The sequence below is a fragment of the Balaenoptera physalus genome (genome assembly GCF_965194825.1).
Source record: "Balaenoptera physalus genome assembly, chromosome: Y".
In the NCBI taxonomy this organism is placed as follows: Eukaryota; Metazoa; Chordata; class Mammalia; order Artiodactyla; family Balaenopteridae; genus Balaenoptera; species Balaenoptera physalus.
The window spans coordinates 19,619,737-19,763,915 of NC_138904.1; the positions used below are offsets into that span (position 1 = coordinate 19,619,737).

General features: G+C 40.9%; 1 protein-coding gene and 1 pseudogene across 3 annotated transcripts; both read left to right on the plus strand.

Moving 5' to 3' along the window:
- Window positions 1-46,082: 46,082 nt before the first annotated feature.
- Window positions 46,083-82,235, plus strand: LOC309653358 (immunoglobulin-binding protein 1-like). 2 transcript variants are annotated; one of them, XM_082447964.1, is made up of 6 exons: window positions 46,083-46,304; window positions 46,692-46,985; window positions 55,186-55,381; window positions 56,963-57,042; window positions 57,761-57,873; window positions 81,940-82,235. In XM_082447964.1, exons 1-6 carry the CDS (start codon window positions 46,114-46,116, stop codon window positions 82,077-82,079), a joined length of 1,014 nt encoding a protein of 337 aa, XP_082304090.1. In that variant the 5' UTR covers window positions 46,083-46,113; the 3' UTR covers window positions 82,080-82,235. The 2 variants fall into 2 exon arrangements, with proteins under 2 accessions (XP_082304090.1, XP_082304091.1); XM_082447965.1 differs by lacking the exon at window positions 57,761-57,873.
- Window positions 82,236-85,385: 3,150 nt separating this feature from the next.
- LOC309653405 (diacylglycerol O-acyltransferase 2-like protein 6) lies at window positions 85,386-104,006 on the plus strand (annotated as a pseudogene). The gene is made up of 6 exons: window positions 85,386-85,400; window positions 91,718-91,816; window positions 101,122-101,226; window positions 101,750-101,825; window positions 102,194-102,398; window positions 103,813-104,006. The product of its transcript is annotated as a diacylglycerol O-acyltransferase 2-like protein 6 (transcript).
- The last annotated feature ends 40,173 nt before the right edge of the window (window positions 104,007-144,179 follow it).

The following is a 144,179-nucleotide window of genomic DNA, read 5'->3' on the forward strand; positions in this document are numbered from 1 at the left end:
TCTTCTCAAGTGCTCATGGAACATTCTCCAGGATATATCATATCTTGGGTCACACATAGAGCCTTAGTCAATTTAAGAAAACTGAAATAGTATGAGGTATAATTTCCCACCACAGTGCCATGAAACTAGATATCAATGAAAGGAAAAAAAGAACTGTAAACAAAAGAAACACATGGAAGCTAAACAAAACGCTGTTAAATAATCAAGCAATCACTGAAGAAAACAAAGATGAAAACACAAAATACCTGGAAAAACATGACAATGAAAATACGACCACCCCAACCTATGGGATGCAGCAAAAGCAGTTCTAACAGGAAAGTTGATAGCAATAAAATCCTCCAAAAAGAATCAAGAAATCCCCCATATAAACAACCTAGCCTTACACCTAAAGCCATTAGAGAAATAAGGACAAACACCAAACAAACAAAAAAGGATTAGCAGAAGGAAAGAAATAAGAAAGTTCAGATCAGAAATAAATGAAAAAGAATGGAGAAAACAAGAGCAAAGATCGGTAAACCTAAAAGCTAGATATTTAAGAGCAGGCATATAATGTATCCACCATTAGCCAGATTTATTAAGAAAAGAAATGGAGACGATCCAAACCAACAGAAGTAGAAATGAAAAAGGAGAAGTAACAACTGACCCTGCAGAAATACAAAGGATCATGAGAGATTACTACAAACATCTTTTGCCAATTAAATGGACAACCTGGAAGAAATGGACAAATTCTTCGAAAAGCACAATCTTCTGAGACTGAACCAAGATAAACAGAAGGTATAAACAGACTAATCGTAAGCACTGAAATTGAAATTGTGATTAAAATTTTCCAAAAAGCAAAAGCCCAAGATCAGATGGCTTCACAGGCGATTTCTATCAAAACTTTTGACAAGAGCTAACACCTATCCTTCTCAGATTCTTCCAAAATATAACAGAGTGAGGGACACTCCCATAATCATTAAACGAGGCCACAATCCCTCTGATACCAAAAGCAGACAAAGTGTCAGATAAAAATGAACACTACAGGCGATATCACTGATGACCTTAAATATCAGAATCTCAAAGAAAATAGTAGAAAGTAGAATCCAACAGCACATTAAAGGGATAATACACCATGATCAAGTGGGCTTTATCCAAGGAAGGCAGGATTTTTCGATATATGGAAATCAATCCAGATGATAAACCATACTAACAAATTGAAGGAGAAAAATCCTATGATTATCTCACTAAATGGAGAAAAATCTTCTGGAAACATTCAAAAAGAGTTTAGGATAACACTCTCCAGAAAGTACACATAGAGTGAATGTACCTAAACATAATAAAGGCCATATATGACAGATCCACAGCCAACTTTGTTCTCAAAGGTGAAATACTGAAACCATTTCCTTTAAGATCAGGAAAAAGACAAGATTGAGAACTGTTACTAATATGACTTAAGCAGGTTTTGGAAGTTTTACCCACAGCATTCAGAGAAGAAAAAGAAATTAAAAGCATCCAAGTTGGAAGAGAAGAAGTAAATCTGTCACTGTTTTCAGATGACTAGATAGTATACATAGACAATTCTAAAGATGCTACCAGCAAACTACCAGAACTAATCCATGATTTTGGTACAGTGACAGGATACAAAGTTAATGCACAAAAATCTCTTGCATTACTATGCACTAATGATGAAAAATCCGAAAGAGAAATTAAGGAAACACTCTCATTTACCATTGCTACAAAAAGAGTAACATACTTGAGGGTAAACTTACCAAAGAGACAAAATACATGTGTGAAGAAAACCATGACACACGGAGGAAAGAAATTAAAGGTGACACAAAGAGATGGAGACATAGACCATGTTTTTGGACTGGTAGAAACATCATTGCAAAAATGACTATGCTACACAAAGCAATCTACAGTTCATTGCAATCCATATCGAACTACCAATGGCATTTGTCACAGAACTCGAACAAAATATTTCACCATTTGTGTGGAAACACAAAAGAGCCTGAAGAGCCAAAGGTATCTTCAGAAACAAAAACAGAGCTGGAGGAATCAGGTTCTCTGAATTCAGACTATAAAAAAAATCTTTAATAATAAAGATGGTATGCTACAGGCACACAAACAGAAGTGTACATCAATGAAACAGGACAGTAAGCCATGGATAAACCCACACTCCTTTCTTTTTGATAAAGGAGGCAAGAGTATACAATGGAGAAAAGATAGCCTCTTCAATAATGTTTCTGGGGAAACTGCACAGCTACATGTAAAAGAATGAAATTACAACACTTCTTAACTCCATACACAAAAGAAACGCAAATCGATTACAGACATAAATGTAAGGCCAGACACGTTAAAACTCTTAGAAGAAAACAAAGGCAGAACACTCTGTGACATAAATCACACAAAGACTTTTGGGGACCCCCCTCATAGAGAACTGGAAATAAAAACAGAAAGAAACAAATGGAACCTAGTGAAACTGAAAAGCTTTTGCACAGCAAAGGAAATGAAAATCAGGATGAAAAGACAACCCTCAGAATGGGAGAAAATATTTGTAAACGAAGCAACTGACAAAGGATTAATCTCCATTGAGCTCATGCAACTCAACATCAGAAAAACAAACAACCCAATCCAAAATAGGACAGAAGACCGAAAAAGATATTTCTACAAAGCATCTATACTATTTGCCAACAAACACATGAAACCATGCTCAACATCACTAATCATTAGAGAAATGCAGATCAAAACAACAATGGGGGAGGAACTTGAAGATGACGGAAGACTAAGATGCGGAGATCACTTTCCTCCCCACAGATTCAACAGAAATAAATCTGCAGGAAGAACCACTCCTATAGAACAGCCACTGAACGCCGGCCGAAGACCTCACACCTCCCAAAGGGCAAGAAACTCCCCACGTACCTGGGTAGGGGAAAAGAAGAAAGAAATAACAGACACAAGAGACTAGGGATGGGACTTGCAACAGTGGGAAGCAGCTGTGAAGGAGGAAAGTTTTCCAGACACTAGAAAGTCCCTTCGCAGGTGGACAGTGTGTGTAACGGAGTGGGGAATCTTCGGAGCCACGGAGGAGAGCCCAGCAACTGAGGTGCGGAAGGCAAAGTGGACAGATTCTCACACAGAGGAGCGATGCCGACCAGAAGTCACCAGCCTGAGAGGCTTGTCTGTTCACCTGCTAGGGAAGGCGGGGGTTGGAGGCTGAGGCTGCACTTTCAGCCGGATCCCACTGTGAGGACTGGGGCTGGCGGCATGAACACAGCCTGAAGGGTGCTAGTGCGCCATGTCTAGCTCAGAGGGAGTCCTGGAAAAGTCCTGCAACTGCGTAAGAGACAAGAGAATTTTTCTTCCCAATTTCTTTCCTGGTGCGTGAGGAGAGGGTATTAAGAGCGCCGCGTAATGGAGCTCCAGAGATGGGCGTGAGGTGCGGCTATCAGGGCAGACCCCAGAGACTGGCATGAGACGTAAGGCTGCTGCTGCCGCCACCAAGAAGCCTGTGACCAAAGACAGGCCACTATCCACAGTGCCCTTCCCAGGGGCTTCTGCAGCCCGCCAATGATAGTGTCCCGTGATCCAGGGACAAATTCCCTGGGAAGATGCATGGTGCGCCTCAGGCTGTTACAAACCCACGATGCGCTATACCGCTACAGGCTGACTCCTATTCCGTACTCCTCACATCCCCGGCCTGAGTGACACACAGCCCCCAATGAGCTTCTCCTTTAACCCTGTCCTGTCTGAGGAAAGAACACAGGCCCTCAAGCGACCTACACAAAGAGGCAGATCCAAATCGAAAGCTGAAGCCCGGGAGCTGTGCGAACAAAGAAGAGAAAGGGAAATGTGTCTCAGCAGCCTCAGGAAGAGTGGGTGAAATCCCGACTTTCATCCTGAAGTAACCTGCATCTGTGGATTACCTGAGTACACAATGCATCATCCGAAAATTGAGGTAGTGGCCTTTGGGAGCAAAGCTATATTTTATTCCCACTTTTTCTCTTTTTTTGAGTGTCTATGTGTATGCTTCTGTTTGTGATATTGTCTGGAAAGCTTAGCTTTAACCATTTGTGCTAGGGTTCTGTCCGTCTGTTTTCTTATTTTTACGTTTAAAATATTTTCTTAAAAATTACTTTTTATTTTAAAAACTTTATTTTATTTTATTTGACATAATTGTGTCTTTTATTATCCTCTGTCTTTGTTTCTTTCTCTTTTTGGTCCCTTTCATTCTGAGCCATGTGGATTTAAGTATCTTGGTCCTCCAACCAGGAGTCAGTGCTGCGCCTCTCAGGTGGCAGAGACAACCTCAGGACACTGGTCCACAGGAGACCTTACAGCTCCATGTAATATCAAACGGAGAAAATCTCCCAGAGTTTTCCATCTCAACGCCAAGATCCACCTTCACTCAATGACCAGCAAGCTACAGTGCTGGAAACCGTATGCCAAACAACGAGTAAGACAGGAACACAGCCCCATCCATTATCACAGAGGATGCCTAAAATCGCAGGAAGGCCACAGACACCCAACCACACACGACCAGACGTGGAACTGCCCAGCAAAAAGACAAGATCCAGCTTCATCCACCAGAACACAGGCACAACTCCCCTCCACCAAGAAGCCTACACAACCCACTGAACAAACTTAGCCACCTGGGACAGACACCAAAAACAAAGATAACTGTGAAGCTGCAGCGTGTGAAAAGCAGACCCCAAGCAGTGAATTAAGCAAAAAGAGGAGACTGAAAAACACACAACAGATGAAGGAGCAACTTAAACCCCACCCGACCTAACAAATAAAGAGGAAATAGGCAGTCTACCTGAACAATTATTCAAAATAATGAGAGTAAAGATGATCCAAAATCTTGGAAATAGGATAGAGAAAATACAAGAAACTTTTCACAAGGACCTAGAAGAACTGAAGGGCAAACGAACAATAATGAAGGAAACAATAAATGAAATTAAAAATTCTCTAGAAGTGATCAATAGCAGAAACACTCTGGCAGAAGTACGGATAAATGACCTGGAAGATAATATAGTTTAACTCACTACTGCAGAGCAGTATGAAGAAATAAGAATGAAAAGATTGAGGACAGTCTCAGAGACCTCTGGAACAACATTAAATGCACCAGCATTCGAATCAGACGGGTTCCAGAAGAAGAAGAGAAAAAGAAAGGGACTGAGAAAATATTCAGGAAGATTATAGTTGAAAACTTCTCTAATATGGGAAAGGAAAGAGTTAATCAAGTCCAGGAAGCTCAGAGAGTCCCAAACAGGAGAAATCCAAGGAGAAACACTCCAAGACACATATTCATCAAACTCTCAAGAATGAAATACAAAGAAAAGGTATTAAAAGCAGCAAGGGAAAAGCAAGAAATTCCATATTTGGGAATCCCCATCAAGTTAACAGCTGATCTTTCAGCAGAAATTCTGCAAGACACTAGGGAGTGGCAGGACATATTTCAAGTGATTAAAGGAAAAAAAAACCTACCACCAATGTGACTGTACTCAGCAAGAATCTCATTCAGATTGGACGGAGGAAGTAAAAACTTCACAGACAAACCAAAGATAGGAGAATTCAGCACCACCAAACCGTCTATATCACCAATGATAAAGGAACTTCTCTAAGCAGGAAACACAAAGGAAATAAAAGACCTCCAATAACAAACCAAAAACAATTAAGTAAATGCTAACAGGAACATACACACGGATAATTACCTTTAATGTAAATGGATTCAATGCTCCAACCAACACACATAGAGTGGATGAAGGGATACAAAAACAAGACCGTTAAATATGATGTCTAGGAGTGACCCACTTTATACCTAGGGACAAATACAAACTGAAAGTGAGCGGATGGAAAAAGACATTCCAAGCACATGGAAATCAAAGGAAACCTGGAGTGCCAATTCTCATATCAGACGAAATAGACTTTAAGATACAGTCTATTGCAGGAAACCAAGAAGAACACTACATACTGATGAAGGAATCAAACAAAGAAGATGACACAGCAAATGCAAATCCTTATGAAGCCAACGTAGTAGCACTTCAATACATAAGATATATCCTAACAGCCCTAAAAGGGGAAACTGAGAGTAACACAAAAATAGTAGGGGACATTAACACCCCTCTTTCACCAATGGACTGATCACCCAAAATGAAAATAAACAAGGAAACATGGGCTTTAAATGACACATTGAACAAGAGGGACTTAACTGATATGTATGTGACTTTCCTTTGCAAAACACCAGAAGACAGTTTCTTCTCAAGTGCTCATGGAACATTCTCCAGGATATATCATATCTTGGGTCACACATAGAGCCTTAGTCAATTTAAGAAAACTGAAATAGTATGAGGTATAATTTCCCACCACAGTGCCATGAAACTAGATATCAATGAAAGGAAAAAAAGAACTGTAAACAAAAGAAACACATGGAAGCTAAACAAAACGCTGTTAAATAATCAAGCAATCACTGAAGAAAACAAAGATGAAAACACAAAATACCTGGAAAAACATGACAATGAAAATACGACCACCCCAACCTATGGGATGCAGCAAAAGCAGTTCTAACAGGAAAGTTGATAGCAATAAAATCCTCCAAAAAGAATCAAGAAATCCCCCATATAAACAACCTAGCCTTACACCTAAAGCCATTAGAGAAATAAGGACAAACACCAAACAAACAAAAAAGGATTAGCAGAAGGAAAGAAATAAGAAAGTTCAGATCAGAAATAAATGAAAAAGAATGGAGAAAACAAGAGCAAAGATCGGTAAACCTAAAAGCTAGATATTTAAGAGCAGGCATATAATGTATCCACCATTAGCCAGATTTATTAAGAAAAGAAATGGAGACGATCCAAACCAACAGAAGTAGAAATGAAAAAGGAGAAGTAACAACTGACCCTGCAGAAATACAAAGGATCATGAGAGATTACTACAAACATCTTTTGCCAATTAAATGGACAACCTGGAAGAAATGGACAAATTCTTCGAAAAGCACAATCTTCTGAGACTGAACCAAGATAAACAGAAGGTATAAACAGACTAATCGTAAGCACTGAAATTGAAATTGTGATTAAAATTTTCCAAAAAGCAAAAGCCCAAGATCAGATGGCTTCACAGGCGATTTCTATCAAAACTTTTGACAAGAGCTAACACCTATCCTTCTCAGATTCTTCCAAAATATAACAGAGTGAGGGACACTCCCATAATCATTAAACGAGGCCACAATCCCTCTGATACCAAAAGCAGACAAAGTGTCAGATAAAAATGAACACTACAGGCGATATCACTGATGACCTTAAATATCAGAATCTCAAAGAAAATAGTAGAAAGTAGAATCCAACAGCACATTAAAGGGATAATACACCATGATCAAGTGGGCTTTATCCAAGGAAGGCAGGATTTTTCGATATATGGAAATCAATCCAGATGATAAACCATACTAACAAATTGAAGGAGAAAAATCCTATGATTATCTCACTAAATGGAGAAAAATCTTCTGGAAACATTCAAAAAGAGTTTAGGATAACACTCTCCAGAAAGTACACATAGAGTGAATGTACCTAAACATAATAAAGGCCATATATGACAGATCCACAGCCAACTTTGTTCTCAAAGGTGAAATACTGAAACCATTTCCTTTAAGATCAGGAAAAAGACAAGATTGAGAACTGTTACTAATATGACTTAAGCAGGTTTTGGAAGTTTTACCCACAGCATTCAGAGAAGAAAAAGAAATTAAAAGCATCCAAGTTGGAAGAGAAGAAGTAAATCTGTCACTGTTTTCAGATGACTAGATAGTATACATAGACAATTCTAAAGATGCTACCAGCAAACTACCAGAACTAATCCATGATTTTGGTACAGTGACAGGATACAAAGTTAATGCACAAAAATCTCTTGCATTACTATGCACTAATGATGAAAAATCCGAAAGAGAAATTAAGGAAACACTCTCATTTACCATTGCTACAAAAAGAGTAACATACTTGAGGGTAAACTTACCAAAGAGACAAAATACATGTGTGAAGAAAACCATGACACACGGAGGAAAGAAATTAAAGGTGACACAAAGAGATGGAGACATAGACCATGTTTTTGGACTGGTAGAAACATCATTGCAAAAATGACTATGCTACACAAAGCAATCTACAGTTCATTGCAATCCATATCGAACTACCAATGGCATTTGTCACAGAACTCGAACAAAATATTTCACCATTTGTGTGGAAACACAAAAGAGCCTGAAGAGCCAAAGGTATCTTCAGAAACAAAAACAGAGCTGGAGGAATCAGGTTCTCTGAATTCAGACTATAAAAAAAATCTTTAATAATAAAGATGGTATGCTACAGGCACACAAACAGAAGTGTACATCAATGAAACAGGACAGTAAGCCATGGATAAACCCACACTCCTTTCTTTTTGATAAAGGAGGCAAGAGTATACAATGGAGAAAAGATAGCCTCTTCAATAATGTTTCTGGGGAAACTGCACAGCTACATGTAAAAGAATGAAATTACAACACTTCTTAACTCCATACACAAAAGAAACGCAAATCGATTACAGACATAAATGTAAGGCCAGACACGTTAAAACTCTTAGAAGAAAACAAAGGCAGAACACTCTGTGACATAAATCACACAAAGACTTTTGGGGACCCCCCTCATAGAGAACTGGAAATAAAAACAGAAAGAAACAAATGGAACCTAGTGAAACTGAAAAGCTTTTGCACAGCAAAGGAAATGAAAATCAGGATGAAAAGACAACCCTCAGAATGGGAGAAAATATTTGTAAACGAAGCAACTGACAAAGGATTAATCTCCATTGAGCTCATGCAACTCAACATCAGAAAAACAAACAACCCAATCCAAAATAGGACAGAAGACCGAAAAAGATATTTCTACAAAGCATCTATACTATTTGCCAACAAACACATGAAACCATGCTCAACATCACTAATCATTAGAGAAATGCAGATCAAAACAACAATGGGGGAGGAACTTGAAGATGACGGAAGACTAAGATGCGGAGATCACTTTCCTCCCCACAGATTCAACAGAAATAAATCTGCAGGAAGAACCACTCCTATAGAACAGCCACTGAACGCCGGCCGAAGACCTCACACCTCCCAAAGGGCAAGAAACTCCCCACGTACCTGGGTAGGGGAAAAGAAGAAAGAAATAACAGACACAAGAGACTAGGGATGGGACTTGCAACAGTGGGAAGCAGCTGTGAAGGAGGAAAGTTTTCCAGACACTAGAAAGTCCCTTCGCAGGTGGACAGTGTGTGTAACGGAGTGGGGAATCTTCGGAGCCACGGAGGAGAGCCCAGCAACTGAGGTGCGGAAGGCAAAGTGGACAGATTCTCACACAGAGGAGCGATGCCGACCAGAAGTCACCAGCCTGAGAGGCTTGTCTGTTCACCTGCTAGGGAAGGCGGGGGTTGGAGGCTGAGGCTGCACTTTCAGCCGGATCCCACTGTGAGGACTGGGGCTGGCGGCATGAACACAGCCTGAAGGGTGCTAGTGCGCCATGTCTAGCTCAGAGGGAGTCCTGGAAAAGTCCTGCAACTGCGTAAGAGACAAGAGAATTTTTCTTCCCAATTTCTTTCCTGGTGCGTGAGGAGAGGGTATTAAGAGCGCCGCGTAATGGAGCTCCAGAGATGGGCGTGAGGTGCGGCTATCAGGGCAGACCCCAGAGACTGGCATGAGACGTAAGGCTGCTGCTGCCGCCACCAAGAAGCCTGTGACCAAAGACAGGCCACTATCCACAGTGCCCTTCCCAGGGGCTTCTGCAGCCCGCCAATGATAGTGTCCCGTGATCCAGGGACAAATTCCCTGGGAAGATGCATGGTGCGCCTCAGGCTGTTACAAACCCACGATGCGCTATACCGCTACAGGCTGACTCCTATTCCGTACTCCTCACATCCCCGGCCTGAGTGACACACAGCCCCCAATGAGCTTCTCCTTTAACCCTGTCCTGTCTGAGGAAAGAACACAGGCCCTCAAGCGACCTACACAAAGAGGCGGATCCAAATCGAAAGCTGAAGCCCGGGAGCTGTGCGAACAAAGAAGAGAAAGGGAAATGTGTCTCAGCAGCCTCAGGAAGAGTGGGTGAAATCCCGACTTTCATCCTGAAGTAACCTGCATCTGTGGATTACCTGAGTACACAATGCATCATCCGAAAATTGAGGTAGTGGCCTTTGGGAGCAAAGCTATATTTTATTCCCACTTTTTCTCTTTTTTTGAGTGTCTATGTGTATGCTTCTGTTTGTGATACTGTCTGGAAAGCTTAGCTTTAACCATTTGTGCTAGGGTTCTGTCCGTCTGTTTTCTTATTTTTACGTTTAAAATATTTTCTTAAAAATTACTTTTTATTTTAAAAACTTTATTTTATTTTATTTGACATAATTGTGTCTTTTATTATCCTCTGTCTTTGTTTCTTTCTCTTTTTGGTCCCTTTCATTCTGAGCCATGTGGATTTAAGTATCTTGGTCCTCCAACCAGGAGTCAGTGCTGCGCCTCTCAGGTGGCAGAGACAACCTCAGGACACTGGTCCACAGGAGACCTTACAGCTCCATGTAATATCAAACGGAGAAAATCTCCCAGAGTTTTCCATCTCAACGCCAAGATCCACCTTCACTCAATGACCAGCAAGCTACAGTGCTGGAAACCGTATGCCAAACAACGAGTAAGACAGGAACACAGCCCCATCCATTATCACAGAGGATGCCTAAAATCGCAGGAAGGCCACAGACACCCAACCACACACGACCAGACGTGGAACTGCCCAGCAAAAAGACAAGATCCAGCTTCATCCACCAGAACACAGGCACAACTCCCCTCCACCAAGAAGCCTACACAACCCACTGAACAAACTTAGCCACCTGGGACAGACACCAAAAACAAAGATAACTGTGAAGCTGCAGCGTGTGAAAAGCAGACCCCAAGCAGTGAATTAAGCAAAAAGAGGAGACTGAAAAACACACAACAGATGAAGGAGCAACTTAAACCCCACCCGACCTAACAAATAAAGAGGAAATAGGCAGTCTACCTGAACAATTATTCAAAATAATGAGAGTAAAGATGATCCAAAATCTTGGAAATAGGATAGAGAAAATACAAGAAACTTTTCACAAGGACCTAGAAGAACTGAAGGGCAAACGAACAATAATGAAGGAAACAATAAATGAAATTAAAAATTCTCTAGAAGTGATCAATAGCAGAAACACTCTGGCAGAAGTACGGATAAATGACCTGGAAGATAATATAGTTTAACTCACTACTGCAGAGCAGTATGAAGAAATAAGAATGAAAAGATTGAGGACAGTCTCAGAGACCTCTGGAACAACATTAAATGCACCAGCATTCGAATCAGACGGGTTCCAGAAGAAGAAGAGAAAAAGAAAGGGACTGAGAAAATATTCAGGAAGATTATAGTTGAAAACTTCTCTAATATGGGAAAGGAAAGAGTTAATCAAGTCCAGGAAGCTCAGAGAGTCCCAAACAGGAGAAATCCAAGGAGAAACACTCCAAGACACATATTCATCAAACTCTCAAGAATGAAATACAAAGAAAAGGTATTAAAAGCAGCAAGGGAAAAGCAAGAAATTCCATATTTGGGAATCCCCATCAAGTTAACTGCTGATCTTTCAGCAGAAATTCTGCAAGACACTAGTGAGTGGCAGGACATATTTCAAGTGATTAAAGGAAAAAAACCTACCACCAATGTGACTGTACTCAGGAAGAATCTCATTCAGATTGGACGGAGGAAGTAAAAACTTCACAGACAAACCAAAGATAGGAGAATTCAGCACCACCAAACCGTCTATATCACCAATGATAAAGGAACTTCTCTAAGCAGGAAACACAAAGGAAATAAAAGACCTCCAATAACAAACCAAAAACAATTAAGTAAATGCTAACAGGAACATACACACGGATAATTCCCTTAAATGTAAATGGATTCAAGGCTCCAACCAACACACATAGAGTGGATGAAGGGATACCAAAACAAGACCGTTAAATATGATGTCTAGGAGTGACCCACTTTATACCTAGGGACACATACAAACTGAAAGTGAGGGGATGGAAAAAGACATTCCAAGCACATGGAAATCAAAGGAAACCTGGAGTGCCTATTCTCATATCAGACGAAATAGACTTTAAGATACAGTCTATTGCAGGAAACAAAGAAGAACACTACATACTGATGAAGGAATCAAACAAAGAAGATGACACAGCAAATGCAAATCCTTATGAAGCCAACGTAGTAGCACTTGAATACATAAGATATATCCTAACAGCCCTAAAAGGGGAAACTGAGAGTAACACAAAAATAGTAGGGGTCATTAACACCCCTCTTTCACCAATGGACTGATCACCCAAAATGAAAATAAACAAGGAAACATGGGCTTTAAATGACACATTGAACAAGAGGGACTTAACTGATATGTATATGACTTTCCTTTGCAAAACACCAGAAAACAGTTTCTTCTCAAGTGCTCATGGAACATTCTCCAGGATATATCATATCTTGGGTCACACATAGAGCCTTAGTCAATTTAAGAAAACTGAAAAAGTATGAGGTATAATTTCCCACCACAGTGTCATGAAACTAGATATCAAGGAAAGGAAAAAAAGAACTGTAAACAAAAGAAACACATGGAAGCTAAACAAAACGCTGTTAAATAATCAAGCAATCGCTGAAGAAAACAAAGTTGAAAACACAAAATACCTGGAAAAACATGACAATGAAAATACGACCACCCCAACCTATGGGATGCAGCAAAAGCAGTTCTAACAGGGAAGTTGATAGCAATAAAATCCTCCATCAAGAATCAAGAAATCCCCCATATAAACAACCTAGCCTTACACCTAAAGCCATTAGAGAAATAAGGACAAACACCAAACAAACAAAAAAGGATTAGCAGAAGGAAAGAAATAAGAAAGTTCAGGTCAGAAATAAATGAAAAAGAATGGAGAAAACAAGAGCAAAGATCGGTAAACCTAAAAGCTAGATATTTAAGAGCATGCATATAATGTATCCACCATTAGGCAGATTTATTAAGAAAAGAAATGGAGACGATCCAAACCAACGGAATTAGAAATGAAAAAGAAGTAACAAGTGACACTGCAGAAATACAAAGGATCATGAGAGATTACTACAAACATCTTTTGCCAATTAAATGGACAACCTGGAAGAAATGGACAAATTCTTCGAAAAGCACAACCTTCTGAGACTGAACCAAGATAAACAGAAGCTATAAACAGACTACTCGTAAGAACTGAAATTGAAATTGTGATTAAAATTTCCAACAAGCAAAACCCCAAGATCAGGTGGTTTCACAGGCGATTTCTATCAAAATCTTTGACAAGAGCTAACACCTATCCTTCTCAGACTCTTCCAAAATATAACAGAGTGAGGGACACTCCCAAAATCATTAAACGAGGCCACAATCACTCTGATACCAAAATCAGACAGGTTGCCACCTAAAATTGAACACTACAGGCCAATATCACTGATGACCTTAAATGTCAGAATCTCAAAGAAAATACTAGAAAGTAGAATCCAACAGCACATTAAAGGGATAATACACCATGATCAAGTGGGCTTTATCCAAGGAAGGCAGAATTTTTGGATATATGCAAATCAATCCAGATGATAAACCATACTAACAAATTGAAGGAGAAAAATCCTATGATTATCTCAATAAATGGAGAAAAATCTTCTGGAAACATTCAAAAATAGTTTAAGATAACACTCTCCAGAAAGTACACATAGAGTGAATGTACCTCAACATAATAAAGGCCATTTATGACAGACTCACAGCCAACTTTGTTCTCAAAGGTGAAATACTGAAATACTTCCTTTAAATCAGGAAAAAGACAAGTTTGCCAACTGTTACCAATATTACTTAACCATGTTTTGGAAGATTTATCCACAACAATCAGAGAAGAAAAAGAAATTAAAAGCATCCAAGTTGGAAGAGAAGAAGTAAATCTGTCACTGTTTTCAGATGACTAGATAGTATACATAGAGAATTCTAAAGACGCTACCCAAAATCTACCACAACTAATCAATTAATTTGGTAGAGTGACAGGATACAAAGTTAATGCACAAAAATCTCTTGCATTACTATGCACTCAAGATGAAAAATCCGAAAGAGAAATTAAGGAAACACTCTCATTTACCATTTTTACAAAAAGAATAACATACTTGAGAATAAACTTACCAAAGAGACAAAATACATGTGTGAAGAAAACCATAGCACACTGATGAAAGAAATTAAAGGTGAAACAAAGAGATGGAGACATATACCATGTTTTTGGACTGGTAGAAACAACATTGCAAAAATGACTATGCTACACAAAGCAATCTACAGGTCATTGCAATCCCTATCGAACTACCAATGGCATTTGTCACAGAACTAGAACAAAATATTTCACCATTTGTGTGGAAACACAAAAGAGCCTGAAGAGCCAATGGTATCTTGAGAAAGAAAAACAGAGCTGGAAGAATCAGGTTCCCTGACTTCAGACTATAAGAAAAATCTATAATAATAAAGATGTTATGCTACTGGCACACAAACAGAAATGTACATCAGTAAAATAGGACAGTAGGCCATGGATAAACCCACACTCCTTTCTATTTGATAAAGGAGGCAAGAGTATACAATGGAGAAAAGATAGCCTCTTCAATAATGGTTCTGGGGAAGCTGCATAGCTACATGTAAAAGAATGAAATTACAACACTTCTTAACTCCATACACAAAAATAAACTGCAAATCGATTACAGACATAAATGTAAGGCCAGACACGTTAAAACTCTTAGAAGAAAACAAAGGCAGAACACTCTGTGACATAAATCACACAAAGACGTTTTGGGACCCCCCTCATAGAGAACTGGAAATAAAAACAGAAAGAAACAAATGGGACCTAGTGAAACTGAAAGGCTTTTGCACAGCAAAGGAAATGAAAATCAGGATGAAAAGAAAACTCTCAGAATGGGAGAAAATATTTGTAAACGAAGCAACTGACAAAGGATAAATCTCCATTGAGCTCATGCGACTGAATATCAGAAAATCAAACAACCCAATCCAAAATAGGCCAGAAGACCGAAATAGATATTTCTCCAAAGCATCTATACTATTTGCCAACAAACACATGAAACAATGCTCAACATCACTAATCATTAGAGAAATGCAGATCAAAACATCAACGGGGGAGGAACTTGAAGATGATGGAAGAATAAGATGCGGAGATCACTTTCCTCCCCACAGATTCATCAGAAATAAATCTGCAGGCAGAACCGCTCCTATAGAACAGCCACTGAACGCTGGCCGAAGACCTCACACCTCCCAAAGGGCAAGAAACTCCCCACGCACCTGGGTAGGGGAAAAGAGGAAAGAAATAACAGAGACAAGAGACTAGGTACGGGACTTGCAACAGTGGGAAGCCGCTGTGAAGGAGGAAAGGTTTCCACACACTAGAAAGCCCCTTTGCAGGCGGACACTGTGTGTAACGGTGTGGGGAAGCTTCGGAGCCTCGGAGGAGAGCCCAGCAACTGGGGTGCAGAGGGCAAAGTGGACCGATTCCGGACAGAGGAGAGATGCCGACCAGAACTCACCAGCCTGAGAGGCTTGTTTGTTCACCTGCCGGGGAAGGCGGGGATTGGAGGCTGAGGCTGCGATTTCAGCCGGATCCCACGGTGAGGACTGGGGCTGGCGGCATGAACATAGCCTGAAGTGTGCTAGTGCACCATGTCTAGCTCAGAGGGAGTCCTGGAAGATCCTCCAACTGCGTAAGAGACAAGACACATTAAAACTCTTAAAATAGTACAAAGGCAGAACACTCTGTGATATAAATCACCCAAAGATCCTTTGGGACCCATGTCCTAGAGAACTGGAAATAAAAACAGAAAGAAACAAATGGGACCTAGTTAAACTGAAAAGCTTTTGCACGGCAAAGGTAATGAAATTCGGGATGAAAATACAACCCTCACAATGGGAGAAAATATTTGCAAACGAAGTACGTGACAAAGGATTTATCTCCATTGAGCTCATGCATCTCAATTTGAGAATAACAAACAACCCAATTCAAAAATGGAAAGAAGATCAAAAACGATATTTCTCCAAAGCAGATACACTATTTACCAACAAACACATGATAAAATGCTCAACATCACTAATCAGTAGAGAAATGCAAATCAAAACTGAACTGAGGGAGGAGCTTCAAGATGGCCAAAGAGTAAGATACGGAGATCTCCTTCCTCCCCACAGATACATCAGAAATACATCTGCAGGAGGAACTGCTCCTATAGAACACCACTGAACGCTGGCAGAAGACCTCAGACCTCCCAAAAGGCAAGAAATTCCCCATGTACCTGGGTAGGGCAAAAGCAAAAGAAACAACAGAGACAAAAGAATAGGGACGTGACCTGTACCAGTGGAAAGGTGCTGTGAAGGAGGAAAGGTTTTCCCACACTAGAAAGCCCCTTCACAGGCAGAGACTGCATGTTATGGATGGGGGAAGCCTCAGTGCCACAGAGGAGAGCCCAGCAAATGGGGTGCAGAATGTAAAATGGACAGATTCCTGCATGGAGGAGCGTTGCCGACCAGAACTCTCCAGCCTGAGAGGCTTGTCTTCTCACCCGCTGGGGTGACGGGGGCTGGGGGTTGGGGCTGTAGGTTCAGTTGGATCCCATGCTGAGGACTGGGACTGGCGCCATGAACAGAGCCTGAAGGGGGCTAGTTTGCCACGGCCAGTTGAGAGGGAGACCCGGAAAAGTCCTGGAACTGCCTAAGAGGAAAGAGACTTTTTCTTCCCTCTTTGTTTACTGGTGCGCAAGGAGAGGGGATTAAGAGCACCACTTAAAGGAGCTCCAGAGACGGGGGCAAGCCACGGCTTTCACTGCGGACCACAGAGACTGGCATGAGACGCTAAGGCTGCTGCTGCTGCCACCAAGAAGCCTGTGAGCAAAGACAGTTCACTATCCACACCGCCCCTCCTCGGGGCCTGTGCAGCCCGCCACTGATAGGGTCCCGCGATCCAGGGACAGCTCTCCTGAGAGGATGCATGGTGCACCTCAGGCCGCTGCAAATTCACGCTGGGTTCTACTGCTGCAGGCTGGTCCCACATCTGTCCTTCTCCCTCCCCCAGGCATGGGTGAGCCAGAGCCCCTGAATCAGCTGCTCCTTTAACCCCTTCCTGTCTGAGAAACACAGGCCCTGAGGAAACCTACACGAAGAGGAGTGTCCAAATTCAAAGCTGAACGCTGGGAGCTGTGCAAACAAAAAAGAGAAAGGGAAATCTCTCCCACAGCCAGAGAAAAAACGGATTAAATCTGCACATTCAACATGAAGTAACCTGCTTCGGTGGAACACGTGAATACACAATGAATCATCCCAAAATTGAGGAGGTGGACTTTGGGAGCAAAAATATATTATTTTTTCCACTTTTTCTCTTTCTGTGAGTGTGTATGTGTATGCTTTGTTTGTGACTTTGCTGTATAGTTCAGCTTTCACCATTTGTGCTAGGGTTCTGTCAGTGTGTTTTGTTTTTTGTTTTACATTAAAATTTTTTTTATAATTATTTTTTATTTTAATAACTTTATTTTATTTTATTTCACTTTATTTTGTTTAGTTTATCCTCTTTCTTTGTTTCTTTCTCTTCTTTCTACCTCTTCTTCTGAGCCATGTGGATGGAAGTCTCTTGGTGCTCCAGCCAGGAGTCAGTGCTCTGCCTCTGAGGTGGGAGAGCCAACTTCAGGACACTGGTCAACAGGAGACCTGACAGCTCCACATAATATCAAATGGAGAAAATCTCATAGAGATTTCCATCTCAATGCCAATACCCACCTTCATCCAATGACCAGCAAGCTACAGTGCCAGACACTGTATGCCAAACAATAAACAACACAGGAACACAGCCCCTTCCATTATCAGAGAGGATGCCTAAAATCATAGTAAGGCCAAAGACACCCAAAAACACACCACGAGACGTGGAACTGCCCAGAAGAAAGACAAGATTCAGCCTCATCCACCAGAAAAAAGGCACAACTCCCCTCCACCAAGAAGCCTACACAACCCACTGAACAAACTTAGCCACTGGGGACACACACCAAAAACAACGTTAACTATGAACCTTCAGCCTGTGAAATGGAGACCCCAAGAATGGTAAGTTAAGCAAGATGAGGAGATAGAAAATCGTACAGCAGATGAAGGAGCAAGATCAATACACACCAGACCTAACAAATGAAGAGGAAATAGGCAGTCTACCTGAAAATATATTCAGAGTAATGATAGTAAAGATGATCCAATGTCTTGGAAATAAGACAGAGAATATACAAGAAACGTTTCACAAGGAACTAGAAGAACTAAAGAGCAAATGAACAATAATGAAGAACACAATAAATAAAATTAAAAATTCTGTAGAAGGGATCATTAGCAGAATAAAAGGGGCAGAAAAACGGACAAGTGACCTGGAAGATAACATAGTTCAAATAACTAGTGCAGAGCCGAATAAAGAAAAAAGAATGAAAAGAACTGAGGACTGTCTCAGAGACCTCTGGAACAACATTAAATGCACCAACATTCGAATTATAGGGTTCCCAGAAGAAGAAGAGAAAAAGAAAGGCACTGAGAAAATATTCGAAAAGATTATAGTTGAAAACTTCTCTAATATGGGAAAGGAAATAGTCAATCAAGTCCAGGAAGCACAGAGAGTCCCATACAGGATAAACCCAAGGATAAACTCGCCAAGACACATATTAATCAAACTATCAAAAATTAAAGACAAAGAAAAGATATTAAAAGCAGCAAGGGAAAAGCAACAAATACCATACAAGGGAATACCCATGAAGTTAACAGCTGATCATTCAGCAGAAATTCTGCAAGACAGTAGCGAGTGGCAGGACATACCTAAAGGGATGAAAGGCAAAAACTTACAAGAAATATTACTGCACTCAGCAAGAATCTCATTGAGATTGGATGGAGAAACGAAAAACTTTACAGACAAACAAGAGGTAAGAGAATTCAGCACCACCAAACCAGCTTTATAACAAATGATAAAGGAACTTCTCTAGCCAGGAAACCAAAGGAAGGAAAAGACGTTCAATAACAAACCAAAAACAATTAAGTAAATGGTAACAGGAACATACATATTGATAATTACCTTCTATGTAAATGGATTAAATGCTCCATCCAACACATATAGGCTGGCTGAAGGGATACAAAAACAAGACCGTTATTTATGCTGTCTAGAATAGACCCACTTTAGACCTAGGGACACATACAAACTGAAAGTCAGGGGATGGAAAAAGACTTTCCATGCAAATGGAAATCAAAGGAAACCTGAAGTAGCAATTCTCATATCAGACTAAATAGACTTTAAGATAAAGACTATTACAAGAAACAAAGAAGGACACTACATACTGATCAAGGGATCAAACCACAAAGATGATACAGCAATTGCGAATACTTACGAACCCAACATAGGAGCACTTCAATACATAAGGTGTATCCTAATAACCATAAAAGGGGAAATTGAGAGTAACACAATAATAGTAGGGGACATTAACACCCCAGTTTCACCTACGGACTGATCATCTAAAATGAAAATAAATAAGAAAATATAAGCTTAAACTGACACATTGAAAAAGAGGAACTTAATTGATATTTATATGACATTCCTTTGAAAAACAACAGAAAACACTTTCTTCTCAAGTGCTTATGAAACATTCTCCAGGATAGATCACATCTTGGGTCAAAAATCCAGCCTCAGTAAATTTAAGAAAATTGAAATCATATCAAGCATCTTTTCTGACCACAACGTTATCAGATTAGAAATGAATTACAGGGAAGAAAACGTGAAAAGCACAAACACATGCAGGTTAAACAATACGTTACTAAATAACCAAGAGATCACTGAAGAAATCAAAGAGGAAAGCAAAATATACCTAGAGAAAAATGACAATGAAAACACAATGATCCCAAACCTATGGGATGCAGCAAAAGAGGTTCTAAGAGGGAATTTTATAGTTCTACAAGCCTACCTAAAGAAACAAGAAAAATCTCAAGTAAACAATCTAACTTTACTCCTAAAGGAACTAGAGAATGAAGAACAAACAAAACCCAAAATTAGCAGAAGGAAAGAAATCATAAAGATCAGAGTGGAAATAAATGCTTTAGAGATAAGGAATCCTAGGGGAAAGAATGGATTGCAAGGAGAGAGATTAGAGGCAAGAAGATGATTTGAGAGGTTGTCTTTTAATCCATGATAGACAACGCTGACCTTGCCTGGGGCTGTGGCAGCAGGGAGAGAACAGGGGACCAAAGTGATGGACACTGGCAGTAGAATTAACATTTGTTTTATGTGGAGGGTAAAGACAAAGACAGGATCAGAGGTGTTTCCCTGGTTTCTGGCTGGAGTAACTCAGGAAATGGTCCACTGAGATAGACTCTTAAAAATCCCTTCAATTACCAGTCAAGTAGAGTGTCCCCAGTTTCACGTATACAACCTTTGTACACTAAAGATTTTTGTACATCTGAGCCAAACTGAAAAGAGCGTGTGAGTGAGCACAGACTATCTTAGAAAGGATACACAAGAAACTCCAAGGAGACAAACTCAGCAACTGACAATAGAGTGTGAATGCACTGATTATTCAAAATATAAATATAGTTTAAAAATTTAACTATATAATCAAAATTTAAGAATAAAAGCAGTACGGGATTTCCCGGGTGGTCCAGTGGTTAGGACTCCTCACTTTCACTGCCAAGGGCCCGAGTTCATTCCCTGCTCAGGGAACTAAGATCCTACAAGCCGCATGGCACAGCCAAATAAATAAATAAATAAATAAAAGCAGTAGCAAGACAAGCGTGCGTCACCCATCAGTACTGTCACCAAGCTCAGAATTTTTCAGTTGATAATAATAAGACAGGAGCTTCATCAGGACAATACAGGGAGGGCTCTACATCCTTCCTCCTGTAGTTCTCTAGTAGGTAACTATTTGACCACAGTTCACAGCCTCTCTCTTTGTCATATACACATCCCACTGCTTTCAAGGAAAGCAAATAATCCTCAGAGATAATAAAGTCTAAATTCCACATTTTTTCATTAAAATGGTAAATTGTATTTATTTTACTATAATAAGAATCATATAATATATACATATGTATACATATACATTTATACAGTACATATACATACAGATACATGCATATATAAAAGAAACACTAAAAAGCTATAAGCCAAATGTCAACAATGAATTGTGAAGTCTGAATCGTGAGATTATGAGATTTTTACTTTCTTTGCATTTTTCTTCATTTTAAAATTTTTCTGTCATGAACACATTACTTTTTTTTTTTTTTTTTAGCTGCATTTGGTCTTTGTTGCTGCATGCGGCTTTCTCTAATTGCCCTGAGCGGGGTCTACTCTTGGTTGCAGTATGCGGGCTTCTCATTGCAGTGGCTTCTCTTGTTGTGGAGCACGGGCCCTAGGCGCGCAAGCTTCAGTAGTTGTGGCACACGGGCTTAGTTGCTCCGTGGCATGTGGGATCTTCCTGGACCAGAGCTTGAACCTGTGTCCACTGCATTGGCAGGCGGCTTCTTAACCACCGCACCACCAGGGAAGCCCGAACACATTACTTTTCCAGGGAAAAATAAGTGTGTTTCTTTAAATCCATTTGAGTTTGCTTGAACAGGCTCTTTGCTTTGGCCAGGGAGGAGGCAGGCCCTAGAGGCAGATGCACGTGTGTTCCACAGCAGGAATTTCTCCTCTCCAGCCCTGCCCTCCACCTTTACAAGGTGATTTCAGGCTTGCAGAGCTCATAAAGAGTCTCTTGCTCACACATGGGCATTGTCAGAGGGCATGTACAAGGTCTCTTTGAATCTCATAGATGAATTTATGGCTGTTTCATAAGGGATTCCTCCCGATGTCCCCAGAAGCTATGTTGGGACTGTTCTGCCTGACTTACAGCCAAGAGTCATGTCAAGGCTGCTTGTGGTAGCAGCACAGTGCAGTGGGAAAAGTGACACAGATGAGTCAGCCGTGGAATTCTGCAGTGTGACCATCAGCCCAAGACTCCCCCTCTCTGACACTTCCTTCCTTCATTGATAAGATGAGGGGATCATTAATTCCACATTTTAAAAGCAGTATAATTTTTTCCTGAAATCAGACCCACAGTGGATTTTGAGTTTTGCATCATTTGCAAAGCAGTTCCTGTTTCTTTCTTCTGCTTCTACTTATGCAGAGACCTGAGGCCCACTACAATGCCTTGTCTAAAAGCAGAACCACTAAACCTTGGTGACACAAAGAAATTGCCACAGAAACTTTGAAATTTAAGAATTTTTGTTTTGCTTTGTTGTTTGTTTTTTTGATTTTTTACTTTGAGCCGGGTCAAATTTTTAGCCTTGATGTATTCCCTCACTGATCTTTGAAGATAGAAGAGAAGTCCCCAGAGGCCAAGGTGGGGACAGTGATAGACAGACAGGATGGCGGGGAGCACCACTTAAAGTTCTGTTAAAAAGCAAAATTCACCTGAGTAAATTTGAAGATCAGTTGGCTTTATGCAGCAATTCATAAATCGAACAGCATCCCATCTAGCAAGTAGAGAGGAGCTCCAAGGAACTGTACAAAATGGAAGGTTTTGAAAGGCAGCGAAGGGGTGGGACAAAGAAGTCATAAACAAAAGAAGGGGTTATTTCAGACAAGGTCACCTTCCTTTTCGGGAAGGCAGGGGTCTATGTGGCAGACTACCTCACTAGTGCTGGCCAGGAAATTCCAGACTGACTGGTTAAAGTCACTTTCATGGGATGGGCTAAAACTGCAATTTGGTTACATGTTACGTCTTGGTTTACTGATGTGGGGCATAGCACAAGCGACTTCATTTTGGGCCTGTTGTTTCTTTGTTTAACAGTTCTATTTGAGTAGAATAGGCATGGTAAGAAAAAACACAAAATGTTAACAGAGGTTTTCTCCCAGTGGAATTATGGGATTTAATTTCTCCAGATTATTGACAGTGTGCATATATTAGAGTTTTGTTTTATATTGTATTTCAATAAAAACAAATCAGTATAAAGATTCCTAGATACTGTAAGAGACTCATTAAAATCATTTTGTAGTATTTTTTTCTGCAAACAAAAGACCTTTTTTTTTAATTAAGAAAAAAATCATTTAAAATTGCAAATGCTTTTCTTTTTTTAACGAAAAAACAATTAGCAATGATTTTTTTCCAGTGAATAAAAACTTCCGTAACAGGCTTGTTCTAAATGTTAAATTTTAAAAGTTTCAGTATTGTAGTGCTACCTCCATACACAATAGCTAGCATGATTCAAAGTTAAAATCTTTCTTGAAACACAGAAAGTCATTATAATGAATAATTGAAAATTTAAAAAAAATTTAATTCAGTGTTTTCCTAAAAGTAGCTTCATATTTTAAGTACTCATTAGAAAAATGAAGCTGCAAAGTAATTTGTAAAATGAGACCATACAAATAAATAGGTAATTTACAAGAAAATTAATTATCCTTCTAAATTTTTAGGTGTCATATACAAACCAAAAATGTTAAAAATAAATTTTTACAATGGGAGAAGTGTCTAAGAGAGTGGGGGGAGGCTTCTGAGGGTAATGATACTACTACTGTATTTCTTAATCTGAGCACTAGCAATACAGGTATATTCACTTGAGAAAACTCATGGAGTTGTACGCTTATGAAATGGGCACTTTTCTGTATGTGTGTTATTCTTCCGTAAATAATATTAAAAACAAAAATAGGGAAGTCAAACAGAATTGAAGGTCACAGAATTTCAGGATGAGGACTGAGACTAGATTGTTGGCTATTGTGAATAATCATAATAGCTACCATGTACATGGCTGATTATTATTATATTGAACACTTACCACGTGCCAGGAATTACTCAAAGCACTTTGCATATATTCATAAATTTAATCTTTCCTTATCCTATGAAGTATGTACTATCATAATCCTCATTTTACAGATGAGGAAACTAATGTAAAGAGTGGTTAACTTGTCCAAGGAGGTTATAAAGTACTCTTTCTAGAAGTGTATAGTGAATGAGAAGAGAGAACAGTAATTCATGTAGAAAGCAGAAAGGTTTGTTTTTTGTTTTTCTGTTGTTTTAGGCAGGGTTGAGTGCATTTATGGTTCGAGGAGAGAAGACAGAGAGAGTGGGGGAAAGAGAGCAAAAGTGCTTGGTCCTCCCCCAGGACGCCAGAAGGGGATGGATCAAGAATCCATATTTGTACAGTTTTACCCTGAAGAGCTGAAGAAAGGCGAGGTCTGTGCAGTGGCGAGCCGAGAGAGCCTCACATCAGGAGACAGTGAGAGCCTTTGCTGAGCCAGAAGGAGGCCCGGAGTGGGTAAAGAAAGCTGGAGAAAACCTGCAGTGAGGATTACTCAGTGTTTATGACAGTTAAAATGATGGCAATTGCTCATTTCTGGATCCCACCTCAGGCCTGCTGAATCAGACTCTCTGGAGGTGGAGCCCCAGTGCCTGTGTTTTCAACAAGCTCTGAAGGGGGTTCTGATAAACCCTGAGTTTGAGAGACATACTGGCTTATGAGGTCCACAGGCCTCAGAAGATGAAGGAAAGATGGTCCATCCACCCTGTGAGACAGCATGAAGGCATAGTTTTCCCTGGGATTGGAACTTTTTAAGGCTCTCCGAGTGATTCTGATATAGGTGGTCTGTGGATACACTGGGGAAATTTGGCCTCTATAGTGACAGTACTAAGCATGTGGGCTTTGGAGCTAGATTCTACATACTACTATATATCTCCCATTGCACATTTGGCAAGTTAGTTAACCTCTCCATGCCTCAATTTACTCATCTGGAAAAATGGGGCTAATAATAGATAGTACCCACTTCGTAGGGTTGTTGTGAGGATTAAATAAGTTAATGTATGTAAAGTGCTTGAAACATAATAAACACTTAATGCTCAATAAATATTAGCTATTAATGTTGCTATTTTTATTATTCACCATAGTTGGGGGGGGCCCAAGGCCACTGAAAGTATGATCTATGAAAAGTAGCTTAGGCAATGGGATGTTCAAGCAGATTCATGAAAAGCACCCAAAGAGTAGAAAAGACAGTCTTGTGACCAGAGAAGAGCTCACGAGGAGACAGGAAAACAGTGGCAAAATGAGGGCTGTACCCTCTCCTGGCGGGTCTTACTAGGGTTCCTGGCTGGCAAAGACAGTCAGTGACCAGGTGTACTGGAGATACATCCTACAGAGGTAGTGAAGGAAGGCGCTGGGGGCAGTGGGAGTGGCAGAGAGATAAAAGTGCTGGTATACCCTCTCCAGGTGGATAGGAACCAGTACTGCATCAAGGACTAACTACTTAAAACCTGCCTTGTTTTGCCTCTGGTGGGAAGTACCAGGTTCTAAAAATGTTCTCAAAAGAGCAAAAGTCCTTTATTATTCAACTGACTAAAGGCCTGCCATTAGATTCTAAGCCGAGCCTCTTTGACGTGCACTTGGATCCCAATCTTCAGCCATGGGTTCAGGCTGCTGCTTAGCCTCTTGATCCCTCTTTCTGCACCTTTGCACTTAATCCTGCTAGGGTTCCAGTTAAGGGAAGCCCAGATGGCTGGGGAGAGAACTGGAACCCAGGTCTCATGAGAAGCAGTTGAAGGAGCTGGAGCTGTTTAGCTTGGAGAAGAGAAGACCAAAGGCAGTGTGGTTTCCATACCTCTGAAGGACTGTTACAGGAGAGCAAGAGCAGATGGGGTACAGGCCTCAAGAGACAGAGCCAGGACCCATAAATGGACAGAAACTGTGGGAAAGCATATTTCAGCTCAACACAAGGAATTGACTTTCTAACAGAACTGGTCACTCATGAATCAGAATAGATACCTTGTGCGGTAATGAGCTCCTTGTCACTGGAGTGCAAGCTGAGATTGGATGACAACTTGATAGCAGAGAACACTGAAATGTCTGGTTAAACTTTACAGCTAAAACACTTGTTCTGTGCTTGTGTTCAACATCCTGGCTTCATTCCATAACCATTTGGTGTTCTTAACCCTGCTTTAGTATCCGGTAACCAGGTCACATCTAAATATACTAAGGAATGGTTATTGGGGAGCACTGTGAGTTTGTCGTAGGCCCCATGTGGGTCCATTCGTGTCTCTCCCTTCTAGCTACCATCACCTCTCCCCGCCCAGACTGCCTACAAAGTCAGATACACTGCTCTAGTTCCCAGCTTTTTTGCTGTCCCTGAAACAGACTCATAGGCACTTTAGGATTTAGGGTATAGAGTCAATGATAGAAGGTGACAAAACAGGAAATATGGCAGGTAATCCAGAGGCCCAAGAACTTTGACCAAGTTCCCATGGCAGTTGTCCATGGTCTACTAAACAAGTGCTTCTCAAACTTTAGTGTGAATCGAGTCGCCTGGGATCTTGTTAAAATGCAGATTCTGGGACTTCCCTGGTGGCACAGTGGTTAAGAATCCGCCTGCCAATGCAGGGGACATGGGTTCAATCCCTGGTCTGGGAAGATCCCACATGCTGCGGAGCAAGCCCGTGCACCACAACTACTGAACCTGCACTCTAGAGCCTGAGAGACACAACTACTGAAGCCTGTGCACCTAGGGCCTGGGATCCACAACAAGAGAAGCCACCACAATGAGAAGCCCGTGCACCACAACGAAGAGTAGCCCCTGCTCACCACAACTAGAGAAAGCCCGTGCACAGCAACAGAGACCTAACACAGCCAAAATTAAATAAATAAAATGCCGATTCTGGTTCAGGGAGCCTGAGATTCTGCATTTCTAACAAGCTTCCAGGTGCTGCTGATGCTGCCAGTCCATGGATCTAAATCATTATACAAATAGAAGGGTTGTTGCTGTGGTTATAGTTATCATTGTGATTATCATTCATCGTTCTGTGGCAGAGGTGTAATAAGAGTTGCAAACTCAGGGCTTCCCTGGTGGCGCAGTGGTTGGGAATCTGCCTGCTAATGCAGGGGACACGGGTTCGAGCCCTGTTCTGGGAAGGTCCCACATGCCGCGGAGCGACTGGGCCCGTGAGCCACAGCTGCTGAGCCTGCGCGTCTAGAGCCTGTGCTCCGCAACCAGAGAGGCGGCGATAGTGAGAGGCCCGCGCACCGTGATGAAGAGTGGCCCCCGCTCGCCACAGCTAGAGAAATCCCTCGCACAGAAACGAAGACCCAACACAGCCAAAAATAAATAAATAAATTTTTTAAAAAAAGTAACAAATGTTCAAGTACAATTGATGTACAATTGGTGTCTTAAAAAAGAAAAGAAAAGAAAAGAAAAGGCCAGGAAGGCAATGGCTCCTCCTTGGAAGAAAAAAAAAAAAAGAGTTGCAAACTCAAATGCCCATCAGCATTAATAAAAATGGGTGAGAGAAGGAAGATGTAAGACAATGAATTCTAAAGTATTTCGATTGAGACCCAGCATAGTACCAATTACAAAGGGTAAACACCTAGCAGCCACCAGTCCAGGAGCTCTGTGAGTCTACATCCACTCCACATGTGTGTGTAATTCTTTGTGAGAATCTTCTCATCTTGATGTCAGCTTGGTAGAGGTCCCAGGGGTTCTGAGAGGGGAACAAAAAGTGAATTCAGTTGCTCTTCAGGTGCCTCTGGACTCCCTGGGGCCTAGAGCACCCCCTTTTTTGCCCAAGTGAAGACCTCCTTGGTACTTTGCTCAAATTTCTCCCTTCAAAACAGAGGGCTCATTTTTCTACATTCAACACAATTCACAATGGGTGTCTCTATTTCAAGCCCGCCCCCCCCCCCACATGTACATTAAACAGAAGGTTTGCTGCAGTCATTTTTGGCCAGTAGACCACAGAATAGAGTACAGGTCAGAGAGCTAAGAGGTGAACTGGGCAAAGGCGAGAGTCAGGCTCTGGGCCGCAGGAGAGTCCCAGACCAGTACTCTGTCCATAGGTTTGGGGAGAGAAACTCCTTTGGAAAGGGACATGATGATTTCTCAAGCTGTCAGTCAAGCCAGATCAAAGGATCCCTGTGAACATTTGCCTTTGCTCTGAATCTCCCAGATGGAGGAGATCTTAGAGAGTGCCAGTTAGTCCAGCTCACCACTGCCACCTCACACCCAGCAACACCTTAATGTCTTCTCTATTCCCCAAACATATTTTTGAGTTGGCCTTTATTTTCCTGAGTGAGCTTTCTTCCCCAAACAGAATTTTATCTGCCAAGAAAACACTGTTCTTGGGCTCAGTTCCTGGCTATAAGGTAGTCTTAAGGGAATGTGAGCTCTTTAAGATTTCAAGGCCTAATGCCTCTGTCAGGGTCAGGTGCTAGAATTCACAGTTCTCAGTGAAAGTATTGTTCTTCCACAAGAGGCCCATCCAGTAAGAAAAATGGCAGCAGACTTAAGCCCAGGTCTATAATCAGGGATAGGAAACCCCACCTCAACCCCCTTGGTACCCTTGGGAAGTGGCACTGGAGAGTAAAACCCAGTTTATTCTACAGAAGAGACAGGATGTTGTGCTTCATTTTCTCACACGGCCCCCAGCGCTCTTTCATGATGCAAGCACCAATACCTCCCCGAAAGGGATTGTGCTAACTTTCAAGAGTGGGCAGCCCATCATTGCACACGACTGGGGCACAGAACCAAATGAGCCAAGAGTGGGAAACATGGAGTATGGCAAGAAGGGAGAAGCACTCGGAGAATTAGCTGCCTCCCCTGGGGAGAAGGAGAAACTGCTTCCAAGGCTCTAGGATGTATGCCTGTCACGCTTTGCTCTGGACACATAGGGGGAGTCTGTCCCCCCAGGGGCATCAAGTGAGACCTCTACCAGCCTGTCTCTCCACACCCTCCCCCTTAATTGCACCTCTGTGCTGGATCAAGGCTGATTAGAACTTAGAGAAGCCGAGATGTCTGCCAGCTGGCCCTGCACAGGTGTGATGAGAATAGTGATGGCAGCCCCAGCCGGGCATGAAGGTAGGCCCCAGTATGGAGAACCAGAACGACCCAGTTGGGTCTACTCCCAGGTGGACTGCTGCTTGGTAGGAACGTCCAGCTGTTGCAGAGAAACTGTGTTGAACTGCGGGAAAAGCTTGCTTTGGGAATCAGTCCCATTAGGTTGCAGTTCAGCTCCCCCACTTTCTAGCTCTGTGAACTTGACCAAGTTACTTCACTGCTCTGTGCCTCAGTTTCCCTATCTGTGAAAACAGAGAGGTACCTGCCTCTTAAGTGTACCGTGAGGATTTAATGAGGTATTTGTAAAAGCACCTGACACAGAGCATGTGCTCAATAAGTGTTTCTTCCCTTTCCTTGGCTTGGCAGAATATGTTTACTGAGGACAGGTGCGATCCACAGAGGCCAGCCCTATCCCTTGGACTGGTGTCAAATTGGAGGCCTCTATATACCATGCCCAATAAACAAAAATAAGACCAGAAGAAGGTTAAACAAAGCTGCTGTCTGCCTGCCTGACAGCATAACAGTGTCCTGTCCATCAAATCCATAGTTGATCCTCTTGGATCCATCCATGGGCATGTTTGAGGGAGTAATACCTCTATGCCAGGCTTGTCATAGTCTGGTCTTCTTGTGACCAAAAGCAGTCATTTGCAAGACAGCTGGCCTGAGGAGCGGCTTTCCTATGTGAAGTTAATTAGTCCATGAAGTAGTTGGAACTTTGCTCCCTCCTGCATGGAGCCCCCACAAACCGCCCCCCCCCACCCTTCTCCTAGCTAACCTCTCCTCCTGCTGGCCTTGACCTGAAACATTAATTCTGCAGGGAAGCCTTCCAGACTACTAAACTAGGCAGAGTAGCTGTACTTTCCCTGAGCACTTTGCACACCGACAAGTAATGAAACAATTGCACATTTCTGTATAAAGACTGTTTTCGCCTCTAGACTGGAAGCTCCTGAGGGAGGGACAAGGCCTGTTTTGTTCAGCTCTATAACCCCAACATCATGGTATGTGCTCAAAATATTTGTTGACTGACTAGATGATGCCTGCAGTCCCTCTCAGTCTTAGGATTCTAGGGTCACACAGGTAGGCTGTTCCTCTGTAACTCACAATGGCAAGGCCATGGTTAATTAGCCAGAGTCAGATCTGAGCAGGGTTTGGGATACCCTGAAATATGACATCTTTTTTCCCCCTCTATTTCTCTCCTTTCTCATCACCATCTCTATTGAGGTGGTAACAGAATCTTGAGCAGCCATTCAGCCTCTGCCATAGTGGAGAGGGAGAATTAGCCAGCAATCCTAACAGCTCTGTTGAGTTCTGACAAAGGAGAGCAAGCCAGGATACACATAACACCAGCTCTGGGTGTTTCAGATCCCAGATCAAGGTCCTAAGTCCTGGGTGACAAAGATGAAGTCCCTAATTGCCCAACCTGGCATACAGTCTGAGGCTGGCAGATGTGTAGGAGAGGCCTGGATCAGAGAGTCACGAAAGCTCAGACTCTGACTGCAAGGAGAAATATGGTTTCTGGAGTAAGAGGTGAAGAAGCTTCCCTCCTGCTGAGAGCTGGAGGAGAGTTCCAGAATGAACAGGAAGTTCAGCACAGAGAGAGACAGCCGAGAGGGAGCCCTGAAGGAGCCATCCATCAGAGGCTCAGATTGCAACTGCTCTTCTGTGTGTTGGCTTAAAAAATCAAATTCCATTCTCAACAAATTTCCTTATTGCATGCAAGCTGCTCTAATTTCAAGAATGTCAGATATGAGGCCAAACACAATTACACTTTAAGCACAGCACTCACTTGAAATATAGCATAAATTTCTAAACCAATTTTAATCACATTACAGAGAGGGCAGACATGCTCAGAAATCTGAAATTCCACCTTATCCAGAGAGCCTCTCCTGATTAGTTAGAAGAGCGGCCAATTTGCTGGCTCTGCCCTGCCTATTCTCTTGTTCTCTCTCTGCTGTCAGGTATGGATTTATCCTTATTCTTGTACATAATGTAGATGTGTTTGTCGATTATTCATTCTGCCCTGGTTACCTGTTCGCTTGGTTAATCACATGCAGCCTTTCAGCTGTTTGTTTCTGGTTCCCCTCTGTAAGCCTAGGCCTGGCTTTGGATTCCTTTCATGCAGGGCTTGCCCCAGCCCCAGCCCTGCCAAGGTGTTTAATAAGGGTTCTTTGAGAATGAAAGATCTAGGAGCCACAGACCAGACCAGTCCAGGTGGTGTATGGGCCAATATGTGGCAGTGAGTCCAAGCTCCCCAGAATGTAGGCGTAGGTGACTTCTGTCTGGCAGTGGGTCCAAGCACCTTAGCATCACTCTGGTCTGGGACACTGGCACACTCCTTGTGGGCCACCATCACTAGAGATGCCTGTATATATTTTTCTGCCATGGGGTGGCTGGAGAAAGGACCATCTGGGCGCTCCCTATGATTACCAACCCACTGACCAAGACTTGAAGGAATCACACTTGGGGTGGGGGGGTGGGTGACTGATAGTAGAGAGACCAGAAACTAGCCAGTTACAGGGTCTGCAACTGACCTTTGGAGTCCTTCCAGGTGGAAAAATCTAGGTTGCTGATCTCTGGGTTGCCCCAAAGGCTTCAGGACCATCATTCAGGTGGGAAAGGACTCCAGGCTCCACAGACAGCTTGAATCTCATGCTCACTTGTTCTTACTGGCTTGTGTGTGTGTGTGTGTGTGTGTGTGTGTGTGTGTGTGTGTGTCTGTCTGTCTGTCTGTCTCTCACTTGCACTGTTTCTGTCTCCAACTGTGTGTGTGTGTGTGTGAGTGTGTGTATACTTATATACCATCTCTTTCTCCTTTCTCTCTCTCTTTTCTCTCTGTCTTTCTCTGTGTCTCAGTCTCTCTCTCCTCTCTTGCTTCATTTCTATGTATGTCCACATGTCTCTTTAGTTTCTCTGCATCACTATCTCTCAGTCTCTCTTCTCTCCCCCTTTCTCTTCCACCACTATTCATTCCTCTCTCTGTCTCCTCTCTCTCTCTTTTCATCTCTGTCTCTCTCGCTCTGTCTCTGTCTGTCTGTGTGTCCTCTCTCCTCTCTCTCACTCTTTCTTCACTGCTTACTTCACATGCCCAGATACAGAAACACCCATTTTTTCCCTTTGACAAACCCACACATTTAAAAAGGTAATTTCACTTAGAAATGAAGGGAAAGGAATCTGGCCCAGAGCACAGATGCTGCCTCAGTCAGGATGCTAAACCAAACCCCTTAACTCTTCTTCTTTTTTCTTTTTCTTTTTTTTTAAAATTTATTTATTTATTTTTGGCTGCGTTGGGTCTTCGTTGCCGTGCACGGGCTTTCTCTAGTTGAGGCGAGTGGGGGCTACTTTTCACTGCGGTGCATGGGCTTCTCATTGTGGTGGCTTCTCTTGCTGTGGAGCATGGGCTCTAGGCGCATGGGCTTCAGTAGTTGTGGCATGAGGACTCAGTAGTTGTGGCTCATGGGCTCTAGAGCACAGGCTCAGTAGTTTTGGCACACGGGCTTAGTTGCTCCGCGGCATATGGGATCTTCTCGGACCAGGGCTCAAACCCGTGTTGCCTGCATTGGCAGGCAGATTCCTAACCACTGCACCACCAGGGAAGTCCCCAACACCTCTTCTGGTGTGTGTTGAGATCACAGGGCTTGAGTTCCCACAGAAACTGCTGTCCTCCCAGAACCTGGCTCACTGCGTTATTCACGCATTTGATGACAATTTCCTGGGGCAGGTAGAATCAGATGGAGGAGTTGGGAGATGAAGACAGACTCGATGGAATAGATAACAGACTTTTAAAGTCCATCCCTGTTGTGAGATTCTGGGATTCTGGGATTTTATGCCTGTAACTTACTTGAACCTGAAATAATCCGACAGTATTCAGTTCTGGGCTTCATACATTAAGAGGAACAAACCAGAATATATCCAGAAGAGAGTGAGCAGACTGGAACAGGGACTCGAGACCATGTCACCATCTCACAGATGACATGAATTAAGTGTCGACTGTGTGCAAGACACTGGACTAAGCACTGGCCATACCGAGATTAATAAGGCACAGCCTTTTGACTTCACAGAGTGATCCAATCTAGCAATATGAGTTTAATAATTATAGCCCACACTCACCAACTGCTTCCAATATGCCAGACACTGTTACAAGATTTTTGCTTGTATTATCTGGTTTAGTCCCCATTTTACAGGTGAGGAAACTGAGACACAGAGAAGTTACATTTGGTGACAGTTTAGTACCTGAAGATTTATTGTAAGAGTTAGGACTGTCTAGCCTGAAGAAGAGAGGATTCATGGGTCTCTTGTCTTCAGACTTCTGTCAGAGTCCAAGAGAACAGATGAATTTGGATGTGGCCCCAGAGGGCAGAGCTGGAACCCAGGAATGGTAGCAGACTTGGACTCAATACAAGGAAGAAAATCTGTCTTAGGACTCAGAGTAGTCCATGGCTAGAACAGGCTTCCCGGGAAGGGAGAGGGATGTCTAAGCAGAGGTTGCATGACCATTCAGGAAGGGGGGAGGGGAGGATGTGTCTAAAGTTCTCTTGTAGTGCCAGCGGGCTGGCACATCTCCATTTTCTGGCTGCACAAATATGGGGACTTCCGTGGTGGTGCAGTGGTTAAGAATCCGCCTGCCAACGCAGGGGACACGGGTTTGATCCCTGGTCTGGGAAGATCGCACATGCCGTGGAGCAATTAACCCATGCACGACAACTACTGATCCTGTGCTGTAGAGCCCGTGAGACACAACTACTGAGCCTGCGTGCCACAACTACTGTACCCTGTGCGCCTACAGCCCGTGCTCCACAACAAGAGAAGCCACCGCAATGAGAAGCCCATGCACCACAATGAAGACCCAATGCAGATAAAAATAAATTAAAAAAAAAAAAGACCCAAATGTGATACCTTTAAAGTCCTCTGTGAATCCACACTTCAGCTGCTAGAGAGAAACATGTCTCCCTCTGTACACAGGAAACCCCCTGTGGCCTGCTTATGGTTATTTTCTTTCACATGTTTTTCATTTCTCTTACCCCTCTCCAAGAGGTTTGGGCCGTGCCTTGCAAAAGAATCCCACCCACAGTCTTTCCCCATAGTTTCCTATTCAGGCCTTGGGCTGATACTGTTGCTGTGGAACTGCAGACCAAAAGCCAAGCAATGACTCTTTCTCAATAAGGTGGTCAGACCACACCGGATGACCAACAGGCCAGTCACCACCAGCCAGGTCCACATAGTCCAAAGGCTCCCATGCCTCATACACGGTAAACTGTGGTCACCCATTAGTCAAGCCCAGCAGCTGTTCTGCTACCAAGATAGATAGATACTCTGGCCTTCCTCTAGGTCTGGCCCTAAGCAGAGCATCCAGCAGTGGAGAAGATTGCTAGAAGTGGTCAAGCTTGTGAGGTGGTCAGGCACGACCCTCAGGGTCACTCTTTCACAGCTTGCAGGCTCTGGTAATGAAGGTCCAGACTGGCCAAGGGATAACAGCCAAGGCCCTTGGTTGAGAAAGCTGCTCAGCTTGTAGCCAGAGAAGTCAAGGCACTGAGCTCCTAGAGGCAGGGAGGCTGTGCCTGGGAGTCCGTCATGCTATTGCCGTACCGTACAAAGAGAGTTTCCATGAACAGAAATGCAGGCCTTGGAATGTCCCTGCAGTTAAAGTCAGCCCCGTATTACCTGAGAGATCCAGGGAGCAAAAGGTGGCAGGGGCAGATTCCTGAATGTAAGACCCTGGGCTTCTTCCATGAAGGCCCAGATGCTTCACTAGGAAGACTGCCCTGAAAAGACTTTGGGCAGGGGGTGGGGTGGGGCTTTTGAGGGGCTCTTCCCCCGTGGCCCCATGCCTCCAACACAAGTGAACCCCTTGTTCCTCAAGTCCATGGCTTCCAGCCTAGGCATAATTTCAAAGAACCAGGTGGGCAATGACTAAATAATATTCCCCCAGAGATCCAGAGATGTCAAGGGCAGAAGGACAGTGGAAAAGTAGGGACCGGCCTCAGAACTGGTGATGCCATGGGGCAGAGGGTTGTCACATTCTGGAAACAGTTCCAGGCCATTATGAGGCGCTGAAGGGCAAGAAGCCTACCAAGGAAGTCTCATGGGATTGCTGCCTACTTAGGTCAAGTGGGATATGCCAAGATAATGCGTTCAGGTTGGATGTTATATCATGGTACCAACTTCAACCCCCAAAGCTGGGGATAGGGGATTTGATTCTAGGAAGGCCAGGGAGTCATCAAAGAGGTTAAAATAGAGGAGATGGTATTGGGTGGGTAGAAGTGGGAAGGTACTCAGTCAGTAATGACTCGGGTCTAATACCTGAAACTAGTATGCCCTCAGCTATGGATAACTGCAGGCCACTGGGGCTCAAGTGGAGCTGCCACAGGTTGGGAGGCTGAAGGTGGATATTCAATGAAGAGAATTCCTGGCCGAAATGAGCTCCTACAGCATGGACAAGCCAGCAAATTTCCAGAATGTAGCTGTTGCTCGGGTTGATGCCCAACAGAAAAGGGGATCCAAGAAGGCAGCCCAAGCCAAGTGAGTCATGTGATTGTCTGAGAGATTAGGCTCTCCAGTGAGCTGAGTTTGGTCACCTGGTAAGCAGTCATGTCACTGATGAGGCAATTGGCTGAGAGGTCCAGAACCTGAGGGTGACACAAGAACTGGCGCACTCTGTCATTAGCCAGGCAGTTATGGTCCAGGAGACTGGAGGCCAGGGTGAGGGAGCTGAGCCAACAAAGCTGGTTGAGGGCCTCTGAGGCCAGAGCCTCCAGCTAGCTACACCTAAAGTCCAGTCTTTGGTCGGGTCTCAGTTGCACCATCCCCTTTAGGGCTTTTACAAGGTTGTGAGAGAGGTCGAGTTGTTACACACTTCCTGATAGCCCTGCCAGAAAAATTTGGAAGCCGAGGCCCTGGCAGGAAACACTCAGCCTGGCTGTCAGGGAGGAGGAGAGAGAAGAATATCCTGTGAGCTAGACAGAGTGGGGTGGAGTTGGGGAGGAAGAGCCAAACCCCATTTACACACACACACACACACAAAAGGTCTTGAGTACCTCCCTTGGCACTGTCATATACATTACCTCACTCCAAGAAACAGGAGTAGTTTTTCCTGCTTTATAGATGATGAAAGAAGTGCAGAGAAGCAAAGTGACCTGCCCAGTGCACAGGATTTTAACCCAAGTCTGGCTGACTCAAAGCCTATGCCCTTTCCACTATTTATCTTGCCTCCTTGAGCATATCTTTTTCTAGTTCAAAAAGCCCTTGTTCTCTATGGCAACAGGAAATTTGTTTCTATACATGAATGAATCAGGCGATCCTACAGTACAATACAATCAATACAATCCTTGAATGTTAGAGCTGGAAGAGACCTTAGAGACCATTTCTCTCTGACAATACTCTCATTTTATAGCTGGAACAACAAAAGGCTCAGAGAGGGGAAGAGACTTGTCCGAGGGGACAGCAAACCTGCGTCTGAGTCTGCCCGCTCACCCTGTTCCCCAGGAGCTCACCAAGTGGGGGTGAAGAAAGGAGGGAGAGGCAACAATGAATCCATGTATAGATTCCTTAGGTAGACACTGCCTACCCCTGGTTACTCTTTTTTAATTTTTAAAATTTTTTTATTTTGGGAGATGTGGCACCCACTCAGGGCAGGAGAAACCTATTTCTAGCCTTTTCTCTTAGAAACAAGGTCAACCAGGGGGGTTCTCCTCCCACCCCCAACCCCACCCCACTCTCCCCGCAAAATAACTTACTGGGTACAAATGCATTTTGAGGTTAAAAACACATGGGTTTAATTCCTGACTTACCACTAACTAACCTAATAATCTTGGGCAAATTCTACCATTTCCCTGAGCCTCAGTTTCATCCATAAAATAATGACACCAATACCTCCCTCATCGGGTTGCTGTGGAGATGCAATGCAATGACATCTACAAAACACTTAACACAAAGTACCCGTATATAAGTATTCATTTGTCCCTTTCTTATCCACCACAAACTCCTGTATTTTCACCCCAGATGGGCCAGGAAGGCAAAAGTCCCCAGCATGGAGAAGATAGCAGCCTTGGGGCAGAGGGGCAGAATTTCTACTACTGCCCATGAGGTGCACAGACAGCAAGGCCAAAAGCAGGCTGAGTTCTGAATGGCCTTTGCTGTTGGACTCCTTTAGTTTTCTTCCAAACTGTGGGCCTGGGCTGGACCTTGGGTAGTTTTAAATAGTCCCATGCTGAGTAGGAAGTATTGATAAAAGATGGGAAAATCAAGAACCAACAATTCTCCCTGGGGAAAGATAATGCAGAGAAGGGGGTGAAGGTCTTTGAAAGTGAAAAAGAAACAGAGGAGAATTGCTGGGCTTTCCTAACATATTGACGTGCCAAGAAATGAACAAAGTGGGATACCTTCTCTGGCTGGCTTATAAGTTTCCCTCAGTCCTTGGGGACCATTATAGGGAAGTCCCTTAAGTGGAAGAGAAATCCAGGCTCTGAGTAAATTCACCAGCCTCTCAGCACTTGTGTCATGGGACTCCGGCTTAGAGATGAGAGGGAAGTCAGAGGATGGGGTCCCCACTGAATCTGGGATAGGCCCCTACCGCTTGGCAGGTATTGGGCTATGTGCCCCTCCCTCCAGTCATTCAATTAATTGGTGTCAGGTGCTACGGGGAATAGAAGAGCCTCAAGTCTCACCTGTATTAAAAAAAAAAAAAACTGTACCATAATTTCCTTCTCTGGACCTAGCACTCCTTCTTTTTTCAGGCAAGCTTTTAGAAAAACCTGGTTGCTGATTTCTTTCTCTGAAATAAAGCCATGGTCTTCATCCATTGTTCTCTATCCCCACTACATCTTCTCCAATCTAAGCCCAGCTAATCTCTCACCTGCCTCCAGTCTCTGCCCTCCTTCAAGGCAGCTGAATCTCCAAGCCAGCAAGTGTAACCATCATTTCCTTGTTTTAAATTCTTTGATGGCTCCCCACTGCATGCCAGATCAAGTCCCAATCTTCTTCTCCATGAGGCCCTTTGTGATCTGGGCCCTGTCTTTATTTCTTGTCACTTCCCCACAGGAAACATGTATTTCAGCCATACTTAACTACTTACAGTTAGTCAGGGATATGCACATACTGTTTTGTGCCTTTCTTTATTTGCACATACCACTCTTTCTTCCTGGGACTCTCCTTCCAGCTTGACTGTCTGGCAGATTTTGACCTGACCTATGAGCTACAGCTGAAACATGGTCTCTTATGCAAAGACTTCCTGGATCTCTCACCTTCTCTTGGCTTCAACCTGCTAGTAACCTAAGCGGCACCCTCCTCATACTCCCTGGTCAGTTTTCGTCATGTTTGGTCTTATTTATCCCCACCGCTGCCCCTGATTTCTCTTCAATTGAGCCTTCTTCCATACCAGGCACTCTGCTAATGTTGTATACACACATTATCGCATTGAATCTTCTTACCACCCAGTGAATTTGGAACCATTATTATCCTCATTTTACAGCTGAAAAAACCAAGGCTTGAAGAATCTGGGTCAGTTACCCAACATCACCCAAGATACAGGGTTAATAAGCAGCACAGTAGAGATTGAAACCCAGGCTGACTCAAAAGGCTTAACCCTGGCACTAAAGTACCTAGCCTTTACCCCTTTAAGGAGTGTAGTAACACCACTTAAGGGAGAGGCTTGCTGGGCTGGGCAGAAGTGGAGATATAATCTCTTTAGGTCCATGTTCCCTGATGTCCTAGAGGCTGCAGACAGTGACCTTGGAGCAGCCCAGTGGCTACTATCTATGGTTTCTTCCATTTGAGACAGAAAGCAGAAGGGGATAGGAAAGAAACTAGTACCTTTCTAAGGAGAAAAAGATGCAAAGCTTCAGGTACTAATGCTGCCTACTTCAACAGCTCACACAAAATCCCCTGGCCAAGCCTTGGCAGAGAAGGTCAAACAGTCCTGGGCAAGACTGACAGGCAGCAGGGAGAAAGCCAGAGGTGGGGGGCGGGGGTCGGGGTGGTGCTGCAAGCAAATGTAGCCAGAGTTCAGGCTCCAACTGCCACCTGGTGGTCAGTCTTAGAAAGGCAAGTGGATGGGGCTGGCTGGAGCCCTGTCTTGGCACAAGCTACAGGGCAGAGACTGCTCAAGTGAGCTGGCCCTGGCTCACAGCATTCTTTCACTCATTCATTCATCCATCCATCTATCCACTCATTTCTTCATTCATTCAACAAAGGTGTATTGTACCAGACACAGTGTAGGCACCGGGAATACAGCAGTGAGTAAAACAAAAATGCCTGCTCTCCTTGAGCTCGTAGTCTAGTGGTGGGAGACAGACAAAGAATAAATATGTAGATGATATTGTGTATTAGATGGTGATGAATGCTGCGGAGGTAAAAACACATGGGAAAGGGGAGAGGCAAAGGCTTTGCCATTTTAAATAAAGCCTCACTGAGAAGATGAAATTTCAGAAAAGTCTTGAAGGAGATAAGGGAGGTAGCAATCGAGATGTCTGTGGAAAGAAGGTTCTGAGATAAGGAAATAGCCCAGAAAAGATTCTAAGGTGGGAACATATGTGATGTGATTAAGGAGCAGTCAGGAGACCAGTGTGGCTGGAACAGAGTGAATAAGGGGAGGAGTAATAGGAGATATGCACAGAGAGGTAGGCCGGGGTTAGATCAGGTGAGGCTCGGAAGGCCTTCTTATATACTGAATGAGGTAGGAAGTCATGGAAGGGTAACTTGCCCAGGGTCACCCCAGCTAGCAACTGGCACTAGGCATTCTGTCTCAAAAGCCCGTCCTCTGCACTGACAGGGATATACACGTAGACCAGTGGAAAAGAGAACACAGAAATAAACCCATACAAATCTGCCCAACTGAGTTTTGACAAAGGTACAAAGCAATTCAATGGAGGAAGGATAGTCTTTCCAACAAATGGTAGTAGGGCAACTGGACAACCATAGGCAAAAAATAAACTGCAACCTTATACAAAAATGAGCTCAGAATGGATTACAGACTTAAATATAAAACATAAAATTATAAAACTCTTAGAAAAAAATAGGAGAACATCTTTGGGACCTAGGGCTAGGCAAAGAGTTTTTAGGCTTGACTCGAAAAGTACAGTCCATAAAAGTAAAAATTGATAAATTGAACCTCATCAAAATTAAACATTTTGCTCATGAAAGACATGTTTGACTCACACAAAAAGACATGAATGTTCATAGCAGCCTAAAACTGGAAACAATCCAGATGTCCTTCATCAGGTGAATAGTTAAACAAACTGGTGCCTCCATACCATCAGATACTTACTATTCAGCAATAAAAAGAATGAACTCTTGATATATGCAACAACTTGGATGAATCCCCAGGGAATTATGCTGAGTGAAAAAAGAAATTCCAAAAGGTTATATACTATATGATTCCATTTTTATAAAATTCTTGAAATAACAAAACTGTAGACATGGAGAACAGATTTATGGTTGCCAGGGATTAGGGATGAAGGGAGGGAAGTAGGTGAGTGTGGTTATAAAGGGACAACACGAGGAATTCCTTGTGGTGATTGAACAACGCTGTGTCTTCTGAGGCTGTGGATACATGAATCTCCACATGCGATAAAATTGCATTAGAACTACACACACACACACACACACACACACACACACACACACACCAATGAGTTCATGTAAAACTGGTGAAATCTGAATAAGCTCTGTGGATTGTATCCATGTCCGTTGACTGGTTTTGATATTATACTGGTAGTTAGGATGCCAACATTGGCAGAAGTGGGGTAAAGGATGCACAAGTCCTCCCTGCAGCTTCCTGTGAATTACTTCAAAATAGAAATTTCAAAACAAACAAAAAACCTTAGAAGAAACCATTAGAGATTCTAAACAATAAACTTATAGAGTATTCAGTCAAAAACTTTTGAAGACCTCCACTATGTCCGTTTAAAAAAACAAAAACACCTTAACAGATTTACTAGCATTCATACCTAGAAAAAAATCAGTTCCTCAAGAGAAGATCAGAACTACTTATGATCTGACATTAATAAGGGGATATTCAAGGTGACAATTAGTCCAATACTGTTATTTTACAGATGGGGAAAATGAGGCTCAGAGACAGGAGGCTACTTGCCCAAGGTCATACAGCAAAGAAGAATGGTGGAAATAAAATCCTCTTGGTTCCCGGTTTCAGTGAGGATGATAAGAGGCTCAGCAGGGGAAACAAGGTCAAGTGCCTCCCCCTCTGTGAGCCTTTCTCCCTTAAACTCTGTAAAATGTATGGGTTGAGTATGTAAAGTGCCTAGCCCGGTGCCTGGCACCTAACTGGTACTTATAAACTGTAATTTCCCTAACCCGTTTGTTGAGAGAGGGGTCCCCATGCCTTCATTCAAAGCCAGAGGGAAAGAGACAAAGACTGCAGCCACAGCAGGGAGTCAACCTCACCTTCCTTCCAGCGCCCCCTGATTTCTAGACTTCTAGTAGGGATTAATCCTGATTATGTCCTGGGGGTAAGGTTGAGGGTCACCATGGAGATGCCTGGGTGGATGGGGATGACATTTCTGTTTCTATGGTGACAGCCTGAGAAGCAGGACGTGATTTGGAAGAAAGGTTGGGGATCATGGAGTTCTTTCCTTGGAGATTGGGAGGGGGCTCTCTGAGTCTCACCTAGGGGTGGAGGTAGGGGAATTAGAGAAGTGAAACCACTCATCTCCATGGCAACAGATGGGGAAGAGGTGGAGTCACCTAGGGAACAGCGGGAGGTGAAGCTTTCTATCTCTGATGCTAGAAGGTTGCTAGGGGTATTGCTTAGAGCTATTTAAATGTTTTAAGTGGTCCTCCATGTACCACCTAAATTCATCTCTCGTATCACCAGTATGCCTCCACATTTTGGAAAGACTGACCAGTATACCTACTGTAGTCTCTCTCAGAGCTACTGTGGGGCACAGTTAAGACATTATCTAAGTTCTTTGGAAATAAGTGCTGTACAAATGGGCATGCAGTAGCTACTGCTTGCCTTGCGATCCACAAGGGCAGGTGTTTTGTCTGTCTCATTCGCTCCAGCGCCTAGAATGGTGTCTTGCACATAGCAGGCATTCAATAAATACATGTTGAATGAATTAATTACCTACCTTTTGTTGCATCCAACTGTAAGTTCCAGTAATAGTGAAATGATTCAAGTTCCCTACACATCCTATCACCATTCAAGACTCAGTTTTGGCATCATCTCCTTTGAGATGTATCACTCTCAATGTATCACTATGTATCACTATAAAATCATATACCACTTTACATTGACTTGTCGTCTGTCTCCCTCACCTGGCAGTTAGAGCTTCGGGAGCAAAGACTACGCATATTTATATCCCAGCAGCTAGCACAGTGGCTGGCATATAATAAGTCTTCAATAAATATTGAATTAAACCAAATGCCTCCCTATTGCTTATAGCACATCAAGTCTACACACTTCTGTCTGACTCCACATCTTCCATAATGTGGGCCAGCCTACTGATTCAGCCTTGTTTCCTTTTACTTTTTAGCACAACCTGTTACATGTTCATTTCCCCTTTCATTCTTCACTGGGTCTGTAATTTCCCCCCTCTTTTGTAGTATAGTACAGTGGTTAAAAGCATGGGCTCTGGAATAGGATCTGGATTCAATGGAGTTGGGTTCAAATCCCATGGTAAAGGAACACTAAAGGGCCAGTTACTTTAACCTCTCTGAGCCACAATTTCCTCATCTGTAAAATCAGGATATAACAATACCTATTTCTTAGGGCAGTTGTAGGGATTCATCGAGAAAATGCACATAAAATACTTAGCACAGTCATCTGGCAGGAAATGAGCACTCAGAGAAGGTAAGGTATTATTGTTTTGTAATTCATTTAACATTGAGTCCCTACCTAATGACCCCACAGTGTCAGGTGCTGTGCTGAGGTAAACAAAGTCGAACAAGACACTCTCCCTGACCTCAAGGAGCTCTCAGGCTACTGAGAGACAACTGTGGATAAAGAAAACCATAGTCCAGTACTGTCATAGGGAGATGAATAAAGTGCTGGAAGAGCTAAGAGGAGGGCACCTCACCTGCAGGTAAATGATCAGGAAATGCTTCCTGGAGGAAGTGATCCTTCAGCTAAGGTGTCAGTACTAAATACAGATTTGCCAGGCAGACAAGGGAGAGAAGGACATTGCAGGCAGAAGGCATGACCCATGTAAATGCATGAAGGCCTAAGAGGACATGATAGTTTGGAGAACTAGGAGAGTCCACTAAATGTGGAGCTTAGGATCCACGGGTGAACAGAATGGAAAGGATGTCAGCAGCAAGTCAGAAAGGATCAGAAAGTCAGGTACGGAGTTTGACCTTTAACAGAATGCCCCCCTCAGGGCTAAAGTTATTCCCTCCATTCTTACCAAATTCCTATTTGATTATTTGTTTACTGGTCTTTCCCATTGAACTATGGGCCCCTTAAGAGCTCAAACCCAGTGTCTTGTTCTTTGAATTTCCAGTGCCTAGGATTTAGGTAGCACATAACTAATGTGGAAAGGAAGGGAATTCTGCAAGGACACACAGCTACTCAGTAGCAGAGGTAGGACTCAAATATCAGTCTCCAGAGTGTTTTTAACTGTTTTACCACATTCCTCAGAGTTGGATATAAAAGTAGGAATTTAAATCTTTCATTTACTTCAGTCTTCATTGTACTAGAGTTTTTCCTTTCATGGCTTAATGAACTTCTTGTTACTAGTCAGGCAAATTCAAATCTCAGAAATACTTAGTGAAGATAGTTTGAACACTAAGGATTAAGTCATTATTCCATATATAATTTTTGGCAAGTTACAGCCTGCGCTTGGCTTTACACTGTGTGCAATTTGATCTCATCTAGTGTTATTGCTGGCATTACAGGTACACATAGCAGTAGAACATTACTCACTCAAGACGAAACAGCAGTAGACCAAAGAAGGTCTAAATTGCCGAACGCCTTAATTCAGACAGGCAGGAAAATGTCTACTATACCATTTATCTCATGACTCACAAAATTTATCTAAGAGAAAAAAATCTGTGTTCATCCAAACATGACAAATGAACATCATTTCTATCGGGGAGTCACAACAGGAAATACTTGAAAGGTCATCTCATTTCTATAGTTATGCATAGATTACTTAAAATGCTTTCTACTATTTTCCTGGACTTTAGTTTCTCCCCATTCCGACTCACTCTATATACTGTTGACCAGTTAGTCATCCTAGCTCTGCAACTTTGGGCAAGTTACCTAACTTCTCAGGGTCTCAGTTTCTTCATCTGCTAAATGAGGGGGCTGTGCTAGATTAGTGCTTTTAATACTGTGCTACTTAAGCCCTCGTGTCCCTCAGAAGTGCTTTGGTGCCTTCGGTGCCACTGCACAAGTTGGGGAAAAGATGGGCTGAGTTGGCAGGCTTCTGTGTATCTACTTCAAACACAGCAGCCCTTTTGAAAACTATGGGCCTGTCTAAAATTTGGTTTGGAAAAAGAGTTCTGCTACTACAAAAAGTTTAAGTGACATTTTACTTACAAGATTTCTAAGGGCCCCTCTGGTTCCCCTAAACTAGGATTTTTTAAAAAAAATCTCTCATACACAACAGGGATTTAATGTGATAAAGTGTTTACACACAGAAACACAATAAATGACTCATTTTTATTATCACTTTTTTTCTAACCACTTTTTAGTCTTGGTGTTATCTCAGTAAGTTGCAATGCAATACTTAAAATGATGATGTGAATATATGATATGCACTCTGAAAGTAACTGGTGATTCTCATGAAGACTGTCATTTTGAAAGCCATAGAAAAATGGCTTACAAAGTTCAAGACCAAATTCAAATTCTGCATATTTTTTTTTCTCTCTTGGGCAACAGTAAAACTATGTCTTAATCCAAGCAAATGTGCAGGAACGAATTATCTTTAGTGTCACAATTACTGTTTCTAAGTCTCCTTCACAAGTACTATCTTTCTTCTTTGTATTCTTGGCCAAGGCTGACCCTGAAAGTTCAGTTTACAAGACTCATTAGAGGTTCCAGACAAATGAAATTCGTGATTCACCAGAGCTTCCTTTCCTCCTCAGCTTCTAAAGCAGGTTGCAAGGGAAGGCATATTAGAATCACCTGGGAAGCTTTTTCAACCCACACTTACGCCCCACTCTCCTCTCCTTCTTGCCAAGCACTGGTTTAGCTTGGGGCTTCATTCTGTCCCACATGAAAGGCCTCTCCATCTTTTTAAATCCTACTCAATTTAAGATAGATGGAGTAAAAACAATTGAACTTAGAAGACACTGGCTTTGTCACAACTCGTTGGGCAAGTCACTTATCTGGTCTCCGGATTTTTTCCTCTGATTTTTGAGATCCTCTTCCAACTTTGAAATTCTGTGACTGCATGTCATGTCTAAGAAGCTTTCTGACTACTCCTAACATAAAATGATTTGTCATTTCTTGGGTTTCCAACAACCTATGCAGTACAGCATATCCCCTAGTTATATACTGTACTATATTGCCCTCTAGTTGTTTTTACATGAAAATTGTTTTCTTCTCAATGATAGTGTAAACTACATTTAGTTTAAAAGCTTATTTTCCAGGGCAGGCAACATGCATTTTACTTAAATTAAATCTCCTAGGACAACTGGGGGTGTGTCCTATGGTAATCAGTACATATTTATATTGATTTGTTCAAAGCAGTGAGGTCCCTTCTTTCAAAGTCCTGGAATTATATTTTTACATCAGCGCCGTACAGTAGCTGTTAGCCACAAACGTAATTCTAAGTTTTCTAGTAGACACATTAAAAAAGTGAAAAGACACAAGTGAAATTAATTTTAATAATATGTTTAACCCACTATGTACAAAACATTAGCATTTCAACATGTCAGTGTAAAAGTTATTGAGATATTTTACATTATTTTTTCGTAATAAGTTCTCAAAATCCGGTGTATATTTTACATTGAAAGCACATCGGCGACGAGTAGACACGCGTAAAGCAGCACCTAGGGTTTGCTTGTTTGTTTGCGCGTTGTGTGTCTGTAACAGATGCCTACTACCGGTAATAGGCAGCCTGGTAAAATGAGTCCATGGAAACGGTTGCTAGGTTTAGCTAACAGCGGCTTCTGGCAGTTGTCCGACGCTTAGGTAACAATGGAGCCACTGGACCAATGTTACGCCCCTTCCGGTTTCGTTGCTGGCAGCCCAGCCCATCTGTCCCAGGGCCGGAAGTGAGGTCTTCTGTGTTCTTCCTTGCCCCAAGATGGCAACGGCCGTAGGCGCGTTACCGCTGCCGCGGCTCCCCGAGCTGTTCAAAACCAGCAAGCAGCTTCTGGATGAAGTGGAAGTCGCGACTGAACCCGCCGGCTCCCAGATCATCCAAGCTAAGGTGTTCAAGGGACTGGCCCTCCTGAAGAAGGCTGCCGAAATGTTATTGGAGCTCGACTTGTTCAGGTATGGGGAGAGGGTAGTACGACTGAGAAAGTAGGTAATAATAGTTACCAAGGGCGGAACCATTGATCCTGGGTGCAGGAGAACTTTAAAACCCGGAGCCTTTCTTTCCTTCCTCCCACTGCGACCTTGTGTACATTGTTTACATTCTCCACGTCTCTTCCGAGATACTTAATATCACACGACTCGGTTCCCTAGTGTTGGCTATTTGCATAGGCACTGGGTGTGAGCGCTCAGCCACTGTCAATGAAGAAAACTGGCAGCTGTTCCCGGTGCCTCCTCCCTTTGTCCCACCCCCACATCCACCCCAGCCCTTCCCTCCCCCAGGAAGCCAGGGCCAGAGTTTGAATGCCCAGCCAGACTTCACAGCCTCCTCTTTGCTCTTTCCAGCCGAAATGAAGATTTGGAAGAGATTGCCTCCTGCGATCTGAAGTACCTGATGGTGCCAGCATTTCAAGGAGCATTCGCCATGAAACAAGTCAACCCCGGCAAGCGCCTAGATCATTTGCAGTGGGCTCGAGAACACTTTTTAAACTACTTAACTCAGTGCCAATACTATCATGTGGCAGAGTTTGAGCTGCCCAAAACCAAGACCAACTCCGCTGAAAATAACACTGCTAATTCCTCCTTGCCCTATTCTAGCCTCGTTGCTATGGCATCTCAGAGACAGGCTAGAAGAGAGAGGTGGGTCATTTGAGGACTGCCCAATGGCAGTGCTGTTGCGGGGGAGGGGTGCATGTTTGTTTTTTTTTTTTTTCCTGGGGTGGTGGGAAACAATGGTGTGTGTCACTCTTGGGTTCTTATTTAGCATAGGCCCTGGTGAGAGCAAACTCCTGAGTTTTTCAAGAAACCTCTGCCTTGGTTGAAATGATCATACCTAACTGTCAAACCCCTAGCACCTTATGGTTGCCAACAACAGCAATGTAGTTTAGCAGAGTGTCTCCCAGTCTCTCCCACATCACAGCACAGCAATACCCACATGGTACAGTGAGGTAAGTATCTCTGAAGGGCACAAATATCTTGTAGCTATAGTCCACTTATGGTCAATTGATTGAGAAGCTCTGTTCTAACAATACTGGATGAGATGTGTAACATCCTGAACTAATCTTAGTATTGGCATAGCTTCATTATGTGACCTTGAACACCTTGCTTACTCTCTTAGTTTAGTTTTTTTTAAAAAGAGTGCTCACAGTGTTTAGGAGCTCTGCTAGGCACTGGGGATTCAAACTGAGTATGGGCGTTTGTATGAATATGGGTGGTCTCTGCCTTGGAGGAGCATACGGTGTGGTGAGGAAAAGAGGCATAGAAACAGTATAAATTATAAAATGATGTGATAGGGAAATGCACAAGGTATCATGAGAGCAGACAGGAGGGGCACCTAACCAAAGAGGGAGCAGGAGAGAGGAGAAGTCTCCCTGGACGAGGTGACTCCTGTGATGAGTTGCTTAAGGATAAATAGGAGTATCATCTAGAGGAAGAGGAAAGGAGGGCTTTAGCCAGCAGAGATAATAGCATTAGTAAAGCTACAGGGACATTAAAGACCGCAGTGCTGGGGTGGGGAACAACCATAAGCAATTAGGTGATGCTAGAACACAAAGTGGGTGGTGAAGGAGGGGAAAGAATGATGCTGAAGAATTTGTAGGGTTCAGACCAAGGAGAGCTTAGGGTGTGAGGAAGGTGAAAGAACGACCTTGTTCCTGAGAACTTGGGAAGGGGGTTTGAATCCCAGCTCCAAAATTTAATCATTCTGATTTTGCGTAGGTCGCTTAATCCCTCGGTGCCTTAATTTCCCCAGATGTCAAATTGGATAATAATAGGTCCTATAAGATAGAAGAGAAATGCATAAAAAGCTCTTACATTGTCTGATACAGTAAGCACTCAAAGTCAGCTATTGTCATATCTTTGTAGCTGAGTACAGGTCGTGGAATGAGAGACCTGGGTTTGAGACCCAGCTTTACTTATAAGCCATTGGACTTTGGGTAACTTATGTAACCTGTCTGAGTCTCAGGTTTCCTCATATGTGAAGTCTAAGTAACAGTGGTACCTATCTCATAGGGTTAAGAGGCATTAATAAAATAAACCACATAAAACAGCTAGCACAGTATGTATTACCTAGTAAATATTCTATAAATGTTACCTATTACTAGGCCATGCTAAAGAGCTTGAGATTTGTTTGGTGACTAGGGATCCACTGGAGGTTTTTTGTTTTTTTTTTTTTCCTTAAAGAGTAGCAAGGTCATATTTGCATTTTAACTAGCATACTCTGGCAGCAGTTAGGAAGCATTCTGAGGGAGAAGATTAGATCCGGGTAGGTCACAGAGGTGATGAGACCTTACTAGTGCAATGGCAGAAGGGATGGAGGGGATATATTTATTTATAGGGTTGAATCTGCAGAAAACGATCAATTGGTTGTGACAGGTAGGGTAGAAGGAAGCAGCAAGGAAGATGTCCACGTTTCTGATGTAGGTGGTTGGCTGTGGAACTCATTGAGATGGGGGGATAGAAGAGGAAGAACAGATAGGGGAGAGTATGAGTTGTATATTGAGACATGTTGCATTTAAGGTGCCTAGGAGACATTCAAGTCAAGGTATCTGTAGCATGAAGCTCAGAGGAGAGGCCTGGTCTAGAGAGCTGAAAAGTGATTGATTCAGTTAACATATTTATTGAGACTTTACTGTGTGCTAAGTAATGGAGATCCAGACAAAGTCCATATGCCCTCATGGAGCTCTTGTTTTGGTGGAGGAGGCAGACAGTAAGCTAGTAAATAAAAATGTGATTTTAGGTGGTAAGGGCTTTAAAGAATAATAAAGTATGGTTAAGAGCTAGTGAGTGACAGAGAATAATTTTTGAGGAAATGGGATAGACTGATATGAAGTGGAATTCAGTATCATGTCCTTTGTAAGAAGGTAGGGGCAGCCCCTTGGGATATAACAGGTAGTTTAAACAGTGAGTTTGGTATCCAAATAATCATAATATATCCAAAAAAAAAAAAAAAAAAAGACTGTAAATGCACTAGAGAGATACAAATGGTGTTATGGACAAAGACCAGGGAGTGATCACATCTGGTTGGAGGGTTAAGGAAAAGGTTTCCGAATGTAGTGGCATTTGAGGTGAGACTAGAAGGATGGTTAAACATTGCAAAATACAGGTTAGCCTGAATGTAAAAGTAATAATACTCATTGTAGAAAGTTGGAAAACAGAACATTTTTTAAATTAAAAATAAGTCTTCATCCTAGCACTCAGAGATGATCTTTGTTAACTATCTGATTTATTTCCTTCCGGATATATAGTTATTATAATTAATAAATTCGGAAGAATACCATAAATATAGATTTTTTTAATCCTTTTTTTTAAACCTAACATCCTGTTTTGATTTCCCCATGTCTTTTGAAGCCATGGTATTTAATGGTTAAATAGTATTCCAGCTTAACAGTCATATCATAATTATTTAAACTAATATTGTCAAATGCTTAGCCTGTTTATGGGTTGATGTTTTATTTGCTATTCTAAGTAATGTTACGAGGAAACATAACTGCATCTGTCACTGTTCCTGTAGGACAGATTTCTAGAAGAACCAGTGGCTAAATCAAAGGGTTTGAATATTTTGACTCTTGATGGTAATTATATTGCTTTCCACAATAACAAAGTTTCAAAGTATGTCCCACTGCAACAGTACTGAATGGCAACACTTAGAAAATCCAGATGGGCAAGCAGGAAAGATACCTCATTGTTTTGATTTGCATTTCTTTGGTTAGAAGGCTTGATCTTTGAACTTTTTTTATTTTTTTAATGCCTGACAGATGAGATACCAACACTATCTTTTCGCTAATGGCTCCCATATTTATATCACTAACCCAGACCTCTCCTGACTTTGAACACCATACGTGGATGTTTCACAGACATCTCAAACTTAACATGCCTTAAATTGAACGGCTGGCTTTTTAATCCCCAAATGTGCCCCCACACTTATGTCTTTACCATCTCAATAAGCAGACCACCACTCACCCAGGTTTTAAACCAGAAACCTCAGAGTTAGCTTCAGTTCCTCCCTTCTGAATTGCCACATCCAGTCCATCAACAAGGCCTGCCAGTTCTAGCTACAAAATGTACCTTATGTCCTTCTGTTTCTCTCTCCACTGTCATACCTTCCTCTAGGCCACCAGCATCTCTCACCTGAAATATCCAAGCCGTTAACTATAAAGACCTGGATGATCTGGCATCTGCCTCTCTACAATCTCGTCATATATCATACTCCCCTTGTTCACTAGACTGCTGCCGTAATAGCCTTCTTTCAGTTCCGAACAGATCCAGTCCTTTCCTTCTACAGAGTCTTTGTGCATGTTGTTCTCTTTGCATGGAATGCTCTTCGTTTATCTGTCTTTCTGGGCTTTGTCTTTCTCCCCTACTGGAATGTATACTCCATGAAAGCAGTAGCCATTTCTCTCTTGTTCTCTGTGGTATGTCTAGCACAGGGCTTGGTATATAGAAGGTGCTCAAAAAGTATTTATTCTTGTCAAGCAGGGGGGAACAATATGAGCAAAAGCCCAAGGCAGGGTAGTTGGAGGTATGTACAGGAAATGGAGAATAGTCTGATTTGTCAGAACCTAAGAGTAGTATGGTTGGAGGACTGTAAGGACGTGAGGTGTATGGGACATTGAAAGGGAAGAGAGGGGCAGAAAGACAAGTTAACGTGTTATAAGAGTACTTCAACTGGGAAGAAGTGATAGAAATGAAGTTACAACTATCAGAGATATTAGTTTTGCAAGAAGCATTTATATGATTAGAAAACAAATTGTTCAAATCCTTATTTAATTTCTGTAAGTCCTCCATCCCCCACCTCAGGACTTTACACACTGAGGCCATCCTACATAAAACACCTGAATGGTATGTGCTCTCTCTCCCTCAAAACCTGTTTCTTCACATATCTTCTCTACTCTAATTCCCATCTTTGAGGCATAAGTCTTGATTAACTCTACCTACATTCTTTCGACAGAAATGGAGAAGTAGAAGCTGGGTAAGTAATGAGTCTAGTTTTAGATTTACTGAATTTAGGTCCTAAAGTGACAACTGGACAGCCATGTCTATAGACAGATGTAAATGTGTAACTAAAACTTATCAGACTGTTTTGCTGCTAGTGCTAAAAATTCAGGAGTGTCACTGGGTGTGGATAGTTTGCCAAGAAAAAACATGTAGAGAGAAAAAAAAAAAGTCAAGGGCAAAACCTTGGGGCAAATTAAGGGAGAAAGAAGAGGAAAGAAAGAGCAGAGGTAAGAGACTCAACAAGATACAGGTAAAAGTACTTATAGAAAGAAGCCTGGGGAAGAGAGAGAACAAATGTCATGTCCTCTTTGAAGCTTCTCTCTACCTGTCTCCCCTCCCAGATACTGTAGCACTTAGTTTATGTTACTTATAAGGGCATAACAATCTGTTATTTTCTAGACTTGGAACTTCTAGAGGTCAGAGACCTTAACTAATTATATCCTTAGTATCCTAATTATATCCTGGGTACCCAACCAGTAATTGTATCATAGTAGGTACTTGAGGTATCTTTGGGAAGGACAGAGTGGTCATCAGAAAGATGGAAGCAATATAGTATAGCAGAAAAAGCCTGGGCTTTGGAGTCAGACCTGGGGTGACCAGTCCAATTTCTGCCACCTAGTAGATGGGCATCATCTAGCCCTCCTTAACGTCAATTTTTCCCATCAGATAACAATATATTGCTGCTTACAAAGCACTTTCATGAATATTGTTCATTTGATCCTCTTAACAGCCCCGTGAAGCAGATATTATCCCATTTTAGAAATAAGGAAATAGGCTCTGAGTACTGACTTCTCCAAAGTTACATGGCTGGTAAGTGGCCAGGCATTAAACTCAGGTCTTCACATTCCCAGTTCTATTGCTGTTTAGAAAAGAGAGAAGAGTGGTCATTTGAAAAGGCAGAACATGGATTGAGGGAAGGTGTTTCTAGGATAGGGGAAAGGCACCAGTAGAGTGAAAAATTGTAACTGCTAATGACAGGGCGGATGATTGATTGAGTGAGGCTTGGAAGAATGTGGGTGGGGACAGGATTTATAGCCAAAGTGGAATGGTAAAGACAACAGTAGCTCCTTAAAGGCAAGAGGAGAGGAGGAAAGGTGAAGCTATAGAGATTTTAAGGTAAAAAGGGAAATTGAATTTCTACATTGGCTGGCCATCTGGTGAGCATGATGGTGGCATGGAATCCACAAAAGATGAACAAAAAGCTGAACAAGAGTGACCGTTCCACTGAAGTTTGATCATATGAATTTGTGGTTGACTCATTTGACACAAATTTGTAATTCGTTACCTCTCTTCAGCAGCTTGGGGACAGAAAAGGGGACTGAATGATGAAAGTTGCCCAGAGTCAGAAGGGTGACAGGCAGTGGGGAATTCTAGGGTGATAGGGAGTGTTCGCATGCAGTGTCTCACCATAGGAAATCTAGAACAGTAACACAGGTCTAGGACAGTGGTTTACAATCTGTTCCTTCGAGCCCTAAGATTCCACCACAGTGCCTGGGTAGGGGGCATGTTGGGAGCCCTCCTCTGATTTAAACAGGGCGGATTTTATCTTTTATTACTTTTTTTTTTATTACTATAAGCTCTCATAAGAAGAAAGGGTTCTTCTGCTAAGACAGAAAGGTTTAAAAAATACTGGCCTCAAAGAATAGGAGTTCAGGAACTTAGAAGTCCCAAAGATGACTAGGAGCAAAGTCATAGAAGCAAAGGAAGTAGAGAAGAAGGAAAGACCAGAGAGTGTGACTAGACCACATGCATGCAGAGGATGGGAAAGGAAGCACAGGAACCTTATTCAAAGGCCCAGTAGACTAACCAAGAATATACCCTTGATTACATACATTCTAAGGCCCTGATATATATATGTGCGTGCGTGCGTGCGTGTGTGTGTATGTATGTGTGTGTGTGTGTATATATATATATATATATATATATATACATATATATATATATATATATGTATATATATATATATATATATATATATAGTTTTTTTTCCCTGACTTAGGTGCATCCAGGAAAGAGGGTGGGGGTAGGAGTGGCACCAGAGTTAAGTGTTCTCAAGTGATATCTGTAATAGCATTCATGAACTAGGAATTGACCTGTGTAGTGTTTGACTCAGAAGGCCACCTGTGATGGTGCTGTGACAGTTATTTGTAACATTACATAAAGTGCCCACTTGTTGATTAAAAGAAGCAGAAGAGCCTCAAAGTTTTTATAATAAAGAATGTTTCCAGAGGGGAGGTTCTTGACTTTTTGTGGGTCGTGGTCCTCCTTAACCTCTCCCCAGTAAAAAAAAAAAAAAAAAAAAGAAGAAGAAGAAACATACACGTAGAATTCTATACAAAATTTGGGGGAGTTCAAGAACACCCCTCTCTCCAAACTCTGTCCATGGACCTCAGGTTAAGAACTCCAGATTTGGGTGAACACCCACAGAGGAGCGTCTGGTTCTGGATGTCTAGAGTGGGGTTCCAGACATAGATATTTCAAGATACTCCTCTTGGAAGTTGTGGAGTTTTCCCTTGGTTCCTCTCTGCCTCAAGACTTTACATCCAATAAATCAGCAAATACTGTTATATTTTAATTATGTCCACATCTCACCACCTCCCTATTTCAAGTCACTGTCTCTCACTTGGATTGTGGCAATACCCTCTTAATTGATTTTCCTGCTCCACCCTTGCCTCCCACCCCCCCAAGTCTACACACAACAGAGTAGTCCATTAAAAAAATGTTCATTTCATGTATTCTATTTTAAAGCTTCCAGTGGCTTTCTCTTCTCAAAATATCATGACGTTTGATATTTCGTGTCTTCTTGGCCTACAGGGTTCTACAAATTATGGCCCTGACTATCTCTCTGACCTCACTTCCTATTATTCTTCACTCCATGCCAACCACACTGACCTCCTTGCTATTTCTCAAAGATGTCAGGCCAGCACTCTCCCACCCCAGGACCTTCATATTTGCTTTTCCCCCTTAGAACACTGTTTCAGATACTGGCATGGCTTCCATCCTTATTTCCTTGAAGTCTTTGCTCAAATGTCATGTCTTCAAAGAAGTCTCTCCTGATCACCCCTACTTTCGCACCATCACTCTATCCACATTACCTTGCTTTTTTTGCTTCTTCAGAGCACCTCACCACCACCTGACTCATCTATTTCTTTTTGTCTGTCTTCTCACACTAGATTGAAGGCTTAAGGAGAGCAAGGACTTTCTTGTATGCACTGTTGTGTCTCAAGCACTGAGAACAGTACCTGTCACGCAATAGGTACTCAGTAAATAGTTGTCCAGTGAGTGATAGGTGACATACTAGAAGGCATCTTGAAAAAAGCAGGCAGGGTGGATATGAGTCTTCAGATTATACTAGGATGAGTTAGAGGAGTTGGAAATGTTTTGCCCAGAAGAAAAGAAGAGATGACCATTTTTTAGGCTGTTTCACAAGGAATTCCTGCATCAATGGCACGTAAATGACCCCTAAGATTCTATGACTATTTGAAGCTGTAATTCCCAAATAGACATTGTATATACTAAGCACCCAACCTAGTAAAGGTTGATGTCATAAAATTACTAAGACACTCCCATCTCAAAATATGATGGGAAGAGTTGCTCAGATCAGGTTACTTTGATATTTTTCTAGTTTCAGAATGTATTTCTCAGCTTCTGCTGATACCTTCCTTGCCTTGTAGTCTTGAGAGAACTGCCTTGGTGGCAAATTCTGAGGTATAGAATCTGTATTTTTGCCTAAATGGAAATCGGTGTACCCGGTCATTTGTAAAGTTAAAATTGTATTGTGGCCTTCTTTTGAAGGAACACCTCTTTATTTTTAAGTTCATGGTAATGCGTTTCTGTGGAACAGATACAAGCAGAAGAAGGAGGTGGAGCATAGGTTGTCTGCACTGAAATCTGCTGTGGAAAGTGGTCAAGCAGATGATGAGCGTGTTCGTGAATATTACCTCCTTCACCTTCGAAGGTGGATTTGTATCAGCTTAGAAGAGATTGAGAGCATTGACCAGGAGATAAAGATCTTGAGAGGAAAAGACTCTTCAAAAGAGGTAAGCCTCATCACTGTCTATATTGCTAAAAAAGCTACTGTCAGAGATTTGAATCTTCTAGAGGAGAGTAATCGAATTAAAATCCTTTTAAGTCTCCATAAAATCATTGTTCTTATTAAGATTAGTGGAGGAAGGCTGAAGGTTCACTAGGATAGCTTTCTTTCTAGCTTATAGTATTGTTCCCCACTGCTTTCTAACCTGTAACACACTTCCAGTCTTTTGTAATTTTGTGACATGCCAGGAGGGAGAGAGGCTTCTCTGAAGTGAAAATTGGTTTGGGCTGTGAGCAGTCATGACTGCTGAAGGAAGGCATAGGGAGGTGGGCCTTGAAAACCTGTACTTGACTGTAATAAACAGGAAGAGGGATAGGATGGGAATGAAGAAGAAGAGTGTAACTTGAGAAAGAGAAAACAGTAAAAAGAAGATGAAGCAAAAGACATGGAATGTGTTTAGGTTGGGGGAGAAACCAGGATTTAACCTTACACAATGATACACTCTCACACCTTAGGTCACCCAAGTATGAAACACAGCAAGGACATCTCTGTGCACAAAATGTCGGGCATATTGGTAAAGAAAACTTGTTGTAACGGCACTTTGGCTGTCTCTAAAGATCATAAATGTGTTTTGGAGCTGCTACTTCAAAATATTAGGCTCTGCTGCCAATTTTTTTTTGGTTCACAATATAACATGAATTGAGTTCAATTTATCAGCTAGTCGCAGGCATTTAAGTCCTCAGAGAAACCTCTTGCTAATTCGATTTTCACTGATTAGCCCAGGAGCTTTTGCCTCAGGGTAACATCAACCTAGTTTCTCGTGTGAAAGGATCAAAGAATGAACAATTAGTATTCTAAAGCCGTAAGGCCCCTTGGGCATATCTAAATCAGTGGTTTTCAAGCATCATGAGGCTGGACTCTTCTGGATCCTCCCATCTCCTTAGTTTTTTTGTTTTTATGCTCTCTCATTTGGTATTGGGATTGGCTCTGGAAGTGATGGAGTTTAGAACCAAGTGAACATCTTTTCTTTGATCTTTTCTTTGTTTTGGTGTGCCCCTGGACAGCCAAGTTTCCTTGAAACATTTCTATACACCTATATATGAAAGATACTAACCCATTCTTCCCCCCCCCCTTGCATTTAGGAACATCCACTTCTAAAACATCCTAGGGAGCTCATGACAGTTAATAGCAAAATTACATTGGACAAGGTTTTAGCAGAAGGGTCTTCATAATTCAGCTTTAGCACTGAAGGCCAGGCTAAGGAAAGGGGCTTCAAATTCAGCTCAAGGGTTTTAGATAGAACATGGAAGAAGGCTTTGGAATCTTCCTCTTTGGAGGGGAGTATTTTAAAGTCAAGTAATTTTTCACTTGTGGTGAAATGATTCCTGGGAGAGCTTTCTCTTCCTTCCTTTCCAGCAAGATACTTGGGCCACCTCAGGAGAGCTAACCAACCTCCACCATTAGTATTCTGCAGATATATTTTAGAGACTGATAAATAGGGCTTTTCAAGCACCTAAAGACATAAGAGCCTGCATAGTGGGGTGGGCAGAATGACAAGTACACTTCTGATAATTAATTTCCTTTTTAGGCATCAACTTTTCACTCATCTCGTCAGGACAGGCGTCCAGTGAAACCGTTTGTTCTCACTCGGAACATGGTCCAAGCCAAGTAGGTAGTATTAAAAAGTGGGTTGCCTTTGCAAGCCCCATGCTTTTATGGTTCATTTACAGTGCATGAGTAACAGAAGGTAATGGCTTCACCTGGGGAGGCTGTTCTTTCATCAGAGGGATATTATCTCTTCTGATACTTTCTCTGTCTGTCTTCATCAGACATTTCTCTCACAAACTCGAGCTTAAAAATAGGCTAGAAAGGAAACCAACAAAAATTAATTAATTAACTAATTAAAAACAGAAAGAAGTAAAGAATCTAAGGGAGAATTGTAGACCTTAAAATTGTTTCCCACTGTTTCCTTCAGCTACAGTTCTCAAAAGGACATGTTTGCCTATCTAGGTTTTAATTCTGAGTTTTGGGATGCTTTTCCATAGGGTGGCAGAAGAGTCTTCTTCCTCTGTGTATCTTTTATACCCTCCAAGTATAAATACTCCTTCCATCGTATCATCACTCCTCTGTGGGGCGTTAGCCTCCAGGATTGCTTACTGAGAGATGATTCTGGGCTATTTATCTTCTCATGAAAGCTCTTGCCTTTAATTCTCCTTCCTGTATGCCTCTTTTTACATATCCTAACAGCAGTTTGCACAAATCCCCCAGAAGATAGCTGGGTAGGGGAGCAAGGATGAAACAGACACAGGATTTATCACTAAAGAGAAGAGGCTTTTTAATAGAGCTATTTATGTTTACTTTTCTAAATGCAGTGTGATTCTTGCAGAGTATTTGGAGCTTGTTACCCAAGTCTGGCATCTATGACAGTGAATGACTGGTATGAAGAGCATCGGAAATTTGGAGCATTACCCGATCAGGGTATAGCCAAGAAAACATCAGGTATGGAGGGGTGGGAGGAGGGTAGTTATACTACTACACTACTGGTCCCTAACTCTGGAGCAATTAAATTCAGACCAAGTATTTTTGCCTTTTAGAAGCAAAAGAAATCTGGACAAGGATTCTGAGTAATAGATTCTAGTCAGTATTTTATTTCATTTATTATTAAAATAAATAGCACATGATTTTGGGAGGATGGAGGCAGTGGGACAGCATAGTTTTCTAATTTCTCTAAATATCATGGCATAAAAACAGACTGAGCAGCTAGATAGCAAAGCCAAAAATCCATAGATAGCAGTTCTGCTTCTGGTAACAGTAGATAGGTTGTATCAGGCCAACCCCTCCTATAGATTACAATTACAGACTGAACAGAATATAACAAAACAGCTATCTGAAGGCACTGAGAGTGACCAAAATCAGACATAAACTGTAGGGCAGTCAACACTTATAAGAAGGGAACGGTACTTGGAACTTCTTGAGGGCAAGGACTTTGGCTTACTGTGTTCTTGGTGCTCAGTTTGGTAATTAGATCATGGTAGGTACTTGGAAGTGTCTTTGGGAGGGAAAGGTGGAGCTGCTAGTCATTAGAAAGATGGAAGCAATATGGCATAGCAGAAAAAGCATGGACAGATCTGGAGTAACCAATTACTCCTACCACTTAGATAGGACATCATCTAGCCCTTCTTAGCCTATTTTCCTTATCTCACGTATTATCTCACTTGATACTCTTAACAACACCATGAAGCAAACATTCTTACTCCCATTTTAGAATGAGGAAATGGTGTCTGAGAACTAACCCAAAGTAAACATAGCTAGAAAGTGGCCAGGCTAGGGTCTTAATACAGGCCCTAAAATTCCCACTTCCAATGCTGTTTCCACTGTAGCAAAGAGAAGAGTGATCATTTGAAAAGGTTTCCTGTTATTTGTATAGCTTTTCACCCATGGGCAGGCTACACTTGCTGTTATATGGAGGTAGGTAAAACTTGGATAGAAACCAGTCTTATTGGATGAGGAAGGAGAGAACTGAGTTCAGGGTGACTGTAGCAACTGAAAACTGGGAAGATATCCCAGGAGAGAACCACAGAGGAGGAGCCCTAATTGTATAAACCCTGCCCAAATCTCTGGCAGACTACTAAGCTATACAGGATTGACGCCAAGCACCCTCGATAGAGGTAAAATAACTGAATGGATAATCTAGCTACTGCCCAATGCAGAGGAAACAGAATTTGGAATTTTCATTCTAGACAAATGAAAACTAACTAAAATGAAAAATCAGTACTTTTTAGAGGAACAAAACAGAATTCATAATCTCTACAACATAACCGTTCACAAAGTCTGGGATTCAGTCCTAAAATACTATACGTACGGGAGAAAAAAAAAGAAAATGTGACTTATAGTCAAGAGGAAAAGCAATCAATGAAGACCAACCCCAAGATAACTCAGATGTTGAAATTAGCAGATAAGGACTTTAAAGCAGCTTATTTCTATGCTCAAGGGCATAGGGGAAAATATACTTGTAATGAATGAAAAGGTAAGAAATCTCAGAGAAGTTGAAACTGCACAAAAAATTCTGGAACTGAAAAATACAATATCTGAAGTTTAAAAATCAAACCAGACTTATAGATACAGACAAAAAAATGGGTGGTTGCCACAGGAGAGGGAGGTTGGAGAGGGGAAATAGGTGAAGGGGATTAAGAGCTATAAACCTCTAGTTATAAAATAAATAAAGCCACAGGGGTGTAATATACAACATAAAAAACGTTGTCAATAATATTGTGATAACTTTGTGTAGGGACAGACGGTTACCAGATTTATGGTGGTGATCATTTCATAATGTATGCAAATGTCAAACCACTGTAATGCACCTGAAACTAACATATTGTACATCAACTATATTTCAATTTTTTAAAATTGGATGAGATTAATAACAGATAGGCAATGACAGGAGAAAGAGTTGGTTAACTTGATATAAGCCAATCTGAAAAAAAAAAAAAAAATTGGTAAAAAATGAAGAGCCTCAATGACCTGTGGAACAATGTAAAAAGTTCTACCATATGTACAATTGGAATACCAGTAGGAGAGAAGAAAGAGAGAGAAGGGGCCATTAAAAAAAATATGAAGAAATGATGGCTGATATGTTCCCCAAATCTGTGAAACACAAATTTTCAAATTTAGAAATATCAGTAAGCCCTAACTAAGCAGGTTTTAAATACAGTGGAAAACCAAGCATAGGCACATCGTAGTCAAACTGCCAAAAACAAAAGAAAAAGAGAATCTTGAAAGCAGCCAGAGATAAAGTACATATTACACACAGAAGAACAATGATTTGAATTGTTGTCACCTTCCCATTTGAAACAGTGGGTCCCAGAGATAGTAAAGCAATGCCTCAATTAAACACCCCAATTTTATTTATTTAATTTTTCATTGCATTGGGTCTTCGTTGCTGCGTGCAGGCTTTCTCTTGTTGCTTCGAGCGGGGCCTACTCTTTGTTGTGGTGTGTGGGCTTCTCATTGCGGTGGCTTCTCGTTGCAGAGCACAGGCTCTAGGTGCTTGGGCTTCAGTAGTTGTGGCACATGGGCTCCATAGTTGTGGCACAGGGGCTTAGTTGCTCTGTGGCACGTGAGATCTTCCCGGACCAGGGCTCGAACCCGTGTCCCCTGCGTTGGCAGGCAGATTCTTAACCACTGTGCCACCAGGGAAGTCCCTTAACACCCCAAGTTAAAAATGAGTAAAAGACCTTAGACACCTCACTGAAGAAGATTATATAGATGGGAAATGAGCATATGAAAAGATGCCCAACATCATATGTCATTAGGGAATTGCAAATTAAAACAACCGTGATCCCACTACACCCCTATAAGAATGGCCAGAATCCAAAATACTGACAACACCAAATGCTGGCATAGATAATGGAGCAACAGGGACTGTCATTCATTGTTGGTGGGAATGTAAAATGGTACAGACACTTTGGAAGACAGTTTGTCAGAATTAAACATTCTCTTACCATGCTATCAAGCAGTCATGCTCCTTGGTATTTACCCAAATGAGTTGAAGTTAGGTCCACACAAAAATTGCACACAAATGTTTATAGCAGCTTTATTCATAATTGCCAACATTTGGAAGCAACCAAGATGCCCTCAGTAGGCAAACGGATAAACTGTGGTACATACAGACAATGGAATAATATTCATTGCTAAAAACAAATGAGCTATCAAGACATAAAAAGACATGGAGGAAACTTAAATGCATATTACTAAGTGAGAGAAGCTAATCTGAAAAGGCTACATACTGTATGATTCTGGAAAAGGCAAAACTATGGAGAGAGTAAAAGGGTCAGTGGTTGCCAGGGATTAGAGGAAAAGGGATGAATAGGCAAAACACAGAGGATTTTTGGGGCAGGTAGACTACTCAGTATGATGCTGTAATGGTGAATATATGTCTTTATACATTTGCCCAAATCCATAGAATGTACAACACCAAGAGTGAACCCTAATATAAACTGTAGACTTTGCATGATGATAATGCATCAGTGTAGGTTCATTGATTATAACAAATGTACCACTGTGGCTCAATGTTGATAGTGGGGGGAGGCTGTGTCTTTGTGGGGCAGGGTGTATATAGGAACGCTGTGTACTTTTCATTTAGTTTTACTCTATACCTAAGACTGCTCTAAAACTAAGGCCTATTTTTAAAAAATAATGCAAAGAGAGAAAGCTATAAAGTCAATGGAGAGATTAAAAGGGAGGAAGGCAAGAAAGAATGGAGAAACAAAAAACAGATGAGATGAACAGAAAACCAATAGCAGAATGGTAAATCCCAATACAGCCATGTCGGTAATTATGTTAAATATAAATGGAGTAAACCTTCAAATTAGAAATCAGAGATTGATTACCAGACTCAACCACCTGCTGTCTACAAGAGGTTCATTTTATTTGTTTTTTAATTGAAGTATAGTTGATTTACAATATTAGTTTCAGGTGTACAGCAAGATGATTCAGTATTTTTGTAAATTATGCTCCATTATAAGTTATTACAAGATAATGAGTATCATTCCCTGTGCTATACAATATATCCTTGTTGATTATCTATATTATACATAGTAGTTTGTATCTGTTAATTCCATACCCCTAATTTGTCCCTCCCCACTTTCCTCGCCCTCTTTGGTAGCTACAAGTTTGTTTTCTATATCTCTGAGTCTGTTTCTGTTTTTCATATCCATTCATTTGTATTACTTTTTAGATTCCACATATAAGTAATATCATACAGTATTTGTCTTTCTCTGTCTGACTTATTTCACTAAGCATAATACTCTCTAGGTTCATCCATGTTGCTGCAAATTGCAGAATTTCATTCTTTTTTATGGCTGAGTAATAGTCCATTCTGTGTGTGTGTGTGTGTGTGTGTGTGTGTGTGTGTGTGTATATATATATATATATATGTATATATATATATACCACATCGTCTTTATCCATTCATCTGTTGATGGGCACTTGGGTTGCTTCCATCTCTTGGCTATTGTAAATAGTGCTGCTATAAACATCGGGGTGCATGTATCTTTTCGAATTAATGGTTTCAGTTTTTCTAGATATATACTTAAGAGTGGAATTGCTGGATCATATGGTAGTTCTATTTTTAGGTTTTTGAGGAACCTGCATACTGTTTTGCATAGTGGCTGCACCAATTTACATTCTTACCAACAGTGTACGAGGGTTCCCTTTTCTTCACATCCTCCCCAGCATTTGTTATTTGTAGACTTTTTGATGATAGCCGTTCTGACAGGTGTGAGGTAATACTTAATTGTGGTTTTGATTTGCATTTTTCTAATAATTAGTTTTGTTGAACATCTTTTCATGTGCCTGTTAGCCATCTGTATGTCTTTGGAAAACTGTCTCTTCAGGTCTTCGGCCCATTTATTGGGTTGTCTGTTTTTTTGATGATGAATTGTATGAGCTGTTCATAATATTTTGGATAGTAATTCCTTATGGGTCACATCAGTTGTAAATATTTGCTCCCACTGTATAGGTTGTCTTTTCATTTTGTCAATATTTTCCCTTGTTGTGTAAAAGCTTTTAAGTTTAATTATGTCCCATTTGTTTAGTTTTGCTTTTACTTCTTTTGCCTTAGGAGACAGAGCCAAAAAAAAATATTGCTACGATTATGTCAGAGTGTTCTGCCTATATTCTCTTCTAGGAGTTTTATGGTTTCAGGTCTTGTATCTAGGTCTCCTAATCCATTTTGAGTTCATTTTTGTATGTGGTATGAGGGAATGTTCTAATCTCACTGTTTTACGTGTAGCTGTCCAATTTTCCCAGCACCACTTACCGAAGGGACTGTCCTTTCTTCATTATATATTCTTGCCTCTTTTGTCATTGATTAATTGACCATAGCCTATTTCTGGGCTCTCTGTTCTCTTCCATTAATCTGTGTGTCTGTTTTCGTGTGAGTACCATGCTGTTTTGATTACTGTAGCTTTGTAGTATATTCTGAAGCCTGGGAGCATTATACCTCTGGCTTTGTTCTTTTTCCTCAAGATTGCTTTGGCAATTCAGGATCTTTTGTGGTTCCATATGAATTTTAGGGTTATTTGTTCTAGTCCTGTGAAAAATATCATGTGTATTTTGATAGGGATTGCATTAAATCTGTAAATTGCTTTGGACAGCATGGCCATTTTAATAATATTAATTCTTCTAATCCAAGAGCACAGGATATCTTTCCATTTCTTTGTATCATCTTTAGTTTCCTTTATAAATGTTTTATAGTTTTCAGAGTATAGGTCTTTCACCTTCTTAGTTAAGTTTATTCCTAGGTATTTTATTCTTTTTGATGCAATTTTAAGCAGGATTTTTTTTGTTTTATTTTCTGATATTTTATTGTTAGTGTATAGTAATGCAACAGATTTCTGTATATTGGTCTTGTATCCTGCAACCTTGCTGAATTCATTTATTAGTTCTAATAGTTTTTGGGTGGAGACTTTAGGGTTTTCTAGATATAGTACCACGTCATCTGCAAATAATGACAGTTTTACCTCTTCCCTTCTGATTTGGATGCCTTTTATTTCTTTCTTGTCTGCTGTGACTAGGACTTCTAATACTATGTTGAATAGAAGTGGGGAGAATGAGCATCCTTGTCTTGTTCCAGAATTTAGCGGGAAGGCTTTCAGCTTTTCACCGTTAAGTATGACATTGGTTGTGGGTTTGTCCTAATTGGCCTTTATTATGTTAAGATATGTTCCCTCGATACCCACTTTCAGAGTTTTTATTATTAATGGATGTTGAATTTTGTCACATTGGTTTTTCTAAATCTATTGAGATGTTCATGTGATTTTTATCCTTCCTTTTGATAATGTGGTGTATCACACTGATTAATTTGCATATATTGAATTACCCTTGTGACCCTAGAATAAATTCAGCTTGATCGTTGTGTATGATCCTTTTTATATATTTTTAGATTTGGTTTGCTAATATCTTGTTGAGGATTTTTGCATTTATATTCATCAAATATACTGGCCTGTACTTTCCTTTTTTTGTAGTGCCACACTGTGGCATGGAGTGAGCAGGGCCAGAACATTCAGCTGGGGCTGGGGTACACATGCAGCAAAGCAGCTGTGGGAAACCCAGTAGCTCTGCTGCCATCAGAAGTCTGGGCAGCTTCTGGGGCGCCTCTTGAGTAAATTCCAGCAATGGTCACCACTGTTGCCCCACGTGGGCTCCACCCTAGGGCCAGGTCACCTCTCCATCTCAAGGTCAAGTCTTTTTTCAGGTCCTGGCCACCCTAGATCCAGTGCCATGCTTGTGGCATGAAGTGAGCAGAGCTAGAACATACTTTCAACTCTGGCTGGAGAGCACAGCATGGCTGTTGCATGAAACCAGTAGCCTAGGGCAGCAGACTGCTGGTTTCTCTACCCTACCTGGGGACAATCTACCATGCAGTACTCATGAGTGGAGCCCAGGTTTCTCTATGGACTTCTGTGTATCTTTCTTACAACCTTGGTTGTACAGGAGTCTTTCTGCCAATTTCCAGTTAGTTTTCAGTGAGAATCGTTCTACATGTTGATATATTTTTGATGTGTTCATGGGGAGAGGTGAACTCCACCTCTTCTTACACCACCCTCTTGATCTCCTATCAAGAGATGCATTTAAATATAAAGATACAGATTGGTGGAATGTAAAAAGATTTTTTAAATATACCATGCTTACAGTAAACATAAGAAAGCTGCAGAAGCTATATAATGTCAGATAAAGTAGACTTCAAGACAAAAGGTGTTACTGGACTTTCAAAAAGACATTTAGTGCTGATAAAAGGGGCAATTTATCTGGAAGACATAGCAATCATAAACATGTTTGTGACTAATAACAATCTTCAAATCACATGAAGAAAAATTGACAGAATTAAATGGAGAAATAGACAAATCTACAGCCATAGTTAGAGATTTTCATACTTCTCTTTCAGTAACTGAAAGAATTTCTGGACAGAAAATCAGTAAGGACATAAAAGATCTGGAGAAAACTCACAGCCACCTTAACCTGTTTGACATTTATAGAAAAATATATCCAATAGCTGCAAAATACACCTTTTTTCAAATGCACGTGGTACATTCACTAACTTAGACCATAGTCTGCGCCACCAAATAAGTGTCCATAAACTTTCTTTTTTTTAATTAATTAATTTATTTTTAAAATTAATTAATTAATTTGGCTGCATTGGATCTTAGTTGTGGCACGTGAGATCTTCATCACGGCATGTGAGATCTTTTGTTGTGGTGTATGGGCTCTTCATTGCAGCGCACGGGCTTCTCTCTAGTTGTGGCGCATGGGCTCTAGAATGCGTGGGCTCAGGAGTTGTGGTGCACAGGCTTAGTTGCCCCATGGCAGGTGGGTTCTTATTTCCCCAGCCAGGGATCGAACTCTTGTCCCCTGCATTGGAAGGTGGATTCTTAACCACTGGACCATCAGGGGAGTCCCTCCATAAACTCTGAAAGACTGAAATTGCACTATGTTCTCTGACCACAGTCTAATTCAGTTAGCAATCAATGACATATAGGAAGTCCCTAAATATTTTAAAATTAAACAACATACTTATAAATAACCCATCAGTCAAAGAAGAAATCACAAAGAAAATTAAGTATTTTTAACTGAATGGTAATGAAATACATTAAAACTTGTGGGATACAACTAAAGCAGTGCTGAGAGGGAAAGGTATAACTTTCAGTAGTTATATTAGAAAAAAGAAAGGTAAAATCAGTTACTAAGGTACTAACTTAAGAAGTTGGAGAAAACAAGAACAAAATAAGCTTAAAGTATATGGAAGAAAGGAAACAATAAAGATTGAGAACCTCGGGGGGGTTGGTGGTTGTACTGTTGCACAAGAGTCAAACATGTGTATACCCTCATGACCTGGCAGTTTCACTCCCAGGTATATACCTAAGGGGAATGAGACCATATTTCCTCAAAAGCCTTGTACAAGAATGCTCATAGCAGCACTATTTGTAATGCCCCAAACTGAACACTACTTAAGTGCCCATACATAGTAGAAATGGATAAATAAATTTTGTCATATTCACACAGTGAAATACTATTTAGCAATAAGGTTAAACAGACTATAGTTCTTTACTTATAAGTAACAAATATAGCTAAATTTTACAAACATAATTTGAGTAAAAAAAGTCAGACACAAAAGAGCATAAAGTTCAGACATGGCTGAAACTTGTATATGCTGGTTAAAAGCCAGTATGGTGCTCACCCTTAGTGGGAGATCATGAATGGAACTGGATCTGAGGGGGACTTCTGAAGATTTAGTAATGTTTTGTATCTTAATCTGGGTAACCAATTACATGGATGTGTTCAGATGTGAAAATTGATTGAACTATACTGTGTGTATTTTTCTGCATGTATGTTATATTTCAGTAAAAAGACAAAAAATTCATGGATAATATTTACAGCAAAACTAAGTGACAGTGTATCCTCATGAAACACAAAATAAAAACAGGTAAGGGCAAATCATTCATAGCCACAAGATCAACAAGGAATGGACATCTGTGTAGGAGAAAGCACAAGGAGTGGACAGACCATGTGAAAGGCCTGACAAACAGGAGAATTCCAAAACAACAAACAAGTATTCACTAAAAAGCGTGGCATTCTGACTAGTGTGAGGTGGTATCTCATTGCAGTTGAGGTGGTTTTGATTTACATTTCCCTTATGATTAGTGATGCTGAGTACCTTTTCATGTGCCTGTTGTCCATCTCTGTGTCTTCTTTGGAAAAATGTCTATTCAGGTCTTCTGCCCATTTCTTATTCAGATTGTTTGTACTGAGTTGTATGAGTTCTTTATATATTTTGGATATTAACCCCTTAACAGATGTATTATTTGCAAATATCTTCTCCCATTCAGTTAAGTTGCCTTTTTGTTTTGCTGATGGTTCCCTTTGCTGTGCAAAAGTTTTTTAGCTTCATATGGTTCCATTTGTTTATTTTTGGTTTTGTTGCCGTTGCCTGAGGAGACAGATCAAAAAAAATATTGCTAAGACCAGTTTCAAAGAGCATACTCCCTGTGTTTTCTTCTAGATGTTTTATGGTTTCAGGTCTTACATTTAAGTCTTTAATTCATTTTGAGTTTATTTTTGTAAATGATGTGAGAAAATGGTCTAGTTTCTTTAACTTGTAGCTCTCCAGTTTTCCCAACACCACTAAGCCATACAAATGAATAAAATCTTGCAATCTATGACAACATGGATGGACCTGGAGGGTATTATGCTAAGTGAATAAGTCAGACAGAGAAAGATACAACAAATGACTCCTAAAAAACCCAGAAACAGACTCATAGATACAGAGAACAAACTAGTGATTGAGAGAATGGGAGGATGGGTGAAATAAGTGAATGGGATTAAGAGATACAAATTACCAGTTATAAAATAAATAAGTCACAGGGATGTAATGCACAGCACAGGGAATATAATCAATAATATTAAATTAACTTTGTATGGCACATAATTGATACAAATATAGAATTACTATGTTGTACATCTGAAACAAATATTGTAAGTCAACTATACTTCAATTAAACATTTTTAATGAAAAAAATAGAAGTGTGGCAGTTCAGTTTAAGAATATTAGTTGAAATGGGAGGGGTTTTGCCCTCCAATAAAAACTGAATGAATACAAAGAACCTGTGGTCAGAAGGTCTGAAAGGGATGGAGCAAGCTAACCCTTAATGAACTCTTGAAAATGAGCCACCAGATCTCCTGACTCATACACAGTCTCACACTGAGGAGAAATTGCTGAGAATAGAATTCAAATTGAGTAGAACAGGGACAAAAAAGAATAAGGAAAGAAAAGGTCTCAATAAGAATGGGAGAGAGGACCAGAACCAAGAACTCTAATGAAGCAAGTCATCGTATTCCTTTAACATACATAAAAACAGCACAAAGGGAGCCTCTGTGAAGTTAGAAAAGCCACCCTGAACCATAGTTCTTTCTAAAAGTTCAGGAAAGTTTAGCACACATAAGAATGAGCAACAGATTGTGATGATGGTTGCAGAGTTCTGAATATACTAAAAACCACTGAATTGTACATTTTAAATAGGTGAATTTTATGGTATGTGAAAAATATCTCAATAAAACTGTGAGAAAAATGAATGGAAAATTAATCAAGGTCAGATCCCTCACAAAATTATTATAAGGAGAAAAAGGAGAGAATCAAAAGCATTCCATGTTGCTTATCTATTTTATGTATAGTAGTTTGTATCTTTTAATCCCATACTCCTAATTTGTCCCTCCCTCCCTCCTTGCTTTGGGAACCATAAATTTGTTTTCTATGTCTTTGAGTCAGTTTCTGTTTTGTATATAGTTTCATTTGTATTATTTTTTAGATTCCACATGTAATTGATAATAAAGGATATAAACTGAAAAAACATATATATATATACATAACTGAATCACTTTGCTGTACACCTGAAACTAACACAGTATTGTAAATCAACTATACTTCAACTAAAAAAAAAGAGAAAAAGGGGGAAAAAATTCCAGAAAGACACATTCAGAAAACAACAAATTTAAAATATACTGTTTAAAAATGAGTTGGAAGACATTAAGAAAATTAAATAAGACATGAAAGAACAATACAAAGCAGGATTAGAAAAACTCAGAAATGTAGTGACAACTTGGGGGAAGTAAGAAGAAAGAATCACTTGAGAAATGAAGGCTGAGGGACTTCCCTGGTGGTCAGTGGTTAAGAATCTGCCTTCCAATGCAGGGGATGTGAGTTCGATCCCTGGTCAGGGAACTAAGATCCCACATGCTGTGGGGCAAGTAAGCCCATGCACTCTAGAGCCCATGAGCCACAACTAGAGAGCCCATATGCCGCAACAAAGAGCCAGCATGCCGCAACAAAGACCCAACGCAGCCAAGTAAGTTAAAAAAGAAAAGAAAAGAGAAAGGAAGGCTGGGACTTCCCTGGTGATCCAGTGGTTAAGACTTCATGCTTCCACTGCAGGGAGCACAGGTTCGATCCCTGGTTGGGGAAATAAGATCCCACATGCTGTGTGGTGTGGCCAAAAAATAAAAATAAAAATAATAGAGATGAAAGCTAAGGCAGAACACTCTTTGACATAAATCGTAGCAATATCTTTATGGATCTGTCTCCTCAGACAAAGGAAACAAAAGCAAAAATAAACAAGTGGGACCTAATTAAACTTAAAAACTTCTGCACAGCAAAGGAAACCAACAACAAAATGAAAAGATAACCTACAGAATGGGAGAAAATATTTTGCAAATGGTATGCCCAATAAGGGGTTAATATCCAAAATATATAGATATTTATATATACAGTGGAGTATTAACCCTAAAAAGAGTGAAACTCTGCCATTTTCAACAACATGGATGGCCCCTAGAGGGTATTAGCCCTAGAGGGTATTAGTGCTTAGTGAAATACGTCAGAGAAAGACAAATACTGTATGATATCATTTATATGTGGAATCAAAAAAATAATCTAATAAAAAATATAACAGAACCAGACTCACAGATACAGAGGACAACCTAGTGGATACCAGTGAGGAGAGAAAAGGGAGGGAAGGGCAAGATGGTAGGGGATTAAGAGGTACCAGCTACTATGTATAAAATGAATAAGCTACAAAGATACATTGTACAGCACAGGGAATATAGCCAATTTTTTTTAACATCTTTATTGGAGTACAATTGGTTTACAATGGAGTGTTAGTTTCTGCTTTATAACAAAGTGAATCAGCTATACATATACATATATCCCCATATCTCTTCCCTCTTAACATCTCCCTCCCTCCCACCCTCCCTATCCCATCCCTCTAGGTGGTCACAAAGCACCGAGCTGATCTCGCTGTGCTATGCAGCTGCTTTCCACTAGCTATTGGTTTTACATTTGGTAGTGTATATATGTCCATGCCACTCTCTCACTTTGTCCCAGGTTACCCTTCCCCATCCCCGTGTCCTCAAGTACATTCTCTAGTAGGTCTGTGTCTTTATTCCCATCCTGCCCCTAGGTTCTTCATGACCTTTTTTTTAAAACTTTTTTTTTAATATTCCATATATATGTGTTAGCATATGGTATTTGTATTTCTCTTTCTGACTTACTTCACTCTGTGTGACAGATCTAGGTCCATCCACCTCACTACAAATAACTCAGTTTCCTTTCTTTTTATGGCTGAGTAATGTTCCATTGTATATATGTGCCACATCTTCTTTATCCATTCATCTGTCAATGGACACTTAGGTTGCTTTCATGTCCTGGCTATTGTAAATAGAGCTGCAATGAACATTGTGGTATGTGACTCTTTGAATTATGGTTTTCTCAGGGTATATGCCCAGTAGTGGGATTGCTGGGTCATATGGTAGTTCTATTTTTACTTTTTTAAGGAACCTCCATACTCTTCTCCATAGTGGCTGTACCAATTTACATTCCCACCAAGAGTGAAAGAGCGTTCCCTTTTCTCCACACACTCTCCAACATTTGTTGTTTGTAGATTTTCTGATGATGCCCACTCTAACCGGTGTGAGGTGATACCTCATTGTAGTTTTAATTTGCATTTCTCTAATAATTAGTGATGTTGAGCAGCTTTTCATGCGCTTCTTGGCCATCTGTATGTCTTCTTTGGAGAAATGTCTGTTTAGGTCTTCTACTCATTTTTGGATTGAGTTGTTTGTTTTTTAATATTGAGCTGCATGAGCTGTTTATACATTTTGGAAATTAATCCTTTGTCCGTTAATTCGTTTGCAAATATTTTCTCCCATTCTGAGGGTTGTCTTTTCATCTTGTTTGTAGTTTCCTTTGCTGTGCAAAAGCTTATAAGTTTCATTAGGTCCCATTTGTTTATTTTTGTTTTTACTTCCTTTCTCTAGGATGTGGGTCAAAAAGGATCTTGCTGTGATTTATGTCATAGAGTGTTCTGCTTATGTTTTCCTCTAAGAGTTCGATAGTGTCTGGCCTAACATTTAGGTCTTTAATCCATTTTGAGTTTATTTTTGTGTATGGTATTAGGGAATGTTCTAATTTCATTCTTTTACATGTAGCTATCCAGTTTTCCCAGCACCACTTCTTGAAGAGGCTGTCTTTTCTCCATTGTGTATTCTTGCTTCCTTTATCAAAAATAAGGTGACCTATGTGCATGGGTTTATCTCTGGGCTTTCTATCCTGTTCCATTGATGTGTATTTCTGTGTTTGTGCCAGTACCATACTGTCTTGATAACTGTAGCTTTTTAGTCTAAACTGAAGTACGCGGGAACCTGATTCCTCCAGTTCCGTTTTTCTTTCTCAAGATTGCTTTGGCTATTCCGGGTCTTTTGTGTTTCCATACAAATTGTGAAATTTTTTGTTCTAGTTCTGTGAAAAATACCAGTGGTAGTTTGATAAGGGTTACATTGAATCTGTAGATTGCTTTGGGTAGTAGAGTCATTTTCACAATGTTGATTCTTCCAGTCCAAGAACATGGTATATCTCTCCATCTATTTGTATCACCTTTAATTTCTTTCATCAGTGTCTTATAGTTTTCTGGGTACAGGTCTTTTGTCTCCTTAGGTAGGTTTATTCGTAGGTATTTTATTATTTTTGTTGCAATGGTAAAAGGGAGTGTTTCCTTAAATTCACTTTCAGATTTTTCATCCTTAGTGTATAGGAATGCAGGAGATTTCTGTGCATTAATTTTGTATCCTGCTACTTTACCAGATTCATTGATTAGCTCTAGTAGTTTTCTGGTAGCATCTTTAGGATTCTGTATATATAGTATCATGTCATCTGCATTAACAGCTTTATTTCTTCTTTTCTGATTTGGATTCCTTTTATTTCTTTTTCTTCTCTGATTGCTGTGGCTAACACTTCCAAAACAATGTTGAATAATAGTGGTGAGAGTGGGCAACCTTGTCTTGTTCCTGATCTTAGTGGAAATGGTTTTATTTTTTCACCATTGAGGACGATGTTGACTGTGGGTTTGTCATATATGGCCGTTATTATGTCAAGGTAAGTTCACTCTATGCCTACTTTCTGGAGGGTTTTTATCATAAATGGGTGTTGAATTTTGTCAAAAGCTTTTTCTGCATCTATTGAGATGATCATATGTTTTTTTATTCTTCAATTTGTTAATATGGTGTATCACATTGATTGATTTGCATATATTGAAGAATCCTTGCATTCCTGGGACAAACCCCACTTGATCATGGTATATGATCCTTTTAACGTGCTGTTGGATTCTGTTTGCTAGTATTTTGTTGAGGATTTTTGCATCTGTGTTTATCAGTGATATTGGCATATAGTTTTCTTTCTTTGTGACATCTTTGTCTGGTTTTGGTATCAGCATGATGGTGGCCTCGTAGAATGAGTTTAGGAGTGTTCCTTCCTCTGCTATAGTTTGCAAGAGTTTGAGAAGGATGGGTGTTAGCTCTTCTCTAAATGTGTGATGGAATTCGCCTGTGAAGCCGTCTGGTCCTGGGCTTTTGTTTGTTTGAATGTTTTTAGTCAGAGTCTCAATTTCAGTGCTTGGAATTGGTCTGTTTATATTTTCTGTTTCTTCCTGGTTCAGTCTCGGAAGGTTGTGCTTTTCTAAGAATTTGTCCATTTCTTCCAGGTTGTCCATTTTATTGGCATATAGTCGTTTGTAGTAATCTCTCACGATCCTTTGTATTCCTGCAGTGTCAGTTTTTTCTCCTTTTTCATTTCTAATTCTATTGATTTGAGGTTTTCCCTTTTTTTCTTGATGAGTCTGGCTAATGGTTTATCAATTTTGTTTATTTTCTCAAAGAACCAGCTTTTAGTTTTATTGCTCTTTGCTATTGTTTCCTTCATTTCTTTTTTCATTTATTTCTGATCTGATCTTTATAATTTCTTTCCTGCTGCTAACTTTGGGGTTTTGTTTGTTTGTTTGTTTTTCTTTCTCTAACTGCTTTAGGTGTAAGGTTAGATTGTTTATCTGAGATGTTTCTTGTTTCTTAAGGTAGGTCTGTACTGCTATAAACTTCCCTCTTGGAACTGCTTCTGCTGCATCCCATATGTTTTGGGTCATCATGTTTTCATTGTCATTTATCTCTAGGTATTTTTTGATTTCATCTTTGATTTCTTCAGTGATCTCTTGGTTATTAAGTAGTGTATTGTTTAGCCTCCACATGTCTGTATTTTTTAAAGTTTTTTTCCTGTAATTGATATCTAGTTTCATAGTGTTGTGGTGAGAAACCATACTTATACGATTTCAACTTTCTTAAATTTACCAAGGCTTGATTTGTGACCCAAGATATGATCTTTCCTGGAGAATATTCCTTGAGCATTTGAGAAGAAAGTGTATTCTGTTGTTGTTAGACGGAATGTCCTATAATTATCAGTTAAGTCCATCTTGTTTAATGTATCATTTAAAGCTTGTGTTTCCTTATTTATTTTCATTTTGGATGATCTGTCCATTGGTGAAAGTGGGGTGTTAAAGTACCCTACTATGATTGTGTTACTGTCTATTTCCCCTTTTATGGCTGTTAGCATTTGCCTTGTGTATTGAGGTGCTTCTATGTTGGGTGCATAAATATTTATGGTTGTTATATCTTCTTCTTGGATTGATCCCTTGATCAATTATGTAGTGTTGTTCTTTGTCTCTTCTAATAGTCTTTGTTTTAAAGTCTATTTTGTCTGATATGAGAATTGGTATGCCAGCTATCTTCTGATTTTCATTTGCATGGAATATCATTTTCCATCCCCTCACTTTCAGTCTGTATGTGTCCCTAGGTCTGAAGGAGGTGTCTTGTTTTTGTATCCATTCTGCCAGTTTGTGTCTTCTGGTTGGAGCCTTTAATCCATTTACATTTAAGGTAATTATTGATATGTATATTCCTATTACCATTTTCTTAATTGTTTTGTGTTTGTTATTGTAGTTTTTTTTCCTTCTCTTTTGTTTCCTGCCTAGAGAAGTTCCTTTAACATTTGTTGTAAAGCTGGTTTAGTGGTGCTGAGTTCTCTTAGCTTTTGCTTGTCTGTAAAAGTTTTAATTTCTCCATCAAATCTGAATGAGATCCTTGCTGGGTAGAATAATCTTGGTTGTAGGTTTTTCTATTTCAGCACTTTAACTATGTCCTGTGACTCCCTTCTGGCTTGCAGAGTTTCTGCTGAAAGATCAGCTGTTAACTTTATGGGGATTCCCTTGTATGGTTTTTGTTGCTTTTCCCTTGCTGCTTTTAATATGTTTTCTTTGCATTTTATTTTTGATAGTTTGATTAATAGGTGTCTTGGCTTATTTCTCCTTGGATATATCCTGTATGGGACTGTCTGTGCTTCCTGGACCTGATTAACTATTTCCTTTCCATGTTAGGGAAGTTTTCAACTATAATCTCTTCAATTATTTTCTCAGTCCCTTTCTTTTTCTCTTCTTCTTCTGGGGCCCTTATAATTGTATTGTTGGTACGTTAAATGTTGTCCCAGAGGTCTCTGAGACTGTCCCCAATTCTTTTCATTTTTTTTCTTTATTCTGCTCTGCAGTAGTTATTTCCACTATTTTATCTTCCAGGTCACTTATCCGTTCTTCTGCCTCAGTTATTCTGCTATGGATCCCTTCTAGAGAATTTTTAATTTCATTTATTGTGTTCATCACTGTTTGTTTGCTCTTTAGTTCTTCTAGGTCCTTGTTAAATGTTTCTTGTATTTTCTGCATTCTATTTCCAAGATTTTGGATCATCTTTACTATCATTACTCTAAATTATTTTCAGAAATACCTAGACTGCCTATTTCCTCTTCATTTGTTTGGTCTGGTGGGTTTTTACCTTGCTCCTTCAACTGCTGTGCGTTTCTCTGTTCTCATTTTGCTTAACTTACTGTGTTTGGTGTCTCCTTTTCACAGGCTGCAGGTTGTTCGTTCCCATTGTTTTTGGTGTTTGCTCCCAGTGAGTAAGTTTGGTTCAGTGGGTTATGTAGGCTTCCTTGTGGAGGGGACTAGTGTCTGTGTTCTGGTGGATGAGGCTGGATCTTGTTTCTTCTGGTGAGCAGGACCTCATCCAGTGGTTTGTTTTGGGGTGTCTGTGACCTTATTTTGATTTTAGGCAGCCTCTCTGCTAATGGGTGGGTTTATGTTCCTGTCTTGCTAGTTGTTTGGCATAGGGTGTCCAGCACTGTAGCTTGCTGGTCGTTGAGTGGAGCTGGGTCTTGGTGTTGTGATGGAGATCTCTGGGAGATTTTTGCCATTTGGTATTACGTGGAGCTGGGAGGTCTCTTGTGGACCAGTGTCCTGAAGTTGGCTATCCCACCTCAGAGGCACAGACCTGATGCCCGGCTGAAGCACCAAGACCCTGTCATCCATAAGGCTTAGAATAAACAGGAGAAAGAAAGAAAGAAAAAATAAAATAAAGTTATTAAAATAAAAAATAATTATTAATTTTTTTGTAAATTTAGATAAGTAGTAAAAGAAAAGAAAAAAGAAAGAAGAGAACAACCAAACAAAACAAATCCACCAATGATATCAAGTGTTAAAAGCTATACTAAAAAAAACCCCAAAAAACAGACAGACAGAACCCTAAGACAAATGGTTAAAGCAAAGCTATACAGACAAAGTCACACACAGAAGCATACACATACCCAGTCACAAAAAGAGAAAAAGGAAAAATATATATATATCATTGCTCCCAAAGTCCACCACCTCAATTTGGGATGATTCATTGTCTATTCAGGTGTTCCAGAGATGCAGGTACATCAAGTTGTTTGTGGAGCTTTAATCCGCTGCTTCTGAGGCTGATGGTAGAAATTTCCCTTTCTCTTCTTTGTTCGCACAGCTCCTGGGGTTCAGCTTTGGATTTGACCCCGCCTCTGTGTGTAGGTCGCCTGAGGGCATCTGTTCCTGCCCAGACAGGACGGGGTTAAAGGAGCAGCTGATACAGGGGACCTGGCTCACTCAGGTCGGGGGCAAGGAAGGTTATAGATGCAGGGCGAGCCTGTGGTGGCAGAGGCTGGCATGACGTAGCACCAGCCTGAGGCGTGCCGTGTGTTCTCCCAGGGAAGTTGTCCTTGGATCAGCGGACCCTGGCACTGGCGGGCTGCACAGGCTCTTGGGAGGGGAGGTGTGGAGAGTGACCTGTGCTCACACACAGGCTTCTTGGTGGCTGCAGCAGCATCCTTAGCATCTCATGCCCGTCTCTGTGGTCCACGTTGATAACCTTGGCTCACACCCATCTCTGGAGCCCCTTTAAGTGGTGCTCTTATTCCCCTCTCCTCACGCACAACGAAACAAAGAGGCAAGAAAAAGTCTCTTGCCTCTTTGGCAGTTCCAGACTTTTTCCTGGTCTCCCTCCAGCTGGCTGTGGCACACCACCTCCCTTCAGGCTGTGTTCATGCAGCCAACCCCAGTCCTCCCCATGGGGTCTGACTTCCAAAGCCCGATCCTCAGCTCCCAGCCCCCACCCACCCCGGCGGGTGAGCAGTCAAGCCTCTCGGGCTGGTGAGTGCTGGTCAGCACCGATCCTCTGTGCGGGAATCTCTCCACTTTGCCCTCTGCACCCCTGTGGCTGCGCTCTCCTCCATGGCTCTGAAGGTTCCCCCCCCACCCCCATCTCTGCCAATGGAGGGTCTTCCTAGTGTGTGGAAACCTTTCCTCCTTCACAGCTCCCTCCCACTGGTGTGGGTCCCATCCCTATTCTTTTGTCTCTGTTTTTTTCTTTTTTCTTTTGCCCTACCCAGGTACGTGGGGAGTTTCTTGTCTTTTGGAAAGTCTGAGGTCTTCTGTCAGCGTTCAGTAGGTGTTCTGTAGGAGTTGTTCCACATGTAGATGTATTTCTGTTGTATTTGTGGGGAGGAAGGTGATCTCCACTTCTTACACTTCCACCATCTTCCCAATATTTTATAATAACCCTAAATGGAATATAATATATAAAATATTAAATCAACATGTTGTACACCTGAAACTAATATTGTAAATCAGTTAGACTTCAATTTGAATAAAAGAAAAGAAATGAAGGCTAAACTAGAAGAAAACAAGAATGATTGAATATAGCAGAAAATGCCTTTCTAAAGTAAAAAGGAAAATGTTTTAAATCAAAAAGAGGCAAAGATGAACAGATTTCTAGAAAAAGTGACAAATATGAAAGATAGCAAAGAAGACCTGACATATAGATAATAAGATTATCTAAAGAAGGATACCGAAGCAAGGAAAAAGAAAAAAATGCTTAAAACTAATATTGGGTGGACCTAGAGACTGTCATACAGAGTGAAGTAAGTCAGAAAGAGAAAAACAGATATCATATGCTAACGCACATATATGGAATCTAAAAATAACAGTACTGATGAACCTAGTGACAGGGCAGGAATAAAGATGCAGATGTAGAGAATGGACTTGAGGATATGGTGGGGGGGAAGGATAAGCTGGGATGAAGTGAGAGAGTGGCATGGACATATATACACTACCAAATGTAAAATGGATGGCTAGTGGGAAGCAGCTGCATAGCACAGGGAGATCAGCTCAGTGCTTTGTGACCACCTAGAGGGGTGGGATAGGGAGGGTGAGAGGGAGAGAGATGCAAGAGGGAGGGGATATGGGAATACCTGTATACATACAGCTGATTCACTTTGTTGTACAGCAGAAACTAACACAACATTGTAAAGCAATTATACTCCAATAAAGATATTTTTTAAAAAAAACTAATATTGAGGAAACTTTAGATTTGCTTTTAAAAAGCACACCGCGTACCTAAGAATTTTGCTCCAGAATGACCAACAGCAAGACACATTCTAATAAAATTACTAGACTTTTTTTAAAAGAAATGCCTTGGATACTTCAGCAAAAACAGCAGGTGGGTTGTAAAGGAAGGAAAATTCAATCATCTTCAAACTTTTTGACACCAACAGTTTATGCCAGAAGAAAATGGAGTAACATTTAAGATACTCAAGGGGAAAAAATGTGAGCCAAGAACATTATATCTGGTAAAACTGACTTTTAGGTATAAAGGGTACAGGTATTTATCAACATACACGAAGTCAGGAAATATTGGTCCCATGATCCCTTTCTGAGAAATTTGCTAGAGAATGAGCTTAAGACAACCAAAGTGATGTGAGAGACATTGATATAAGTAATATCAGTCAGCATTAAATATATAGTTACTTGTAGAACTAAGACTAAATGAGATTTGAAAGAGAGAAAGTAATAATGCCTATATGCCCAGTGCTCTGGTAATGTAGATCTCCCCATGGAGAAATGGGGAAAGAATATGCAAAAAAAAAGAACTGTTCTCAGCAATTATATTGGTAACAGTATTAATGTTATTCCAGGACCGTGTAATGTGAGATAATATTAACTGAGTAATTATGAGATATTCAAATTCCATCATCCTCTGTCTTTGAGAGCTAAGACTTTTAGTGTGGAAGAACACAGATGTAACTCAAACGAATTTGAGTTAGAAACAAAACACCCCTGTAGTCCTGAATATGAACTCATGAGACATTTTATTGAAAAGTACACACACACACACACACACACACACACGCACACACTTTTGCTTTTTCCACTGAAAAGGCTTAGAAACAATGACCAGCCCAGAAGCAATGAGCACACCTAGTAACCCAGGTTCTGTTCTTGAAATACCATTCCCATTAAAATAAACCAGGATGTCTTAGAGAAATAGCTAATTCCAAGTTTGCAGCAGGAAATAAATAAGATGAGCTTGGAACATCTTGTCATAAAGGATAGGAAAGAAGCTTTCAAAGACTGCTATGGTCATGTCAAAGGGACTCAGAAGCCACTTTGAAGACGTTTCCACTGGCCAAAGACAGTTTGGCTTGAAAAAGGATAATTGCCAGTAGCAACGAGCACATCTAGTGCCCAAATCTTGGTTTCTAATACTATTCTCCAATTAAAGGGCTCCTTAGAGAGATGGATAATTCTAGGGCTGGACCAGGAATATACAAGATGAACCTGAAATATCTTGTAGTACTGGAAAATAAAGAAGCACTCAAAAAACAATAACAACAAACAAAAAAATATTGAGGTATGTTAATGTGACACAGGGCCTTTGGAAAGAACTGTTACTGGCCAAAACTGGAAGAATGTGAGCAGGAAAATAACAGTATTGGATTATAACACAAGGAATAAAATGTGTCCGTGAGTCTATAGTGATAGAAATAAATGATTACATAAATAGATAGGGGCGAAGAGACCAATCTCCCCTACAGAATAATTCTGAATAATTTGTGTATATACACCTGTCTCAAGGAGATGCAGCATAACTCCTCACCCCTTAAGTGTAGGCTATGTTTAGTTACTTGCTTCCAAAGACTATAGTATAGAAGGAGGGGGGAGCAGTTGGGAACCCTACAAACACTACCTGAAGTGATCCCAGTTAACATCAACAGTGATAAGTCAGGTTTGTGGTGTGTAGCCTTGGTTTGATGTGATAAGGAGGAAACTTCACTGTGTTATTCTCTTCCAAAAGTCATAACCCTAGTCTAATTATGAGAAAAATATGAGGCAACCCCAGGTTGAGGGACATTCTGCAAAATACCTGATGAGTACCCCTCAAAACTGTCCAGGTCATCAAAAACAAGGAAAGTGAGAAATTCTCACAGCCAAGAGGAGACGAAGGAGACAGAGGACTAATGTAATATGGAATATTTGATGGGATTCTGGAACCCAAAAAAAAGGACATTACGTAAAACCTAAGGAAATCTGAATAAAGTATGAACTTTAGTTGTTATGTGTGTATCAGTATTGGTTCATTAGTTATGACACACAAACCATAGGAATGTAAGCTGTTAACAATAAAATAAATTGGGTACAGATGTATAAGAACTCTGTACTATCTTCTCAATTTTTCTGTAAATTAAAACTAAAATTAGAAAGCTTATTTGAATATTTTTTAGAAATCATTGCAATTCATTGAAACTCATCAAATATGTTTAAATCCATGAGTTCATAACTATAGTTAAAACAAAAATTGTTCGATTTCAGAGGATGATACGGAACCAATTTATTACCTTGAGAAATGGTAAATTAAAGCAGAAGAATCAAACATTAATCTTGTTTTCTTTTCCTGTAAATAGTAGTAGATGAGGGAAAGCCTCTCTTTATAAAAAGCATTCTACTTAATAAAAAAGGAAATGTTAAAGAGTATCACCATTTTGAAACCCTGGGAAAATTAACGAATCTAGGCATTGAGCATCAACAGCTGCTAACATCACAAATAGGAGACACAGATACTATGTGCCACCTGCTGGGGGAGGACAGCACCACCTGTATTCATGCGAAGGGATCAACCCTGAGTCATATCAAGCTCTGTGTCCACTTGCCAATCTGCAGAAATACCGAAGAACATGTTGGACTCCATCACGACTGCAGTCAGCAAAATCCAGATTTGGGGAAACTACAGGTCAAATGCCCCTGCCTCTTCAGTAGAGAACTTGTAAGGAAAGAAAGGGCTGGAAGAAGAAACCTGTAGATTAAAAATATACCAAAATATTTGAAAATGGGTAAGACTAACCTCAAAAGCATTATGGTAAGTGAAAGAAGTCAGACACAAAAGACCACTTGTTACATGATTCCATTTATGTGAAATGTTCAGAATAGGCAAATCTATAGAGATAGAAGGTAGATTGGTGATTTCCAGGGAGGGAAGGAATGGGAATTAACTGCCAGTGAGCACAGTGTGTCATTTGGTAGATGCTCATGGAGAAACTTTGGGGATGGGTACAGAAAATATATATCTTGACCCAAGTGAAGGCTATAAAGGTATAGCCTCCTTACCAAATTTTAAGTTATATATATTTTTGTGTGATTTCCAGTATCTTATATTTTACAATAAAGGGTTAAATAAAGCAGAACACATGACTCCTAAGCTGTAAGGAGAGATCAGATTCCCCACATATTTCATCCTTTATCATGGTAATGAGAGTATTTCTCGTGGGCAAATTCAAAGTAGCTAGGAAATTGTTCCTTTACCTCACAAAGGAAAGAAAAAAATCGTGCAAAAGAGACGTAGTATTTGGTACACTGCATGACAAGTGCCATTTGGACCTCACACCCTGTTCCAAACGTGCAAAATAACACACATTCTTTTCTGGTAGGTTCAACTGCCACGTGATTTCCAATTTTATACACACACAGAATTGTAGAACTGTAATAAAGGAAATGGATGAAGGAGAAGTCACCTGTAGTCCCACCTCCCTGGCAAATCACAAATCATAACACCATAAATATTTTTTACTTTAGTGTTTTTGTCAGGCAAGTGTGATAACCACTATACTATGGAAACACTTCAGTGTTTCTGGTTTGCTGGGGTACTGTTGGTCAGTTGGTGTTTTTGTTTTCTGTTGTGAGGGGTTGGCCATTTTAGCAAGAATTCTTTCCCAAAATAGAATTCATTTTGAGGGGCAACTTATATGTTTTTGCCTTCTCATGAAAACCACTCAGAGGATCCTGTCTCACTATTATTTAACATGTCACCTGTTAAGTAATAGTAAGTACTCTTCCCAGTTCTGCTGGCCCCAGGGTAGGCAGCTAGGGATATATTCTTTGTTCTCTTGTTATGTGGTTGTATTCAGAGTGGAGCTGGGGCCCGTATCAGTCACTCTTTGCCTCACCCTGCTTTCTCATTTTTCCACTTGGGCAGAGTTCAGAACAGCAGCTCAGCGACAAGATCAGGAACAGGAGGAAGAGGATGATGAATGTGCACTCCACAGAGCTCGGGATTGGGATGACTGGAAGGACACCCATCCTAGGGGCTATGGCAACCGACAGAACATGGGTTAGTCTCCCCACAACAAGACAGGACTACAGGGGCTTCTGTCTTCCCCACCAAGGAAAGCTGTGCAGTCTTCCCCTCCCTGGGCTCCTGGTTCAGCTGTGTACAACGAAGGCAGAGATGCTTAATCTTGCTTTGCGTTCATTAAAATGTCAAACAATTAAGTGTGTATATGTACCCTAGATGATGAGCCAGCAATCTTGTCTTGGCATTAGAATCCTCATCATGGTATATTCCACTTTTCTTAAATGGAAAGAAAAGAGTACTAAGAAATGGTTCTGTATAATCAATGGCTGTATGAATTCTCTTTGAAAAAGAAAAGTCCCCTCTATGATGTGAGACTGTGCAGAAATATAAGTATCAGCTGCTTTCTTCCAGGGGGTGAGGGGAGGGGGTCAGCTGTAGTTCCCTGGGCTTATGGAGAGATCCTGGTCATCTCCCTTTGATGTGGGCAGTGAGTTACCCAGCATCAGAGCTGCCCAGACTGGCTGGAGCTTGCTTTCTCCTTTCTACCCCAGTGCTGGGAACTAACCCAACACTTGCTTTACAAGGGACAAGCACAAAAGCCAGGACTTGCCCTGCCACACGGCTCTATTTTCAGGAATTACAGCTGTGAATGAACAGAACATAACAATCCTATCTACCCAATCTTCCTTGCTTCAGCCATGAGAAATGAGGAAACCGATAAGGCACTATGAGAGCCATCTTTGTGTGAGCATCTGAGGCCGGGGCCTTTACTCTGGATCTATCTAGAACCCTGAGGGTAAGAGCAGCTCAGTCCATAGCCTAGCTCTTAAGTGGGCTGCTGGAAGACCATTTTGGCCCTCTTTGCCCGTGCTGTGCCATACCTGGCACAGTCCCAAGCGGTCAGTGTGCCGTGGCAGTTACTTTGCTAGTTAATAAGGTACCTGCAGTCATGCCAATAACTGGGGGTGAAAGAGGGGGGACAGCACAGATGACAAGGAAAGGTACCTACTTTCTGCGGTAAAGAGAAGACACGTCCTCAGCTCCCGGGTTAATACCCTAGAAAAGAAGCCATGTGTGAAAACAAATGATACCTATAGAAAACATACTTTTGTTCTATGTGGCTTTGGTACACTTCATTTTCTTTTAAGAAGATGACTCAGCCTTCCTATTCTAGCTTCTGCAGTCTAGCTTCGGACAGGGGTTTGAAAAGGAGACTCAGATCCCTCTCCTTTGTAGCGTGGTAAATGGAGGGCTGTCAGACGATGAATAGGACGTTATGTTTAGTGAGAGATGACAGAAGACTACCAATGATATATTTATTGCTAAACATATACTGCTTAATAAAGAATTCATGTCACCCTCACAGCATAAGCTCCTGAAACTGGCAGAGCACAGGTTAACTTCCCCACAGATTTGGGAATCAAACATTCATTTGTAGTTCTCTTCCAGTTGTTGCCAGGCTGTCCCTAGCAATGGCCTATTTCGTGCCCTTGAAACTCCACCCTGAGCTCATTCCCAAAATGGGCCAGGTTGGGGTTATCCCCTTGGTCTGAGTCTATTTAAAGATGGTCTTTCCAGAAGATCCAGCCTGATGAAGCCCCCTCACATTCTGATATCGAAGAGGCAAACTAGACAAAGTGGGTTTGAATCCTGGCTTTAAAAGTTGAAAGCTGTGTGACCTTGGGCAATATAACTTCTCTGAACTGCTCCTCTGTTTTCTCTATGTTCATAGATGAGCTGTTTCATAGGGTTGTTGTGAAAATTAAATGAATAATGGCAGCCATGATAATAGGCTGAATAATAAGTGTTTTCCTCTGAGCTCAGTGACTATGGTCTGTCCACTAGGAAGGGAAAGGGAATGGAAAGGTAGGTGTTCGAAACTCTGTTCTGTGCCAGGCACCAGACCCGGCACTTTCACATGCTATTAATACTCACAATGACCCTGCGAAATAAGTAGCATCGTCCCCGTTTTGCAGATGAGAAAACAGGGCCAGAGACGCTGAGTGATTTCTTCAAGTTCACATTGGTAACAAGCTGTGCTTCTGTCATTTTCCATGTGCTTCCCAATTGCATGTGCTTTTAGTTGTGCATCTCAAAGCAGCTTAAAAAGAGGGAGCAGCTTGAAAAATCCAAACCCAAACCACCACTTATATGTTATTGGAGCTCTAGAAATTCCTTTTTAGCTGACTCACCGAAGAAAAGGTTATGCCACCCTGCTTCCCCCCTGCCATTTCCCCCTCAGATGGGGGACAAGAAGAGAGAGGCTGTGAGCAAACCCATCTTCCTCCATTTTCCTCCCTAGTTCAGTCTGCCTGCCTGGCGGCTAGAGAAAACAAAAAGAGAACCACCTTCTCTACTCCCACCAGAAGAAGGCGTTTCAGGGTCCTAGAGTGAGCTGAGTGTGGTGGACTGCGGCAAGCGAGGACTCAAAGCATTCCACAGATAACAGTACTGCCTCATCGTTTGCGCTATGCTTATTTCACGTATGCTGCATAGTTCGTTCTCACAACCCGTCAGGCAGGAGATGATGCCTTCATTTTACAGGGAAAGAAACTGGCTTGGGGAAACACAGTGAGTGACTTACTTCAGCACACGGCTAATACGTAGACCGTGCAAACATATCAGTGTAGCCAAAATATTTGCCCTCTGTAGCTCTCACATGGAGGCCAGTTAGTTATTTGGAAAAGGTGAATGCTGGGCACTACTTCTTTTAATGCCATCATGTGGTGATTTGTCCTTTCCACTCTTATTCTTTTCAACACCCCTGTAAGAAAGACAGGGCAGGGGACTGAATGAGCCGATTTCAAGCCCAAGAAGTTGGAGTTAAGGGTTCTGAATTGAGTCTCAATCCTCAGTGCTCTGCCCCTCCCTAGCCGGGTGACCCAGGGCCACCCAGGTCACCGGGGTCACTGCTGTCATTTAAAACAACGTGCAAAGGATAAAACTTTTGAACCCAAATCCACCTCTCTATGTCAACTGAGTTCCAAAGTCCTCCTCTCCTTACTGTGGGCCTCTGGTTTGCTCATCAGCACAAAAGATACACTGCCACCCAGCTCTTTCAAACACCCAACAACAAGATGGCACTGTGACCTTTGTCTCCTTGCAAAACAGCTCCTTCCAACACCTGCACATCATTTCCTCACAGATTGCTTTTCACCTATTCATCCAAGGTTTAACCTGGCTCAGTTCACTCACGCTCCATAGCAAGGAGGTATGGGTTCTAATACCAGCTCTCTCAGTTTTAGCGCCTCCCAGATGCTGACAACATCTGGCCTACTTACCTCACAGGCCAGAGTAAGAAACAAATGAAATAAAATATGGAAAAGCACTTTGAACAATTAGAAAACATGGCGCAAATGTTTGTAAGTTTGGCGGCCAGAGGAGGGGATGCATTGTTTTTTAAATTCAGTATTTCACAACTTATTTTAACCCCTGCCCCCCTATTGCTTTCTCAGTCTTCTATATATATCACCACCAGCGAAAAGGTTTGTGAACATGCTTTTCTTTGTGTGCTGGAGATGACCAGCACAGGAGAGAATTGTTACCTGCAGTGGAAATTGAGAACGGTTTTTACTTATCTGCCCACCAGACCGCCTTTGACAAACATATGTGAAAAGATGGTAAACAAAAAGATTTCAGTTTCTTGTCCCAACTGGCAATAAATCCCTCCAAGAGAATACAACTCAGCAATGACTTAGGCCATCCTATTCCCATTTGGTAGCACAAATAACAAGAATTCATGTATTGAGCACCTACTGTATACTAGGAGTTGACTATTTCTAATCCTCACAACAACGTCCCAAGGTAGATATTATTATTGCCTCAATTTGTAAATGAGGAACTTGAGGCTCAGAGAAGGGATTTCCCAAAGATCACTCAGCCCTAAGTGTCGAGCTGGGCCTGGCTTCCAGGTGGGCCTGATTCCACAGGCCACGTCCTTCCAGTCTGCCACATTCCCTGGGAAGCACAAATCACGGGGGACATATGAAGGCGGGCGAAATACCACACTGGCACACTGCTCTGGGGATCACCCCTCCCCTTTCTCTGTCTAAATTTTGAGCAATGATTCTATCAGCTTTGCTGGCCAGGCCCTTTAAGGGCACATATGAGACCTGCTCACTAGGGGAATACCCCGGACTCAGAACTTTCCCCTTCCTGGGGCCCTACATCCCTCAACCTGTAGAACATTCCTGCTCCCAGTGCCAGGCTCACCTGTTTCCAGCCCCATCCAATCTTGGTACAAGTGAATCTTTTAAACCCTCTCTCTATTCCACCCTCTCACTTAAGGGTTCCTACACATTTTCTAAGCCCGTCAAAGCTCCCCCTCTTGATCTACCAGGCCCTCTTGGACTACTAAGACCAGACCCAGGTTGTGAGCGCATAAGACTTGGCAGCCAGGGGCTGGGAGGGAGGATTTCTGCCTGAACTCTGAGGCCCTCCCACACTCAGCAACAGATACCACCTCTGCTACCCTGGTGCCCTTGTCCCCGGCTCAGAGACATTGAGAGATTGGCAGAAATACTCCTCACCCGCTTTATGGAACCTGTCTTCTCCTTTCCTTGTCTACCTTCTGCCTGGGTGAGCTCACCCCACCTCCGACTTCCATGACACACCACATGTATGCTGATGGCCAGCACTAGCCCTGACCTTTCTGCTGAGCTCCCTGACCCATATCCTATCATCTATCTACCACACCACTCCTCTTGATGAACAAAAACTCGAACTCAACAGCCTGGCAATGAACTCATCACACTCCCCACCCCTCTGGCTCCATTAGAGTTTCTTAGGGCCTGTCGCCTACTTAGTGCTCTTCCTGGGAAGCTCAGCACTGTTTCTGGCCTTCTCCTGACAAAGCCAGCATTCAGTGTCTGCAGAATGAATTATTGAATGAATGAGTCCCATCATGAATCATGCTTCTTCGTCAGGCAGATTCACAATAATGCAGCCTCTTTCTTTTCATATTCAAACAACTTTACATAAAAGGAAACCCAGAATCCCTTCACCTTAAAGCAGCAATCATTTCTCTCTCAGACCCCCTTTCATCCTATCACTTCACAAAGTGTATTCAGTGGAGAGGTCTGCTTTATACTCTGCTTTGAAAGCTTACCATGTCATATACTACTGAGTCTACCTTATAATAATTTTTATGACTTTTAATGACTGCAGATTGTCTATAAGATTCCTATATAATTGCTTACTTAGCCAGGTCCAGATTTTGAACATTTGTATTGTTTCTAGATTTCTACTGTTATTTCCTTTATTCATTTAACAAAGCAAATTACCTTATTTGCTTGGGCACGCATAAAATTTCCCTGGAGGAGGAGGAGGGGTGTGGGATTGTTAGAGGCCAGGAGTGGGAAGGAGACTTTTCACTGAATTTCCCCATAGACCCTTTTGAATTTTGAATCATGTGAATATGCTGACTATTCAAGATATATATACCAAAAGCTTACTGTACATGAAGCATCTCACTAGAAGCTGGATATAGCAGTGGGGTCTACACTCTCAAACTAACTTCCTAATATTTGCTCTCCCAAAAGTCTGTATAATGTACCTTGGGAATCCAGAGGAGAGAGCAGGGTGGAGAATCTCAGACGGTGACATTTTCACAGCAACTTGAAGCATGCGTAGGACATGCTAAGCATGCGTAGGCTGATAAGAGACCACCGTGGGCAAAGGCACAGAATAGCAAAGGGCACTTCCTGGTTGGGAAAGGAGGCTGTATCTGGTGTGGTGTGAAAGTTATGGGAAGTGAGACTTTCAAGGAGGGCAGAAACCAGTGGAGCAAGGGCTCTGGAGGCCAGGCTCTCGGGTTCAAACTTGATCCCGGAGGCCATGGGAACCTTTGGAGGGTTAGAAACAGGGCAGAGGGTAAGAGCTGTGTTTGATAGCAATCCTCTAGCAGCAAAGGACCAAAGGGAGGTAGAGCAGTGGGGAGCAGCCTGCTGAAGTCCAGGAGACAGTGACAAAGGCCTGAACTAGAGGACAAGCTGTCCCAATAAGTCCCAAACCACCCTGGTTTTAGCACTGAAAGTCCTGAGTCCCGGGCAACTCCTCAGCCCCTAGCAAATAGACATAGTTGGTCATTCTAGCCTGAACCAAGGCACTATATGCTGTTGTTCCCCAGAGCCTGCCTGCCCTGAGAAGTGATCCAGTGACTTCCAAGAGATTTTGAAATACACTGTTCTGTCCCACCCTCTACCTCCTCGGTCCCCACCTCCAGCCACTACTCCTGGGTTCATTTACTTTCTGTAGGTTCTTTCTAGAGCTGCTGATCTCCAGACATAAAAGGATTTATGAGGAAGACATCCCCACTTGCCAACGTCCAATCTTCTGTCTTTCTGCTCCCCTCCACAAACCTGAGGGTCCTATCAAATGAAACTAGTCCCTCTAACAAAGCAAACCTGCAGACTTTTGTGTCTCCCCAGCCACCACAAGACAGATCACTCTTCCTACTTCTCTGCCTGTTGAAGCCCATTGCAAATGCCACCCCCCCACACAGCTGAGTACCAGTACCATGGAAAAGCTTCTGAGTGGCAGACACTGCCCGAGAACATTTCAAACATTACCACTACTCCTCACAGCAAATAAATATGATTAGTCCCTTTTTCCACAGGAGGAAACCAAGACTCAGAGAAGGGAAGTGTCTTGTCCAAGGTCACACAGGTACTAGCCTTCCCCTCCGTCTTCTTTATACTTCTCTGATGGCCCCAATCCTTGTGTTGATGATGTGTGTATTTTTCACTCCCTGCCAGCCCCCTGACCCACCACACACATGATTATCAACCTAGAATAATGCCAGGCTTGAGTAGAACCTCAATAAAACTTTGGTGAAAGAAGGGACTATGTATGTCCCTTGTATAGTACCTAGCCCATTGACTGGCATTAAATAGGTTCTCCTATGCAGGTATTGCTGAAATTGCAGTACCGAAACAAGTAAGAGTATGATTGAAGGGGAACGATCAGAAGAAAACACATTATGGCAAACCTCAGCTATCCAAAGCTTTCTAGAAATGAGTCATTCTGAAGGCTGAGGGTGAACCTTCAGAATCCAGGAAGAAGGAATCCTAGGGCTGCTTCTTTCTCAGCATTTCCCTCACTTCCACCCACTTCTCCTGAGCTCCCAAGTGCCCTTGCTCTCCTTTTCCTTCCAGTCTTCTTTGGTTTTCTGTTGTTCCTGCAAAGCTTCTTAGCTTCTGGTTTGGTGAGCTAATTGCAGTCTTCCCCGTGCTGTCCTTCCATGCCTTTTGCACCCTTTCTCCTCACCGCAGCACCTCTGCTTCCATAGAGGCTTCCCTGTCCTCCTCAGGCTGGCGCATGCTTCTCTCATCTGTGTCTGCACACCCCACGGCACCCCATTCGGGTGTCTGTGATTCCATCCACCTCACATGTTGGACTGTGAGTTTCTTGAGGGTTACAATCATATCAGCCCTAAATGTCTATGAAGGAAACTACCAGACCCTTTTGTGCTTCTCAGCCACCTCTCCTTTGATACTGTTTACTCCGAGGCAGCTAAGGGTTTGCTTATTGCTTGGTTGGATTGTACTTGAGAAATCATGAGTGCTGGTTATTCAGGATTTGTCTGGTCACCTACTTCTCTTCTTCCTGCTTTTACTACATTCACTGGTGTTCGTGTTATCCTTGTCCTGTTGGCTCAGGGAGGCTCCAGCTCAGATGGTATGCTCTTTGTTTTGGGGGGGAAATGGCTGGCAAATCAGGGTCATGGCCCAGCCCTGCCAGTCCATCTTGCTTAAAGAACCAGGAAACCAGACCTCATTATTTATTCCACAAGCATTTACTTGAATGCCTACACTGTACCAGGCCCTGAACCGGACAATAGGGAGACAGAAAAAGAAATCCGTGCGTCTTTGCCCTGCATCTAGCACCATGTGTGAGCCCTTTCTAGGCCTCTTCCATTTACCCATCTGAAAGTGAAGCGGGGTAGAGACCTGATTTGTAAGCAGCCTTGGAGCTGGCAGCATTTTGGAACTCATCTATCCAGGATACTCTCGCCCTCCCCACATCTGTGCTTTGCCTTGGAAGAGCCCAGGCCCACCTCTTACCTCTCTCCCTTCTCCCCTGCAGATTCTGAGCAGATGTGCTCTTATATGTCTCACCCTGTATGTGGCCAACTAGCCCCCAAGAAGCAGTTTGGTAACCCCAGCTAACCAAGGGGAAGAAAAGAAAGAGGAAGAGGAGGAAGGGTGGCATGTCAAGTGGCCATGGAGGGTACATTTGGGGAGGACAATACATCCCAAGGTGCACCAAAACCATCCCCTAAGCTAAACTCCGAAGATTCATATTAGTCAGTCTAATCGAGGAGGCCCAAGCCAGAGTGGGAGATAGGGAGGGAGACAGAGTTCCACTAATATTCCTGGAAAAGGCTAAGGAATCAATATTTCCTTGTACTTGTAGGACACTTGATACCTTTTTGTATTTGATTTTCCTAGCAACCTTTTTGATTACATTCAAAAGATTTTTTTGAGCACCTACATTAGAAGCCTTATGCTGAGAATTACTGGCCTTTTCCTTTAGGATGCTTATCAGAAATTCAAGTGTATAGACAGTTTTGTAAGTTTTTAATGTCTGTCTCCTCCACTAGACTGTGAGTTCAGCGAAGGCAGGAATCATGCCCATCTTCTTCCCCAATGAATCCTCAACACCTAGAACAGAACCTGGCAAACGGTAATCACTCAACAGATAGTTACCGAAAAAAGGAATCCACAGGCCTGGGACCTGGAGACAATCTTTAAATTTGAAAAGGCTGGTGTGCAGAAGCAAGCCTTTTAGCCTGAAACATAATAGATGTTCAGTAGTCATTCATTTAATTAAACGAAGAATAATAATAGGAAACACTTACAGTAATACCTCCTGTGTGCCAGCCAGGCCCTGTGCTAAGTGCTTTACATTCACTCACTCAATCCTCAGAACAACCCTATGAAGCAGGTGCCATTATTATCCCCATTTTGCAGTTGGGGAAACTGAGCCACAGAGATTTGCCAACTTGTAAGTGGAAGAGCTGAGATCTGAACCCCAGCTATCTGGCTCTAAAGTCCATGCCTTTAGCAACTAGAATGCCTCCCAACAACAGATCTAGAGAAACAGAGCGATTCCCCCACAGCGTCCGGGGAGGAACTTGGCGGAGCCAGGACCGAAAGCCAGGTCTGCTCTCTGTGCAATGCTTCTCCCACTGGCCACTGGTACAGAACCCCTGGGAACAGAGGCACAAGGAGGGATCTGAGAAGTCTAGATATTCATGCAAAAAAAGGCTCTAGTCGACTAGGTGGCTCTCAGCAGAAGACAGGAGGAGTCAAAGAGCATCCACCAGAGCAGACTGCTTTTCAGAGATCCTATTTGAGGCCTAAGCCATTCCCTTTTCCTGCACTAATTTGTGAGGGACCCCTCCTCCCCACCCCACCTCCCACACACACAGCTAGAACCAGCCCGAGGCAATTGAGCATCTATGGGGAAAGGATGCATATTAGAGAGATTAGAAAGTATGATCTAAAGCCTGGTGTGTGTGTGTAGGAAGTTGAGGTGAGAAGAGAACAGGGAAGACTGGAGAAACGTTAAGTCAAGGCTAAAACCTCCAGCAGATAAAAGGACTCAGTGATGAGATTAAAGCAAAGCACCTGCAATCAGCTCAGCTTTGGAGGCACCAGCCTTCTTACCATAACAGAACAGCACCGTGGCCATTGCCTTTCTCTCCCATCGGTATCTTCAGGAAAGCCTCCAAACACTCTCTGTTTTGCAGTGGATCCCAGCCTATTCTTTGTAGGTGAGTGAACCCCAGGGGCTGGAGAGCACAAGGGAACAGATGAAGAAAGAGACCAGGAATCTCCAGATGAGGAGGGCTCCAAAGAGATCATTTCATTGGTCCTCTCTCTCTGGGAAGGACTGTGCCTCTCCACTCAGAGAGATGGCTACTGTTGAGTTCATTAGATTTTTCTCCTCCCATCTGAGGGGCATGAAGACCAGGAGTGAGGCTGCAGGTTTCCTGGTTTAAAGATTACCCCAACCTTCTCTCAGGACTGTCCCCTGTGAACTAGCTGAAAAGAGACCTATTCGGGGGCAGGGGCAGAGTTGGTGTTACTGGTAGATGTAAGGTGATTTTCCAGGATAAGACTATGATGAGAGAATTATGGAAAATCTGTGGGCTGCATGAGTGACTCATTAGACAGAATTTTGAGAAAGGGCCAGTTCTTCAATGGACTCAGAGAATGACAGTCATCAGTGCTGGGCAAATGGGCTGAGAGCTTGAAGCTTTTCTCAGTCAGAAACCAGGGCTTTGTGAGCAGCCAATTACAGGGGCAAGTTTGGAAACTGGACGTGGAGAAATGTCATCCTGAAGGATGGGACAGGTTAGGAGGCTGCCAAGTCCAATCTGTGGGAAGCTATATGACCCCGTAGAGCAGTGGTTCTTAACTAAGGACCTATAGACCTAGAATGAGGCAGGGAGGGACAACGTTGAATTTGGATGGAAAAACTTACCTGTTTATTTTCACTAACTTCATATTGAAATGATGAATGTAGGCAGCAAACCACAGAAATACCTGTGAATTTGTCGATAATAGACATCACAGAGATTTACATTTCACATGCCAGTTGTTGCAGTCATCTCAAAAGTTCATTTATGCTCGTTACCACGTCCAAATTCCAACAGTTATTGGAACTACCATTAGGTGTGGTTATTTAATGCATAAATCAAGAAGCCCATGTTACTGTATGACATTTTTGGCAATATTTTGATAACGGTGTTTTACTATGATGAGTTTCCTTTGTAACTCTGTGTATTTTATTTTGTGCATTAAAAAATACTGTTCAGAAAAGGGCTTCACCAGACTGCCAAAGGGGTCCATGGCCTGGTTCCCAGTAAATGCTCCTTACAGAAAAGTGTCCTTCCTTCCTTCCTCCCTCCCTTCCTCCTTCCTAATTCATTTCTTCCTTCTTTTTCTCACCCTCTTTCCTTCATTCTTTCTGTCTTGCTCAGAGCCTCCCTCAGCGCTTCTCCTCCTTCCTGAATGATGTTGAGAATCATGGCTGATTACTGAACACTACTGGGAGTGATGGGGGAAAAAGTAGGGAAGAGGGGGAGAGAAAAGGCAGAGGGACAAGAAGGAGAAAAGAAGCGAGGAGAGAAGAATGAAGAGATGGTTTGGGGGAGATGTGGAATATAAATATTCATGACCCTTGGAATTAGGCAATGCTCCTGAGAGCCCCTCTGAGGCCCAGATTCCAGTTAAAAGATGGCTCTCCATCTGTCTCTTCTTTTCTGGGCTTGTATTGCCATCTATCTAAACTGTTGCAATATCCTCTTTCTTGGCCTTCTATTCTCCACCCTCTCCCATATATTCCACTGCCTACAACCAGGAGAGTCTTTCAAATGCATCTTTGATTACAGCCCTTTGCTGCTGAAAAATAGTCAGCGGTTTTCCCTTGCCTACTTGATGAAGTACAAATGTGTTATCCTGGGCATTCAAAGCACTGCTGCACTCTCTGCCTCGAACTCTTTACCGGCTCATCCCCCTACTCTTCCCCTAGGCAAAGCTCATATTCCAGGCAATCTATTCACAGAACAAATGTGAAGGGTACTTACTCTCTCACTCCTTCACCTCTGCTCTATTTCCTCCACTTAAAAGATTCCCTGAACACCCTTCCTGGACTATCCATGGACAACCCCTCCTTTGAGATATTGCTCAAGTCATACCTTCTCTGCAACATTTTCCTGGCAACCTGAGACTACATTATCTCTGAAAGTCCAGAGCACTTTGGAAACATTGGTTGCATAGCAGCCTTTATACCCTATGCCTCCTCTACCCAGTAAGCTCCATGAAAACAGGAGCCACGTCTTGTCATTTTTATGTTTCTTGCAAGACCAAGCTTGACACTGTTGATTCTTTCAGATTTCTTCTCCTCAGTAAAGACCTTTCAGTCCACCTCTTGTTCTTTTTTCTCTCTCATGGACATCTTTGTGTGTGTGTGTGTGTGTGTGTGTGTGTGTCTGCCTCCTATCTCTGGTTGCTGATAATACAAAAAATAGAACATACTCTTGGGAGTCAGACAGACCAGGTCTGCCATTTACTTGTTGTGTGAGCTTGTGCAAGTAAGTCATTCACCCTCTACCATTGTAGAACAGAGCTCTCAAGACCATTCTGAAAATCAAAGAGGAAAGAAAACCCTCAGTAGATGTTCATTTTCTTTCTGTTATAGAAATTGACATCAGAGCCCAACCACCCCACCTTAGAAGACGTTTGATCAACAGAAGAGTGACTACCACTTCTGAGACAGGCACCCTAGACTCTAAATTTATTGCACCTTCAGGAAGACTAATGAGTAACTAGATCCTAGAAAATGAGGCAGAGACTCTGATACCTGCCGAGCATTCCCACAGGCCCTTTCAAGGCATCATTCACTACTCCCTCTCCTTCACCCCCTACATCCAGTCAGCTGCAAACCCCTGAAAATTCTACCTCCATAGTATCGTTCAAATTGATTTCTGAAGTAGTGGCTTATTTCACGTTTCCATTGCCTCTCATCTAAGTCACTGCAACTCTTAGCTGACCTCTCTGCCTACCGTTTCTCCTGCTCGTACAGTCGTCTCAGATGATCTTACTGATACGCAGATATAATCACGGTCTTCCTCTGCTAAGAACAATCATTGGCTGCTCATTCCATTCAACATGGGACCTGAGCTCCCCTGCTCCCTCCCAGTGTCATCTCCTGTTCCATGGCTTCCCATGCTCCCTGTACTTTTGCAGGTTATGGTATTACTCACAGACCTTGGACTCTTCCATCTCCAGGCTTTCATTAGAGCTCTTCCTTGTGCGTGGAAGGCCCTTCCAGCACAAATCCATCTGTCAAAACCCTACTCTTCCTTCAAGATTCAATTTAACTCTTACCTTCTACAAGAAGGCTTTCTAGGTTGCCTGGTAGTAAAGAATGGCCTTCTACTTTGGTCCCCATAAAATGACATTTGAACCCTAACTGTATTGTTCTCACCCTCTAGGATATATCCATTATTTATGGTGTCAGTATTCCCCTCTTGACTATGAGTTTCTGGAAAGCAGGAACTTTATTTTTTACATGTCTTAATATGACTTAAAATTAATTAAACATACACAAAGTGCTTAAAGTAGCTCTTGGTTCATAATAAAGACTCAACAAATGCTACCTACTTTCTTCCCCAAAGCTTGAAATGAAGATATGTGATGTCTCTGAACCTCAGTTTCTTCATATGTAAAATGGGGATAACAAAATTATCTACCTCTCAGGGTCATGAGAGGATTAAATGAGCTAATGTACATTAAGTGCTGAACAGTGTGCTTGTTGACAATAAATGCTCTTACAACTTATCAGTAACCATACTTAAGGTATTTTCATCATTTTCATACTTATGCTTTTCACCCTCCTCCTTCCAGGCCCCAAGCCTGCCCCCATTGCTTCTAGCACAGATATTTCACATGAGGTATGCTTCGTCTATGTTTGCTGAATTACTAAGTTATCTTTTTTTTACTCTCGCGGGTTCTCATATTTATGGTAATACAGATCCAATAAGTAATCACAAAGCCACAGAAACTCGTCTTTGACAAACCAGCTACATTCTTGGATTTCTGAAGGCTTTGAGCCAACTGATTAAGACACCGGGTTTTCGTTTTACACTAGAAATGACAGGCTGTCCATAGTCTTACACACTCATGCACACCCTGGAACCTCAGAAGGCCTTTCTTTATTTGGAATAAGGGCATTGGTGGTTTCTTTTCCTGTTAACATTCACCTGTCACTTGGAGAATTTTGAAATCAAACTTCCCTGTGCTACAACTGAATGTAACAAATACATTTATCCTGAGTCATCCTCCTGTGCTTGGCACTGTGCTGAAGGCTGTTTTCAAGAAGCTTATTGTCTAGGGCTTCCCTGGTGGCGCAGTTGTTAAGAATCCGCCTGCTAATGCAGGGGACACGGTTCGAGCCCTGGTCAGGGAATATCCCACATGCCATGGCGCAACTAAGCCCATGCGCCACAACTACTGAGCCTGTGCTCTAGAGCCCAAGAACCACAACTACTGAAGCCTGCGTGCCTAGAGCCCATGCTCCGCAACAAGAGAAGGCACTGCAATGAGAAGCTCGTGCACCACAACAAAGACCCAACACAGCCAAAAATAAATAAATTTATTAAAAAAAAAAGAAGCTTACTGTCTAAAAGGCAAAGGGCCAGCCATGTAAGGTGCTAACTACACAAGCAGCAAAATGAAACAGGGCCAAATAGATGCAGAATTAATGTGCTGTGGGTGTGTAGAGGAGGGAACTCTTCATTCTGACCAGAGAATAAGCAAAGATATCATCAAGGAGGTATCATTTGAGTTAAGCTTTGAGGGCTGAGAGAATTTTGATATAGACAGAAAGTTGGAGAGCGGGTAGTCAGAATAAGGGAACAGTATCACCAAAGGCATGGAGAGGTGAAATTGCACGGTGGGTTGAAAGAATCGGGAGCAGACTAAGGTGGTTGGACCCCCGTTTCCCATTCTTCAGCCATTTGCATCCCACTTTCTGGTTCTTCCCACAGCTGAGTACCACTTATGCTATTATTACTTAACATTTTTTCCCCAAATTGACTCATTCCTGTAACCTAAGTTAATATATTCTAACAGGAAACTTTACATTACCACCATGAATTCACTTTTATTCACTACACATTAAAATAACTTTCCATCCATGAACCACTTCAGATCACCCTGTGTCCTTACAGTAGTGTGGTTATGATCACCTCATGCTAGATCATAAGGGGTGTGAGTGCCGGTGCTGAGAGATGAGGCCAAGAAGGTGTGTGGGGCCAGCCCATGGAGGGCCTTAAACAGCAGGCTAACATGTTTGGACTTTATCCTGTTAGCAGTGGGAAAATACTGAAGGTTTCAGAGGAGGCAAACAACATTATGACTGTGCCTTAAAAATATATTTGCGGCATGGAAAATAAACTGGAGGGGAAGAGACCAGCAGGCAAGAATAGACAAGAGGCTGCAGTCCAGACCAGAGGAGATCAAGTTCTGGACCACAGCAGTGGCAATGGAGACAGAGGCAGGAGGATGAATGGGAGAGATTTTTTTTTTTTTTTGGAAAGAGAGAGAAGTTAAAGATAGCTCCAAAATGTTGAAACTGTGACATTTATCCTGAGGCCTGAAATATGAATAGGAGCTAGCCAGGCAACGAGCTGAGGAAAGAGTCTTCCAGACAAAAGGGACAACATGCACAGAAGCCCAGAGACTGGGGAACACAATGAGTTGAAGAAACTGACAGAAGAACAGTATGGTGGCATGCAGAGAACCAGGGGATGGCCAGGGGCTCCATCACCGAGGACCTTCAGAACCAAGGTTATGAGACTGGACTGCATCCTAAGAGTCATAGGAAGACATGTGAGTTGTTGAATTATTGAATTACCATTAACCCCCATAGGTTCTCACATTTATCACTAATTTTGATCCATTAAGTAATCACAGGACCACAGAAATGTCTCTTTGACAAACCAGCCATGTTCTTGGTTATAGACTATAGAAGGACAGAGATTTGCATTTAGCATGCTGGCTGCATCATGGTTCAAATTGAAGCAGGTAACCTGTTGGGAAGACATTGGCAGTCAGCTTAGAGAGAGAGAATGGTGGCTTGCACCGGATGGTAGCATGGAGGTGGGGAATAGAATAATTTGAAAGATGTTTGGAGGACAGAACTGATGGGAATTAATAATTGACTAAAGGAAAGCAATAATTAGAGCTCAGTGGCAAAGAGTACAGTCTCTGGAGGAAGAGTGTGAGTTCTTAACTCTGGATCACCCACTAGCTGGCTGTGTGACCTTAAGTGGTTATTTAACTTCTCTGAACCTGGGTTCCTCATTCACAAAATGAGAATGATTATTGTCCTAATGGGTGTTTTATGAAGATTAAATAAAATACACTTATAAAATACTTAGTTTTACATGATGAGTGTACAGTAAATGTTGACTATTACTATATGGGAAAAGTGAGCAAGCAAAATGAATCAGAAATGATTTGAAGAAAGGACCCACTTAGCTTCATATTGGTACCATCTTTAACTTAAGCTAGTAATCATTAGTAATGTGAGGGTGTACAGGTTTCAATTTATTTTTTTTAATTCAAGACCAAGGGTGAAAAAGGATATTACATAATGGTAAAAGGGTCAATTCACCAAGAAGACATAACTATCCTAAATTTCTAGGCACCTAACAATAGAGCTTTAAAATATATGAAGTGAAACCTGACAGAACTGGAAAAAAATAGACAAATTAACAATTATATTTGAAGACTTCCTTGAAAACCACAAACAACCAAAACTCACCCAACAGAAATAGATAACCTGTAACTATTAATTAAAGAAAATTTTAATTTTGGAAGGTTATAAACCTTCCAAAACAGAAATCTGCAGACCCAGTTGGTTTCAACAGCATATTCTTCCAAACATTTTAAAGATGATATATCAACAAATTCTAAACAATCTTTTTCAGAAAATACAAGAGGAAGGAACACTTCTCAACTCATTTATGAGGCCAGGCCCTGACACCAACACCAGACAAAACAGTACAAAAAAGAAAACTACAGTCCAATATTCCTCATGAATATAAATGCAAAAATCCTCAAAAAAATACAAGCAAATCAAACAAAGATTAATATACCATGACCAAGTGAGCTCTGTCCCAGAATGCAAGTGTAAATATTTGAAAATCAATCAATGTAGCCTAACATATTAACCACCAAAGGGAGAAAAAACACACACTATTATATCAGTTGATGTAGAAAAAGCATTTGACAAACTTTAATCCATGATAAAATCTCTCAGCAAACTAGGAATAGAAGGCAATTTTCTCAACTTGATAAAGAGCATCTGTAAAAAAAAAAAAAACCCTGCAGGTAATATCATATTTAATGGTGAAAGACTGAAAGCTTTCTCCCTAAGATGGGGAGCAAAGCAAGGATGTTCACTCTCACCATTTGTATTCAACATCATACTAAAAGTCCTAGCAAGTGCAGTAAAGCAAGAGGGGAAAAAAAAATAGAAAGAAAAGCATACACATTGAAAAGTAAGAAATACAACTTTCCTAATTCACAGATGACATGATCATCTGTGTAGAAAATCCCATTAAATTAAATACTTTTAAAATCTACTAAAAAAAATCCCTCTAAGGGTGTGGAGAAAAGGGAACCCTCTTGCACTGTTGGTGGGAATGTAAATTGATACAGCCACTGTGGAGAACAGTATGGAGGTTCCTTAAAAAACTAAAAATAGAGTTACCATATGACCCAGCAATCCCACCACCAGGCATATACCCTGAGAAAACCATAATTCAAAAAGACACATGCACTCCAATGTTCATTGCAGCACGATTTACAATAGCCAAGACATGGAAGCAACCTAAGTGTCCATCGACAGATGAATGGATAAAGAAGATGTGGCACATATGTAAAATGGAATATTACTCAGCCATAAAAAGGAATGAAACTGGGTCATTTGCAGACACATGGATGAATCTAGAGACTGTCATACAGAGTGAAGTAAGTCAGAAAGAGAAAAACAAATACCATATGCTAACACATGTATATGGAACCTAAAAAAAATAAATAATAATAAAATATGGTTCTGAAGAACCTAGGGGCAGGATTGGAATAAAGATGCAGACCTACTAGAGAATGGACTTGAGGACATGGGGAGGGGGAAGGGTAAACTGGGACGAAGTGAGAGAGTGGCATGGACGTATATACACTACCAAATGTAAAATAGGTAGCTAGTGGGAAACAGCCACATAGCACAGGGAAATCAGCTCGGTGTTTTGTGACCACCTAGAAGGGTGGGATAGGGAGGGTGGGAGGGAGATGCAAGATGGAGGGGATATGGGGATATATGTATATGTATAGCTGATTCACTTTGTTATAAAGCAGAAAATAACACACCATTATACAGCCATTATACTCCAATAAAGAAGTTGAAAAAATAATAATAATGATTCATATTTAACATTACCTAAGTTTTCTTCTGAAGCTTACCCAGCAAATTTACTCTCATCTTTTATGAGGGTCAGAGGTAGCAAGATTTGTATCCATGGCAATCTTCCCATAAATCCCTCCCCCTGTTATTTTTCCTATTTAATTGGTATGCTTACAACAACCCCTTCAGCCAGCTCTTGTAAGGGGAATTCAGCCTATCATTAAGGTTTCTTCTACTCCATAACACGACTTTTTTTTTTTTTAATTTCCATTCCATCTTTTTCCTGTTATTTTCATCTAAGCCCAAAATGCGAGAGACAAACCTGCTGGCAGGTAACTCTTGAGTTTCTTCCCCTTCTCTGAAACTTTTATCTACTATGATATTATCTTGTCAAAGAAGTCATTCTTTTAGCTGGGTATTTTTAAATTCACAATATCTGTACTGAGCCCCTCATTCTCATGAATGCAGATTTTAAAATGGAATTCAACTTCCACTGCTGTAAGATGTATCCCGTCTGCATTTCACAGCCTGCTGTGACCCTTTGCTAACAGAGATGATTTTTCTCCCTTCTGAACTTTTGAGAGATTTCTAATGGGACAAAATTGAACAAAGTAAAGCAGTTTCTAATATGTGTTTTCTTCTCAGCATCAAACAGCCCATACACTGCAGGCTGCCCCTCTCCACTGGAATGTGCTGACAGAGCATTTGCACAAAGGAAGGAGGGTTGAGCTTTCAGAAAGGACTTCCTGAGGTCCCAGAATGGGGATGTAAGCCACCGGCCCAAGATGCTGTTTCCTTCCAATTGCCAAGTAGTGCTGTCCTTTGACCCCAGCTGAGGAGCTCCTCTGAGAACGTCATGGATCTGCTGTTTCCTCAGTTAAGATACCAGCCATCAAGGGGACCCAGATCCAGGGACTCAGAGGTCATCCCGGACCACAGCAGAGCTAGGAGTGTGGTAGGGTGTTGGGGGGTGTGATGAGGAGAGAAGAGTCTCACACCGGCCTCGACCTGCTCCTTCACTACAGAGCAGAGATTGGGGTTATGATAGGTGTATTAAACTTGAAGGGAACTGAAGGGCACGAACCTTTTGTGTCCCCTCAGGAGCTATTCCTATTCTTCTTATACCCTACTTTCTGGTGTTCACTAAATTCGGGATGCTGTGCGTGCTCGCCTTAGCCTGGCTCGCCTATGACTGAAACACCCACAGTCCAGGTAAGAAACAGGGGAAGAGTGGTGGTCCCTGTATGTACCAAGGATGGAACCACAGGGATGGGGTGGGGGTGGAAGGAGAGAGTGGGAGAAACAGATGGAGAAGAGGTGGGGAGAGGAAAGAAGAGGAAAGGGAAAGGAAAGGAGGTCAGGGAGGCGAAGCGAAGGAGAGAGGGAGAGGAGCACAGGAAGGCAAAGGGAGACAGGAGGGCAAAGCCCAGCAAGGAACAGAGGTCTCTGCCAGGTTTCCCAGGAAGAATTGAGCCTGGTTTCTGGGAGGGTGCTCCCAGCATCCTACTACTTCCCTCCCACCTTTCTGACTGCTCCAGAGGAGCCGGGACTTCCTGTGTCTCCTTGGGAGTTGGATTTAGGGACAATACCTATAGCTCTGTGCCCAAGATATGGAAATGTGAGAAGGAGGCCCCTCTAGTGACCTGAAGATTTTAGGAAGAACCCTCCACCTCCGAGAGAAGTAGAGGGATTGGCAAGATCTCACCCAGTCTTCCCTTCCCTTCCATACCTGCTGGTGGTAGGCGTTCAACTTGGGTATGAAACTGGACGCTCTGGAATTATTTCCAAATTACTTCCCAGTAATGGTGACTATGCTACCTCTGAGTACCCTCATTCCCTCTTACTCAGACTCTTCCTCCCTATTCAGCCCCATGGTTTCAAAGGCTTTGGTGGCCAGCAGTGGACATAAAGACCCAGAGGCATATTGCAGAATAGAGACCCAAGATGGATGGGCAGGTGGGGAGACAAATGGATAACACCTTGCCTCAGAGTGGCAGACCCAGGTCAGCCTCTCTGAGCATCATAATCCCTGGCAATCCTGTGGCAGTGAAGACATCCCAGTGAATAGGGATTTGGGGCTCCCCAAGGGCAACACAGGCTACCTACTGGGATCTGAGTCCACATGTCCTCTCTTCCTTCTATCCACTACTCTGATCCAATCTCCCTCTAACAGCTGGTGAAGACTCATGACCTCTGTCCCAAACACAACTATATCATTGCCAACCACCCCCATGGCATTCTCTCTTATGGTGTCTTCATCAACTTTGCCACTGAGGCCACTGGCTTTGCTCAGAATTTCCCAGCCATCACTCTTTATGTAGGGACCTTGGAAGGGATCTTCTGGATCCCAATTGTGTGAGATTATATGATGTCAGTGGGTGGGTATAAGAAATCATTCCATTCTCTGACCTACCTCAGGGCTCCAACTTCTATAAGACTTGACAGTCAGTCCAGTTCTCACTCCCTGCTGGAAGAGGACTTCTTAGTAGAAAATGAGTCCAGAACACACTGGGCCAGTAACAGGAATATGTGGCCAAGCCTCAGGTTCTGTCCAAGATCCGAGAGGCAGGGTTTGATTAGGCAGCAGGATAAGTTATATGCATTAGTAAGCGTTGCCATGGATCCTTTCAGAGGAGGAAGCAGAAGCCTGGAGTTCAGGATCAAAGCCAAAGTGGAAAGCAGAAAGCAAAAACCAAATATCAAAACCAAACAGAGGGAAAATGAGGCATGAATGGGACAGCTCAGATGAACTTTGCCTGATTTTTGAGGGATGTCAACTGGCTTCTTTTGACTAGTCATTTATTTAGCAGCTCTCATCTCAGGGTGTCTCAAAGACACTTTTAAGTCTTTCATACTAGCTGGTACCCTCCTGGCCCATGACCTTCATCTCCTGAGAACCCCTTTGAACTTGCATAAGACATCAAGGGATAAAGGATAGGCATCCGTCAGAATCCAGGACAACTTCCACATGCCAGGCTTCAAGCCATGGTACTGTGCCAAATGTCCTTTTCTTTGGATGAATATCCATCCTTCTGGACACCAGAAAACAACCAAAGCCAAACATTGAATGTAAGATACATTGATATCTGGAGGGGCCAGGTGGGACCACTAGAGTCCCAGAGGATGATTCTACTCCCCTCTGAGGTTGGTATGACCATGGATCTCAAGGACTGTGGCCTGGAGCCAATGTCTGCCATCCCAAGAGAGAACAGAACTTTGCACAGGGCAAAGTTGGAAAACAGAGGTGTGGAAAGACTCTGTGACTGTTGTAGAGCAGGAAGATGTCATCCTCATTCCATGGTTCATCTACATTTCAATTTGCCTTGGACAGGATTCTGGGTCTGCCTACTCTCCAGAACCCCCAGCCAATGGCTTCCCTTTGCCAGGTTGCTCTAAGGAGGAAACATGTTGGTGGTGGCTATTCCTCATTACTCCTAGGGAAGAGAACTCTGGAGAGCCTCAATTGCCATCAGCCTGGGGAGAGTGGAAGACAGCTGTGGTTCCTGGGTAGAGAAGGAAGGGATGGGCTTAAATCCTATAGAGTTAAGAGAAATTAGGCAGAAGAACTCAAAGTAGCCCCAACTGTAGTAGCTCAGAGCTGCAAGGCAAGAAGCTGACCTTAAGGACCAACCTCAGGGCTAACCCAGGATATGGAGGTGAAAGACAGAAGAGTGGAAACAAGCACAGTCAGGAGACAGAAGAACTGTCTCCAGCAGGAAGACCCTGGAGGAACCCCTTATCCCGTCCCCAAGCACCAAGTTTGTTATACCACTTGACTCTTTGGTTTCACAGGTGTGTGCCCAGTGAGTGAGTTGGCCTTGAAGTATTTGCTGACCAAGAAAGGTTCGGGCAATGCTGTGGTTATTGTGGTGTGTGGAGCTGCTGAAGCCTTCTTGTGCCACCCAGGATCCTCTACCGTCCTCCTTAAACAGTGTAAAGGTTTTGCGAGGTTGGCACTGAAGACAGGGTGGGTCCCTAGGTTCTGATGCCCTATCATCAGGGTGCCATAGGTCCTCTGTAGCACCTCTCCAGAATGGTAACCTTCCTTGGAAACCTGTTAGAGGTGGTTCCCTCTTCATTCTGATTGCTTTTCTCTACTCGCTCACACTGTGCCTTAAGGGTGTTTGGGCCTCCAGACACATTCTGGTGGGTACTTTTAAAACTTGAAGTTGGAGAAAAAACAGTAAAAGACCTTTACCTTCTGCCCATTAGCCTGGTAGGCTGGGGGTCTGGGGAAGTGGGGCTTTAGCCTATATCAACCCATGAACTGTGAGGCCGAGAAAACTTACCCAGGGCAAGGAAGGCACAGGGCTTGATGCTGAGCGGATTGCAAAGATGCAAAAGACATGTATACTGCCCCCAAAGAGCATATAATCTTTTTGAGAAATAGAATGCATTCATTCAGCAGTTATTAAACAGCTACTGTGTGTCAGGCATAGTACTAGGCATTAAGGATATAAAAATAAATAAGACCTAGTCCTTGCCTTTAAGGAACTCACAGTCCGATGGAAGACAGACATGTTCACATATAATTACAAAATATATCCAGAAGCCAACCACTTACCATCTCAACTATCGCCCCGTGGTTTACCAGCCCATCGTCTCGCCCCTGGATTATTACAACAGTCTCCTAAGTGCTCTCTCTGCTTCTATCCTTGCCTCCCTCACATCCAAGAGTCTATTCTCAACCATGGCCAGGATGATCCTATTCAGTGTGAGTCAGATCATGTCACTACTCCAAATGCTCCAGTGGCTCCCATTTCACCCCGAGAAAAACCAAAGTCTTTGCAAGGACCTGCAAGACCCTAAATCATCTTGCCACCTCTCTGATCTCATCAGCCACTGCCCTCCCCCTTGCTCACTCTATTAGAACTACACTGGCCTCCTTGCTATCCCTCAAACAAGCCACACATTCCTCCCTTAGGGTCTTTGCTCTAGCTGTCCCCTCTGTCTGGGGCATTATTCCTGCAAATAACTCTTAAGCTTATTTCTCTCCTTGGTTTGATCCCTTGATCAGTATGTAGTGTCCTTGTTTGTTTCTTGTAATAGTCTTTATCTTAAAGTCTATTTCGTCTGATATGAGAATTGTAACTCCAGGTTTCCTTTGATTTCCATTTGCCTGGAATGTCTCTTGCCATCTCCTCACTTTCAGTCTGAATGTCTCCCTAGGTATAAAGTGGGTCTCTTCTAAGCAGCACATATAATGGTCTTGATGTTGTATCCCTTCAGGGAGTCTATCTGTTGTAGTTGGAGCAATGTATCCATTTACATGTAATGTTATTATTAATGTGGATGTTCCTCTTACCGTTTTGTTAATTGTTTTTGGTTTGTTCTAGGAGGTCTTTTCTTTTCTTTGTGATTCCTGCCTAGAGAAGTTCCTTTATCCTTTGTTATAAAGCTGTTGTTGGTGCTGAATTCTTTTTCCGTGTGTTTTTCTGTAAAGCTTTTGGTTTCTCCGTCCAATCTCAATGAGATTCTTGCTGAGAACAGTAACATTGGTTGTAGGTTTTTTTCCTTTCATCTCTTGAAATACGTATACTGGCACTCCCTTCTCTCTTGCAGAATTTCTGCTGAAAGGTCAGCTGTTAACTTACGTGGATTCCCTTGTATGGTATATGCTGCTTTTCCCATGCTACTTTTTACATGCTTTCTATGTATTTAGGTTCTAATAGTTTGAAGAATACGTGTCTTGGTGTGTTTCTCCTTGGATTTATCCTTTACGGGACTCTCTGTGCTTCCTTGACTTCATTAACTCTTTCCTTTCCCATACTAGGGATGTTTTCAACTATAATCTCTTCAAATATATTCTCACGCCTTTTCTATTTCTCTTCTTCTTCTGAGACCCATATAATTCGAATGTTGGTGCGTTTAATGTTGTCCCAAGGATCGCTGAGACGGTCCTCCGTTCCTTTCTTTCTTTGTACTTTATTTTGATCCGCAGTATTTATTTGAACTATTTTATCTTCCAGGCCACTTAACCGTTCTTCTGCCTCAGTTATTGTGCTAGTGATCGATGCTAGAGAATAATCATTTTCATGTATTGTGTTCTTCATCATTGTTTGTTTGCTCTTCAGTTCTTGTCGACCCTTGTGAAACGTTTCCTGTATTTTCTCTCTCCTATTTCTACGATGTTGAATCGTCTTTCCTATCATTATTCTGAATTATTTTTCGGGTAGACTGCCTATTTCCTCTTCATTTGTTAGGTCTGGTGCGTTTTGACCTTGCTGCTTCGTCTGCTGTGTGTTTTTTGGTCTCCTCATTTTGCTTAAGTTACTGTGCTTGGGGTTCCTTTTCACAGGCGTCATGCCCGTCGTTATTGTTGTTTTTGGTGTCTGTCCCCAGCGGCTAAGGTTTGTTCAGTGGGTTCTGTATGCTTCTTGGTTGAGGGGAGCTGTGCTTGTGTTCTGGAAGATGAGGCTGGACTTTTTCTTTCTGGTGGGCACTTCCAGGTCTGGTGGTGTGTATTTTGGTGCCCTCTTCCTTATTATGATATAAGGTGTCCTGTCTGATACCGGATGTGGCTGTTTCTGTCTTGCTCATTGTTTGGCATACGGTGTCCAGCACTATAGACTTCTGGTCACTGAGTGAATGTGGGTCTTGGACTTGAGAAGGAAATCTCTGGGAGATTTTCTGCATTTGATATTATGTGGAGCTGTCAGGTCTCCTGTGGACCAGTGTCCTGAAGTTGTGTTTCCCACCTCAGATGCAGACCACTGACTCCTGGTTAGAGCACCTAGAGACTTTCATCCTCACAGCTCAGAATAAGTGGGAGAAGAAAGAGAAGGAAACAAAGAATGAGGATAAAATAAAACAAAATAAAGTAAAATCAAATAAAATGAAGTTATTAAAATAAAAAATATTTATTACGAGACAATTTTAAAAAGTAAAAAAAAAAACAGCCACACAGAACTCTAGCACAAATGCTTAAAGCTAAGCTATACTGACAAAATCGCAAACAGCAGCATACACCTCCACAGTCACAAAAAGTGAAAAACTGGAAAGAATAATATATCTTTGCTCACAAAGTCCACCTCGTCAATTTTGGGCTGATTCATTGTGTATTCAGGTGTTCCACAGAAGCGGGGTTCTTCACGTTGAATGGGCAGATTTCATCCACACTTCCTGCGACTGCTGGGAGAGATTTCCCTTTGCCTTCTTTTTTCGCACAGCTGTCCTTTTACAGTTGCATTGGCTTCATCCCATAGTTTTGGGTGGTCGTATTTTCATTGTCACTTTTTCCCAGGTATTTTTGATCCCATCTTGGTTTTCTGCAGTGAATTCTTGGTTATGTAACAGCGTTTTCTTTAGCTTCCCCGTGTTTGTATTATTTACAGGGATTTTTTCCTTTTAATTCCTATCTAGTTTCATAGCACTGTGGGCGGAAAGTATACCTAGTACTGTTTCAATTTTCTTAATTTTCTAAGGCTTTGTTTGTGGTCCTACATATAATATATCTTGGAGAATGTTCCATGAACACCTGAGAAAAAAGTGTTTTCTGATGTTTTGCAATAGAATGTGGTATACATATGAATGAAGTCCCTCCTGTTCAATGTGTCATTTAAAAGTTATGTTTCCTGATTTTTTTTTTCATTTTGGATGATCTGTCCATTGGTGGAAGTGGGGTGGTAATGTCCCCTACTCTTTTGGTGGTACTATCAAGTTACCCTTTATGGCTGTTAGGATACATGTTATGTAGTGAAGTGCTCCTCGGTTGTGTTCATAAGTATTCACATTTGTCATATCCTCTCCTTGGTGGGATCCTTTGATCAGTATGTAGTGTCCTTGTTTGTTTCTTGTAATAGTCTTTATCTTAAAGTCTATTTCGTCTGATATGAGAATTGTAACTCCAGGTTTCCTTTGATTTCCATTTGCTTGGAATGTCTCTTGCCATCTCCTCACTTTCAGTCTGTATGTCTCCCTAGGTATAAAGTTTGTCTCTTCTAGGCAGCACATATAATGGTCTTGATGTTGTATCCCTTCAGGGAGTCTATCTGTTGTAGTTGGAGCAATGTATCCATTTACGTGTAACGTTATTATTAATATGGCTGTTCCTCTTACCGTTTTGTTAATTGTTTTTGGTTTGTTCTAGGAGGTCTTTTCTTTTCTTTGTGATTCCTGCCTAGAGAAGTTCCTTTATCCTTTGTTATAAAGCTGTTGTTGGTGCTGAATTCTTTTTCCGTGTGTTTTTCTGTAAAGCTTTTGGTTTCTCCGTACAATCTCAATGAGATTCTTGCTGAGAACAGTAACATTGGTTGTAGGTTTTTTTCCTTTCATCTCTTGAAATAGGTATACTGGCACTCCCTTCTCTCTTGCAGAATTTCTGCTGAAAGGTCAGCTGTTAACTTACGTGGATTCCCTTGTATGGTATATGCTGCTTTTCCCATGCTGCTTTTTACATGCTTTCTATGTATTTAGGTTCTAATAGTTTGATGAATACGTGTCTTGGTGTGTTTCTCCTTGGATTTATCCTTTACGGGACTCTCTGTGCTTCCTTGACTTCATTAACTCTTTCCTTTCCCATACTAGGGATGTTTTCAACTATAATCTCTTCAAATATATTCTCACGCCTTTTCTATTTCTCTTCTTCTTCTGAGACCCATATAATTCGAATGTTGGTGCATTTAATGTTGAGCCAAGGTTAGCTGAGACGGTCCTCCGTTCCTTTCTTTCTTTGTACTTTATTTTGATCCGCTGTATTTATTTGAACTATTTTATCTTCCAGGCCACTTAACCGTTCTTGTGCCTCAGTTATTGTGCTAGTGATCCATGCTAGAGAATAATTATTTTCATTTATTGTGTTCTTCATCACTGTTTGTTTGCTCTTCAGTTCTTGTCGACCCCTGTGAAACGTTTCCTGTATTTTCTCTCTCCTATTTCCACGATGTTGAATCGTTTTTCCTATCATTATTCTGAATTCTTTTTCGTGTAGACTGCCTATTTCCTCTTCATTTGTTAGGTCTGGTGCGTTTTGACCTTGCTGCTTCGTCAGCTGTGTGTTTTTTGGTCTCCTAATTTTGGTTAACTTACTGTGCTTGGGGTTCCTTTTCACAGGCGTCATGCCCGTAGTTATTGTTGTTTTTGTTGTCTGTCCCCAGCGGCTAAGGTTTGTTAAGTGGGTTGTGTAGGCTTTTTCGTGGAGGGGAGTTATGCTTGTGTTCTTTTGAATGAGGCTGGATCCTGTCTTTCTGGTGGGCATTTCCACAACTGCTGGTGTGTATTTTGGTGCCTCCGTCCTTATGATGATTTATAGCATCCTCTCTGATAACGGATGGGACTGTTTCTGTCTTGCTCATTGTTTGGCATACAGTGTCCAGCACTGTTGCTTACTGGTCACTGAGTGAATGTGGGTCTTGGCGTTGAGAAAGAAATCTCTGGGAGATTTTCTCCTTTTGATACTATGTGGAGCTGTCAGGTCTCCTGTGGACCAGTGTCCTGAAGTTGGTTTTCCCACCTCAGATGCAGAGCACTGACTCCTGGTTAGAGCACCTAGAGACTTTCATCCTCACAGCTCAGAATAAGTGGGAGAAGAAAGAGAAGGAAACAAAGAATGAGGATAAAATAAAACAAAATAAAGTAAAATCAAATAAAATGAAGTTATTAAAATAAAAAATATTTTTATGAGAAAATTTTAAAATGTAAAAAATAAACAGCCACAAAGAACTCTAGCACAAATGGTTAAAGCTTAGCTATACAGACAAAATGACTCACAGTAGCATACACCTAAACACTCACAAAAAGTGAAAAACGGGAAAAACTAATATATGTATGGTCACAAAGTCCACCTCCTCAATTTTGGACTGATTCATTGTTCTACTCAGGTGTTCCAGAGATGCGGGGTACTTGACGTTGAATGTGGAGATTTCATCCACTCTTCGTGCGGGTGTTGGGAGAGATTACTTTTTCGCTTCTTTGCTCGCACAGCTCTGCTTTTAGAGTTGCATTTGTTTCATTCCATAGATTTGGGTGGTCCTATTTACATTTTCAATTTTTCCCAGGTGTTTGTGACCCCATCTTGGTTTTCTGCAGTGTATTCTTGGTTATGTAACAGCGTTTTGTTTAGCTTCCATGTGTTTGTATTATTTACAGTTTTTTTTTCTTTTAATTCCTCTCTAGTTTCATAGCACTGCAGGCGAAAATTATACCTGATGCTATGTCAATTTTCTTAGTTTTCCAAGGCTTTATTTGTGACCCTACATATGATAAATCTTGGAGAGTGTTTCATGAGTACCCGAGGAGAAAGTGTTTTCTGTTGTTTTGCAATAGAATGTTGTATACATATGAATGAATTCCCTCTTGTTCAAGGCGTCATTGAAAGCTTATGTTTCCTGATTTAGTTTCATTTTGGATGATCTATCCATTTGTGATTGTGGGGTGGAAATGTCCCCTACTCTTATGGTTTTACTGTCAAGTTCCGCTTTATGGCTGTTAGGATATACTTTATGTATTGAAGTGCTCCTCGATTGGGTTCATAAGTGTCTGCATTTCTTATATCCTCTCCTTAATTTGATCCCTTGATCAGTGTGTAGTGTCCTTGTTTGTTTCTTGAAATAGTCTTTATCTTAAAGTCTATTTCTTCTGATATGCGAATTGTAACTCCAGGTTTCCTTTGATTTCCATTTGCATGGAATGTCTCTTGCCATCTCCTCATTTTCAGTCTGTATGTCTCACTAGGTCTAAAGTGGATCTCTTCTAGGCAGCATATATAATGGGCTTTTTGTTGTATCCCTTCAGCCAGTTTATCTGTTGTGGTTGGAGCAATGAATCCATTTACATGTAAGGTAATTATCAATATGGATGTTCCTCTTACCGTTTTGTTAATTGTTTTTGGTTGGTTCTAGGAGGTCTTTCTTTTCCTTGTGATTCCTGCCTAGAGAAGTTCCTTTATCTTTTGTTATAAAGCTATTGTTGGTGCTGAATTCTTTTTCCGTGTGTTTTTCTGTAAAGTTTTTAGTTTCTCTGTCCAATCTCAATGAGATTCTTGCTGAGAACAGTAACATCGGTTGTAGGTTTTTTTTCCTTTCATTACTTCAAATACGTATACTGCCACTCCCTTCTCTCTTGCAGAATTTCTGTTCAAAGGTCAGCTGTTAACTTACGTGGATTCCCTTGTATGGTATATGCTACTTTTCCCGTGCTGCTTTTTACATGCTTTCTATGTATTTAGTTTCTAATAGTTTGATGAATACGTGTCTTGGCCTGTTTCTCCTTAGAATTATCCTGTATGAGACTCTCTGTGCTTCCTGGACTTGATTAACTCTTTCCTTTCCCATACTAGGGAAGTTTTCAACTATAATCTCTTCAAATATATTCTCACGCCTTTTCTCTTTCTCTTCTTCTTCTGAGAGCCATATAATTCCAATGTTGGTGCATTTAATGTTGTCCCAAGGGTCGCTGAGACTGTCCTCCGTTCCTTTCATTCTTTGTTCTTTATTTTGATCCGCAGTATTTATTTGAACTATTTTATCTTCCAGGCCACTTAACCGTTCTTGTGCCTCAGTTATTGTGCTAGTGATCCATGCTAGAGAATAATTATTTTCATTTATTGTGTTCTTCATCACTGTTTGTTTGCTCTTCAGTTCTTGTCGACCCCTGTGAAACGTTTCCTGTATTTTCCTTCTCCTATTTCCACGATGTTGAATCGTTTTTCCTATCATTATTCTGAATTCTTTTTCGGGTAGACTGCCTATTTCCTCTTCATTTGTTAGGTCTGGTGCGTTTTGACCTTGCTGCTTCGTCAGCTGTGTGTTTTTTGGTCTCCTAATTTTGGTTAAATTACTGTGCTTGGGGTTCCTTTTCACAGGCGTCATGCCCGTAGTTATTGTTGTTTTTGTTGTCTGTCCCCAGCGGCTAAGGTTTGTTAAGTGGGTTGTGTAGGCTTTTTCGTGGAGGGGAGTTATGCTTGTGTTCTTTTGAATGAGGCTGGATCCTGTCTTTCTGGTGGGCATTTCCACAACTGCTGGTGTGTATTTTGGTGCCTCCGTCCTTATGATGATTTATAGCATCCTCTCTGATAACGGATGGGACTGTTTCTGTCTTGCTCATTGTTTGGCATACAGTGTCCAGCACTGTTGCTTACTGGTCACTGAGTGAATGTGGGTCTTGGCGTTGAGAAAGAAATCTCTGGGAGATTTTCTCCTTTTGATACTATGTGGAGCTGTCAGGTCTCCTGTGGACCAGTGTCCTGAAGTTGGTTTTCCCACCTCAGATGCAGAGCACTGACTCCTGGTTAGAGCACCTAGAGACTTTCATCCTCACAGCTCAGAATAAGTGGGAGAAGAAAGAGAAGGAAACAAAGAATGAGGATAAAATAAAACAAAATAAAGTAAAATCAAATAAAATGAAGTTATTAAAATAAAAAATATTTTTATGAGAAAATTTTAAAATGTAAAAAATAAACAGCCACAAAGAACTCTAGCACAAATGGTTAAAGCTTAGCTATACAGACAAAATGACTCACAGTAGCATACACCTAAACACTCACAAAAAGTGAAAAACGGGAAAAACTAATATATGTATGGTCACAAAGTCCACCTCCTCAATTTTGGACTGATTCATTGTTCTACTCAGGTGTTCCAGAGATGCGGGGTACTTGACGTTGAATGTGGAGATTTCATCCACTCTTCGTGCGGGTGTTGGGAGAGATTACTTTTTCGCTTCTTTGCTCGCACAGCTCTGCTTTTAGAGTTGCATTTGTTTCATTCCATAGATTTGGGTGGTCCTATTTACATTTTCAATTTTTCCCAGGTGTTTGTGACCCCATCTTGGTTTTCTGCAGTGTATTCTTGGTTATGTAACAGCGTTTTGTTTAGCTTCCATGTGTTTGTATTATTTACAGTTTTTTTTTCTTTTAATTCCTCTCTAGTTTCATAGCACTGCAGGCGAAAATTATACCTGATGCTATGTCAATTTTCTTAGTTTTCCAAGGCTTTATTTGTGACCCTACATATGATAAATCTTGGAGAGTGTTTCATGAGTACCCGAGGAGAAAGTGTTTTCTGTTGTTTTGCAATAGAATGTTGTATACATATGAATGAATTCCCTCTTGTTCAACGCGTCATTGAAAGCTTATGTTTCCTGATTTAGTTTCATTTTGGATGATCTATCCATTTGTGATTGTGGGGTGGAAATGTCCCCTACTCTTATGGTTTTACTGTCAAGTTCCGCTTTATGGCTGTTAGGATATACTTTATGTATTGAAGTGCTCCTCGATTGGGTTCATAAGTGTCTGCATTTCTTATATCCTCTCCTTAATTTGATCCCTTGATCAGTGTGTAGTGTCCTTGTTTGTTTCTTGAAATAGTCTTTATCTTAAAGTCTATTTCTTCTGATATGCGAATTGTAACTCCAGGTTTCCTTTGATTTCCATTTGCATGGAATGTCTCTTGCCATCTCCTCACTTTCAGTCTGTATGTCTCACTAGGTCTAAAGTGGATCTCTTCTAGGCAGCATATATAATGGGCTTTTTGTTGTATCCCTTCAGCCAGTTTATCTGTTGTGGTTGGAGCAATGAATCCATTTACATGTAAGGTAATTATCAATATGGATGTTCCTCTTACCGTTTTGTTAATTGTTTTTGGTTGGTTCTAGGAGGTCTTTCTTTTCCTTGTGATTCCTGCCTAGAGAAGTTCCTTTATCTTTTGTTATAAAGCTATTGTTGGTGCTGAATTCTTTTTCCGTGTGTTTTTCTGTAAAGTTTTCAGTTTCTCTGTCCAATCTCAATGAGATTCTTGCTGAGAACAGTAACATCGGTTGTAGGTTTTTTTTCCTTTCATTACTTCAAATACGTATACTGCCACTCCCTTCTCTCTTGCAGAATTTCTGTTCAAAGGTCAGCTGTTAACTTAAGTGGATTCCCTTGTATGGTATATGCTACTTTTCCCGTGCTGCTTTTTACATGCTTCCTATGTATTTAGTTTCTAATAGTTTGATGAATACGTGTCTTGGCCTGTTTCTCCTTAGAATTATCCTGTATGAGACTCTCTGTGCTTCCTGGACTTGATTAACTCTTTCCTTTCCCATACTAGGGAAGTTTTCAACTATAATCTCTTCAAATATATTCTCACGCCTTTTCTCTTTCTCTTCTTCTTCTGAGAGCCATATAATTCGAATGTTGGTGCATTTAATGTTGTCCCAAGGGTCGCTGAGACTGTCCTCCGTTCCTTTCATTCTTTGTTCTTTATTTTGATCCGCAGTATTTATTTGAACTATTTTATCTTCCAGGCCACTTAACCGTTCTTGTGCCTCAGTTATTGTGCTAGTGATCCATGCTAGAGAATAATTATTTTCATTTATTGTGTTCTTCATCACTCTTTGTTTGCTCTTCAGTTCTTGTCGACCCCTGTGAAACGTTTCCTGTATTTTCTCTCTCCTATTTCCACGATGTTGAATCGTTTTTCCTATCATTATTCTGAATTCTTTTTCGGGTAGACTGCCTATTTCCTCTTCATTTGTTAGGTCTGGTGCGTTTTGACCTTGCTGCTTCGTCAGCTGTGTGTTTTTTGGTCTCCTAATTTTGGTTAACTTACTGTGCTTGGGGTTCCTTTTCACAGGCGTCATGCCCGTAGTTATTGTTGTTTTTGTTGTCTGTCCCCAGCGGCTAAGGTTTGTTCAGTGGGTTCTGTATGCTTCTTGGTTGAGGGGAGTTGTGCTTGTGTTCTGGAAGATGAGGCTGGATCTTTTCTTTCTGGTGGGCACTTCCACGTCTGGTGGTGTGTATTTTGCTGCCTCCGTCCTTATTATGATTTAAGGCATCCTCTCTGATAACGGATGGGGCTCTTTCTGTCTTGCTCATTTTTTGGCAGATGGTGTCCAGCACTGTAGCTTGCTGGTCACTGAGTAAATGTGGGTCCTGGCGTTAAGAAAGAAATATCTGGGAGTTTATCACCCTTTGATACTATGTGGAGCTGTCAGGTCTCCTGTGGACCAGTGTCCTGAATTTGGTTTTCCCACTTCAGATGCAGAGCACTGACTCCTGGTTAGAGCACCTAGAGACTTTCATCCTCACAGCTCAGAATAAGTGGGAGAAGAAAGAGAAGGAAACAAAGAATGAGGATAAAATAAAACAAAATAAAGTAAAATCAAATAAAATGAAGTTATTAAAATAAAAAATATTTTTATGAGAAAATTTTAAAATGTAAAAAAATAAACAGCCACAAAGAACTCTAGCACAAATGGTTAAAGCTTAGCTATAGAGACAAAATGACTCACAGTAGCATACACCTAAACACTCACAAAAAGTGAAAAACGGGAAAAACTAATATATGTATGGTCACAAAGTCCACCTCCTCAATTTTGGACTGATTCATTGTTCTACTCAGGTGTTCCAGAGATGCGGGGTACTTGACGTTGAATGTGGAGATTTCATCCACTCTTCGTGCGGGTGTTGGGAGAGATTACTTTTTCGCTTCTTTGCTCGCACAGCTCTGCTTTTAGAGTTGCATTTGTTTCATTCCATAGATTTGGGTGGCCCTATTTTCATTTTCAATTTTTCCCAGGTGTTTGTGACCCCATCTTGGTTTTCTGCAGTGTATTCTTGGTTATGTAACAGCGTTTTGTTTAGCTTCCATGTGTTTGTATTATTTACAGTTTGTTTTTCTTTTAATTCCTATCTAGTTGCCTAGCACTGCAGGCGAAAATTATACCTGACGCTATTTCAATTTTCTTAGTTTTCTAATGCTTTATTTGTGACCCTACATATGATATATCTTGGAGAGTGTTTCATGAGTACCCGAGGAGAAAGTGTTTTCTGTTGTTTTGCAATAGAATGTTGTATACATATGAATGAATTCCCTCTTGTTCAATGCGTCATTGAAAGCTTATGTTTCCTGATTTAGTTTTATTTTGGATGATCTATCCATTGGTGATTGTGGGGTGGTAATTTCCCCTACTCTTATGGTTTTACTGTCAAGTTCCGCTTAATGGCTGTTAGGATATACCTCATGTATTGAAGTGCTCCTCGGGTGGGTTCATAAGTATTTGCATTTCTTATATCCTCTCCTTAATTTGATTCCTTGATCAGTGTGTAGTGTCCTTGTTTGTTTCTTGAAATAGTCTTTATCTTAAAGTCTATTTCTTCTGATATGAGAATTGTAACTCCAGGTTTCCTTTGATTTCCATTTGCATGGAATGTCTCTTGCCATCTCCTCACTTTCAGTCTGTATGTCTCCCTAGGTCTAAAGTGGATCTCTTCTAGGCAGCATATATAATATGCTTGTTGTTGTATCCCTTCAGCCAGTTTATCTGTTGTGGTTGGAGCAATGAATCCATTTACATGTAAGGTAATTATCAGTATGGATGTTCCTCTTACCGTTTTGTTAATTGTTTCTGGTTGGTTCTAGGAGGTCTTTTTTTTCTTTGTGATTCCTGCCTAGAGAAGTTCCTTTATCCTTTGTTATAAAGGTGTTGTTGGTGCTGCATTCTTTTTCCGTGTGTTTTTCTGTAAAGTTTTTAGTTTCTCTGTCCTGTCTCAATGAAATTCTTGCTGAGAACAGTAACATTGGTTGTAGGTTTTTTTCCTTTCATTACGTTAAATACGTATACTGCCACTCCCTTCTCTCTTGCAGAATTTCTGCTGAAAGGTCAGCTGTTAACTTACGTGGATTCCCTTGTATGGTATATGCTACTTTTCCCATGCTGCTTTTTACATGCTTTCTATGTATTTAGTTTCTAATAGTTTGATGAATACGTGTCTTGGCGTGTTTCTCCTTGGATTTATCCTGTGTGGGACTCTCTGTGCTTCCTGGACTTGATTAACTATTTCCTTTCCCATACTAGGGAAGTTTTCAACTATAATCTCTTCAAATATATTCTCACGCCTTTTCTATTTCTCTTCTTCTTCTGAGACCCATATAATTCGAATATTGGTGCATTTAATGTTGTCCCAAGGGTCGCTGTGACTGTCCTCCGTTCCTTTTCTCTTTGTTCTTTATTTTGATCCGCAGTATTTATTTGAACTATTTTATCTTCCCGGCCACGTAACTGTTCTTCTGCCTCAGTTATTGTGCTAGTGATCCATGCTAGAGAATAATTATTTTCATTTATTGTGTTCTTCATCATTGTTTGTTTGCTCTTCAGTTCTTGTCGACCCTTGTGAAACGTTTTTTGTATTTTCTGTCTCCTATTTCCCCGATGTTGAATCGTCTTTCCTATCATTATTCTGAATTATTTTTCGGGTAGACTGCTTATTTCCTCGTCATTTGTTAGGTCTGGTGCGTTTTGACCTTGTTGCTTCTTCTGCTGTGTGTTTTTCGGTCTCCTCATTTTGGTTAACTTACTGTGCTTGGGGTTCCTTTTCACAGGCGTCATGCCCGTAGTTATTGTTGTTTTTGTTGTCTGTCCCCAGCGGCTAAGGTTTGTTCAGTGGGTTCTGTATGCTTCTTGGTTGAGGGGAGTTGTGCTTGTGTTCTGGAAGATGAGGCTGGATCTTTTCTTTCTGGTGGGCACTTCCACGTCTGGTGGTGTGTATTTTGCTGCCTCCGTCCTTATTATGATTTAAGGCATCCTCTCTGATAACGGATGGGGCTCTTTCTGTCTTGCTCATTTTTTGGCAGATGGTGTCCAGCACTGTAGCTTGCTGGTCACTGAGTAAATGTGGGTCTTGGCGTTAAGAAAGAAATCTCTGGGAGTTTATCACCCTTTGATACTATGTGGAGCTGTCAGGTCTCCTGTGGACCAGTGTCCTGAATTTGGTTTTCCCACCTCAGATGCAGAGCACTGACTCCTGGTTAGAGCACCTAGAGACTTTCATCCTCACAGCTCAGAATAAGTGGGAGAAGAAAGAGAAGGAAACAAAGAATGAGGATAAAATAAAACAAAATAAAGTAAAATCAAATAAAATGAAGTTATTAAAATAAAAAATATTTTTATGAGAAAATTTTAAAATGTAAAAAAATAAACAGCCACAAAGAACTCTAGCACAAATGGTTAAAGCTTAGCTATAGAGACAAAATGACTCACAGTAGCATACACCTAAACACTCACAAAAAGTGAAAAACGGGAAAAACTAATATATGTATGGTCACAAAGTCCACCTCCTCAATTTTGGACTGATTCATTGTTCTACTCAGGTGTTCCAGAGATGCGGGGTACTTGACGTTGAATGTGGAGATTTCATCCACTCTTCGTGCGGGTGTTGGGAGAGATTACTTTTTCGCTTCTTTGCTCGCACAGCTCTGCTTTTAGAGTTGCATTTGTTTCATTCCATAGATTTGGGTGGCCCTATTTTCATTTTCAATTTTTCCCAGGTGTTTGTGACCCCATCTTGGTTTTCTGCAGTGTATTCTTGGTTATGTAACAGCGTTTTGTTTAGCTTCCATGTGTTTGTATTATTTACAGTTTGTTTTTCTTTTAATTCCTATCTAGTTGCCTAGCACTGCAGGCGAAAATTATACCTGACGCTATTTCAATTTTCTTAGTTTTCTAATGCTTTATTTGTGACCCTACATATGATATATCTTGGAGAGTGTTTCATGAGTACCCGAGGAGAAAGTGTTTTCTGTTGTTTTGCAATAGAATGTTGTATACATATGAATGAATTCCCTCTTGTTCAATGCGTCATTGAAAGCTTATGTTTCCTGATTTAGTTTTATTTTGGATGATCTATCCATTGGTGATTGTGGGGTGGTAATTTCCCCTACTCTTATGGTTTTACTGTCAAGTTCCGCTTAATGGCTGTTAGGATATACCTCATGTATTGAAGTGCTCCTCGGGTGGGTTCATAAGTATTTGCATTTCTTATATCCTCTCCTTAATTTGATTCCTTGATCAGTGTGTAGTGTCCTTGTTTGTTTCTTGAAATAGTCTTTATCTTAAAGTCTATTTCTTCTGATATGAGAATTGTAACTCCAGGTTTCCTTTGATTTCCATTTGCATGGAATGTCTCTTGCCATCTCCTCACTTTCAGTCTGTATGTCTCCCTAGGTCTAAAGTGGATCTCTTCTAGGCAGCATATATAATATGCTTGTTGTTGTATCCCTTCAGCCAGTTTATCTGTTGTGGTTGGAGCAATGAATCCATTTACATGTAAGGTAATTATCAGTATGGATGTTCCTCTTACCGTTTTGTTAATTGTTTCTGGTTGGTTCTAGGAGGTCTTTTTTTTCTTTGTGATTCCTGCCTAGAGAAGTTCCTTTATCCTTTGTTATAAAGGTGTTGTTGGTGCTGCATTCTTTTTCCGTGTGTTTTTCTGTAAAGTTTTTAGTTTCTCTGTCCTGTCTCAATGAAATTCTTGCTGAGAACAGTAACATTGGTTGTAGGTTTTTTTCCTTTCATTACGTTAAATACGTATACTGCCACTCCCTTCTCTCTTGCAGAATTTCTGCTGAAAGGTCAGCTGTTAACTTACGTGGATTCCCTTGTATGGTATATGCTACTTTTCCCATGCTGCTTTTTACATGCTTTCTATGTATTTAGTTTCTAATAGTTTGATGAATACGTGTCTTGGCGTGTTTCTCCTTGGATTTATCCTGTGTGGGACTCTCTGTGCTTCCTGGACTTGATTAACTATTTCCTTTCCCATACTAGGGAAGTTTTCAACTATAATCTCTTCAAATATATTCTCACGCCTTTTCTATTTCTCTTCTTCTTCTGAGACCCATATAATTCGAATATTGGTGCATTTAATGTTGTCCCAAGGGTCGCTGTGACTGTCCTCCGTTCCTTTTCTCTTTGTTCTTTATTTTGATCCGCAGTATTTATTTGAACTATTTTATCTTCCCGGCCACGTAACTGTTCTTCTGCCTCAGTTATTGTGCTAGTGATCCATGCTAGAGAATAATTATTTTCATTTATTGTGTTCTTCATCATTGTTTGTTTGCTCTTCAGTTCTTGTCGACCCTTGTGAAACGTTTTTTGTATTTTCTGTCTCCTATTTCCCCGATGTTGAATCGTCTTTCCTATCATTATTCTGAATTATTTTTCGGGTAGACTGCTTATTTCCTCGTCATTTGTTAGGTCTGGTGCGTTTTGACCTTGTTGCTTCTTCTGCTGTGTGTTTTTCGGTCTCCTCATTTTGCTTAACTTACTGTGCTTGGGGTTCCTTTTCACAGGCGTCATGCCCGTAGTTATTGTTGTTTTTGTTGTCTGTCCCCAGCGGCTAAGGTTTGTTCAGTGGGTTCTGTATGCTTCTTGGTTGAGGGGAGTTGTGCTTGTGTTCTGGAAGATGAGGCTGGATCTTTTCTTTCTGGTGGGCACTTCCACGTCTGGTGGTGTGTATTTTGCTGCCTCCGTCCTTATTATGATTTAAGGCATCCTCTCTGATAACGGATGGGGCTCTTTCTGTCTTGCTCATTTTTTGGCAGATGGTGTCCAGCACTGTAGCTTGCTGGTCACTGAGTAAATGTGGGTCTTGGCGTTAAGAAAGAAATCTCTGGGAGTTTATCACCCTTTGATACTATGTGGAGCTGTCAGGTCTCCTGTGGACCAGTGTCCTGAATTTGGTTTTCCCACCTCAGATGCAGAGCACTGACTCCTGGTTAGAGCACCTAGAGACTTTCATCCTCACAGCTCAGAATAAGTGGGAGAAGAAAGAGAAGGAAACAAAGAATGAGGATAAAATAAAACAAAATAAAGTAAAATCAAATAAAATGAAGTTATTAAAATAAAAAATATTTTTATGAGAAAATTTTAAAATGTAAAAAAATAAACAGCCACAAAGAACTCTAGCACAAATGGTTAAAGCTTAGCTATAGAGACAAAATGACTCACAGTAGCATACACCTAAACACTCACAAAAAGTGAAAAACGGGAAAAACTAATATATGTATGGTCACAAAGTCCACCTCCTCAATTTTGGACTGATTCATTGTTCTACTCAGGTGTTCCAGAGATGCGGGGTACTTGACGTTGAATGTGGAGATTTCATCCACTCTTCGTGCGGGTGTTGGGAGAGATTACTTTTTCGCTTCTTTGCTCGCACAGCTCTGCTTTTAGAGTTGCATTTGTTTCATTCCATAGATTTGGGTGGTCCTATTTACATTTTCAATTTTTCCCAGGTGTTTGTGACCCCATCTTGGTTTTCTGCAGTGTATTCTTGGTTATGTAACAGCGTTTTGTTTAGCTTCCATGTGTTTGTATTATTTACAGTTTGTTTTTCTTTTAATTCCTATCTAGTTGCCTAGCACTGCAGGCGAAAATTATACCTGACGCTATTTCAATTTTCTTAGTTTTCTAATGCTTTATTTGTGACCCTACATATGATATATCTTGGAGAGTGTTTCATGAGTACCCGAGGAGAAAGTGTTTTCTGTTGTTTTGCAATAGAATGTTGTATACATATGAATGAATTCCCTCTTGTTCAATGCGTCATTGAAAGCTTATGTTTCCTGATTTAGTTTTATTTTGGATGATCTATCCATTGGTGATTGTGGGGTGGTAATTTCCCCTACTCTTATGGTTTTACTGTCAAGTTCCGCTTAATGGCTGTTAGGATATACCTCATGTATTGAAGTGCTCCTCGGGTGGGTTCATAAGTATTTGCATTTCTTATATCCTCTCCTTAATTTGATTCCTTGATCAGTGTGTAGTGTCCTTGTTTGTTTCTTGAAATAGTCTTTATCTTAAAGTCTATTTCTTCTGATATGAGAATTGTAACTCCAGGTTTCCTTTGATTTCCATTTGCATGGAATGTCTCTTGCCATCTCCTCACTTTCAGTCTGTATGTCTCCCTAGGTCTAAAGTGGATCTCTTCTAGGCAGCATATATAATATGCTTGTTGTTGTATCCGTTCAGCCAGTTTATCTGTTGTGGTTGGAGCAATGAATCCATTTACATGTAAGGTAATTATCAGTATGGATGTTCCTCTTACCGTTTTGTTAATTGTTTCTGGTTGGTTCTAGGAGGTCTTTTTTTTCTTTGTGATTCCTGCCTAGAGAAGTTCCTTTATCCTTTGTTATAAAGGTGTTGTTGGTGCTGCATTCTTTTTCCGTGTGTTTTTCTGTAAAGTTTTTAGTTTCTCTGTCCTGTCTCAATGAAATTCTTGCTGAGAACAGTAACATTGGTTGTAGGTTTTTTTCCTTTCATTACGTTAAATACGTATACTGCCACTCCCTTCTCTCTTGCAGAATTTCTGCTGAAAGGTCAGCTGTTAACTTACGTGGATTCCCTTGTATGGTATATGCTACTTTTCCCATGCTGCTTTTTACTTGCTTTCTATGTATTTAGTTTCTAATAGTTTGATGAATACGTGTCTTGGCGTGTTTCTCCTTGGATTTATCCTGTATGGGACTCTCTGTGCTTCCTGGACTTGATTAACTATTTCCTTTCCCATACTAGGGAAGTTTTCAACTATAATCTCTTCAAATATATTCTCACGCCTTTTCTATTTCTCTTCTTCTTCTGAGACCCATATAATTCGAATATTGGTGCATTTAATGTTGTCCCAAGGGTCGCTGTGACTGTCCTCCGTTCCTTTTCTCTTTGTTCTTTATTTTGATCCGCAGTATTTATTTGAACTATTTTATCTTCCCGGCCACGTAACTGTTCTTCTGCCTCAGTTATTGTGCTAGTGATCCATGCTAGAGAATAATTATTTTCATTTATTGTGTTCTTCATCATTGTTTGTTTGCTCTTCAGTTCTTGTCGACCCTTGTGAAACGTTTTTTGTATTTTCTGTCTCCTATTTCCCCGATGTTGAATCGTCTTTCCTATCATTATTCTGAATTATTTTTCGGGTAGACTGCTTATTTCCTCGTCATTTGTTAGGTCTGGTGCGTTTTGACCTTGTTGCTTCTTCTGCTGTGTGTTTTTCGGTCTCCTCATTTTGCTTAACTTACTGTGCTTGGGGTTCCTTTTCACAGGCGTCATGCCCGTAGTTATTGTTGTTTTTGTTGTCTGTCCCCAGCGGCTAAGGTTTGTTCAGTGGGTTCTGTATGCTTCTTGGTTGAGGGGAGTTGTGCTTGTGTTCTGGAAGATGAGGCTGGATCTTTTCTTTCTGGTGGGCACTTCCACGTCTGGTGGTGTGTATTTTGCTGCCTCCGTCCTTATTATGATTTAAGGCATCCTCTCTGATAACGGATGGGGCTCTTTCTGTCTTGCTCATTTTTTGGCAGATGGTGTCCAGCACTGTAGCTTGCTGGTCACTGAGTAAATGTGGGTCTTGGCGTTAAGAAAGAAATCTCTGGGAGTTTATCACCCTTTGATACTATGTGGAGCTGTCAGGTCTCCTGTGGACCAGTGTCCTGAATTTGGTTTTCCCACCTCAGATGCAGAGCACTGACTCCTGGTTAGAGCACCTAGAGACTTTCATCCTCACAGCTCAGAATAAGTGGGAGAAGAAAGAGAAGGAAACAAAGAATGAGGATAAAATAAAACAAAATAAAGTAAAATCAAATAAAATGAAGTTATTAAAATAAAAAATATTTTTATGAGAAAATTTTAAAATGTAAAAAAATAAACAGCCACAAAGAACTCTAGCACAAATGGTTAAAGCTTAGCTATAGAGACAAAATGACTCACAGTAGCATACACCTAAACACTCACAAAAAGTGAAAAACGGGAAAAACTAATATATGTATGGTCACAAAGTCCACCTCCTCAATTTTGGACTGATTCATTGTTCTACTCAGGTGTTCCAGAGATGCGGGGTACTTGACGTTGAATGTGGAGATTTCATCCACTCTTCGTGCGGGTGTTGGGAGAGATTACTTTTTCGCTTCTTTGCTCGCACAGCTCTGCTTTTAGAGTTGCATTTGTTTCATTCCATAGATTTGGGTGGTCCTATTTACATTTTCAATTTTTCCCAGGTGTTTGTGACCCCATCTTGGTTTTCTGCAGTGTATTCTTGGTTATGTAACAGCGTTTTGTTTAGCTTCCATGTGTTTGTATTATTTACAGATTTTTTTTCTTTTAATTCCTCTCTAGTTTCATAGCACTGCAGGCGAAAATTATACCTGATGCTATTTCAATTTTCTTAGTTTTCCAAGGCTTTATTTGTGACCCTACGTATGATAAATCTTGGAGAGTGTTTCATGAGTACCCGAGGAGAAAGTGTTTTCTGTTGTTTTGCAATAGAATGTTGTATACATATGAATGAATTCCCTCTTGTTCAACGCGTCATTGAAAGCTTATGTTTCCTGATTTAGTTTCATTTTGGATGATCTATCCATTTGTGATTGTGGGGTGGAAATGTCCCCTACTCTTATGGTTTTACTGTCAAGTTCCGCTTTATGGCTGTTAGGATATACTTTATGTATTGAAGTGCTCCTCGATTGGGTTCATAAGTGTCTGCATTTCTTATATCCTCTCCTTAATTTGATCCCTTGATCAGTGTGTAGTGTCCTTGTTTGTTTCTTGAAATAGTCTTTATCTTAAAGTCTATTTCTTCTGATATGCGAATTGTAACTCCAGGTTTCCTTTGATTTCCATTTGCATGGAATGTCTCTTGCCATCTCCTCACTTTCAGTCTGTATGTCTCACTAGGTCTAAAGTGGATCTCTTCTAGGCAGCATATATAATGGGCTTTTTGTTGTATCCCTTCAGCCAGTTTATCTGTTGTGGTTGGAGCAATGAATCCATTTACATGTAAGGTAATTATCAATATGGATGTTCCTCTTACCGTTTTGTTAATTGTTTTTGGTTGGTTCTAGGAGGTCTTTCTTTTCCTTGTGATTCCTGCCTAGAGAAGTTCCTTTATCTTTTGTTATAAAGCTATTGTTGGTGCTGAATTCTTTTTCCGTGTGTTTTTCTGTAAAGTTTTCAGTTTCTCTGTCCAATCTCAATGAGATTCTTGCTGAGAACAGTAACATCGGTTGTAGGTTTTTTTTCCTTTCATTACTTCAAATACGTATACTGCCACTCCCTTCTCTCTTGCAGAATTTCTGTTCAAAGGTCAGCTGTTAACTTAAGTGGATTCCCTTGTATGGTATATGCTACTTTTCCCGTGCTGCTTTTTACATGCTTCCTATGTATTTAGTTTCTAATAGTTTGATGAATACGTGTCTTGGCGTGTTTCTCCTTAGAATTATCCTGTATGAGACTCTCTGTGCTTCCTGGACTTGATTAACTCTTTCCTTTCCCATACTAGGGAAGTTTTCAACTATAATCTCTTCAAATATATTCTCACGCCTTTTCTCTTTCTCTTCTTCTTCTGAGAGCCATATAATTCGAATGTTGGTGCATTTAATGTTGTCCCAAGGGTCGCTGAGACTGTCCTCCGTTCCTTTCATTCTTTGTTCTTTATTTTGATCCGCAGTATTTATTTGAACTATTTTATCTTCCAGGCCACTTAACCGTTCTTGTGCCTCAGTTATTGTGCTAGTGATCCATGCTAGAGAATAATTATTTTCATTTATTGTGTTCTTCATCACTCTTTGTTTGCTCTTCAGTTCTTGTCGACCCCTGTGAAACGTTTCCTGTATTTTCTCTCTCCTATTTCCACGATGTTGAATCGTTTTTCCTATCATTATTCTGAATTCTTTTTCGGGTAGACTGCCTATTTCCTCTTCATTTGTTAGGTCTGGTGCGTTTTGACCTTGCTGCTTCGTCAGCTGTGTGTTTTTTGGTCTCCTAATTTTGGTTAACTTACTGTGCTTGGGGTTCCTTTTCACAGGCGTCATGCCCGTAGTTATTGTTGTTTTTGTTGTCTGTCCCCAGCGGCTAAGGTTTGTTCAGTGGGTTCTGTATGCTTCTTGGTTGAGGGGAGTTGTGCTTGTGTTCTGGAAGATGAGGCTGGATCTTTTCTTTCTGGTGGGCACTTCCACGTCTGGTGGTGTGTATTTTGCTGCCTCCGTCCTTATTATGATTTAAGGCATCCTCTCTGATAACGGATGGGGCTCTTTCTGTCTTGCTCATTTTTTGGCAGATGGTGTCCAGCACTGTAGCTTGCTGGTCACTGAGTAAATGTGGGTCCTGGCGTTAAGAAAGAAATATCTGGGAGTTTATCACCCTTTGATACTATGTGGAGCTGTCAGGTCTCCTGTGGACCAGTGTCCTGAATTTGGTTTTCCCACTTCAGATGCAGAGCACTGACTCCTGGTTAGAGCACCTAGAGACTTTCATCCTCACAGCTCAGAATAAGTGGGAGAAGAAAGAGAAGGAAACAAAGAATGAGGATAAAATAAAACAAAATAAAGTAAAATCAAATAAAATGAAGTTATTAAAATAAAAAATATTTTTATGAGAAAATTTTAAAATGTAAAAAAATAAACAGCCACAAAGAACTCTAGCACAAATGGTTAAAGCTTAGCTATAGAGACAAAATGACTCACAGTAGCATACACCTAAACACTCACAAAAAGTGAAAAACGGGAAAAACTAATATATGTATGGTCACAAAGTCCACCTCCTCAATTTTGGACTGATTCATTGTTCTACTCAGGTGTTCCAGAGATGCGGGGTACTTGACGTTGAATGTGGAGATTTCATCCACTCTTCGTGCGGGTGTTGGGAGAGATTACTTTTTCGCTTCTTTGCTCGCACAGCTCTGCTTTTAGAGTTGCATTTGTTTCATTCCATAGATTTGGGTGGCCCTATTTTCATTTTCAATTTTTCCCAGGTGTTTGTGACCCCATCTTGGTTTTCTGCAGTGTATTCTTGGTTATGTAACAGCGTTTTGTTTAGCTTCCATGTGTTTGTATTATTTACAGTTTGTTTTTCTTTTAATTCCTATCTAGTTGCCTAGCACTGCAGGCGAAAATTATACCTGACGCTATTTCAATTTTCTTAGTTTTCTAATGCTTTATTTGTGACCCTACATATGATATATCTTGGAGAGTGTTTCATGAGTACCCGAGGAGAAAGTGTTTTCTGTTGTTTTGCAATAGAATGTTGTATACATATGAATGAATTCCCTCTTGTTCAATGCGTCATTGAAAGCTTATGTTTCCTGATTTAGTTTTATTTTGGATGATCTATCCATTGGTGATTGTGGGTTGGTAATTTCCCCTACTCTTATGGTTTTACTGTCAAGTTCCGCTTAATGGCTGTTAGGATATACCTCATGTATTGAAGTGCTCCTCGGGTGGGTTCATAAGTATTTGCATTTCTTATATCCTCTCCTTAATTTGATTCCTTGATCAGTGTGTAGTGTCCTTGTTTGTTTCTTGAAATAGTCTTTATCTTAAAGTCTATTTCTTCTGATATGAGAATTGTAACTCCAGGTTTCCTTTGATTTCCATTTGCATGGAATGTCTCTTGCCATCTCCTCACTTTCAGTCTGTATGTCTCCCTAGGTCTAAAGTGGATCTCTTCTAGGCAGCATATATAATATGCTTGTTGTTGTATCCCTTCAGCCAGTTTATCTGTTGTGGTTGGAGCAATGAATCCATTTACATGTAAGGTAATTATCAGTATGGATGTTCCTCTTACCGTTTTGTTAATTGTTTCTGGTTGGTTCTAGGAGGTCTTTTTTTTCTTTGTGATTCCTGCCTAGAGAAGTTCCTTTATCCTTTGTTATAAAGGTGTTGTTGGTGCTGCATTCTTTTTCCGTGTGTTTTTCTGTAAAGTTTTTAGTTTCTCTGTCCTGTCTCAATGAAATTCTTGCTGAGAACAGTAACATTGGTTGTAGGTTTTTTTCCTTTCATTACGTTAAATACGTATACTGCCACTCCCTTCTCTCTTGCAGAATTTCTGCTGAAAGGTCAGCTGTTAACTTACGTGGATTCCCTTGTATGGTATATGCTACTTTTCCCATGCTGCTTTTTACATGCTTTCTATGTATTTAGTTTCTAATAGTTTGATGAATACGTGTCTTGGCGTGTTTCTCCTTGGATTTATCCTGTGTGGGACTCTCTGTGCTTCCTGGACTTGATTAACTATTTCCTTTCCCATACTAGGGAAGTTTTCAACTATAATCTCTTCAAATATATTCTCACGCCTTTTCTATTTCTCTTCTTCTTCTGAGACCCATATAATTCGAATATTGGTGCATTTAATGTTGTCCCAAGGGTCGCTGTGACTGTCCTCCGTTCCTTTTCTCTTTGTTCTTTATTTTGATCCGCAGTATTTATTTGAACTATTTTATCTTCCCGGCCACGTAACTGTTCTTCTGCCTCAGTTATTGTGCTAGTGATCCATGCTAGAGAATAATTATTTTCATTTATTGTGTTCTTCATCATTGTTTGTTTGCTCTTCAGCTCTTGTCGACCCTTGTGAAACGTTTTTTGTATTTTCTGTCTCCTATTTCCCCGATGTTGAATCGTCTTTCCTTTCATTATTCTGAATTATTTTTCGGGTAGACTGCTTATTTCCTCGTCATTTGTTAGGTCTGGTGCGTTTTGACCTTGTTGCTTCTTCTGCTGTGTGTTTTTCGGTCTCCTCATTTTGCTTAACTTACTGTGCTTGGGGTTCCTTTTCACAGGCGTCATGCCCGTAGTTATTGTTGTTTTTGTTGTCTGTCCCCAGCGGCTAAGGTTTGTTCAGTGGGTTCTGTATGCTTCTTGGTTGAGGGGAGTTGTGCTTGTGTTCTGGAAGATGAGGCTGGATCTTTTCTTTCTGGTGGGCACTTCCACGTCTGGTGGTGTGTATTTTGCTGCCTCCGTCCTTATTATGATTTAAGGCATCCTCTCTGATAACGGATGGGGCTCTTTCTGTCTTGCTCATTTTTTGGCAGATGGTGTCCAGCACTGTAGCTTGCTGGTCACTGAGTAAATGTGGGTCTTGGCGTTAAGAAAGAAATCTCTGGGAGTTTATCACCCTTTGATACTATGTGGAGCTGTCAGGTCTCCTGTGGACCAGTGTCCTGAATTTGGTTTTCCCACCTCAGATGCAGAGCACTGACTCCTGGTTAGAGCACCTAGAGACTTTCATCCTCACAGCTCAGAATAAGTGGGAGAAGAAAGAGAAGGAAACAAAGAATGAGGATAAAATAAAACAAAATAAAGTAAAATCAAATAAAATGAAGTTATTAAAATAAAAAATATTTTTATGAGAAAATTTTAAAATGTAAAAAAATAAACAGCCACAAAGAACTCTAGCACAAATGGTTAAAGCTTAGCTATAGAGACAAAATGACTCACAGTAGCATACACCTAAACACTCACAAAAAGTGAAAAACGGGAAAAACTAATATATGTATGGTCACAAAGTCCACCTCCTCAATTTTGGACTGATTCATTGTTCTACTCAGGTGTTCCAGAGATGCGGGGTACTTGACGTTGAATGTGGAGATTTCATCCACTCTTCGTGCGGGTGTTGGGAGAGATTACTTTTTCGCTTCTTTGCTCGCACAGCTCTGCTTTTAGAGTTGCATTTGTTTCATTCCATAGATTTGGGTGGTCCTATTTACATTTTCAATTTTTCCCAGGTGTTTGTGACCCCATCTTGGTTTTCTGCAGTGTATTCTTGGTTATGTAACAGCGTTTTGTTTAGCTTCCATGTGTTTGTATTATTTACAGTTTGTTTTTCTTTTAATTCCTATCTAGTTGCCTAGCACTGCAGGCGAAAATTATACCTGACGCTATTTCAATTTTCTTAGTTTTCTAATGCTTTATTTGTGACCCTACATATGATATATCTTGGAGAGTGTTTCATGAGTACCCGAGGAGAAAGTGTTTTCTGTTGTTTTGCAATAGAATGTTGTATACATATGAATGAATTCCCTCTTGTTCAATGCGTCATTGAAAGCTTATGTTTCCTGATTTAGTTTTATTTTGGATGATCTATCCATTGGTGATTGTGGGGTGGTAATTTCCCCTACTCTTATGGTTTTACTGTCAAGTTCCGCTTAATGGCTGTTAGGATATACCTCATGTATTGAAGTGCTCCTCGGGTGGGTTCATAAGTATTTGCATTTCTTATATCCTCTCCTTAATTTGATTCCTTGATCAGTGTGTAGTGTCCTTGTTTGTTTCTTGAAATAGTCTTTATCTTAAAGTCTATTTCTTCTGATATGAGAATTGTAACTCCAGGTTTCCTTTGATTTCCATTTGCATGGAATGTCTCTTGCCATCTCCTCACTTTCAGTCTGTATGTCTCCCTAGGTCTAAAGTGGATCTCTTCTAGGCAGCATATATAATATGCTTGTTGTTGTATCCCTTCAGCCAGTTTATCTGTTGTGGTTGGAGCAATGAATCCATTTACATGTAAGGTAATTATCAGTATGGATGTTCCTCTTACCGTTTTGTTAATTGTTTCTGGTTGGTTCTAGGAGGTCTTTTTTTTCTTTGTGATTCCTGCCTAGAGAAGTTCCTTTATCCTTTGTTATAAAGGTGTTGTTGGTGCTGCATTCTTTTTCCGTGTGTTTTTCTGTAAAGTTTTTAGTTTCTCTGTCCTGTCTCAATGAAATTCTTGCTGAGAACAGTAACATTGGTTGTAGGTTTTTTTCCTTTCATTACGTTAAATACGTATACTGCCACTCCCTTCTCTCTTGCAGAATTTCTGCTGAAAGGTCAGCTGTTAACTTACGTGGATTCCCTTGTATGGTATATGCTACTTTTCCCATGCTGCTTTTTACTTGCTTTCTATGTATTTAGTTTCTAATAGTTTGATGAATACGTGTCTTGGCGTGTTTCTCCTTGGATTTATCCTGTATGGGACTCTCTGTGCTTCCTGGACTTGATTAACTATTTCCTTTCCCATACTAGGGAAGTTTTCAACTATAATCTCTTCAAATATATTCTCACGCCTTTTCTATTTCTCTTCTTCTTCTGAGACCCATATAATTCGAATATTGGTGCATTTAATGTTGTCCCAAGGGTCGCTGTGACTGTCCTCCGTTCCTTTTCTCTTTGTTCTTTATTTTGATCCGCAGTATTTATTTGAACTATTTTATCTTCCCGGCCACGTAACTGTTCTTCTGCCTCAGTTATTGTGCTAGTGATCCATGCTAGAGAATAATTATTTTCATTTATTGTGTTCTTCATCATTGTTTGTTTGCTCTTCAGTTCTTGTCGACCCTTGTGAAACGTTTTTTGTATTTTCTGTCTCCTATTTCCCCGATGTTGAATCGTCTTTCCTATCATTATTCTGAATTATTTTTCGGGTAGACTGCTTATTTCCTCGTCATTTGTTAGGTCTGGTGCGTTTTGACCTTGTTGCTTCTTCTGCTGTGTGTTTTTCGGTCTCCTCATTTTGCTTAACTTACTGTGCTTGGGGTTCCTTTTCACAGGCGTCATGCCCGTAGTTATTGTTGTTTTTGTTGTCTGTCCCCAGCGGCTAAGGTTTGTTCAGTGGGTTCTGTATGCTTCTTGGTTGAGGGGAGTTGTGCTTGTGTTCTGGAAGATGAGGCTGGATCTTTTCTTTCTGGTGGGCACTTCCACGTCTGGTGGTGTGTATTTTGCTGCCTCCGTCCTTATTATGATTTAAGGCATCCTCTCTGATAACGGATGGGGCTCCTTCTGTCTTGCTCATTTTTTGGCAGATGGTGTCCAGCACTGTAGCTTGCTGGTCACTGAGTAAATGTGGGTCTTGGCGTTAAGAAAGAAATCTCTGGGAGTTTATCACCCTTTGATACTATGTGGAGCTGTCAGGTCTCCTGTGGACCAGTGTCCTGAATTTGGTTTTCCCACCTCAGATGCAGAGCACTGACTCCTGGTTAGAGCACCTAGAGACTTTCATCCTCACAGCTCAGAATAAGTGGGAGAAGAAAGAGAAGGAAACAAAGAATGAGGATAAAATAAAACAAAATAAAGTAAAATCAAATAAAATGAAGTTATTAAAATAAAAAATATTTTTATGAGAAAATTTTAAAATGTAAAAAAATAAACAGCCACAAAGAACTCTAGCACAAATGGTTAAAGCTTAGCTATAGAGACAAAATGACTCACAGTAGCATACACCTAAACACTCACAAAAAGTGAAAAACGGGAAAAACTAATATATGTATGGTCACAAAGTCCACCTCCTCAATTTTGGACTGATTCATTGTTCTACTCAGGTGTTCCAGAGATGCGGGGTACTTGACGTTGAATGTGGAGATTTCATCCACTCTTCGTGCGGGTGTTGGGAGAGATTACTTTTTCGCTTCTTTGCTCGCACAGCTCTGCTTTTAGAGTTGCATTTGTTTCATTCCATAGATTTGGGTGGTCCTATTTACATTTTCAATTTTTCCCAGGTGTTTGTGACCCCATCTTGGTTTTCTGCAGTGTATTCTTGGTTATGTAACAGCGTTTTGTTTAGCTTCCATGTGTTTGTATTATTTACAGTTTGTTTTTCTTTTAATTCCTATCTAGTTGCCTAGCACTGCAGGCGAAAATTATACCTGACGCTATTTCAATTTTCTTAGTTTTCTAATGCTTTATTTGTGACCCTACATATGATATATCTTGGAGAGTGTTTCATGAGTACCCGAGGAGAAAGTGTTTTCTGTTGTTTTGCAATAGAATGTTGTATACATATGAATGAATTCCCTCTTGTTCAATGCGTCATTGAAAGCTTATGTTTCCTGATTTAGTTTTATTTTGGATGATCTATCCATTGGTGATTGTGGGGTGGTAATTTCCCCTACTCTTATGGTTTTACTGTCAAGTTCCGCTTAATGGCTGTTAGGATATACCTCATGTATTGAAGTGCTCCTCGGGTGGGTTCATAAGTATTTGCATTTCTTATATCCTCTCCTTAATTTGATTCCTTGATCAGTGTGTAGTGTCCTTGTTTGTTTCTTGAAATAGTCTTTATCTTAAAGTCTATTTCTTCTGATATGAGAATTGTAACTCCAGGTTTCCTTTGATTTCCATTTGCATGGAATGTCTCTTGCCATCTCCTCACTTTCAGTCTGTATGTCTCCCTAGGTCTAAAGTGGATCTATTCTAGGCAGCATATATAATATGCTTGTTGTTGTATCCCTTCAGCCAGTTTATCTGTTGTGGTTGGAGCAATGAATCCATTTACATGTAAGGTAATTATCAGTATGGATGTTCCTCTTACCGTTTTGTTAATTGTTTCTGGTTGGTTCTAGGAGGTCTTTTTTTTCTTTGTGATTCCTGCCTAGAGAAGTTCCTTTATCCTTTGTTATAAAGGTGTTGTTGGTGCTGCATTCTTTTTCCGTGTGTTTTTCTGTAAAGTTTTTAGTTTCTCTGTCCTGTCTCAATGAAATTCTTGCTGAGAACAGTAACATTGGTTGTAGGTTTTTTTCCTTTCATTACGTTAAATACGTATACTGCCACTCCCTTCTCTCTTGCAGAATTTCTGCTGAAAGGTCAGCTGTTAACTTACGTGGATTCCCTTGTATGGTATATGCTACTTTTCCCATGCTGCTTTTTACTTGCTTTCTATGTATTTAGTTTCTAATAGTTTGATGAATACGTGTCTTGGCGTGTTTCTCCTTGGATTTATCCTGTATGGGACTCTCTGTGCTTCCTGGACTTGATTAACTATTTCCTTTCCCATACTATGGAAGTTTTCAACTATAATCTCTTCAAATATATTCTCACGCCTTTTCTATTTCTCTTCTTCTTCTGAGACCCATATAATTCGAATATTGGTGCATTTAATGTTGTCCCAAGGGTCGCTGTGACTGTCCTCCGTTCCTTTTCTCTTTGTTCTTTATTTTGATCCGCAGTATTTATTTGAACTATTTTATCTTCCCGGCCACGTAACTGTTCTTCTGCCTCAGTTATTGTGCTAGTGATCCATGCTAGAGAATAATTATTTTCATTTATTGTGTTCTTCATCATTGTTTGTTTGCTCTTCAGTTCTTGTCGACCCTTGTGAAACGTTTTTTGTATTTTCTGTCTCCTATTTCCCCGATGTTGAATCGTCTTTCCTATCATTATTCTGAATTATTTTTCGGGTAGACTGCTTATTTCCTCGTCATTTGTTAGGTCTGGTGCGTTTTGACCTTGTTGCTTCTTCTGCTGTGTGTTTTTCGGTCTCCTCATTTTGCTTAACTTACTGTGCTTGGGGTTCCTTTTCACAGGCGTCATGCCCGTAGTTATTGTTGTTTTTGTTGTCTGTCCCCAGCGGCTAATGTTTGTTCAGTGGGTTCTGTATGCTTCTTGGTTGAGGGGAGTTGTGCTTGTGTTCTGGAAGATGAGGCTGGATCTTTTCTTTCTGGTGGGCACTTCCACGTCTGGTGGTGTGTATTTTGCTGCCTCCGTCCTTATTATGATTTAAGGCATCCTCTCTGATAACGGATGGGGCTCTTTCTGTCTTGCTCATTTTTTGGCAGATGGTGTCCAGCACTGTAGCTTGCTGGTCACTGAGTAAATGTGGGTCTTGGCGTTAAGAAAGAAATCTCTGGGAGTTTATCACCCTTTGATACTATGTGGAGCTGTCAGGTCTCCTGTGGACCAGTGTCCTGAATTTGGTTTTCCCACCTCAGATGCAGAGCACTGACTCCTGGTTAGAGCACCTAGAGACTTTCATCCTCACAGCTCAGAATAAGTGGGAGAAGAAAGAGAAGGAAACAAAGAATGAGGATAAAATAAAACAAAATATAGTAAAATCAAATAAAATGAAGTTATTAAAATAAAAAATATTTTTATGAGAAAATTTTAAAATGTAAAAAAATAAACAGCCACAAAGAACTCTAGCACAAATGGTTAAAGCTTAGCTATAGAGACAAAATGACTCACAGTAGCATACACCTAAACACTCACAAAAAGTGAAAAACGGGAAAAACTAATATATGTATGGTCACAAAGTCCACCTCCTCAATTTTGGACTGATTCATTGTTCTACTCAGGTGTTCCAGAGATGCGGGGTACTTGACGTTGAATGTGGAGATTTCATCCACTCTTCGTGCGGGTGTTGGGAGAGATTACTTTTTCGCTTCTTTGCTCGCACAGCTCTGCTTTTAGAGTTGCATTTGTTTCATTCCATAGATTTGGGTGGTCCTATTTACATTTTCAATTTTTCCCAGGTGTTTGTGACCCCATCTTGGTTTTCTGCAGTGTATTCTTGGTTATGTAACAGCGTTTTGTTTAGCTTCCATGTGTTTGTATTATTTACAGTTTTTTTTTCTTTTAATTCCTCTCTAGTTTCATAGCACTGCAGGCGAAAATTATACCTGATGCTATGTCAATTTTCTTAGTTTTCCAAGGCTTTATTTGTGACCCTACATATGATAAATCTTGGAGAGTGTTTCATGAGTACCCGAGGAGAAAGTGTTTTCTGTTGTTTTGCAATAGAATGTTGTATACATATGAATGAATTCCCTCTTGTTCAACGCGTCATTGAAAGCTTATGTTTCCTGATTTAGTTTCATTTTGGATGATCTATCCATTTGTGATTGTGGGGTGGAAATGTCCCCTACTCTTATGGTTTTACTGTCAAGTTCCGCTTTATGGCTGTTAGGATATACTTTGTGTATTGAAGTGCTCCTCGATTGGGTTCATAAGTGTCTGCATTTCTTATATCCTCTCCTTAATTTGATCCCTTGATCAGTGTGTAGTGTCCTTGTTTGTTTCTTGAAATAGTCTTTATCTTAAAGTCTATTTCTTCTGATATGCGAATTGTAACTCCAGGTTTCCTTTGATTTCCATTTGCATGGAATGTCTCTTGCCATCTCCTCACTTTCAGTCTGTATGTCTCACTAGGTCTAAAGTGGATCTCTTCTAGGCAGCATATATAATGGGCTTGTTGTTGTATCCCTTCAGCCAGTTTATCTGTTGTGGTTGGAGCAATGAATCCATTTACATGTAAGGTAATTATCAATATGGATGTTCCTCTTACCGTTTTGTTAATTGTTTTTGGTTGGTTCTAGGAGGTCTTTCTTTTCCTTGTGATTCCTGCCTAGAGAAGTTCCTTTATCTTTTGTTATAAAGCTATTGTTGGTGCTGAATTCTTTTTCCGTGTGTTTTTCTGTAAAGTTTTTAGTTTCTCTGTCCAATCTCAATGAGATTCTTGCTGAGAACAGTAACATCGGTTGTAGGTTTTTTTTCCTTTCATTACTTCAAATACGTATACTGCCACTCCCTTCTCTCTTGCAGAATTTCTGTTCAAAGGTCAGCTGTTAACTTAAGTGGATTCCCTTGTATGGTATATGCTACTTTTCCCGTGCTGCTTTTTACATGCTTCCTATGTATTTAGTTTCTAATAGTTTGATGAATACGTGTCTTGGCGTGTTTCTCCTTAGAATTATCCTGTATGAGACTCTCTGTGCTTCCTGGACTTGATTAACTCTTTCCTTTCCCATACTAGGGAAGTTTTCAACTATAATCTCTTCAAATATATTCTCACGCCTTTTCTCTTTCTCTTCTTCTTCTGAGAGCCATATAATTCCAATGTTGGTGCATTTAATGTTGTCCCAAGGGTCGCTGAGACTGTCCTCCGTTCCTTTCATTCTTTGTTCTTTATTTTGATCCGCAGTATTTATTTGAACTATTTTATCTTCCAGGCCACTTAACCGTTCTTGTGCCTCAGTTATTGTGCTAGTGATCCATGCTAGAGAATAATTATTTTCATTTATTGTGTTCTTCATCACTGTTTGTTTGCTCTTCAGTTCTTGTCGACCCCTGTGAAACGTTTCCTGTATTTTCTCTCTCCTATTTCCACGATGTTGAATCGTTTTTCCTATCATTATTCTGAATTCTTTTTCGGGTAGACTGCCTATTTCCTCTTCATTTGTTAGGTCTGGTGCGTTTTGACCTTGCTGCTTCGTCAGCTGTGTGTTTTTTGGTCTCCTAATTTTGGTTAACTTACTGTGCTTGGGGTTCCTTTTCACAGGCGTCATGCCCGTAGTTATTGTTGTTTTTGTTGTCTGTCCCCAGCGGCTAAGGTTTGTTAAGTGGGTTGTGTAGGCTTCTTCGTGGAGGGGAGTTATGCTTGTGTTCTTTTGAATGAGGCTGGATCCTGTCTTTCTGGTGGGCATTTCCACAACTGCTGGTGTGTATTTTGGTGCCTCCGTCCTTATGATGATTTAAGGCATCCTCTCTGATAACGGATGGGACTGTTTCTGTCTTGCTCATTGTTTGGCATACGGTGTCCAGCACTGTTGCTTACTGGTCACTGAGTGAATGTGGGTCTTGGCGTTGAGAAAGAAATCTCTGGGAGATTTTCTCCTTTTGATATTATGTGGAGCTGTCAGGTCTCCTGTGGACCAGTGTCCTGAAGTTGGTTTTCCCACCTCAGATGCAGAGCACTGACTCCTGGTTAGAGCACCTAGAGACTTTCATCCTCACAGCTCAGAATAAGTGGGAGAAGAAAGAGGAGGAAACAAAGAATGAGGATAAAATAAAACAAAATAAAGTAAAATCAAATAAAATGAAGTTATTAGAATAAAAAATATTTTTATGAGAAAATTTTAAAATGTAAAAAAATAAACAGCCAAAAAGAACTCTAGCACAAATGGTTAAAGCTTAGCTACACAGACAAAATGACTCACAGTAGCATACACCTACACACTCACAAAGTGTGAAAAACTGGAAAAACTAATATATCTATGCTCACAAAGTCCACCTCCTCAATTTTGGACTGATTCATTGTTCTACTCAGGTGTTCCAGAGATGCGGGGTACTTGACGTTGAATGTGGAGATTTCATCCACTCTTCGTGCGGGTGCTGGGAGAGATTACCTTTTCGCTTCTTTGCTCGCACAGCTCTGCTTTTAGAGTTGCATTTGTTTCATTCCATAGATTTGGGTGGCCCTATTTTCATTTTCAATTTTTCCCAGGTGTTTGTGACCCCATCTTGGTTTTCTGCAGTGTATTCTTGGTTACGTAACAGCGTTTTGTTTAGCTTCCATGTGTTTGTATTATTTACAGTTTGTTTTTCTTTTAATTCCTATCTAGTTGCCTAGCACTGCAGGCGAAAATTATACCTGACGCTATTTCAATTTTCTTAGTTTTCTAATGCTTTATTTGTGACCCTACATATGATATATCTTGGAGAGTGTTTCATGAGTACCCGAGGAGAAAGTGTTTTCTGTTGTTTTGCAATAGAATGTTGTATACATATGAATGAATTCCCTCTTGTTCAATGCGTCATTGAAAGCTTATGTTTCCTGATTTAGTTTTATTTTGGATGATATATCCATTGGTGATTGTGGGGTGGTAATTTCCCCTATTCTTATGGTTTTACTGTCAAGTTCCGCTTAATGGCTGTTAGGATATACCTCATGTATTGAAGTGCTCCTCGGGTGGGTTCATAAGTATTTGCATTTCTTATATCCTCTCCTTAATTTGATTCCTTGATCAGTGTGTAGTGTCCTTGTTTGTTTCTTGAAATAGTCTTTATCTTAAAGTCTATTTCTTCTGATATGAGAATTGTAACTCCAGGTTTCCTTTGATTTCCATTTGCATGGAATGTCTCTTGCCATCTCCTCACTTTCAGTCTGTATGTCTCCCTAGGTCTAAAGTGGATCTCTTCTAGGCAGCATATATAATGTGCTTGTTGTTGTATCCCTTCAGCCAGTTTATCTGTTGTGGTTGGAGCAATGAATCCATTTACATGTAAGGTAATTATCAGTATGGATGTTCCTCTTACCGTTTTGTTAATTGTTTCTGGTTGGTTCTAGGAGGTCTTTTTTTTCTTTGTGATTCCTGCCTGGAGAAGTTCCTTTATCCTTTGTTATAAAGGTGTTGTTGGTGCTGCATTCTTTTTCCGTGTGTTTTTCTGTAAAGTTTTTAGTTTCTCTGTCCTGTCTCAATGAAATTCTTGCTGAGAACAGTAACATTGGTTGTAGGTTTTTTTCCTTTCATTACGTTAAATACGTATACTGCCACTCCCTTCTCTCTTGCAGAATTTCTGCTGAAAGGTCAGCTGTTAACTTACGTGGATTCCCTTGTATGGTATATGCTACTTTTCCCATGCTGTTTTTACATGCTTTCTATGTATTTAGTTTCTAATAGTTTGATGAATACGTGTCTTGGCGTGTTTCTCCTTGGATTTATCCTGTATGGGACTCTCTGTGCTTCCTGGACTTGATTAACTATTTCCTTTCCCATACTAGGGAAGTTTTCAACTATAATCTCTTCAAATATATTCTCACGCCTTTTCTATTTCTCTTCTTCTTCTGAGACCCATATAATTCGAATGTTGGTGCATTTAATGTTGTCCCAAGTGTCGCTGTGACTGTCCTCCGTTCCTTTTCTCTTTGTTCTTTAGTTTGATCCGCAGTATTTATTTGAACTATTTTATCTTCCCGGCCACGTAACCGTTCTTCTGCCTCAGTTATTGTGCTAGTGATCCATGCTAGAGAATAATTATTTTCATTTATTGTGTTCTTCATCATTGTTTGTTTGCTCTTCAGTTCTTGTCGACCCTTGTGAAACGTTTCTTGTATTTTCTGTCTCCTATTTCCCCGATGTTGAATCGTCTTTCCTATCATTATTCTGAATTATTTTTCGGGTAGACTGCCTATTTCCTCGTCATTTGTTAGGTCTGGTGCGTTTTGACCTTGTTGCTTCTTCTGCTGTGTTTTTTTCGGTCTCCTCATTTTGCTTAACTTACTGTGCTTGGGGTTCCTTTTCACAGGCGTCATGCCCGTAGTTATTGTTGTTTTTGTTGTCTGTCCCCAGCGGCTAAGGTTTGTTCAGTGGGTTCTGTATGCTTCTTGGTTGAGGGGAGTTGTGCTTGTGTTCTGGAAGATGAGGCTGGATCTTTTCTTTCTGGTGGGCACTTCCACGTCTGGTGGTGTGTATTTTGCTGCCTCCGTCCTTATTATGATTTAAGGCATCCTCTCTGATAACGGATGGGGCTCTTTCTGTCTTGCTCATTTTTTGGCAGATGGTGTCCAGCACTGTAGCTTGCTGGTCACTGAGTAAATGTGGGTCTTGGCGTTAAGAAAGAAATCTCTGGGAGTTTATCACCCTTTGATACTATGTGGAGCTGTCAGGTCTCCTGTGGACCAGTGTCCTGAATTTGGTTTTCCCACTTCAGATGCAGAGCACTGACTCCTGGTTAGAGCACCTAGAGACTTTCATCCTCACAGCTCAGAATAAGTGGGAGAAGAAAGAGAAGGAAACAAAGAATGAGGATAAAATAAAACAAAATAAAGTAAAATCAAATAAAATGAAGTTATTAAAATAAAAAATATTTTTATGAGAAAATTTTAAAATGTAAAAAAATAAACAGCCACAAAGAACTCTAGCACAAATGGTTAAAGCTTAGCTATACAGACAAAATGACTCACAGTAGCATACACCTAAACACTCACAAAAAGTGAAAAACTGGAAAAACTAATATATGTATGGTCACAAAGTCCACCTCCTCAATTTTGGACTGATTCATTGTTCTACTCAGGTGTTCCAGAGATGCGGGGTACTTGACGTTGAATGTGGAGCTTTCATCCACTCTTCGTGCGGGTGTTGGGAGAGATTACTTTTTCGCTTCTTTGCTCGCACAGCTCTGCTTTTAGAGTTGCATTTGTTTCATTCCATAGATTTGGGTGGTCCTATTTACATTTTCAATTTTTCCCAGGTGTTTGTGACCCCATCTTGGTTTTCTGCAGTGTATTCTTGGTTATGTAACAGCGTTTTGTTTAGCTTCCATGTGCTTGTATTATTTACAGTTTTTTTTTCTTTTAATTCCTCTCTAGTTTCATAGCACTGCAGGCGGAAATTATACCTGATGCTATTTCAATTTTCTTAGTTTTCCAAGGCTTTATTTGTGACCCTACATATGATAAATCTTGGAGAGTGTTTCATGAGTACCCGAGGAGAAAGTGTTTTCTGTTGTTTTGCAATAGAATGTTGTATACATATGAATGAATTCCCTCTTGTTCAACGCGTCATTGAAAGCTTATGTTTCCTGATTTAGTTTCATTTTGGATGATCTATCCATTTGTGATTGTGGGGTGGAAATGTCCCCTACTCTTATGGTTTTACTGTCAAGTTCCGCTTTATGGCTGTTAGGATATACTTTATGTATTGAAGTGCTCCTCGATTGGGTTCATAAGTGTCTGCATTTCTTATATCCTCTCCTTAATTTGATCCCTTGATCAGTGTGTAGTGTCCTTGTTTGTTTCTTGAAATAGTCTTTATCTTAAAGTCTATTTCTTCTGATATGCGAATTGTAACTCCAGGTTTCCTTTGATTTCCATTTGCATGGAATGTCTCTTGCCATCTCCTCACTTTCAGTCTGTATGTCTCACTAGGTCTAAAGTGGATCTCTTCTAGGCAGCATATATAATGGGCTTTTTGTTGTATCCCTTCAGCCAGTTTATCTGTTGTGGTTGGAGCAATGAATCCATTTACATGTAAGGTAATTATCAATATGGATGTTCCTCTTACCGTTTTGTTAATTGTTTTTGGTTGGTTCTAGGAGGTCTTTCTTTTCCTTGTGATTCCTGCCTAGAGAAGTTCCTTTATCTTTTGTTATAAAGCTATTGTTGGTGCTGAATTCTTTTTCCGTGTGTTTTTCTGTAAAGTTTTTAGTTTCTCTGTCCAATCTCAATGAGATTCTTGCTGAGAACCGTAACATCGGTTGTAGGTTTTTTTTCCTTTCATTACTTCAAATACGTATACTGCCACTCCCTTCTCTCTTGCAGAATTTCTGTTCAAAGGTCAGCTGTTAACTTAAGTGGATTCCCTTGTATGGTATATGCTACTTTTCCCGTGCTGCTTTTTACATGCTTCCTATGTATTTAGTTTCTAATAGTTTGATGAATACGTGTCTTGGCGTGTTTCTCCTTAGAATTATCCTGTATGAGACTCTCTGTGCTTCCTGGACTTGATTAACTCTTTCCTTTCCCATACTAGGGAAGTTTTCAACTATAATCTCTTCAAATATATTCTCACGCCTTTTCTCTTTCTCTTCTTCTTCTGAGAGCCATATAATTCGAATGTTGGTGCATTTAATGTTGTCCCAAGGGTCGCTGAGACTGTCCTCCGTTCCTTTCATTCTTTGTTCTTTATTTTGATCCGCAGTATTTATTTGAACTATTTTATCTTCCAGGCCACTTAACCGTTCTTGTGCCTCAGTTATTGTGCTAGTGATCCATGCTAGAGAATAATTATTTTCATTTATTGTGTTCTTCATCACTGTTTGTTTGCTCTTCAGTTCTTGTCGACCCCTGTGAAACGTTTCCTGTATTTTCTCTCTCCTATTTCCACGATGTTGAATTGTTTTTCCTATCATTATTCTGAATTCTTTTTCGGGTAGACTGCCTATTTCCTCTTCATTTGTTAGGTCTGGTGCGTTTTGACCTTGCTGCTTCGTCAGCTGTGTGTTTTTTGGTCTCCTAATTTTGGTTAACTTACTGTGCTTGGGGTTCCTTTTCACAGGCGTCATGCCCGTAGTTATTGTTGTTTTTGTTGTCTGTCCCCAGCGGCTAAGGTTTGTTAAGTGGGTTGTGTAGGCTTCTTCGTGGAGGGGAGTTATGCTTGTGTTCTTTTGAATGAGGCTGGATCCTGTCTTTCTGGTGGGCATTTCCACAACTGCTGGTGTGTATTTTGGTGCCTCCGTCCTTATGATGATTTAAGGCATCCTCTCTGATAACGGATGGGACTGTTTCTGTCTTGCTCATTGTTTGGCATACGGTGTCCAGCACTGTTGCTTACTGGTCACTGAGTGAATGTGGGTCTTGGCGTTGAGAAAGAAATCTCTGGGAGATTTTCTCCTTTTGATATTATGTGGAGCTGTCAGGTCTCCTGTGGACCAGTGTCCTGAAGTTGGTTTTCCCACCTCAGATGCAGAGCACTGACTCCTGGTTAGAGCACCTAGAGACTTTCATCCTCACAGCTCAGAATAAGTGGGAGAAGAAAGAGGAGGAAACAAAGAATGAGGATAAAATAAAACAAAATAAAGTAAAATCAAATAAAATGAAGTTATTAGAATAAAAAATATTTTTATGAGAAAATTTTAAAATGTAAAAAAATAAACAGCCAAAAAGAACTCTAGCACAAATGGTTAAAGCTTAGCTACACAGACAAAATGACTCACAGTAGCATACACCTACACACTCACAAAGTGTGAAAAACTGGAAAAACTAATATATCTATGCTCACAAAGTCCACCTCCTCAATTTTGGACTGATTCATTGTTCTACTCAGGTGTTCCAGAGATGCGGGGTACTTGACGTTGAATGTGGAGATTTCATCCACTCTTCGTGCGGGTGCTGGGAGAGATTACCTTTTCGCTTCTTTGCTCGCACAGCTCTGCTTTTAGAGTTGCATTTGTTTCATTCCATAGATTTGGGTGGCCCTATTTTCATTTTCAATTTTTCCCAGGTGTTTGTGACCCCATCTTGGTTTTCTGCAGTGTATTCTTGGTTACGTAACAGCGTTTTGTTTAGCTTCCATGTGTTTGTATTATTTACAGTTTGTTTTTCTTTTAATTCCTATCTAGTTGCCTAGCACTGCAGGCGAAAATTATACCTGACGCTATTTCAATTTTCTTAGTTTTCTAATGCTTTATTTGTGACCCTACATATGATATATCTTGGAGAGTGTTTCATGAGTACCCGAGGAGAAAGTGTTTTCTGTTGTTTTGCAATAGAATGTTGTATACATATGAATGAATTCCCTCTTGTTCAATGCGTCATTGAAAGCTTATGTTTCCTGATTTAGTTTTATTTTGGATGATATATCCATTGGTGATTGTGGGGTGGTAATTTCCCCTATTCTTATGGTTTTACTGTCAAGTTCCGCTTAATGGCTGTTAGGATATACCTCATGTATTGAAGTGCTCCTCGGGTGGGTTCATAAGTATTTGCATTTCTTATATCCTCTCCTTAATTTGATTCCTTGATCAGTGTGTAGTGTCCTTGTTTGTTTCTTGAAATAGTCTTTATCTTAAAGTCTATTTCTTCTGATATGAGAATTGTAACTCCAGGTTTCCTTTGATTTCCATTTGCATGGAATGTCTCTTGCCATCTCCTCACTTTCAGTCTGTATGTCTCCCTAGGTCTAAAGTGGATCTCTTCTAGGCAGCATATATAATGTGCTTGTTGTTGTATCCCTTCAGCCAGTTTATCTGTTGTGGTTGGAGCAATGAATCCATTTACATATAAGGTAATTATCAGTATGGATGTTCCTCTTACCGTTTTGTTTATTGTTTCTGGTTGGTTCTAGGAGGTCTTTTTTTTCTTTGTGATTCCTGCCTGGAGAAGTTCCTTTATCCTTTGTTATAAAGGTGTTGTTGGTGCTGCATTCTTTTTCCGTGTGTTTTTCTGTAAAGTTTTTAGTTTCTCTGTCCTGTCTCAATGAAATTCTTGCTGAGAACAGTAACATTGGTTGTAGGTTTTTTTCCTTTCATTACGTTAAATACGTATACTGCCACTCCCTTCTCTCTTGCAGAATTTCTGCTGAAAGGTCAGCTGTTAACTTACGTGGATTCCCTTGTATGGTATATGCTACTTTTCCCATGCTGTTTTTACATGCTTTCTATGTATTTAGTTTCTAATAGTTT

Coding starts and splice junctions, on each gene's coding strand:
- LOC309653358 (XM_082447964.1), top strand. CDS start 46,114: ATGGCAACGGCCGTAGGCGCGTTACCGCTGCCGCGGCTCCCCGAGCTG. Junction 46,305..46,691: donor TTGGAGCTCGACTTGTTCAG/GTATGGGGAGAG, acceptor TGCTCTTTCCAG/CCGAAATGAAGATTTGGAAG. Junction 57,043..57,760: donor CGGAACATGGTCCAAGCCAA/GTAGGTAGTATT, acceptor TGATTCTTGCAG/AGTATTTGGAGCTTGTTACC.